This window comes from Strigops habroptila, chromosome 6 (assembly GCF_004027225.2).
Source record: "Strigops habroptila isolate Jane chromosome 6, bStrHab1.2.pri, whole genome shotgun sequence".
Classification (NCBI taxonomy): Eukaryota; Metazoa; Chordata; class Aves; order Psittaciformes; family Psittacidae; genus Strigops; species Strigops habroptila.
The window spans coordinates 3,540,250-3,684,428 of NC_044282.2; the positions used below are offsets into that span (position 1 = coordinate 3,540,250).

At 39.3% G+C, this 144,179-nt stretch overlaps 2 protein-coding genes and 1 long non-coding RNA gene across 7 annotated transcripts; all 3 read left to right on the forward strand.

The window, feature by feature from the left end:
* Positions 1-19,626: 19,626 nt before the first annotated feature.
* On the forward strand, positions 19,627-75,575 carry HBS1L (HBS1 like translational GTPase). Of its 5 annotated transcripts, XM_030489413.1 has the most exons (18): positions 19,627-19,775; positions 22,849-22,914; positions 24,775-24,912; positions 26,326-26,520; positions 51,726-51,834; positions 57,954-58,207; positions 58,689-58,854; positions 60,315-60,432; positions 63,131-63,277; positions 63,944-64,018; positions 64,776-64,893; positions 65,093-65,161; positions 68,371-68,475; positions 70,238-70,328; positions 71,959-72,067; positions 72,659-72,759; positions 73,705-73,849; positions 74,897-75,572. In XM_030489413.1, exons 1-18 carry the CDS (start codon positions 19,733-19,735, stop codon positions 74,906-74,908), a joined length of 2,061 nt encoding a protein of 686 aa, XP_030345273.1. In that variant the 5' UTR covers positions 19,627-19,732; the 3' UTR covers positions 74,909-75,572. The 5 variants fall into 5 exon arrangements, with proteins under 5 accessions (XP_030345273.1, XP_030345274.1, XP_030345278.1 ...); XM_030489418.1 differs by lacking the exons at positions 19,627-19,775; positions 22,849-22,914; positions 24,775-24,912; positions 26,326-26,520 and adding an exon at positions 27,155-27,175 and having other exon boundaries at positions 74,897-75,575; XM_030489417.1 differs by lacking the exons at positions 19,627-19,775; positions 22,849-22,914; positions 24,775-24,912; positions 26,326-26,520 and adding an exon at positions 41,852-41,877 and having other exon boundaries at positions 74,897-75,575.
* Positions 75,576-77,963: 2,388 nt separating this feature from the next.
* Positions 77,964-88,820, forward strand: ALDH8A1 (aldehyde dehydrogenase 8 family member A1). The gene is made up of 7 exons (XM_030489861.1): positions 77,964-78,166; positions 82,266-82,413; positions 82,812-82,967; positions 84,572-84,721; positions 85,195-85,451; positions 85,721-85,882; positions 87,318-88,820. The coding sequence occupies exons 1-7, from the start codon at positions 78,029-78,031 to the stop codon at positions 87,768-87,770; spliced, it is 1,464 nt and encodes a 487-aa protein (XP_030345721.1). The 5' UTR covers positions 77,964-78,028; the 3' UTR covers positions 87,771-88,820.
* A 35,261-nt stretch (positions 88,821-124,081) lies between these two features.
* On the forward strand, positions 124,082-129,867 carry LOC115609518. Its single transcript, XR_003991885.1, has 3 exons — positions 124,082-124,485; positions 124,626-126,262; positions 129,436-129,867. It is a non-coding gene; the product is annotated as an uncharacterized LOC115609518 (long non-coding RNA).
* The last annotated feature ends 14,312 nt before the right edge of the window (positions 129,868-144,179 follow it).

The following is a 144,179-nucleotide window of genomic DNA, read 5'->3' on the forward strand; positions in this document are numbered from 1 at the left end:
GGCCCAGAACTGAACATAGTATTCGAGGTGCAGCCTCACCAGTGCTGAGTACAGGGGGATGATCACTGCCCTGGTCCTGCTGGCCAAACTATTTCTGATACAGGCCAGGATACTGTTGGCCTTGGCTTTCCTTTATGAAGCCAAATGGATTAGCTCAAACTAGGCTCAGAGCAGTTTAGTTATTAGTTAGTCTCCTCGACATTGCACTGAAAATGGACTAGGAATGTTCTCGAGGTCAGCAGTGGTAAAAACAACAAATAACCCAAGACCAGCTTTTTTCTTTTTTTTCATGTGGATGCAATCACTGATGTATGCCTTGGAGTAGAATTATAATTCAGAGCAGAATTACTGGAAGAATTATCTGACTATTGGTGTTTCTCATCCAAAATTTTCATATTACCTACATGTAATAAGATGCAGAATGAACAGACTTAAGAAATTCTTCCTGTGGTCTGAACTAGGAAGTGTATAATTTATTTTATTCAAATAATTTATCTGCAAAGCAGATTAAACTTGAATGACTTTCCAAAACTATTCAAAGCTATTCTAAAACTGTATAATGTCAATTTTCAAAGGTGTTGCCTGCAAAATTTGTCTGGATACCATAAGACTGCTGGGACATTTTTTTACTATGCCTAAATTCAGATGAAATAAGGAAAGAAAATGTTTAGGACAAAAGACTGTGGGAACTGTCAAAACGACTAGTAATTATAAAGCCAAGTCTTATACTGCTAAACTCTGTCCACATGGGCACTGCTGAATGTGTCAAATTACTTTGATTTAGTTAGACTCAAATAAACCACAACTGTCTCATTTATTATGATTTTTTTTTTCAGTTTATATTGTCATTTGGAAAGGGATTCATGCTTGACTGGGAGGAGCGTTCTCACACTTGATAGAATGTCCACTGAACTATTTTTATGTGAGCAATGATACTGGTATAAGCAAGTGATTAATCATTCTTGCATATGTAAGGCAAGAGTCACTACTCAGAGGCCATGTTATAACCAAGAGATGTAATCTGGTGGCATTCCAGTGGCCTACTAACATGAGCTCTGTTCCCTTTGTCCAGCTCCTGGGAGATCACCACCACCACCAGAATTACAAGTAATTTACAGACTGAGATGGAGTAGTCAAGAGCTTGATGCTCCACACTAGAAATGGCCTTCCAAGATATGACGAGCAAGAAATGTGAGCAATCTTAACCTACTACAGCCCACTAATACAGCTGTTTAGAGGTTTAAAAAGAAGAAACTAAATTGCAGGCTTTTGATATGAAAAGCTGCCCAAGCCATTTGTTTGCCAAAAAAAAAAAAAAAAAAAGGGAAAAAAGAAGGTTTTGGAAACAACTAGAGATTGTTATCAGAGTTTTAAAAAATGGCAGTGAATCATCCGAAGTCACTTGCAGTGACTCATACTGTGGTCAGAGTTTTCATATGTCAAGCAGGTATTTTTCTTAAAGAATACTTTCTGGTGTTTCTTTTTTATTTTCAGTTATTCAGGATGTTACTTTGTATTTAGTCTTTTACAGCAGTACATACTATGAGGACGTATGGTTCAGTCTATCGGACTAGCTAATCATGCAACGCTATGTTCCATATGCCTTTAAGTTCAGCTATTACAAGCTTTGATTAGGTAAAACAAAGAGACCTGAACTCACCTTTGGGTTACAGTGTTCTGAGAGAGAAATCTATGTGTAGATACCCAAGAAGCACTCTCTGGCTGATTGCTATAGGATGGGTTGTGTGGGCTTCTTACCTTCCCAGGCCCTGAGCACAGCTTCTCTGCCTCATGCAATCTGGACCTAATCCAGCGCCCACTGAAGCCCACTCACACTTGACTTCACTGAGCTTTGGATATGGGTTCTTGTGTAGAGTGTAGCAGCAATATTGTTTGTTGACATTACCGCCTATAGCATTGCTAGGATGGTTTTAGCTGTCTGCTGGAGGAATGCTAAAACTCTTTTAAGTAGAAGGATGCAGTTGTGCTCCAGACTTCCTTCTTAGCTTCTCCTTATTAACCACACTGCAATGGCAGTTCTTAGAGGTTCAACAGCAGCTAGGTGGGTAGGATTTAATTTTCCTGTAATGCATGATTTAGTGTGGTGCCATGCTACTTCCTTCAGGATATAAGCCTAAAACCACTCCACCCCATTTTCAGTAACACCTATTAATTATTTGGTAGATATTTTTTATTTTGAGTGTACTCAGTCTCTGGGGAAGTGTCTCGCTGCTGATTTTAAAGATGATTTTCCATTTGGTTTGGTTTCTAATCTTTTTCTGTGTATTGTACATGACATGCTTATCTTCGGAATTTTTCATTATTTTAACTATTAGGGAAGAATTGCACCTCATAAATGTGATCTACCAATGCTGTTCCTTATACCTGCAGTCACATCCGGAAGATGTGAACATATATAATAAAAGAGCCAGAGAGTTTCTTTGAACATTTTTCCAGAAATTAAAATATATTAAAAGAGCATTTTTCAAAAGTTGCTGTGGGTATTTTTAAAGAAATTAATTATTGGTTAATTTTAAGGTAATGACAAGTGGTGGAATCACTGTCCCTGGAAGTGTTCAACAACTGTGTAGATGAGGCCCTCAGTGACATGGTTTAGTGGTGGTCTTGGCAGTGCTGGGGTAATGGTTGGACTTGATGATCTTAAAGGTCTTTTCCAACCTAGCTGATTCTATGGTTCTATGATTTTAGAGTAATTCATTGCTGATTTGTTGATCTGGGGAGAAATATTCACCACCAGTACAACATGGTCTTTGAAGCAGAGGGCCTGATCCTTTATGCAGGTTCAATGTAAAATCAGTAAGATTAAAGCTGTAATGCAGTTTTGCCAGTAGTTGCCCCCACACTTCACCCTCCTGGCATTCTTGAAGTGAAATCCAAGGTTTGCTGTAGGTGGAATAAGTACGTCTTGGGGAACAGCTCCTGGGGCACTACAATGTCTCTGCTGGGTAGAGCAGGAGCAGGGGCTAATCTGCAGTAGTGACCAAGCTGAATCCCCACTGCCCTTGTTAGTGCTAATCTCGTTTACAGACAGATTTGCCCTTTTGTCTGACTCACCAAGGCTGCACAGAGTGGCATGTGGCTGGACATGAGGAAGCAGTCATTTCGATTCTCGTCTTCTGACATAAGAATAAAGCTGTGGAGGCATGTATGAAACTGTGGTCTACGGATGTGTTATCTCTTTTCTCTTGTTTGACAGACTTTTGATCCCCTGCTGACTCATATAAAAAAGAGTTGGCAGAGAAGCCACAATGGACCATGTGCCCCACTGGTGATAGCAATGGAAAAACAATATCTTGGACTGAAAGTTTGTTTCAGCCTTTGTTTCAGAAGATACCTTTCATTATCAGTCTTTGCTTTGAAACATGTATTCTCACAATTAATTGTGTTCAATTTTGGTCTTGTACTAACTTTGAAAGTCTTACTTTAGTAAATATATATGTACATACAATATATTAAAGTATTTCTAAGACAGTTATTCTTTTTTAATTGGACTTGAGATTTTTGTCAGTAGTCTGGAGAAAATTGATAATGCTAATCAAACTGAAATGATAATTGAATTTTCTGGGTGCTTATATTACAAGTCCTGTAATTGTATATTGTATTTGTATATTCAAGTAAGTATTTGAATGTTTAGAATTGATGCATAAACATATCAACATATTCCTTAGCAATTTTTGTACACATAATTAATTGCATTTAAAAATGCATTTGGGGTACTTCTTCATGCATATGCTTATTGAATAGCCCACTGCATGCTGAATATTTCTGATTGCAGAGAGGTTTTGTATGTGTAATTAACAGGTGCTTCCATAAGCACAAGAATTGCTGGCTTCCTACAAATTTGAATCCTTTGTCCCTTAACCATTTCCACCACAGTAGCCCCTGCCCAACAATAATTCCTTCAACATTTTCAGTGCGAAGGAGGTGTTGATATCATGGTTGACTTGGAGATATTGATGTGCTTGGTGGCCAGCCACTATGTGCAGGTTTGCTGGCCAATAAGGCAAGTATTTTTTCTAACTCCTTCCATCTGCTCTACTACAGTATTAATGTGGGATGGTATTCCACCTAGGATTTGAATTCCAAGAAACACTTATGATTATCATTGAGATGATACTTGCCACACTTTGAAATGTATACAAACTGGCCAGTGAAATCAGAAGGTATGGGGCAGGAGACACAGAAGAGAGAGACAGACCTCTGGACAGATAGCACGATCAAATTCTCATTTCGTTAGGAAATCAAGGTAAAAAAATAAAGAGAAAATTTATGACATTTGACTTACTTATCTACCCCAGCTTTTCAACAACTCCAGGATTGAGTTTGCCCCAGACCCTATGGTTGCCCTGGAACCCATGTCTTGAAACTGTTTTCACTGAAAAAGCAACAACTGAAACAACAAAGCGCTGCATGGCTTGCAAGGCAAGCAGAACCTTCCAAGTAAAGAGCAGTAAATAATGTTTTTTTTCTACTTAGTCCTAGAGAAAGTCTGATGTAATAGAGTAGGGAAATCTTACAACCACATGAAGATATGGGCTATAAATACATTGTTCTTGCGTAGTGTTTCCTCTGGTCTAGCCAGAATGACCTATAATTCTCTTGGCTTGGGTTCTTTTTTCCTTGAAAATAATTTTGAATACTTTTGGTGCTTCTGTATGTCCTTGGCCTAACTTTAGTCTTTCTTTTCTTCTTTTTTTCTTGCTTCTAGTATTGAAGGTCTCTTAGCACCTGTTGACTGTCTCATTTCTCACACTTTGTGTCATCATGTGATAATACCAGCTGAAGGGCTGCTTCTGAAACAACAACCACAAAGGCAGACTGTGGTTTTGAGAAAGGCACATCTTGCAGAGGGTGACTATCGTGATGCCACCTGCATCTATGTTTGAAGTAGTCTCAAACATAACTTGAATCATGTCTGACTTTGTGTGTCAGAGGTCCAGTGTAGGGCCTTGAAAAGAAAATTATCCAGCTTTAAAGAAGTTAGTTACTAGCTAGCAAAAAGGAATATATTTTAAGCACTGAAGTCAATTACCTCCATTAAAGTAATTTAGCCATATACTTACATGCCATGACCCCTACTTCTTAGCTCCTTCCCAAAAACTACAGCCTCAAATTCTGCACCATATTCCCATCCTACCATGGGATGCCTGTAACAGCTGTATCCACAGAAGGTCGTCTTGCTTGGAGCTGCCCCTCATTCAAGTACTGTGAATATCTCCTTTCTTAAGACCTCATTCCCTGTCTTCAGAGTTATTGAGTGAAGAAAGAAGTGACATCTCTTGCCTACCTAAGAAGAAAACGCCATCACGACAGAATTACAAGTGGGCAGCAATAGTCAAGAACTCCCTCCTTCCATGCAAAAAAGCCAGATAAAACTAGGATAGTATCAGTAGGTGTCTCTCACTGTTCAAATACCTCAGCTTGAACGGTTAGGTCTTCTCACATCACTGCTTTTTACTAGAGGATATGATGCTTTTTGAAAGCAAGGTACTGCCAAAAAGACCCCCAAACCATGAGAAATACTGAGAAAAATGAAAAGAAGCTCCGATGACAAAACAAAAATTTCAAATACTTTCTAATATCCCCCCAACATGAATGAGAACAATAGATGGTCCCCTCAGTCCACCTGAACCTGTGGAGAAAATTCAACGCCATATAAGTTAACACTATACTCAAGTTTGTATTAAAAGGTCATCTTTGTAGTAAATCTTGATTTCCTCCCCTCACAGGCCAGAAATAAGTTTTATTTAAAGACAGCCTCAGAAGACAACTGTATAGAATTGTGACCAGTTGGCCTCCTTCAGAATCATTCACCTTCCTGTAAATGCTCAGGATTTTCAATTCTCAAAATGCTATTTTGTCATGTTATCACATTTTCCACAATCTCTCAATTACAGGCACCAAAGCTGTGACTCTTCCCTCACACACTGTTTTCATTTGGAGGAAAACCAAACCTACCATCAGTCAGGGTGGACAACACCTGGCCATTTTCTCAGCACATACGGTCAGCTCAGCTAGCTGTTAGCCTGCTTTTAAGGATAGCTATCACATCACATATTTGTGGAAACAAACAAGAAGCAAACCACACGAAAACCGGGATGCAGGTTGAAACTGCAAGAGCATGAATCTCGGAGATCCTGAGGTCCCCAGACTGTACTAGGGTGTACTAGATAAATTTATTAGACACGTAGTAGACAAATAGAAGGAAGGAGTGAAGGGAATATGCACGCAGGGAGCGCTGCATAAATGACAGAGAAGTAAATTGCAGATGGAGAAACCTAACAGAGTGACCGTGAGCATAAAGGTCACTGAGCTTTTCTTACACTTGCAAATAAAAGAGGGTCAGAGCTCATACTCATGCACCCTTCTGCAGATGCTGATACTTTTACAGTTTTAGCACACTTCCAAGCATTGCTTTGGTTCTTGCCAGTTAGTACTACTACCCTAGAAAATATGTGGGTATTGCTACATGGTCAGCATGTTACATAAAGCTTTCCCATTAGGAGATCTGGATAAAATGAATCTCTTTGGGATGGGAGGTGGGGATTTTTTGACCTGGTTTGAAGCCATGTCATGTGTTTTCTGGGCCAAAGCACAGTCTCCAGTCTGTTTTACTTCAGAGTATAAATGTAGTTCAAAAGACCTGTTGCAGAAAGAGAGGCAGAACAGAGTGGTCAGGGATTTTTGGATGCAGATCTCAACTTTTTTTGTTTCTGGCTTTGAAGCATTCACCTATGAGATCAGGATAAAACAATACATCTAAAAACCATGCACCAATTCAAATGGAAACTGATTCAGATAGCTTATTTCGGAGGCCAGATTATGTGATAACATTAATCTCTTCTTGATTTATAATCTGTAAAATGATCAGTATTCCTGGATAAGACAGAAAAGAAAGTTTGTCAGAAAGAAACAGTAAACTTGCAGAGAAACCATGTACAGGTAAGTTTAATTTGCGTGAAGATGATAGCTGCCTCAAGGTTAAAGGTACTTCCATTATTACCCAGTGTGGGAGCTAAGTAGAAAATCAGCAGGAACCAGTGTGTGGGTCACAAATGAACCCAAAGTATTGTCTTCCAGCTCTCATTGGCATTACCAGGAAAAGCCTCACAGTCTTCACTGGCTGTTGAATGAAGCATAATGAAGTGCACTATTTTTAGTTAAACAACTTACACGTATCATTCTTGATAGATTACTTTTTGTCTTTTGCACACAGACCAGAGGTTTCATTAATCTTTTTGTAGCTGTTTTCCTGCTTTTGTGGAGATCACTGGTTTTCATTTCGTGATTTTTTGAGGACAGACATTTTGATTTTTCAGAATCAGGTGTGTGAGAGCAGAGATGGAAATACCGAAATAATCTCATTTTTGTTTCTTTGTGGGAGGCCCATATGGAAGAGCAAAACCAAGTTTCCTCAGCCCAGACAAGTTTAGCAAGACAGTCTGTGGTGAGGGCTGAAACATATTCTCTGATCATCTACAGGCCATGTGTTTGATGAGCATAGAGCCCTTATTGTTGATGATGTACAAATCTCCCAGGAATTGTCACTAAAATTGCACAATCAACCACTGGGTGCTCAGTAGAACAAATTTACACTAATGAATGGGGACACTCTTTGAGAAATATTGTTACATGAATTCTCATGTCCATGAATCAAACAATGAAAAAAATGTTTCTTGCATATAGCTGATTTATATTTTTTTTGATTGATGGTGGCTTAGCTATAATCCTTTACCAGAACGGACTGTCATAAGTCATGATTGCACCATTAAGATGATGGTCTTACCCAGCTGCCTGCAGATCATCCAGGTCTGTCCACGTTCTGTTCCCCCCACTGTTTGCATCTGTGCCCCCACTCGCAGACACCTGAAGTCCAGCATCTGACCCTTGCCTCTTCCCTTGATCCAATCTAACTCTTCTGCCAGTGAGTCACAGCAACATTGTCATTGTACCTCCAACCACCTTGCCACTTGAAAGGCTGGGTGCTGGCTTCACTTCCTGGTTTTCTGGGCTAAGTTTAGTTCACAAGAGGCTGCTGAACTACAAACAGGTAACATGGAGCTTGGGCTTACCGCAGTTGTTAAGGGTGAAGCCGAGGTCACTGAACAGCAGGAAATCACCAGATGCAGGCACAAACTCTGTTAGTATGAGAGTTCTGCAACATTTGGGAATGTACCTGTAGCTGGTTATACTCACAGAGACAGATGCACGGATGGACGGATGGATGTATAACACATTCCCCAGAAGGGGCACGGCAGCCTGGCTTCCCTTGCTTCCCTTGCTGCTTCTGTTGCTTGCCCTTCTCAGCCTCAGCGGAGGACCCTCAACTCCTACCAGCAGAAAGCCTAATAAAGAGTAATTACAAGCTTATCACTTTGAAGACTGAGATCTACATTTTGAAGCACACACTTTCTTTTCTCCACTCATCCACTAAACTGTGGTTATACAAGTCTCCCTGTACTTTGTTTTACATTGGACATTTATCCCTCAAGTTAAGAAGGGAAACAGTAAATAGTAAACAGCTACATATGTACTGCATCAAACTAATAGAAGTGATTGATTTTTAAGTAATTATTTAATCAGTTGGCTTTTAAAAGACAATTATTTAAAGATTTGGAATCTATATTATTACAAATGTCCTTTTCCCTTGAAGATTCAGTCATGGGGAAAACAGTATAGAAGAATCTATTATTCCTTCCTTCCCTGGGGCTGCAATTATAATGTTAGGCCAGATAGTACCTATTACCTGCCTGCTTCCTGTTATTTTTGGAATGATCTTAAACAGGGTGAAAGTGCTTATTCAGGGTGTGGGAATAGGAAGGTTTTATTTCACTTCTCTGAATAAAAACTGTATTGAGCCAGTATTTTACATGACAAGCTAAGGACCAAAATCCATTGAATTTTATGTGAATCTTACAATAATGTCAAATAATTTTAGAAGAGGCCCTGAAATAACAAGAATACACATCCTGTGGGGATCTGGAGGAGATGCTGCATTATCATTTTCAGCAAATGCTGTACACCATGTGGCAGTGCTTACAAACAGCACTTTTTCCACTTTCTTACCCTCACAAAGTATTTACTGTTCACACACTTCGCCGTGTTAGGTCTGTATTACATTCATGCTATAAATAATCACATTGCTTATAACTTGAACAGATTGTTTGTTTGATCATTCTTATGGCACAAAACTCGCTACATCAAAGCAACGCATTCATCCATTCACCAGCTAAAACAGTGTAACTTTCTCCTCAATGTTGTTGATGCACAGAGATCACATTTAAACTAAGTGAAAGTCTGCCTGTGTTTTACTTTTTGCTACTGATATAAAGCACTGTAAGGGACAACTTTAGGTTCCAGTCAGAGAGACAGGATAGTATAAAGACTAGCAATCTGTTTGGGTAAAACTGAATGTATACATCTTTCTCTTGACTACATTTTCTCCCTCCATTCTTAATTTGTTTGATTTTCCCCTGGATATTTTAAAAAGAAAAACATCCCCACAAGATTTCAAGAGCTCCTTTTGTGCCTTGGAAGCAGTGTGACTAATAGAGGCTTCTTTAACTTACATTGGTAAGTAATACAGTTTTCTACTGTTTCGCAGATAGCCTGGGATTCTTCTTAGAATGAGCGCATGATGTAAAAGACAGGGAGATCAGTTCCTCTGGGTCTACACCCAAACAGAATTTTCTTTAAAAAGATATAGTAGATGCATCCAGGTTATGAAGTAGAAGTTTTAAATCCTGCAAATTTAATGTGCAGCCACATTAAAGATGTCTGCAGATTCAAGAAATGATTCTCATTTGAACAACACTAATTTATTTCAGAAGCCTACAGAAGTCAAATAACTCGTACAAATGCAAAACTGATGTAATATTACAACTGGACTTTCAATACATTGACAGTCTTTTGGTTGGTCATATAAATGTGTTTATATCAATCCTTGAGATACCAATGTTTTACTGCTATTACTCTTTGTGTCAGTCCTGGAGAAGAACTATTCTGTACTCAGTAGGGTAAAAATACAGAAAAAAACAAAGATGATCTTTTTTCCAAGGAGCTTATAACCTGAATCAAGCTTTTTTAATTTTTTCTTTTTTTTTTCTGGTTGAGGAATTGTTACCTTTCAACATACAACAAGTTTTCTTAAAAATTTCAAATCAATGGATCACAATCAATCTCTTTTTCCTCCTCTTTTTGAGAGGTGATCATTTTTCTTGATATGCACTCAAAGATATTGTGTCAAGTCTGCTTTAAAATACTGGAAAGTGTCACGTCTTTATTCCAAGGTGAAGGAAGTCTTGTACAAGCACACAGTATTTGCTAAGCCCCTATATTTTTGTAAACTGGCAGGCTCCCTCACCAGCCAGGGAAATAAAAAATCCGGTACCACACCCAAGCCTCTTTAAGGCCTTTCCCTCAGGCACAGTTTATTATCTGAAATGCAAACTGTACCAAGCAGCACAACAGGGTTATTTCCCCTGACTAAAGCTAACTCCAAGGGCCCCTACAACCAGGAGTCAACATATCCAGCTGCGTTTCTTGGTCCTCAGCAGGAGTCACTTGGTGCCTCCTCTTTTGGTCAAATAATGGCTCTGGACTGGCTGGTTCCAGTGCTCCTCTCCCAACCGCCCAGGCTCAAAGGGGCAGCCTTGGTTATTCTCCTCCACTTTGCTATGTTTCACTTTTCTTTTTTTTTTTCTTTTTTTTACTCAATCTTGTGTTTTCACAGATAACATCCATTGACATTTTCTCACTGCCTGAGAACACAGATAAGAAATTTTCCATACCTATTATTATCTTTTGTCACTCAGCTCATGGTTCCTCTAGCAGTAATAGGATGTCTCTCTCAAACAATTTACTTCACTGGAACCCATTGTACAATTTTGCTGTTTTGTTCTATCAAAATCCTCTCCTTCATATGTTTTGTTGCTCTGATTAGTGTCAAAGTGATTCATGAAAGCAAATGCAATTATCTCTATTGACTTTCACAAGGTTTGGACCAGGACACAAATGAACTTCTATAAAAAGAGGATCAGAATCTTTCAGTTGGAGAGTATTAATAGAATTCTGCTATTCTAGCATTTATTGAGAATGAAATGTGGATTTCCATACTAGCACAGCTGAATTAAAATGAAGTAGGAATATTTTTTTATTCTATTTCAAATAATGCTCTTACTGATCCTGCTTGTAACATTCCAAATAATTCTGAACTTTCTTTTAACAAATTTAAGTGACCAATACAGAGTGCTGGCATTGCATCATAGCTCTAAATTATGATCTCAAAATTTGTGAAGTCCAGTATAGCACCGATGCATCTATCTAATGTTCCACCAAAATAAAGTTTCTGAATGGCATGTAGATACTAAAATGTATTGCTGTGAGGTTAAATTAACTCCTGATTAAATTTCATTGAAGTAACTTTTTTAGGTGATCCTGCCCCTCTACTCTGCTCTCGTGAGACCTCACTTGGAGTATTGCATACAGTTCTGGTGTCCTCAACATGAAAAGGACACGGAGCTGTTGGAACAAGTCCAGAGGAGGGCCATGAGGATGATCAGGGGGCTGGAGCACCTCCTGTATGAAGACAGGCTGAGAGAGTTGGGGCTGTTCAGCCTGGAGAAGAGAAGGCTGCGTGGAGACCTCATAGCAGCCTTCCAGTATCTGAAGGGGGTCTACAAGGATGCTGGGGAGGGACTCTTCATTAGGGAATGTCATGATAGGACAAGGGGTAATGGCTTCAAACTTAAACAGGGGAAGTTCAGGTTAGATATAAGGGAGAAGTTCTTTACTGTGAGGGTGGTGAGGCACTGGAATGGGTTGCCCAAGAAAGTTGTGAATGCTCCATCCCTGGTAGTGTTCAAGGCCAGGTTGGACAGAGTCTTGGGTGACATGGCTTAATGCGAGGTGTTCCTGCCCATGAAGGGGGGTGGGAACTAGATGATCTTAAGGTCTTTTCCAACCCTAACTATTCTATGATTCTATGTGCCTTGTCAAATAAATTATACTAACTTAATTCATCCACTCTTAATACTGCTGAGTATTAAACACTGAATATAAGTATTTTTGTTAACTCCTGAATATCCTACCATCAGCTTCAGTAATGTGGATAGACTGTGCGTATTTCTATTAAATACTTCAAACTCCAGAAATAGTTTCTGCCAAATAAACAGCAAAGGGATGAAAGCCAGATTATTCTGCACTGTATCTGTTGTCCCTCAACTACCCTTCACAGCAGTAACCAGAGCTGTCTCTATATCTTTGTGACACCATCATCGGGCTCATACTATGGCTAATATGAAACTCTGCATATATGAAGATGTAACAGTTAAATTTTAGACTGATGAAAGTTCACCACACCTCCAATCAGCAATAAAATCACATAAACCAATTATAATTTTAAGCATATTAAGCAAAATTTCATGTAAGTAACCTGTCCTCAGAGATAGCCTAGAAAATGAGAAAATAATCTTTTCAGAAGGGGATACGCCAGAAGTAGCACAAGGTTTAAACAGAACAGCTACACCACTTAAGCTTTTGACACCAGTATTAAGATACTGTTTCGTAAGGCCTAAGCCATGTTTGTTTTTATAAGCAGTGCAGATATGAAAATTGCAGACATGAGTAAGATACCTCCAGTTAAACTGAAATACTGCCATCACTCACGAGGTAGATGCTGCAGCACCTAAACCAAAAGTTTACATATTCCTTTTTGTAATACACTGTGTACAGACTCGGAACTTTGGACTGGTACTAGGGTTTTTTTAATTGGTGTTTCTCCTTTACACTTTGTGGCTAATGTTTTCCTATTATCAAGGCTTTGCATATTTTCAGCACCCACCCAACTCTGTGGTATTACATGTAATTTTTAAAGGTCTGAGTGACAAGTACATTGATATAAGTGAATCATCATTTTGCAGGCATAAAGTTTTATCAGATTGGTTTTTGAGTAGATTTATACATTTAAGACAGTGCATCTGCCATACAAGATTAGCTCATGGAAGATAGGGCATTCTTTCTAATAGCGAGTGATAGAATTTTATACTTAAAACATGTGAAGCAAACTAGATAGTAAATGAGCATCTTGTTATGTAGTTCCTGGTTACCAGATAAAGTAAACAAAACTGAAATAAAGGGATATTATGGTGCAAGATTAGGCCAAGTTTCCATTCCATGCTAGTGTCACTGCTTTATGCTCCAGAACTACATTTTACTGTAGGATACACAAAATATAACCAGATGACGAAGCAATAAAAGCAAAATAAAAGAACATCCGAAGTGCATTATCTCCTGCTATGGGATTCTTCAGTCTGCAGTACGTGAGAATTGATTGAGAGATAAAGAGGGACTTCATAATTTCACGAAGAACTACTCCTTTAAAGCAAGAATTTTCTGGGGAAGAAAACAAAGACTTTAGTCAAAGACCAAAGCATAGTATCAGAGTGAATTAAGCCACATTTCTTATTCTTCTTCTGATGTTCCCTTGTCACACTTAATAATACCATATATCTCTTCCAACCTGACATATCCTGGTTTCACAGGTTCAGTTCTGAGTCTTGTGCGCAAAGGAATGTGATTCAGGAAAACCCTGGAGGTAGCAGATTTCCAAGACAAGTGAGTATAGGGGGTTTCCCTGATGCAGTGGCCATGCCATACTTGCCATTAGGATGCCTGTAGTTTCCCGCTTCTGCACCACAAAGGTAACCAAATCTCAGGCTGCCTACAGATTCCAGGCAGCTGCATAGCCTTGCAACATGGACTATGGCAATGCTTCACGCTCCATGGTACAGAAGGCAGCAGACTCTGCACACCACCAGTAAGGCTGTACTCAAAATGAGCCTAACATCCTAATGCGGATGCCCCATCCCTGGCAGTGTTCAAGGCCAGGTTGGATAGGGCTTTGAGCAACCTGCTCTAATGAAAGGTGTCCCTGCCCATGGCAGGGGGCTTGGAACTAGATGATCTTTAAGGTCCCCTCCAACCCAAAACATTCTGTGATTCTATGATGCTAACAAACACCACCAAGCTGAGATTTTTCTTTCAGGATAGCCCACGACTTACCCAGGCCCCATGTGTGGGTCTGCAATTCAAACAAAATGGATACATATTCACTGATTTTGCTACAGGCTCAATTAATATATGAATATCAAATGGTAATTCTTCTGGATGTCTTCTGGAAGCCTGAACTTACTCTTCTGCTGGAAGTCTTTGTTACGTTTTCCATGTGTCAGGCAATTCCCCCCTGACTCCTCTAGGACAGGGGGAAAAAAACACGCCTCAAAGAGACTAGCATATGGAGTTTTCTTGACCGCATATTCAGTATGTTCTGCCCAGCATACAGATGGATTTGCCAAAGGCAGATCACAAAATTTTAAAAGTGCAGAAGACAAAATCAGAGTTATTCTAAGATACTGCTTAGAGATTAACAAGCTCCTTTTCCAACAAGCCAGCTATAATTATGCCTCTCACAAGCATACATGTGTCAGTATTTGTTTTTAACTTAAGGTCTATATGAAGAGATCGGTAGTGGAACGTCCCAGTCAGATTTATATCACAGACTACTTTATCCAGAAAAGTGAGGGACTTTTCAAACTGTATTTGCCCTGCTTTGCTTTGCACCTGTGGATGCTTGTGTAATGTTTCCTAAAATATATTTTCCAGGATCTAAGTTCTTTTTTTCTACTGAGGCAATAGAAAAAGATCCCACTGGTGTTACTGGAAGCTTGGCTGCATCTCTATGTTCCATAAATATGCCTCACCACAGACGTACTAATAAAGACACAGTTTATGGTAGCAGCCAGGATCTACGACAAACTTTTTAAGTACTTCCTAAATTGAGGTGTGCAATCACATACAACAGAAAGCTGCCAGTACATATATATGTGAGTCATTATAATCTGCTTTAGTGCAAACACGTGCATCATATTCAGCCAAGTCATAATGAGAGCCTTCGGTTTTGTCTCTTCCTTATGTCTGCAGCTGCCATTAATTTATCCTGTCAGTCACCTGTAACAATTAAAAGTAGACTGAATCACTAAAATGAGGATTTCCATTACTTTGCAGAACTTTTATATAGATCTGAAATATTTACTGTACTCATGTTTAAGTGTTCTTGTCATCTACACAAGTATCTAAACTGTTTGAATCCTGCTAAATTTTTGGCCGTGAACATTTCTTCTGGCAGTGAATCTTGCAGTCTAATTCTGTGCTGAATGAAAATAGTTTACTTTTATCAGTTTAAAATTTGCCTTCTTTCAATCTCAAGGAATTTTCTCTTTTACTATGAAGAAAAAACCCAATGACTATTTCTGAGCCATTCCCTAGTACATACTTTGGTCATGTCCCATTTTATATAACTCCTCTGTAAGACACATTCTTAATCCTTTCAGTCCTTCTTCATGTAATTTCCCCTGCCCCTGATGATTCTCATGACTTATCTCACTCTGTATCAACAGTATACTCCACAGACTAACTAAAGTGAATGCCACACTGCTGTAATCGTTACCTTATTTTTTAATTTGTGTTCAGTGCTAAAAACAAGTGAACAGGATTTTCAGCGAGTGCTTCAGAGCGGCTATAGTACCATGCTCTCGGCAGCCGTACTTGAATTTGAACTCATGGTCTCACAGCCGTGTGGTTCCAAGGCGGTTCCCCTCCTTGCAGAGACTGAACTTCTCTTTCTGGGCCGATGTCTGGGTCCACTGCAGATCAGAAGCAGCCTGATAGCCAGCAGGGAGGCAGCAGGATAACAGGGGAATTTGGGATTGAGCCCAATGTGTTTTGGGAAGTAGACACATAGCTAAAGTCACTGAAATATTTTATTCCTTATTGTAACAGTAAGTTTAAATACTTGTGAGGAACACAAATGCAGTGGACTTGGCAGTGCTAGGTTTATGGTTGCACTCGATAATCTTAAAAGTCTTTTCCAACCCAAAGGATTCTGTAATTCTATGTTAAACCATCCAAATCGGCAACTTTTCCAGATCTACTTGCCATTATGTTACCATTTGCCATCAGTTGCTATTTAACTTCAACAGATACTCTTGAAATTGTATAAGGTCTTGACTAACGTAAATCACTAACTTACATGTGAAACTTGTTCTGCAGACTGATCCGTTCTCAAAGAAATAATAAGTATACTTAACAAGCTCATTCGTACTGTGGAAAATTGGAGACACTTGCTATTTACCATATGTACAAAACGATAATTTATTAATACTCTTTGTTTTCTGACTGCTAAATCAGCTTCTGTTCTAGATGGTGTCATTTTAAACAAAACTAGACATTTATTGGTTATGGTTCTTTTGATCTAGTGAGATCATTTATCAGCTGGAGGAGTGCTTAGTGACAGTGATAATATCTATATTGTAAAACCCACACCGCGTAGTGTGGTATAACATCTGGAATTACGTTGTTTTTTTTCCCAGAGCAGACCTGGCTTAACTTTGTTTTTAAAGGAAACAATAGTGAAATGGACTGAATGTTTTTTAACTAAGGACTTTAAAACTACAAAAAAGTGGGTAACTTTAAGAAGAAATAACATAATTCAAAAGACTTTCTGCTTAGCTAAAGTAAATCATCAAATATTTTATTAATTAATTTTTACTGTTACAAAAAATAATTAGTAGTGCTGGGGCCAGGAGTGGCCGGGAGACTGGTGGAAAAAAGCAAGATTACCAGTAATGCTGCCTCCTGGATTGAGACCGGTGGTCTTAGTTCACTTGTTAACGTAATATATAATCTCAGTGGGCAGGAAGGAAATGAACACTTGTCGTGTTTACCAGAAGTGACCTGGTTAGTCATTCCACAGTCAGAACTGCAGAAGCCAGACGGACAAGGTTCTCTAATGGTGCTTTAATTGCTGCTGAAGGAATCATGTTTAGTTATAGACTGTTTTGCTGTCAGATGAGCACCTTTCCCAAACCTTGCATTCACTTACAAATAGCACTAACTGAGGTATAGCTAGGGCTTAAGGACTAAAGCTTACTATTTCCTTGAAAGCTTACTATTTCCTTGAATATCTTTCTCTAAAACATTTACACAGGTCTTAGAGTTAAGGAAAGGCAAAGAATGATCCCAATATTTTTATGACTCTTTGAAGGTACTGCTTTAATATGAAATAATTGTGCTTCTGTAGGAAATTGTTGTTCTTGGTTTTTTGTTTGGGGTTTTTTTTTTTTTCTTTTTTCCTCAGGTCTTCGTGTGATATAATCTACTAAACTTTAAATGAAGAAAAATAGCAGCCTTCCAAGTTCCCTGTTAATGCCATGGAAAGACTACATAGTGTATCATCTCCTACACCGGGCTTAGATCATCTTCATAATTTTACAATTATTGTTCATTTTCTTCCTTTAAATACTATTCTTGAACTCTTGAAAACAAAGTTAAATTTGACTATCAAGCAAATAAAATGTGGGTCATATTGGCAGAGGCCACAGCCACTGAAAATCAAGAGTGATAACAGTAAAAGTGAACATAAAATTTGAACATGAAAAAATGATTACTTGATAAGCAACTAGTGATCTGTATAAAGCATGAATAGGAAAGATAAAAGAAACATTTTGGAATAGGATGCTCAGGTGTGAAATGAGAAATGACACTAGTTGAAAGAAAAAAAGAAGAGCTAAATTTACATGATTAAGATTTACTGGAGTTTTTAACATTTGACAAATGGGATCTAAGTAATTTCGGAGGCTGGAAAGAGCGCCATTTCCAAAGTAAAGCTGCTGGAGGCAGACTGGCAGGAGGGTTGTAGTGTCACAGTGTCTTAAATCACTTCATTAAAGGCTCAGGTAGCACATGCTAGAATCAGGTTTTGAATTTAGAAGCGTGTCACCCTGGCCATATAATATTAAATCGTAATGTATGACAGCAATTCTACACTTTTGTATCATCTTTGACCCATATCAAGAGATTGGGACAGATAAAGATCAACACGACTTCTGCCAAACCTCTGCTGCAGAGAACATTTGTGTCACTAAAGGTCAGCAGGACACCAAGTTATATGAGTCTTAACACCATATGAAAGATATTATATAGATCCTAAGTTTGTGCAGCTGCATCTGCTGTTCTGTACAAGTCAGAAATATGCAAATAACATAAGGAAACAATCTGCACATTTGCATATAATTTGTATATGAACGCAACCTTTTGCTTGTGTTTAACACGCCCTGCCTCTGGCGGTGACCAGGAAGGATGTGGAGTTACAGATAGTGACAGTTTTGGCATGTGGGTTAGGATGAGACAATAGTTAGGTGGCAGTTACAAACCCAGGGTATGTGTGTTTGTAGGGATGTGTGGCTATGTGGTGGGTTATCAGAGGACACCTGGGGCATGCAGGTGGCTGGAGGAGGCTGGATTTCTGGTGTGGTCAAGACTGGGAAAAAGATGGTAAATAACGTATTTAAAGGTCTTGAAGATGGAGACATCTCATTTGAGAAATGCTATCGTGATTGTCTGCCTATTAGATCCTGAGAATGAGGTGAATGCAGGTATGTGAGGTGCGTTGGAGGGTGCAGAGGCAGTTGAGTCTGTCAGCAGGGAGCACTGGCGGAGCCTGTGAACTGGGATCCCTCTCCCATCTCTCTCTGCCACCAAATTTTACAGCCTTGTCTGCTTGCCCTTTTCTCCCTGACCCAGCAAGAGGAGTGGCTGTAGGGATGTTCCTTGATTACCTGATCCCTTGGCACTGCAACAGCACTTGCAGGCTGAAACATAGTGCCTACAGTAATGTGCCAATGAAGTCAAATCAAGATCTCCATGGAGCCCACTGGTTTGATGTTTTGCTGCTTAACACTGCCAATGGTGATGCCAATTCACACAGTTCGCATTTATCTACAACCAGCTCATTTAATCCTGGCTACTAGTCAAGTCGCTGGATTGCTACAGCTAGTGGTCATCAACAAGCCAAGTCGGTTAGAGCTGTTTCAGATCCAGAGTTGAAAAAAAAACCCCCAAACCCTGCTAGTTAATTCCAAAGCCTTCCAAACTCTGCTCCTGGGGTGACACACACATACAGAATTTTCAGAGTGCGTTTCAACAAGCACATGTTCAGTGAACTTCGGCCAACCTGGAACGCTGCGTTGACATCAATGGTGCAACTGTTTTGAATAATCTTAAATACACTTGCTTACGTATGCGCACACAGAGGTGCAGCAGTTCATCACGTTTGAAGTTTGAGGTGTGAACAATGATGTCGCAATGACGGCTACGCTTTGAATGCCAAGACTGCACCCGACCAAGGGATCAGACTCGCGGCAGATTTGGTAGCGGGGTGACCAGACTGCAGCACTGCAAGGACGGGGCTGCTGCCGGGGTAGGTGAGGCGCGCAGGCCTTAACCCGGGCCGGGCCGCACCAGACTGGGCCTGAGCACGACGCCACCGGAGGTCTCGGAGGTCGCGGCCTCGGCGGGGCCGCGGTGACGGGCACAGACCCCGCCTCAGCCGAGCCAGCCCAGCCCGTGCGACCGCAGCGGCCGCGGAGCCGGGACCCTGCCCAACAAGGGGCGGGGGACGCGCGGCCTAAAGAGCCGCCCCCCGCGCCACCGGCCGACTGGAGGCGGGAGACTCCGCGCACGCGCAAAAGCGTGACGAGGTGCTCTACGCGCCTGCGCAGAGGTGTTGCGCCAGGCCCGCTGGACATCAACATGGCGCCCTAGGTCTGTCGTGCCAGCGCCACTGCGGTCGAGCCAGGCGGCCGCCACAGCCATCATGTCCCGGCACAGGAACGTCCGAGGCTATAACTACGACGAAGGTAGTGGCGAACAGGAGCCGGTGTCAGAGCTGCGGGGGCCGCGCCAGCCGCCGGTCCCTTCGCGCTCCCCTTGCCTGCACCTCTTCCTCCGGCGAGCCGTTCCGCCCCGCGGGGTGCGCGGCAGCGTCCGCGGGTGTGGCCGGGCCCACACGGGCGGAGGGCAGGGCGCGGGGGGCTGTTAAGGGCGGTGAGAGGGGAGAGGCATCTCCTCCCCTCCGCGGGGGTTGGATGAGGCTCCGTGCGAGGCCTCGCCCCGTCTTCCCCTTCCCCCGCCGTCCCCCGGCCCGTTTCCCGCCCGAGCGGCGCGCTGCCGCTGCCCTTCGGGCCGCCTCCTGTCGCCGGGGCTCCGGGAGCTCCCAGGCGGGGAAAGCGCGGCCTTGGCGCGCAGGCCGGGCCACGGCGGGGGTTACCTGCGTTGCCTCAAGCTGACGAATTTGAGCGCTTTTACAGGCGTCGGTGTAATTGAACCCGCCCTTCCTCCGTCTTGTGAAACTTAAAAGTTTGTGTTACCAGTCTAACTCCAACAAATTGTTGCTGGTGTTCAACCATAATAATAGATCAGAGGCAACAGTTGTTACTTGTAGAATAAATGTAGTTGTAAAAGGTGGAGTTGAGCATCTCGGGATGAACCTGTTTTTCAGACACTTTGCTGTCATCTTACCCTAACTTGCATGGAATGAATGTGGTTTTATGTAAAATCTCGGCTGGTACCTGCAGTACTGCAGCTTTCTTTGTGCATTCTCCATTAACTTCAGCAAACTGTAAATGGCACCCCTTTTTCTCAAAGGTTTTATTTGTGTTGGCTTGGGCTATGGAAAAATGGACACACCTCCAGTTGATACTGGTATTTTAAAGAACTCTGGTATGGGAGCTGCTGTTTTGTTGCCTCACTTTGTCAGATTATGTAAAAAATTGCAATAAATACTTGTGCCTGCCTCTGGTCTTTTGCTGTAGAGTGAACAGTTGTAGTAGCACAAATTGGGTTTTGTGCCATGATCATGGAATTTTTTAGGATGTCATGTAAATCCATGTGAGCCATGACGTCTGTGTGGCCTACCTTGCAGGTTTTACTAGTGCAAATTTACCTAATATAGGCAAAATCTTGAACTAGACTGGAGTTTTTACTGCTTGATTCTTTCATCCTCTAGGTATTTTCTTCATCACAGATTGGTGAAAATGTTGATTTCAGCTGAATCTCTGTCATCTGTGAAGTTGGGTGCCCATTAGCACCTCTTTTAATGAGGTTGCTGAGATACATGAGAATTTGCTGTAGCCATATGAGGCTTAAGTTGCTATTTGAAAACTTTACTGTTGCATTACTTATCAGGTTTAATTAGAAGTGTATGTATGTGTGGACTTTATACTTAGACCTTGCCCTACTTCTGTAGTCACATACTATCATTTCTGTCCCAAATGAAGTACACTTTTTTCTTTTTTTTTCTTTTTTTAACTTTTTATTTAATATAATGCCATGTGTTCTTTTTATGCCTCTTACGATTCTGTAATACTTCGTCTGGCCCAATTATTTACCTCCTTTCTAAAGTAAATATTTGCAGTATTTTTTTGTCTCCTTTCATAGGAAGCCTTTTAAGGCCTTGAACCTTGTTCCATTTATTTGACTGTATTCTATTTCTGCCTTCTCCTTTTTGAAGTATTATGATCAGAACTGACTGTTGATATTCCGGTTGAGAGTACGTTGTTGATACAGCTGTTGATACTGTGGAATGCTTCTGTAGCTTCTGCTCTGTTCTCTGTAACTCCTGTCATTTTTTAATAATTATTTTCATGGTCAGTGCCCGCTGAGCCGTTTTCACTGAGGTGTCTTTTTCTTAGTCTAGAAGTTAAACCAATATGGGATATACAAATGATTCAGATAATGCATACTGACAAGACTTACCTTGGTTTCACTTGCTACTAACTGTGAATGTTAACGATTCACACAAGTCATCTTTGAATTCCCCTTGACATTCTCCAAGTATTCACCAATCTATAAGAGTTATTCTTACCTTGAAAAAAATGTATAGCTCTTCTATAGACTTTATAGATTAATTGGCCCTAGCATGGAACCAGGAGACAGTTGTGTCCTTTTAAACATGGTCAAAAGGTAGATAACAATACTCTTCTTTTTAAGACAAACAATCAAAACAAGCCTTTAATATGTTTTCTTTGTCCTGTGATACTTAATTTCCAAAGTAGCTTCCTGGGTCTTTCGCCAAACTTTTCATACACTTGTGCCCTTTTAGCTGCTGCTTTTGGTGGTGTTTTTTTGAAAATTAGTGAATTATGGAGTTAATTTACTTTGAGATAAATTCATCTTCAGTGCCCGAAATGCCAAGCCTTTTATAGGTGGATACAGTGTTTGTAATGTCCCAGGTCTGTAAGTTGGTATCAGAGTGCAGATATTTTTCCTTAGCTGTTAGCCACTTTTTTTCCTCTTTTTTGAAACAACAAACAATACATGTTATTTGTGAAACTGGCAAGTGTATGCAATAACATCTTTAAAAATAGTTCATTACTTTTTTCATATATTTCATTATCAGTGAAAATTATAAATTTGTTTTCAAGATTTATTGTGTTTTTGTTTAGCTGAACTTAAGTTGAAAGGTAAATAGCAGTGATGATAGACCAGAGAAGAAAGCTGAGAGTAGAAATGTTGATCCTGAGTTGTTGAAGTAGACTGTAATTGAGCTGTATGTAGTTAAGACTGACTTGACTGCTTGAGAGGTCAAGCGAAAATGTCAAGCGAAGTGCCACGGATAAAGATGTGTGGAACTGTAGAAACTTGTTTGGACTGTGAGGGCAGCCTTCCAAAGGAGATGCTACAGGAGGAGGTGTGAAGCATGGCAACTCTTGAAAATTTTCAGCTTTCCTACTGCATAGAATGTTGAATGTTAAAATTCTGTTATTGTAACTTAGAATCTCTTACCTAGGTAAGTAAACAGTACTTAATGGCACTTCTGGAATACTGGAGATGCATAATTTCTTAAAATCTCGTGTAAAAGCTGTGCTTTGAATTATAATATTAAGTATTTAGAAATTGTGCAGACTAATCTTACTTTTCTGCTTCATACAGATTTTGAAGATGATGATGTGTATGGCCAATCAGTAGAAGATGATTATTGCATTTCTCCTTCAACAGGTTAGTTCAAGTGATTACATATAAGCATTGTCCATTGATTCTTACTCTGATTTTTTTATTTCCAGAATAAAACAATATTTAAAAGCTGGTGGAACCTTTGGAAGAGGCTAGCTGCCATAATCCTCTTAAAGTCAGTTAGGTAGTGTTAGGTATTGTTGTAATTTTGGAAGTCACATTAGACAGCTGGGCACATCTTCACTCGTACAAGTGTGTTAACTTGAATGATCAGAATGTAGTTGGTAATGTAAAAATCTGGTTTATGGGAATGTGTTGATAGTCTTGAAACATTTGTATCTTTTAAAATTGTTAGTAGGATCTAGCTGAGTGTAAGAGTTCTGGTTCTGCAGCTGGTAGTTGGTGTCTTTTACACAACTTTGAGTAAATGTGGGATAGGGAATCTTTTTGGATTACTGGATACAGCACTAGTCCTCATGCAAGATAATAAACCTGCCGGCATTTGAAGTGTTTCAGAATAGATATAGAAATAGTGATGCTGTGTGCTCAGGTGAGATGTAGTTAGTGGCTCAACCCAGCTGAGTTCTGACTACAACCATTAGGTTGTGTTATCCAGCCAAATCTGTGGCAAGATCATCCCCTCAGGGTTTCTCCAGATTTGGCGTCAGTGTTTCTAGATCTCAGTAGGCCCTGAAAATACTATGGCTGACGTTGTTGTGAAGCTGTGCTGCTGCAGGTAACTTGGCTGGATCTAAATCCACTGAGACTGTGATGTAGTCTGTGACCAGGCCACAGCTACTTATGTTAATTAGGTCTTCAGAAATCTGTTCTTCTGTCATCCTGTTGATTTTAGATAAGCAAATCTAGGTGTGTATTTTTATTATTTATAGTAACATTCCCCAAAAGATTGTCTTTCATTCAGATTCTAAATTTAGTTGCTAGAGGTTTTCAGACGTTTTCTAAGAATTACGTTAGCCTTGTTTTTGTGATGAAAATGTGCAACATGTTTACTTTTTACTCAAGTATAAACTGCTAAATTGCAAAACTAATTCTTGTTTGTGCACAGTAATTTTCCTAAGTATTCTTCTTATGTATGCTTCATTTATAAATTAATCTGATGTAGATTGTATAGCAATCTTTTAATAGTTGCTTCAGTTATGGTGATTGAATATGAAATTGTATGTGTGTGGGAAACAGTTGCTAAGGCTATACTACTTCTGAATATACATATGCTCTCAGTATATATTTCAGAGCTGGGGAGAGTATAAGGAAATTTGTTTACATTATACTTTGTACATTTCTGAGGGTATGTAATAACTGGGGCTCATGTTCAGCAAGAAGTTTATATATGCCTTAATGTGTTGCTAAATCATAATGAGATTATGCATGTGTGTTAAAAGTTTTGTGTGAATATCCATTTTAACTCATGGGCTGTATTTCTAATGAAATTCCAAGAAGAGAAGAATGCGTTCAGCTCCATTGACTTGTTACTGGTAGTTTCACAACGCCACACTGTAAAAGCAACATTATTTTCATTGTGGAGAAAAGTTCTCAAGACATTTGGGCAGAGGTGGTAATTCGGTATAGGAAATACTGTTTTTCAAACAGTATTTTAATTTGTTGGAGTACTGAACTTTGCAGAATTGTTGCATTACATGCATACAAGCATATTGCCTAGCCTGTGGTTTCACTGTGATAATGACTTATTTATATTCTATGCTGAACTGCTGTATGCTCTGTACACTCTATCAGGTAGTAGTCATACAGTAGTGTCCCTTTCTTCCCCCTAAAATCACTACAAAAAGTCAGCACCTGAAATTTTTTCCCCTTTAGATATGTTTTGTTTTTAAAGGAGGAAAAAAGATTTGACTTTTTTTATAATACTTTGTTTTTTACCTAATGCAGCAGCTCAGTTTATCTACTCCAGACGAGACAAACCAGCAACATTTGCTGAGCCATTAGAAGAAGAATATGGCTATGAAGGTACAGATGATACTGCTGATTATTTTACATCCAGTCATCAGTTGACTGAAGTTGATAGAGGTAATTATAGAAAATAAGTAATTCTCAGAACGACCTTTTTTGTGAATTCAGGACTTACCAAAAATAGTCTTAATTTAAATGTTTGTTACTTGACTGACACTGCTCACAATTTTGTAATCTTGTAGAGTAACACCCTTCATGAGCGTAGCTTCAGTGGTGATTATTCAAGTTCATAACTGCTTTTTGTATGCTGCTTGTAACTTGGTTGCATACATTGAAATATTTTCCTAGTTAGAAAATTGATATGAAGTTCAGAGATAAGAACAGCTGTACTGGCTCAGGACAAGCATCCATGTAGTTCAGGGTCTTGAATCTGCGAATGGATGCTTAGGGAAGAGTATTAGAGTATTTGTAGAATAATCATTTGCTTGTGTTGCATTCCAAATTATGGCGATTAGCAGTATTAGAGAGGTTTTCGAAGTCCTGCATTTCTTTGAAACAGTAGCCAATATCTTTAGATACCTGTATCATCTACAATCTTTTCTTACCCAGTTTTGAATTCATTAGACTTTGGTTTCCATTCAGTCCTCCAGCCATGAACTCTACATTATAAGTCGAGTTCTGATCTGTGGTGTTGAATTCCCTTAGCAAAGTTCTTTAAACATCACTATCTTTGAGGAGGTGTTAAAATAAAAAGTCCGTAGTTGTCTTCCTGTTCTTCAGTTCCTGTTTCCTAAAATCTGAACTGGCAGGAATCATAATATTCAGGAATATTCTCTTCTCTTGTGTTTGTATGTCTGACCAGCACACTGCTTTCAGTGAGTGTCAGCTTGGTGAATTTTCAGTCTCTTGTGCAGCAAGTCAAGATTTACAAAACTTACCTTAGTCAAGGCTTATACCAGTTGCAGAAATATGCTCCATAGAAAATTGATCTTATCAGCCAAAAATGTAGTACAGTTTTTGGAAAGGTAAAGATTGTAGATGGTTTCAGACCTGGTGTGTTGATCCAGAGTTTTTGGTTGTTAAGGCCTGAGGCCTGTAAAAATGCTGTTTTACTTTAGGTGTTCATTATAGCATCTGTAAACCCTTAAAATGTGCTGTGTATTGCGAATCCATGTTGACTTACTGAATTACTTTGGGTAATTTTAAGGTGATTATTTGTATTTCTTTTCTGTAGTGAAAATAGCGAATTTTACAACATCAGGGTATTTCAATATTGAGACTTCATAGACTAATAATTAGTAGTCAGTGCAATGTTCCATATAGCAATATCTGAAATTAGTCAAATATTCTTCAGGGCTTGGGGCCAAGTTTATCATGGCAATAAGTGAGATTGAAATTAATTTCTAAAGGTTTTATCTTTTACTGTGATAATTTTCTCCCATTTTTGTTTATCAGATGTGTGGTGCTAGTGGTTAGGCCACTTAAGACATTCTTTTTGTGCAGCTTATAACAGTAATATGTCTCTTTTAGCCCGTCTTAATTCATGCCTTGATCAAATGAGAGAAGTTTTGGCAGAGTCTGTACCAGAGCAGACAATGGTGCAAGCAGTGCTGGATAGTAAATTTGATGTACAGAAGGCTTTGGATCTTGTGCTTTCACAAGGCAGTAAGCAAAATGTGAAGACCAAGAATGAGGACGCTGTGATTGTAGGAAAGAAGACAAAAGGTATACTTCTATTTAATTGTTTGCATTCAAGATGATTAATTTCTATGTACAGTTTAATTTTGGCTTTACAAGCTCTGAGGATGTGTGTCACTGCATCAGTCGTTTATTAGAAAATTTAAAAAGACCAGTTTACTCCCCTGTTCCTGTGTTCTAAAAACGTGCAAGAGAAACAGTATCTTTTCTGGAGTTAGAAGGCAAAATAACACCTTAGCAGCAGCTTAAATTCAAACTGCAACCATCTGTAGTTCACAGTGAATTTCTGATTTATAATATATAACTTAATTGAATTAATACATGCCCTAAATGTTGGACAACATCTTCAAGATTTACATACTTCTGTTACTTGTTTGTTGAACCGACATACCCAATACCTCCCTTTTTTTGTTAGTGTTTATACAGTAACTTATTTTGATTTATGCTTAAACCTTTGTCATCTTTACTGTCATTCTTTGCTGATTCTTAAAGTTTCTCAGGTATTTCAGTAGATACCTGTGTTTTAATTGTAGAACATTGCATATATTTGTATAACACTTAGTAATTAAATGCCTTTTCATGTTTCTTCTTGATTTCTTTTTTGTTGCTGCTGTCAACGGTAATAACTATGGATATTTCATTGTGACTGCATTTCCATCTGAAAATTATTGGCTATTGTAAGGTAAGGAGACTTACTTTGTTGTCCAGAATTGTGTATGGATACAGACAGTTTCTGTTGTGCAGTAGAAAATGTTGCCGACAACACCAACAAACCTGGGTTTGGAAACTTGGCAGCCAGAAGTGGTTCTGCTTGTTACTCTTTAATTACAAATGACAAAATGCTTCTTAATGCTGAAAAATCCAATATACCCTCACCTGAAAAGAAAGGATTGAAATCCTCTTCGCTTGTTCTGTCGTCTTCTTTCAGTGATGATTTGTGTAAAGGATCATTTTGTGAACCTGTGAATAAACAGGCAGAGAATCAACTACCAGAAGGTGTTAATGCATTAAGTTTGATTTCTGACAGTGAAGATGTTTACTTTAGCATAGGAAGTAACGTATCTGGAAATTCTTCCTTTAAGAAGTTGGAATGCAAGGAAACACAGGACTTGAAATCCTTGCTGATGCAGAATGTGGTTAGTGATTCTATGAGTCCACTTGTTTCCTCAAATACTTCTGATTGTAAAAGCAATGCAAGTTTTTACAGTCATCCGTGTTTAACAAGTACTTTAGGAAAATTGGTTCTTGATAAGGAAGTCAGTGATACTGTAAATAGAAAGAATGAACTTGAAAATTTTTCTTCAGTTGTGCAAAGTAGAAAACAAGAAAGCCCCTCTTCAGACATGGCTGCTTTGCCAGTGTTAAGGTCTGGAAATACATCATTGGCTGACTTACTTCAGGAGCACCAGGAAAGCAGTGCTAGCCACTGTTACTCTTTGGCTGACCTTTATACCCAGTCAACAGCAAGTCTCACTGATAGGAAATTGGCAACCTCACCATTATCACAACTAGTAAGTCAACCCCAAACTTCAGGCGGGATGCCAGAGCTGACGGGATCTTTGTCTTCTCTAACCCTCTGTCAAGATTCTCCATTGAAGAAGGTTGAGAATTTGTCACTTTCAGATTTAATAGCAGAGACTATCGAAGTAGATAAAACTCAACAAAGGACGGACTTCCCCATGCTCAATGTTACTGAATTAAGGCCCTCTAAAAGAACCAACATTGATTTAAGTGTCCTTGTGAAAAATGCAGAAGTATCTGCAGAACAAAATGTGGTAGGACAGTCAAATATCTTAAGCCCTGAAATTAAACTTCGAAAAGAAAACCAAGGAAAATGTTCTGGCTTTGCCAAAACAAATAAAAAACCCAAAAGAGTGCTTACTCCTAAGGGGCAGGATTTGTCCCTTTCTTGGGTGAGGGCACTGCGTGCAAGACCTTCAGCTTTTGCTTTAACCTTGTGTCTCCGTTACCCTCCAAAAGGTTATAAGCGGCGCACAATTGGTGTACATAAAGCTTTCCTATATAGTAGACAAGTACAAGATGTAAAACCCAAGGAAACCGGTCCTGTAATAGCCATAACACCATTTGACTTCAAATCAGCATCTCCTGATGATATTGTGAAAGCTCACCAAAAAAGAGCTTTTACAAGAGAATACTGAAGAAAGAAAAATAAAATCAGTGTTTATATCTTGGTATATATATAAAAAAAAACCCAACCCAAACCAAAACCTATTTATAATCCAGAATTGAGTTTTTTATTTTTTTTAATCGAAATATTACAGTTTTCACTGTTTAGTAGCAAATTTGAGTGTAAACTTTGTTGCACCGATTATTTGTCTAATTTTCACTGACAATGTTTTTAACTTTTGCAAAGTCTCGAACTTCAATATATACATATTGCATGTACAAAATTCTATAAACACCATAAGACTTCTTGAAACATCTCTCTAGGTGTTGATGATGCAGTTCATTGGCAAGAACACTGAATGATTATTTTGTAAAGTAGTTTAGTTTTGCTATATGGTGTATAGTTTGGGGAGTGGGAACCTCGGTTTATATGACAACTTTTATTAAATGTTCTTAAAGTTAGATTTTCTGATAAGGTATGTAATTAAACTGCCAGTCTTTGTAATTGATATTTCCAGTCGATGTCATTATTCTTGTCCACCTTTATTTTGATTACAGTATTACCACAGAAATATGTTTAGTTTTTAAGACTCACTAACCTCAGGTTTTGACAGTTTGGATTGTGGGAGGACATGTACAGTTTTTGATAGGACCAAACTCATAGGGAAGCAAGCAATTAAAATTGTGTGCACCTCCTATTAGCTGTCAAAATGTGATATTCAGAATTTTAAACCAGCTGTTTTGTAGGTATATACATGCTGCACATATTTAATTGGAAGTTTCAGTAGGATTCCATGGTTTATTCTCAGTCTTTCAGGAAGGTATTGGAATAAAAATGCTTTCAACTCTAGCATGAGAGTCTTTGCTCAGTGGAAAAAAAAAAAAGAGGCAAAGCATAAGTGCTGTTTGTGTCTGCCTCTTGTCTGTTTTGGAGAAAGCTTTCTTCAGTAATGGAAATATATTCTTTTCTACTGTTTGCACCCATTGCTGGTACTTTGAATCTTTAGATGGAAGATCAGAATCAGGACATTCTGCACTTATTTTTTAACCTGATAATTACCAGATTCTGGTGCTCTTGTTTGTCAGATTAGTAGCTGCATGTATATTTTGACTTTGCTTTTAGTACACATTACTACTTTTAATATCTTTCCAGTGTAAATGTCATTATTTTAGATTCTGAACAGCAATAAGTGTAATAAAGGTACTGCTGCAACTAGAAAAATACGTTTGTTCATATACTGCCATACCTTTATTTGTGCTAAACTTGGCAGCTAGTATGGAGCAGTAGATAAAATTTGCATCTAGTTTTAATCTAATTTTTGTTGAGCATGTTACATCAAAAAGAAGACAACAACTTTAGGTTTATTCCTGACTTCAGGTTGCACTACAATCTAGTTTTTAAATAAAAATAAAACATGTTCCAGTGCTCTCAGGTACATATTTCATGTTCTGTATATTTTGCTTGTTTGTCTAGTTGATGCTGTTGTCATTTAGGACTATGAGCAGTGTGACCTCTGACCTCTTGAATGAAATTAATGTTTCTTACTCTTGCTAATAAAAGTTTTATATAATGACAGTGCTGCAATGTTTATGTTCTAGTTGACATGTTAATCTAGTCATTTGTATCCTTATCTATTTTGAGTGCCTTAAAGCATTGAAGTGTAAATAATACAATTCGGTGTATGTGCTATGATCTGATAAGTTCGTAAGCAGGAGCACAATTGATTTATTTCCTCGGAAGATTTCCTATGCAAGTCTGACATACTGGTTTTTTATTAATTAGTTTTAATAACAAATTCTGGTTTTCAAACAGCATGAAATGCTTTTGAGCAATCAGTTTCCCTGTAGTTAGTCCGGATACTAACTTCCTGCTGCTTAGAAGTCCAAGTTTGTTTTTCCCACTGAGGTAAAATGTCCTATTTGGAGAGTTTATAATTAAAGTTCAATTTTTCCAAAATTTCTTCTAGTAAAGAAGTTCTAATTTTTAGAAGTAAAATATTAATGCAGAGTTTGGCTTCATCATTCTTGGTGTATTTTTAGGTAGTTTTGTTTTCTTATGTTCCAAATACTCTTGAGGCCCTAATTAATTGTAGGTAGAGATTTTTAATACATGCGGGGTTTTTCCCTCTAAATCTTTGCTTTTGCACTTGTTGAACTTCTCTTTGGTTTGGTCTGTTTTCTTATTCTCCTGGGTGCTCTCCTTTGCATAAAACTTACTATAATTTTTAAGAATTTTAGGGCCTGAACTGGACATACATCTACATGTATGTCCTATGGGTTCCACTGCAAAGTATGTACAGGTAGTAGGTGACAATGTGTAGTACTTGGACCTCAGTTTTGCCATAGGTTTCATGCAGATTGAAGTTCGAACAAGTGACTGAAACCAAAGGGCATCAGCATTATATACTTATTGCGGATCTTACTGTGGGATTGATACCTTACTAAACAACTTTGGATCTTGTTAGGTAGCTAGATTTTAATATATATAAATACTTTGCATTTGTTTCACTGTTGTTGCTCATGAAGAAGCGATACATGCTGTTCAGTGTAAAAGCAGTAGGGGAGGGATTTTTTCTCCTGTTTGCAACCCTTAATCCTTGAATTAGTACAAACCTGCAGGCTGAATGCTGCAGAAGATGCCTAAGTGGTGGATAAACCTGAATTCCAATTAATTTTCAGTAGAGATTGTTTATTTCCATGCTCGGAAAAGTTTACAGTTTTGTTTTTGCGAACAAAAGTTAATGCGTTACTTTATTTACTTTTTAATTGAAACGGATATTTTAATAATTTCCTTAGTTATTCCTTATTTTCCTTACTGAGAACCAGGTTTGCGTCATCACAGGTTTAATTGTCTTAGAGTACGACATGATGTTATGGTATAAGGCATTTTTGTGTATCAAGTCTCTGGCCTTCGCACTGAAATGTTTCTGCCTAATGAATGTTAGAATTCTTATTTACTAAATCTATTTTATGCTTAACACAGTGAGCTTATTTTATTGATGTATGTGTATAACTTCCCCCCCAATTTTGCAGCTAGTGTATATCTTCGTATGATATGGGTTGTGTTATTTGTTTTGGAATTCACATATTAACATTGCAAAGTGCTTGTGTCTGTGTTTGCATATAGACATCAAAAAGATGTTAAACTACATAGACGTACTAATTCTGGTATTCAGACTGTATACCCCTAAGGTATTTTGTACATTAAATTTATTTTGTACATCATTTTTAAGTGGCTGCTGAATATCTTTAATACAGAATTGACTTCTGGACACTGCTCTATGTACTGAAATAAAATACATATTCTTAAAGGACTGACTTAGTTATAATTTCTTGTTAACTTACCTGATAGAAATAGAATTGTTACTGAATGTTCTATAATGATTGTGTCTACTGGGGAAGAGGGCTCCAGTTCTTGTCTAGGTTTGCATGGGTGTACTTCTTTCCTTGGAAGATTCCTTTGGAAAAAATAAGGCAAAAAGTGGCATCTACTGGCATGTCTTCAGATACCATATTAAGATTCCACTTTGCTTTTGATTAGAAATGGGTTTCTAAGTATTTTTTTAGATCATTTTGATAGCAGGTTTTTGAACCTTATTTGGATTGGAAAAAGGAAAGGACATCAGTGAAATAAAAAAAAGACAACAACTGTCTAAAGGTAGTTTTCAAGCCTTATGTTACAGTAGAAATTAGAGCTACTACAACTGATTTCTTAAAATCAGCATTCTTAAGGTGTCTTTAAATACCTGTTCCATTTTTGTTTTTTAGGTTTCCCTTTTCTAGCTGATTTCTGTATGAACTTGTTTTGAAAAACCAGGGCAAATTGAAAGTCGAAGTATGGGAAGAGTAGGAAAATAACCACCCCTGCTGGGATATCAAAAATGGCTGATGCTTTGTACACTTTGGGATGTGACTTAACATAATGACACTTAGCGTTTTTTTAATTGCAATAGAAAACACTTTTGAGAAAAGTATAGAATGTTAGGAGCATAAGCTTCAAATTTAAAAAAACCCAATGGGGTTAAAACTTCACATACCTAGTTTTTACTTTTTAGTCAGAAAAAAAATGAGTAATCTTTCATTGAATTGTTCAGGCAATTTTCAGGATCTTAAGCTTCAGAGGCAGCAAGCTACCTGATTTTCTGGAACTATTGCACAATAATATTTTAAGATCTTATTTCTAGGAGACTAACTGGTGCAGTAAGGTAGTCTTAGCAATTTTGTGCTTTGCCCTATTTCCTCTAACCAAGTCATTCAGAGACATTTTTCAATAATCAGCAATTTCTGAAAATTTACACTTACACAGAAAGAGCGTCTCCTACTACTGCAAAAATGAATAGCTATACGAAAGATTTGTGAGAAGGTGGGATATAGATTGTCTTTATGAAATGTATGTAGTTTATTACAGTGCCTTTATTCAAGGGCAGTAGTTTAGAATTATAGACACAACCATTCACATCTCTTTCAAATTTCAAAGCTCAGCTTTTCAAAATCGTTAAAATGTTTTTTGTATTAAACATTGATTATGAATCGTGATGGGGAGAAAAAAACAAAGCAAAATTTCCAGCACGCTGTAATTTGTGCAGTAAAAATAGACTTCATAAAGTGCTGAAAGGAGATGCTTCTCTGCTTTTTAATTTCTTTAGAAATTGAGTTGAATTTTTATGGATAACATATATCCATTTTTGGTGCATGCGAAGCGTAGACTGCTGATACTCTTAAGCAGATTTTTGTATTTTCAGTTCACTGTGTCTGTACTGCTGTTTAGGTGATGAGGAAGTGTCATTAGTCCAAGTTATCTATTCTTCTGTGTGTAATAATGATTTTGACCTTACCGGATATTCTGTGGGGAGGTAAGAGAAACTTCTTTTGTCAACTAGTATGTTGACTCTGCACTAGAAAACAGTATGATGAAACAAAAATCAAAGCCAATGGTGATTGAGTGATTTATTTCTTGAAGCAAGCTCTTGTTCTTCCCAAATTGTTATCTTAAAGCAGTTGTATGGGAATGGGTCTCTCTCTTGGTATTGCTGTACCCTACAGCCAGTTGCTCCTTTGTGGAGACTGTTGAACTATACGTTTTTACCAAAGTAAAAGCTAATTGTAGTTTGTGATTTCAGGCAATTGTTGAGATAAACAATTCTTATGAAATGGTTCGTGGATTTCTGGTGTGTGTGTCATCATGAAAGTGTTCTTTATCTGTTTTGTGGACGTGTTGCTTAAAAATGGCCCATCAAAACCAGTTGGCACTGACTCCTTAGGTATGTCACTGGTTTGTTGGCCAATTAATTGATTTGGATGCTTACTGTTGGTAGGGTTCCTTTAGAAAATAGCACATTGCCTTTCTGTACAACTTTCTGATGATAAAATGACCAGAGAATGACTAGAACCATAAAGTAGTTGTAGTCTGCAGAGTTGAAGATGATACGTTTTGAAAGAGAACTAACGAACCATTTGTTGAGAATTACAGACTTATAAAGGCGTAGTGAAAATTGTCATTCTCATTATAATGAGAATATGGAGATTTTAGAGAAGAGTTGCCTGTGAAGTATTTACTCATCATCGTGTCAACGTATGGAGGTAATAACTAACGAAGATGGTCATTATTTTAATATTTCAGTTGGCTGTTTTGAGTCTTTTTGTCCATAAAGTCAAAGAATAATATATATATATTTTTTTTTTTTTTTATTTTTTTTTTTTTCCAAACTGGTGCCAGAAGTTCTTGGCATATGTAGTGTTTCTTGGGCGTCCTTTGCTTCTGTCTCAGCAGCGGGTATTAGTGATGTTCAGAGATTGCAATTTGAAATACACTATTGTAATAAGTTTGCTTTCATTATAGTCGAGAGGAGTAAGGATTCTTATTTGATGAGATTTAGATGATAGTTACGGGTTCTCTAAGAAAACTTTCTTAAAGTTCAGATTTCTAAAAAATGTTTATGTAAAAATGGTACTCTCTTTATCAAAAGGCTCTGCATTCTGTGCATATTCATTTCATTTCTGCTTGCTTTTTCTGGCTAAATTACATTTTAATTTCTTTTTGCCGCTGTTAGTATTGGAGAACAAATACAGATACTGGTGAGTGAGATAGATTCTATTCCATTTCAGGCACCATTAAAGGAATTGTTAACCGCTTCATGAAACACAGATTTTTGATTTTAGTGAAGCATGAGCGAGAAGGAGGTCAGATGTCTGTAAGCGTACAGGAAATAAAAACTACTGTGAACTGAGCATGTTTGATTGTTGTTGGGGTAAGAAGGAATCTAGGTTTTTTTTTTAAATGAAATCATTCCTGTAGTTGAGCTATTTTGGCTATTTGGTTATATGGTAATTTCTCAGGAATAGCACCAAGAACAGGGCCTTTATAGGCTACATGTATATTTAGTGAGAAACAAGCTTCACAGTAAAGATTCAAAATTGAAAGTAAGGCACAGGAAGTCAAAAAGCCTTACTCACGATAAGCCAGATAATCTGGAAATAAAGTGCAGGTCTCAAGCTTAAATCTAGTTTTCTAAATATTGGACTATACTACTATGCTTGCAGCTGTTAATAGAGAAGCAGGTATTTCTTCACTGGGATTAATTTTTGATTTATGATTTTTATTAATCTGTATGTATTCAAGTTTTTGATGTAGCTGTTGAGACAGTGTGGGCAGTTTCAAGAATACAAGCCACAAGTAAAATTAGTAGATGCTTAGCTTGCATTTTGCTCATGTTGTTTATATTGCAATTTTCTAGAATTCTTCTTTTGTCTCTCCTGTATAAATATCTTTCTTCATTTTTGCTTTACGTCACTGACAGATAAGCAAAAATCCCACAAACATCACCACAATGTTACTTAATGTAATTAGCTTTTTCTGTTCATTCAGCGGAATGCAGCTAGGTTTGGTTTTGGTTCAGAATGCCTGTGCTAACTTTTCTGTAATGTAACATTTCGGAAATACCTGCTAGTAGTGATGAGAGCCCCTTGTACTTAGTGGAGCTCAGATATGGCATATGTTCAGTCTGTGACAAAGAGAATGTGTTCTTTACTGAATGGAAACGTTTGAAATCTCACATGGCAGATGATATATCTGAAATCATGGAAAGTAATGAATTTAAGACTTCCGTGTTTTGTGTAAGAAAAATACATACACAGATCTCGAGAAGTTACTGAATCTTGACACTGAAGTACTGTGTGGGTTTTAGAAAGGAAGTGGCTTATTTCAGGGAAAAATGTGTCACGGGCAATGAAAAGCTTTCTAAAATCCTTTGAGATACCTTTTTTGAAGATTCTCCTCATACATACTGTACACCTACACTGGAAAAAATGACACTCCAGGCTTTTTCTGAGATTTCTTTTATGGACTTTTAACACTCGTTTGGTTTACTTTTTTTTTTTCTTGGCAAAGTGTAAACCAACGCAAAGTCCATAATTTTCATAGTCGACTATATAATGTATGAAAGTTGGGTGTTTTGCTTAGAAGCTAAGAGGGCTTAGATTAAACTAAAAATGATTGTGTCCTTCTTAGAACTTTGGAATTCCAGAAGAACCAGAAATCCTTGGGAAACAGTTCCACTTGTTCTTACAATGGCTTTCTATCTCAGTCCCTTCAAGTCATGGTAAAGATCAACCATCAGTTGGTTTTCTGTGTGTCTTTAGAAGGTAAAGTGGAGAATTTCCTGAGTTCTTAGGTGTGATTGCTGGAGTGCTAGGAAGGTTTGATTTGAATCGCTTTTTGTTAAAATCATGTGAAATTTTCAGGATGAACGATTGCTGCTTTAGTGATGTTATACATCAATTTAAACATTGTAAGTTCTACCTGAAGTTTGCACTTGAGTACTTAAGGATGTCGACAAGGCTAAGAGAGTTGTATTTTGCAGTCTAGAGCATTTCAGCTCTAGAAACTTGTAAGACATGTAAACATCAGCAGCATAGGCATGTCAAATCCAAAATTGTGGGTGTAAAAGAAACCATTTAAAAATATAGCAGTTACTGATGAAAAGGAGCTTGAATGCTAACAGGAAATGCATGTAAAAATTCAGAAATGAAGTTAAAAGGTAATTACAGTGATTAGGCTAGATGTCTTTCACTACAAATACTGTTGTTCCTTCCCTGTAAAATTTGTGTTATTAATACCTACTTTATCTCTGTACAGTCTTCTGGACATGTTTCTGCGGTATCTTGTGGTTTGGTTTTTTATTCTGTATGGTTCAGTATTGTTATAAAACATCATAGTTGCACAGTCTAGTGTATTATGGCACGTATATGCCAACAGAAATGCCACACACCCACTTCTTGTGTGCTTCTATTTGCACCTGAACTGGTTTGTTCTTGGGTGACAAAATACCCCTTTTTCATCATTTTGGCTTCTGTATTCTTTCATAAACCTTTACATTTTGGTCTTTAGGGTGGACAATTAACAAATGCTTAAAATACCAGGTTCCTCCCTTCTGTTATACTTCTGACACTTGAAATGGCCGTTAAACTCAAAACTTACTCTACTGTCAGAATGCCTCTTAGAAATTCATGCTTAAAATGTGAAAAGTTTGGAAAACTTCGTGAATTTCATATGGAAAACACCTGTGCCTACAGAAGCTGTGATGCCCAATCGGCAGAGACGTGGAAGAGCTTTGACTGATTGTTGCTTTGGTTCTTCTGTATTTTTACTGCATATAAAAGCCTAGATGGAAATTTTATATCTAATTAATTCCAAAATATGAGTTGAAGTTGTTTTAGGTACTCCCCAAAACTTCCTATTTGAGTCCTTGTTGCCACTTTCTGTGGTTTTATCATCATACTTTCCTATTTTTGATGTTCTTGTCTTCCCTATTGCTGACCCACATCAACAGGAAAATTACTATCTTTGCTTGTCAACCAGGCAAGATGGTGAAGCTGCATATACACCAAGTGCTATGCTCAAGTTGAAAAAAAGAGCAATGCTGATTTTAAATCATTTTTCAAGGCAAAATTGTGATTTGAATTTTATGCTTTTAACGCTATTTCTCTGATAAAATGTGTATACAAACAAATAGTTGTAAGGTTGTGGATGCTACCTCTGTGCTTCCAGGTAGTACTGTAAATGTGGAGTGTCTACTCTTTCATTGCATCAAGGAAGAGGAAAACATTAAGCAGTGAACTTGAGTCCACGCACTTTCTTCTCTGAAGTCACAATAGAGTGAAATGCACTGGTTCAGACTGGCAAATGAACTTTTCCTGGCATTCACCTGCATCTGATAAATCTTGGAAAGCTTATTTAAAACTACAGGTTATATATTACTATAGTAATTTCTTCTTCTAAACACAGATATGCAGGTTTTTCTAAATCAGTTTGTGCTTCTGAATGATTTTGCTAATGAACAAACAGAGCCTCCAGTGCTATGTTTCACATCACAGCTATACATAGGTTGTTATTTTCCAGATACAGGTCTCCCTTATTTAGATTATGGCAGTGTTCAACCTCCATTTTTTCTAGACTTAATTAAACAAGTTAATCTTTGATAACTCTGGAATTCGGGTATGTTTGACTGGCGCCAGAGGAGGTCATAGGAAAATGTGGAATAAAGGAATTTTCAGAGTAATAATACATAAATAAGCAGGTGTAGATAAGTAATGCAGGTAATGTAAAACATGCTGCAATTAGAAAAAAGGGAAGCTTATTTATATAAGCGAATACATTTCTTACACTGCAGGGTGGGGCAGTTTTTATAAACTTTTCCTGAATTTTAATGCAGAACAGATTTATTTTTTTTTAGTGTATTTTATGCTTCTCCAAATGTATGTTATTATGTATGTCAAGCAGCTTATAGTTACCTTGCTTACTTCAGCTTGGCCGGTATCTGTACTTCTTGCAACAGTTTCCCTGATTAAATACAATTAGATCTTACTAGTAGGATTTTATATCAGTTAGCTGTTGAAAGCCCTACTGCTAGCTTAATCATCTGGTTAATGTTAGATTCACTAAATCGCTAATAATGTCCATTGTTACTGGTGGCATCCGTAATGTGTTTCTTATGGAATGATGCCTTTCTCATGTATAATCGGTTGTAGCCAAGTGTTAGTATGAACAGAATGGTGTATAGTGGTGGTCCAGGAAAATTGCCTTCATGGCTTTTCAGATAGCTTAAGATTTGTCTCTAAAATTGTAGTAACATACGTGAACTTGTTTGCCTTCTTTATCTGGTAATACGTTTTTAATATTGCTGAAGTTGTGGACTGCAGATAAATTAAGTATGCTTGATCAGCCTACTGCATTGATGCAGCTGGAGTTTGTTTTGCAAGTTAGATTCAGAGATCTTTAGCAGTTTCACACCTAGGTTTGAAAGTTTCTTTGTCTGTAAATGTGTTGCCACTAACACATTTGAGTAACAAAGAATGCTGAAGCTTTTCTTTCTCCATATTCTTCATATTTTTTAATAACCTTTTGTTCCTCTGCATTTCTGCCCTTCCTTAAATGTACTCTTCATATGAACAGGGCAAGATAGCAGTGTGCAAGCTAATTGTATTTATTTAGGGAATGAGCAGGGTGCCTTCGATTAGAATTGCAGCAGTAAAGTAGATGTTGGAGCTTGTTGATATTACAGAGAAGACAAAAAGAATTTTACAGAAACAAACTAGAAGAAAGTTATGTGTCAATAAAATATGCCTTAGTAGTTTCAAACTGCTTTATCTAACAGCCTGCACGTCAAGCCATGTTTTCAAAATGTGGCCATCTTCTATGGATGTATTTAGTGATTACCTGTCTTTTTGTAAAGACAGCTGCTATTGAGTAGATTTGTGTGTGATCTGTTGAACTTCTATCTGTGTAGCACTGAGGACAAAACGGAGATTGTACCTTTTTTTTGTTTTTTTCTTCCCCCAAATGGCAGGAGTTGCTTGAGTTGAGGAGGTACATACAGAAAGAAGTCCTTAACAGCACCTGAATATCTGGAAAGTGCGCCAGTGGGAGCTGCTAGTGGCGATGTAGCTAGCTGTATCAGAAAAGCTGAGCTTTGAATCCCAGTAGTAAGGTAGAATAAAATGCTGGTTCCCTAGAATAATTATGACCAGTGAAGGTTTTTTCCAGTAGAGAGCACTCACGGGTGGAATAACACATCTTCATATACCCCATTATTGTGGACGTGGTACCAAAACCGGATAGATAAGAATGTAACCAGACTAAGCTTCATTTCCCTTTGTTTCTCTTCTGATTTTCCACTATGAGTGGAAAATAGCAATAAGGAGAGGAGTAAGACTATGGATGATGATGGGAAGATGTTCAGTTTTTAAGTAAGTGGTATCCAATATAAAAAAATAGGGAGATTACACTGCTAAGTAATAGCACATTGTAAAATGTAATCTTTAGTATTTAATTGGTAGGTTGCGAGCATGTTTTAGAAATGTCTTGTTTGATGGTGCACCTACAGCCTTTGGTTTCATGATGTAAGAACACAGTGAAAGCAAAATTCAGCTAGGAGCAGGAAATCTTAAGTATTTTTCTCATGGTGTTACCTTTCAAATTTGACGTTGAATGTCTACAGAATACTCAAACTGCGTCATCTACATAAAAATAATTTCTAAATCTCATTTCTTTTTAATTATCTTAGGCTGAATCAAATATAAGAAAAAGTGTTAAAACTTTAAGTAGTGTTTCTGAAATTTCTATTGAAGAATTGTGATCCTGCAATTATTTTTTATTTTTTTTATTTTTTTAAAAAGCTACATAATATTTTGTAGTTTAGGAATAATAGAAAATTGCACTAATGACAAAACATTACACCGTAATCTAAAATTGGGGAACAGTTAAGGAGGAGAAGAGCAGGTAGTTGATCAATATTAGTCTCTAATCTGGAGAAGGAAAAAAAAAAAAAGTAAAACTAGCACCGTGTTAATTATTTTACTTGGTTCTGATAAGTGTGTGTGTTCAGCTTCATTATTTTACATTTAGTCCTATTAAAATGAGTACGGTAAAAGGTGTATGTTCACTCAGCAAATTTCCTTTGAACAGATTGTGTGAAATGTTTAACTTTACGTAATTTATATGTGCAAAGGAGAACAATGCATTTTTAATGTCTTTTGTTTCCAATTTCTCCTCTCTTAACATTTGTTCTTTCTGATACATTAAAAATGGTAAAAATCTGAACATGTTTAATATTTTTTTTCTCTTCAAAGTAATTGTTCAGGTGGCCTTTAAATGTATGCATTAAACTGTTTAAGATTCACAGCTTTTTAAAATAGACTCAGTTAATGTATCATTTAACTTTTTATAAGATTATACATTTCCAGTAGCTGCTTAAGTTTTGGGTATTAAGAGACTGGTTGGAATAGCAAAAGAGGTAGGATTTTCAAGCTAGAGTACCTACCTCCAGGCTCATCTTCATTGTGGGCCTGCCTTCCAGCATCATTATTTCCATTCTGGTGAATACTGTCAGCTTTTTCCTTGTCAGTTTCCTTGATTTATTTAAATTGCTCATGTTCAGGAAACACAGACACTACATGTTGTTCTTGACAATTCGGAAAATGTGTCTAATTTCTTTGGTCAAAATAGTATCTTTTAATGATTTTTATTTTGGGATTTATAATACCACAATAGTTTTTATGATATTATTTGTTGGCAACAACTTTTTGTTTGTGTTTTGTATTTAATTGTAGTTTTCAATATACAGAGTTGGAGTACTCTTTGGTGCTCCAAACTTGTATTATATTAATATTTACTATTTTAATATAGTACGTTAAAATATTAATTATATTAATTATATTTTTATAATAATATGCTTCATGTGGAAAAAGTTCTGTAACTTAATTTGTCTTTGTACCTTAGTATCTTCAATAGCAATTTTCTGTCTTAATGGAAGCCGAGCGATGAACTGAAGCAGTTCTTGTTGAGTTCAAGTCTCCGCAATGGTTATGGACTAAGAATTTAAATAGCATTTAAGTATTTGTATCAAAAATGAAGGCTTGGTTGGTTATAGTAAGGAGTTTGTACCTAGTTTTACCAGATCCCGGAGAAGTGCCCTGACTACTGGTTTGGGAAGATGTCTCCACCTCTTGAGTGGGAGGTGGTGGGCATGGCAGGGATGATCAAGAAGTCAGTTTTGTTGCAATGCAAAGTAAAACTCTTGAAATATGAACTGTTCCACATAATGTGCTTCCATTTTTTCAATCCCCTTTCTGTTGGCAGTCCCATACCACCATTTTCTACCATCTTTAATGAAATTCTAATGCATACTGTCATTTCCCTTCATCTTCGTTATAGGTAAAGCTTTCAAAATTGGAGCCTTTGGCCGACTTTTTGTAAAATATGTAAGTAGAGTATGTCTATCTTTTGTCTTTTTAAGGAAAAAAACACAAACTAAACGGGGACATCTCTGAGGATTTGCTATTTAATTACCATGACCTTGCAAGCAGAAATACAAAAATCAGTGTCAGTCAGTGAGTCTGTCTCCCTTGACTCATGAACAATTCCTAGTTTTTGTTATTAAATGCATTTGTGTTTCAATTTACAGTAAGGGTGTGTGTCTACATAGTGTTTTCAATAATTGCTGTACTGCTGGACCTTGATTTCCCCCCTACCCCCCTTTTTAAACTATTCTCAATCTGTTGAACATTTCTGATTCTTTGAAACCACGTCACACATAAGTCCCTAAACTGCTTTTTCAATAGCCAATAAATTCTTGATAAATGATTAGGTTATTGTTTTGGTCCTCTGAAGCCACAAATCTTCCACTCTGAAACATGCTCTATGCTGTGACACTGCGATCTGCTCTGCCATCCTTGAAATCATGGAGGGGCATTGAGTGAATGTATTTTTCTTACACATGACTAACTTTGCAGAGAAATAAAAAAGTGAATGTGCGGACTCAGGTTTTTGATATGCTTTTCTTATTCACTTTTCTTATATTTGAACTTCTGTTTCATACGGAACTAATTTTGATGCATAAACAGAAGTTGTGGATCAGGAAAGCTTTCTTTTGTAAAATGCCTTGCAGTCCTGCAGTAGATAAGCAGAAAGATACTTGTGTAGATAATGTCAAAGGCGTGATGTTGTTTCTGAATTACCTGTATGATGTGCAGGGAAATAGCACCATCCTCTGGCATTATAGTATTAGTTAAGAATTAAACATGAAATTGCTGTCTGTTATTTTTGGACATTCAATATAATTGTAATAGAATGTACATATTGTACTTTCAGTTTTACATACTCATTTTGGGCCAAGGTTTTAACAGAAATTCTGATAATTTGCATGGACTCTGTGTATTCTGTTCAATGAAGTGACTGGCTAAACGGGCTATCTTTTTACAGTTATCTTGCCCATAGTGCTGACTCTGCTCTTTACATGACCATTTATGGCAGGAAATTGCACTTCAGAAATACCAGACCGAGCTTTTTCTGAATCTCCGTGAAAGACAATTCACAGTCATTTAGGAAAAATTCGTTGAATTAGAGAATACCACCAACGACTTGCTGTTGTATATGTGTGGGAGAGTAAAGGTGCTGTTACAGAACAACTGCAAATGTCTAACAAATTATTTTTACAGCAGATTGTAGCTTTAGTTGTGGATTGAGAGAGGCATCATTGGCATTGCTAGAGTGCAAAGCGATACACCTCCCATGAAATAAAGTTTCATTAGCTGCAGGATGAGTTGTGCTAAATCACAATTATGTGAAGGGCTGGATTTTAGTCCATTTAAGCATAAGCAGTAGGCATGAGAAATACTGTAGGGACAGTCTTTAAAAAAAACTTTGTGGATGAGAACGTCACTGTTTTGATTGTTGTGAATTCCTATTGGACCTTTACCTGTTTACGTATCAGAAACATCAAAAGAAAGCAGCTGATGTTTGTGTAATCTCTAGAATAAAACAGACACCCTCTCCAGTCCGCCTTTCGCTACAGCAGATCTCCGTTTTTTCACACGGGAGGTGTAGGCTTAGTGAAACTGGAAATCTTAAAGAGTTTTACTGTAGTGACAGTGCCTTTCTTTCCCTTAATATATTAACTGTGAATGTAAACTAGATCAATTATCTGTGTTTCTGGAAAGACTGTACTAATGATCTGCGTACATATAGATCTGTGTACAAATAGCTGAACATTTTTTGTCCTTTGCTGACTGCTGTATTCTATATCATTTGGCTTCAGTTGAGGGGGAAATGTTGACAGCAAGAGGAATGGTGAGAGTGCAGAAACCTTTGCTGAATTCCAGACAGGAAAGAAAATGTGTTGTTGCCCTGTTATAACACATTCCACCCCATCCACTTCAGCCTAATCTAATGTTAATGTCTGCGTCCTTCTCATCATCTAATTTATTTAGTCATGTTAAATTTTTCTTTTGTTTAATTCCTGGTTTTGCCATAAACACATTTCCTCATGTCATTCTGAGTTTTCATTGCAGTTTATTTTTTTCCACTTTATCGTTCCAAATCCCTGATCAAGCCGTTCTCAGTTTCCTACCAATTTACTATTATATCGACCGTGATTATTTTCCGTGTTCACTTTTTTCCACCCATAATTTGTGTTCATTTTCAGTTCTGATCTTCCCATGTTCGTGTTTAGCTCTGCATGTAACTTCGCTCTGAGTATGCAATCTCTTACTTTATCCCTCTCCTTAGACAGAGTTTTTCTCCAAGTTAGGTTGTTAACAATATTGTCAGTATTTTCATGGTCACTGTAGCTTTTATTTCATCTTCTCTGTTTTATTGATTTTCATTCTTCTAGTCCTCGTCTGTCCTTGATAACCTGCTTGTCTTACTAATTGCCAATGCTCACTATACCCACCGTTTTTGTTACTTTTTATGATTATCTGAGGCAGATTCATGCCTCCAGTTAGTAAGCTGTGGTAGGAAACTGTGGAGACCCCAGGAGAGGTGGGATTTGCTTTTAGGTGACACAGCTGAGTCCAGCCTAGTCAAAAATAGCCACAGCAGCTACATACTGAGTGTTGATGAAATATGTTGGGGATTTAGTTGTTAAAACTTAAGTCATAGGAGCATGTGCAGAAGGTAAAACGATCACTTGAAGGATTTAATTTATGCAAATAGTATTTTCTTCAGGTGTCATTTTTGAAAATAAACAATTCTGTGTGATCTTTTTTCTTCCAGTTTCCTTGTTCTCCCTGTAAAAAGTCAACCTCCGGCAGGTACCTCACTTGAACAAACTAACTTTTGGGTTAAGGAGTTTAATGAACCGAAAGTTGGAAGCGTTGAAAGTACAGCCTGAGCAATGAGAAGTGCCAGCTGACTGTAACAGGCAGGGCTGCCAGCCCTTCTGACTGTGCCTGCTATGCCCATGCAGTTGTTGCAGCTGCCATGTAGTGAAACAGTTTCTGGAACTTCAGTCTTGAGGGTAGCAAGTTATTGTGCTGTTTGTGTGTTGTAGGCCACAAAGAATTGGCCTATGTAGACAAGCCAAGAAAGTTGGGGCTGCTCAGCCTGTAGAAGAGAAGGCTGCATGGTGACCTCATAGCAGCCTTCCGATACCTGAAGGGGGTACAGGGATGCTGGAGAGAGACTCTTTATCAGGGAATGTAGCGGTAGGACAAGGGGTAATATTAAGTTTAAACTTCAACAGGGGAAGTTCAGGTTGGATATAAGGAAGAAGTTCTTTACTGTGAGGGTGGTGAGGCACTGGAATGGGTTGCCCAAAGAAGTCGTAAATGCTTCATCCCTGGCAGTGTTCAAGGCCAGGTTGGACAGAGCCTTGGGTGACATGGTCTAGTGTGAGGTGTGTGTCCCTGCCCATGGCAGGGGGGTTGGAACTAGATGATCTTAAGGCCCTTTCCAACCCTAACTATTCTATGATTCTATGTTGGAGATCCCTCAACAGCCTGCTGTATCCGTGCTACCTCCTGCTATATCAAACCTTAAAAACAAAACAAAATTCTTGCAGTCAGGTGCAAATAGACGTTTTTATTTTCAGCATTTTTCAGTGAAAATGCCTACTGCCCAGTTTCATGGGAAAAAAAAAAAAAGTCATATTCACCATCTGAAACTTTGCAGAAAAGGTGATACTTATAACAACAAGACAAAGTTACCTGGAAAGCCCCTGACTGTGGTTTCTATTAGGAAATAACCTTTCTTTTAAAAAGAAAAAGTTCAGAGTTCTTGTTTGGAGAAATGTTTTCAGTAGCATCTTTAGAATGGCTGTGTCTTAGTACTAGGGGACGACTTAGCAAGTTGCATTTTCTATTTTCTATTTGGACTGTTGCATTATTTTCATAAGTTCTTTGGATGTTCGGGAGCATCCATTTGTATATTGCAATTCGTAGTAATATAACGGCATGCGTTTTCCAAAATGGGTATTTTGAACTGATATAATTTAAATACTGAAGTAATGTTTTACTTTAATTTTTTTTCACATGGCATTTTTATTAGAACTAGGTGACGTTTCTATTATCAGAGGCCCTCCTTGGAGGGCTGCTTTCTAGGAGCATAGAAGTTTGGGAGCGACTTTTCTAAATAATTTAATTTTTCCTTTCCCAGATACTTCATATTGCTTTATATATTTGCATAATAAAGGATTTTTGTATGTTGAGCTTACTTCTCACGCGTGCAGCAGACTTTGTCACTGATCTGTTACATCCAAAGAAATTTAAGGGATGGGCTACAGGGATGAGTGCACAGCAAATTACATGCAGATGGAATGGCTTAAAGGTTAGCTAACTATGTAAGTTTAGGAAACCTGGGATCTTCTAAGTTCAGTAGTTGTGTTATGTGCTGGTGGGACATGGTTGAGAGTCCTGGACTTCTGATATTGTTCCCAGCACTATCATATGTTGGTAATACTAATACTCAGAATCACTGTCACTGAAGATCCAGTGTGCTCTGTGGCAGACTTCACTAAACTGCACTGCAGGTTGCTCCCGTGTCCTGTAGCATTTTGTAGAATTTATGAGTGTCAAATAGTTCAGTTGAATTATTAAAAATATATGTATTTATATATGTATTTATGTATTTATATATATATTTATATATATAATATATATAAATATATATAATATATAAATACATATTTATGTATTTTTATATATATGTATATATGTATTTTTAATAATTCATCTCTTGAATTTGACAAACTTTTATATTTCCTTGTGTTACTGTTTTTTCCTATGTGTTATGAAATTTGATGGGAGAAAAATACAATTCTACTGTTTTTAAGGCAAGTGAAAGGTTTTCATTAAAGGCTGGAAGCCTTAGTTTTAAATCATAGCACAGCTTATAGGAAGGGTAATGTTGTCTTGATAGAGGCCTCAGTTATTAAATCTTTTCAGACAGAACCGTCTCTTCTATGCTTCTGTGTCACTAATACGCTCAGTAGTTGCACTGCCAGTAGTGTATGCAAAAAAAATAATTTTTTTATCAGTGAGTCACAAAACATGCTCGGAACAAGCTCATGACATGGTGCACAAAAACAGTGCACTGTCTTTTTCATTTCATGCAATTGGTGGCTGTTGCTGTATAATCGTTAGACAAGAGGTGCAAGTGGCTTGCTTGTGGTTATATAGAAAGTCTGTGGCAGAGTAAAGGATGCAAATTGTATCTGCTAACTCAGAAAGCATGGCATTAGATGCGTATTTTTCCATGGCAGTGCTGGTTTAGACAGTGGTAGGAGGATCCTGCTTAAGTGAATTAATTCTTTCTGTTTAGTGTCAGTAACATCTAGGCTTTCTAGCCCCATTCAAAATTGAAATAGTGCGCAGCTCTCTTTAAGTGCTCATACCATTTTTGAAAACAGAAGAATCCATATAAAGCAAGTAAAAATTTCAAAAGCATGTAAATGACTTAAAGCTTTAAAGAAAAGAAATTGCAATCTGGCCACAGTTAATTACTATAGAATTCCCTTGGAGGTGCCTTCCTTTGCCAGTGCTGTTACACCGTTAGTAGTAGTTTCGTGTGGGCTTGCCATCTGAAAAAACATGGACTCAAGACATGCTTAACATTGACATTCTTTGTTCCTTGTTTCTCAAGCTGAATTCAGGCAGATTAAAAACTCTGGTTCATCTTATCAGAAGCAGGCTTCTCTGTGCAGCGGTGTAGCTGAGCTTATAGTTTCAGTGCCATTATATTTTACTTACTCTTCTTCCTTGAGGGGAAGACAAATGGGTAGGAGAAGCCCCTGTGTATAGGAATCGAAAATGCTGGCATTACTATCATTAAAAAGGTGTGACCATCTGAACAAAGCCAGTGTGGATTTAAATACTCATTGCTAGTATGCATTTATCCAAATATACCAATATCCCTGTTTCACTTTGTGCCAACATGTCTTTTTTGAGATGGTGATTGTTTAACAGACTCCTGTTGTTTTTATGTACCTCTAAACGATCTGGGAACAGAGTAAATGGATAATCAACTCTTCCAAGTACTGAAACAGCTTCCATACCTCCTACAGATTTAAAACCCAATTTTTATCTTCCTTTCAATGTAAGTATATAAATGAAGAAAAACTGAAAAAAGAACTTCAAGCCTATTATGTATGATAAAGAAGCCAAAATAATATTTTGATTTGTTTATTTAAATCTTCCACAGGTACTCTTTACGACCAATTTTACCAAGGAAATCTAGGGAGTTGCTTACAGTAAAGGAAGATTGCTGACTATATCCATGCAGTTACTCAATTCCGGGTTGAGCACCCGGAGAGACTGTTTTAATTTTTAAAAACTGTCACTATGTTTTACTTGCTTCCTGCATATATGTGTCTGTGTCCTGTTTATCAGTCTGCAAATACTTTATTATTGTGAGATTTTGGGGTTGTACTTCTAATAACCTTGAAGAATAATAATAAAAGGAAAAAAACTGTGAATGTCAAGTTATTGCACACTGCTGTAGTTGTACTAGAGTAATGGCAGTGCAGATCTGTCCCCTTTGTTGTTAGGCTCCTCCTAATTGAATACTGAGACAAAGTGCATCAGGGCATGTTTTGTTTTTAAATAGTGTTTCACTTCTTGCTAGAGTATGCTTTAATCGAGGTACTCCGATGTCAGTGCAGTCTGAACTCCAAATACCTGTCTGAAAACTGCTTTGCTTAAAATAGGCTAGAAGTTTTGTTCTTTAAATACTCTGAATTGTGAGAACTATCATGCTGATGAGCCTTTACATTTTTGTAATTTATGAAGGTATACTTTCTTCTTTCATGGATGGAAAATTTCTTTGATTTTCCTAGTGTTAAGTTAGTGAATTGCCAGAATTTTTATGGAGTGTCCTCTTCAATAAAATTTGCTCTGCAGTTTGACAGCATTGGCCAATTGGTGCATTTACTTGCATGTGATCCACTCTTATTTTTACTTTTTGCAATGCTAGAATAGTGAAATGTAGCAAGGAGGCATTGAGTTTATGGAAGATGTATCTGTCTGTTTCTGTATGTACTCTTGATTTAGGAAATGTATTGTTGTTCCTTGGGTATGTGTTTAAGAACGTCCAAATAGCAGTAGGCATGAAGAACTCTACGAGTCTGTTCTTGGCAAAAAATTGTATATCCTTTATATCCTTTCTCTTCAGAGGTTAATTTTCCTCAGAGCTGCTCTTGTCCTAATCAGATGGGGATTACTGCTTGTACACTTTTTATAGTCTTCTGGTGCACTTCAGTTGCTGTAGGATACTCTGCTTGTTTCGTAAGGAGTCTTTTAAGAATTGTATCAGCATTGTTCATTGACTTCCTTTTAGTTCCAAGGTGCAGTTTAAGGATTTGCGTATGATCTGTTAAGTGCTGAATAGCTTTTGCTTTGCCTGCTAAAGCAGATAAGAATTATCATGCAGTTTTCTCCCATGCCCCATAGATTAGATAGTAAAGTATGCTCCTTTCCCAGCCTTGTGTCCTTTGTAATGAAGCCCATGATTATTAATCTTTAATGGTGCCTGCAGTGCACAAAAGACGGACTTGGTCTTTATCTCAGATGTGCTGCTTGATTTTGTTGTCCATTGAAGTCAGAAAATGAAATTTGATGCTTCTGTCAGTGGTGTTACTAATAATTCTTGGCATCTATTTGAATGCCACAATTCCAGGATTATCTTCCATGATTTCGTTTGCCTTTATAGGATTCTGGTCTGCTTCCTCACTTCACCTATGCTGACGTATTAGTGCTTTATAAAAATAAATAAATAAAAGCCCCCACCCAGAATGTCAGTGCTGTTGATGGACAATTACTTTACTTTCTCGTGCTTTTTGTTGTTTTATTTTTGTATCTTCTTTCAGCTTTTAGTGTTTCCTAATGTCTAGTTTAAAATTTCTGTGTTTTCTATGTCAAATACTTGGTTTGTTGAATGTATTTTGTGTCCTTGTACATTTAACTTTGGATCAGTGTCAAACACTCCAATGTATTTGTACAGAGTAAAGCTTAATCTCTAAATTGATTAAAAGAAGATGTTTTTTGTAAAACCTTTTGACACTTGATTTTGGATCATACATAGCAAATATTGGTAATAGATTGCAAGCCGTTTTCCAGTTATGTGATTTGAACTGTTATCTTGGTTTCTTTCAAATAATCTCGTTTCAATTCCATTTTTTGTAATTATTAGTTACTAGCGGCCTGATTTCAAACATGGTGTTTTCTGAGAATTAATGTAATTAATTTTTCAAATTACGTGTGAAGCATTCATGTTTAACTGGCAGTTGAAAGTGGTGGCTGCTTGAAAATTGTTAAATTGAAGTGGAAAAAGACATACCAAGTTGGTAACAAAAGTCATGTAACTTTACTGTAACTCAAGTGATTAACTGCTTACTAAAAAAGATGTTGTAGGTGGTCTATGTAGGAGCTTGAAGATGAAACAAAAATCTTTGTGCTTAACTATAGTCCTTGTCCAGTGATCTGAGAATTTTTATTTGGAATCTTTACTATTTGTCAGTTACATAATTTGATTATTGTAAACCATGATTTGTACTGGTGCATTTATTTCTCTTACTGTTTTTCCTTACTTACAGTGCACGTGGTATGCAATTATTAATAATGTGTATACAGACTATTTGTTCCAGAGATCTCCAGGTGGTATATAAATAAAATGAGTATCAGCAGATAAGGCAAATGAGGGAGATGAAGACAGAGTCTTATGTTAAATAAGAATGTCTTAATCTGTAGTGTCATTGTTTACAAAAAGTTCCACAACAGCTTTTCTGGTATGCTGTCTATTATAGATATGTCTGTGGCATTCTGTTTCCTTACCTGAAATCTTCAGCAGCTTTGACCGCAACTTTATATATAAAGAAGTGTGATTCTGTGGTTTTAAAGGTGTAGCCGTCATACTTCAGAACACAATAAAGAGTTAACCTAGATGAATAGGACCAAAATGACTCTAGCAGTTTATCTTACAGTAGTAATCTGAAAAATTTAAAAGATTAAATTGTTCTTCAAAAGAAGTATTCACTTGACTAGTGACTAGCCAAACTGGTCTATTACTGGAAGAAAAGGGGCAGTTTTCTAGATTTCTGATACATCTGTAGGTGAAGATTGTTTAAAACTTGCAGCTTAATTCTGAATTCAGATTATTGTTTTGCTTTCCTGTGTGTATAATATCCTTCAGAGCACAAGGTGCAGTGCTATTAGTTTTGAAACTAGTTTCACAAAATGAAGAATGAACCTTATTGTAACTGTGGTTTCAATTAAGTTATGGTAAAAATTGGTACCTTTAAAGTAATTAAGTTACTCAGCTCTTGCAATTATTTCTAAATAACCTTTAAATTAGCTAGCTTTTGGGTATTGCTTGGCTTCTTCAGCGTAATTCACTACAAGAGAACTCTGTTTCCAGGTTTCAGTGAAGGCCTGCTAGTAGCGTGTGCTGCTGCTAGCAGTACCTGAGGTAGACATTTTTTTACAATAGACTTGAGGCTCAAAAATGTTAAGGCAAAAGAAAAACTGAATAAGAATTAATCAGCTAGTGAGCAGCTGCCAAGTGTTTCTTCATCTTCATGTTGCATAAAATGCTTCTGGTACCCTGCAGAAGTGCTGGGGGTGAAGCTCTTGAATGGTATAGGTGTCATGTGGATGCTTGGAGATGCAGATGAGATTTTCAATGTAAATATTGTTGGTAGGTGATTTTGAATAAACATGTAATACATGCAAGTAATGTATCTTTGAGTTGAAGATAAGTAATGTAACTTGTTAAACTTTATATTTAACACCTGTTAGTCACAACCTGAAGTTCAAACTTACTTTTTGTCTATTACTAGGAAAAACAAGGGATTCCCAGTCAGCCAGAATGGAATCTGAAATTGTGCCAAAAATTACCAAAATGACAGTGTCTGGAAAGAAACAATCTATGGGATTTGAAGTTCCATGGTAAGCCAAGCCCTCATACACCAAGGTACATCAGAAGCTCTTCTTTCAGACTGATGCACCTGTAGAAGTTTTCTTCTTCTTATTTTCTATTTTTTACAGCAGTTTTAGTGTCACTCACCAGAACTCACCATCTCAGCTTCTTGTTTGACTCAGAATTACTTTCAGGAGATGGTACCTCACGTTTTGAGTTTAACAAATCCTTTCACTATGAATAGTGCAGAGAGATATCAGCTAGTCAGATTATTTAAACATCCGCTTCATAGAATACTGAACTTTCTTGGGGTTCGTTTATTTTAAATTTAGTTCTCTAAGTGGAATTATGAAATCAATAAATCTTAACTGTAATTACTTGTTCTTCAAAGGAAGTAATACATTTAAGAATAATTTATGGGGAAAACAATCACTTATAGTTAAACTTTGTCTTCCTCTGCAGCTTTTATTAACCTTAACAGGTGTCCAGGGTACAACTGTTGTAGAGAAGAAATTGGTCCTCCTTATGCTTTAGCTAAATTAGAGTGGTTGAGCAGTAGTTCTAATTTTATCCTCACTTGGAACTGTTGGGGGGATGTCTTGTGAGAGCGTGGAAATGGGCGTTTGAGTCTACCTACAACAGCAGCCAGCAGTAAATACTTAAAGATATATAGGAGGATAGGGCATGTGTGTTCGGAATACAGCCCATGAAATCTTACATGTAGCATTCTGTGCCTCCCCACCACATTAGGCTGTTTCTGTAAAGAATGGTTAATGGATTTTTCTTTCTTTGATGTGCTTATTCTGGTTTTGAAGCCAGATCTTGCCACTTAATCCATGCAAGAAATTTCATAGCTCATCCTCAGGAAAAAATTCACAAGTGTAAGCAGTGCCAGCATCCCCACCTCATCCTGCAGTGTTTGTAGCCCTGATCTGGAAAGCATTTTTGGGACTAAGAGGGTAGGATGATCTTTAGTTTACAGTAAGTTGTTCATGTTTGATAATTGAGTGAAAACAAGCAGTTGCGTCTTAGTCTCTTAAGCTTTAGTACAAGGTGTGAAGCTGATACCATTATTCCCTTTATACTGCTAAATGTCATTGCTAAGAGACATCATGTTTATTTAGCTACTTAGATGCAATAAGCTCCAAATGAAATATTTCTGGACCTTTCAAAATCTTTCTGTGCTGTTTGAGATTTGCAATATATAAAAGGGAACTGTCCCCTCCACCACCACTATTGCCTCTTCTAATCAGTGACTCTGGATGTGACAACTGGACATGAAGGTGCTGTGATGTTGATAGGAATTTCATTATCATCTCTGATGTTTCTACCACACTTCTTATAAATAGGAGTTTTTCATGGGTACTTTTGTGTATTAAATTAACTTGGGTAGAAGCTTATAAGAAGGAAGGAATCTTAAGTGAGTGAAAAAGATCTGCCAGCTAGTCCTGGATAGTAGTGATTGAATTTTTTAGCTATAAAAATGACTTTAAAATGTTTGTTTATAAAAAAGAGGAAATACAGAATTATGTATCTCTGATACTTGCTTAGCAGTTGTCACACTTTGTATATGTGTGCCTTCTCCATAGGGAAGGAGGAGATAAGAAGAATGCTTTCTCATGTGTAGAATGGACTAATTCCTGGATAGGCTAGCGATGACTCGGTCTCTGGGGAAAGACAGTTGGCTTCTCAGCCACTGTTTCTCTTCAGGGACTCTGAAATAGTTTGTCTCATGCTTGCTTCCAATTATGTGACATAGTGTTTGTTTTTTTTTTGTGTCAGAAAAAAATGAAGCCTTCAGGACCTGCTGGTAATCCCTTTAGATAAATCCTCAGTATTGCAAAGATGTTTTGTTTTTTGTTTTTTTTAATTCACCTCACTTACTTAGTGGTACTGTTGAAATACTGATCTAGAACAAGCCTCTATTGTTGTAGAAATTGGATACATATTGGGCATTTAGCTTTAAGTGGGAGGAATAGGTAAGAAATGATTCATAAAAGAGCATGAGATCTGGAGCACAGCCAATCAGTGAATATGGAAGAAAACGCAATCTAAATTGTAAAGTTATTGGGTATGTCTGAAGATCCCTGTCTTGAGGAGTCTGTGGTGGCCTCCTTTCTTCTATGGTCCTACAGGCCACGGTGGAGGCACTGCCAAGGCACTAGGACCTTGACATGATGGATGTGGGAGGAGGTCTTGAACATATTCGCATCATACTTTTCCTTCTTTTGTGTAGGACAGTAGCATTTGCTTTCCTAGTTCCTCTCCTAGCAGTTGTAGCTTGACTAGCTCTTTTCCACAGTACATAAAGTCTGTGCTAAATATACTGTGGTTAGCTGAAGCACTAATGCTGTCGTCCAAACTTGTAATGACTTTGTACGCATTTGTTTCTAAACTTGAAAAAACAAAGCAAATCATGAACCCCTGCCTCAACTCCATGATTATCAGAGTTGGGATTTTATTTCTGCCGTCACCTTGTGGAATACTGCAAGCATAAGGATGAGTTGTCGGGGAACAGGATGAATCTGTGTGTATTAACACCTCAGAAAGGCTTGTTCTTTCGACTCTTTTTGTACCTTTTTTATGTTATTGTTGCATTGATAAATACACTGCAGAGAGTTTATAATAATATAGATTTCTAAGTACATAGTTTATATCACTGACCAAAAGCACAGTGTTGTAAATGATTCATAGCAGTTTGGATTTTAAAACACCTATAACTGGCCCTTAATCTCACCCCCAAATACTTGTATGGTGTTGGAACAGACACCATTAGAAAGTGATTATTCAGTATGTATGATCTAGCTTTTGTTTTCATCTTTTATGGGATCTTAAAGATAATTCATGGACCATGTTTTTAAAACTAGTGGCCTATAATTAGCAAAAATAACCAACCATTCTTTGACTAGCTATTCAGCCTTTATGAGTCAGTCTTGTTATGAAGGATGACCTCATAATAATAAATGAATATTATTTAAAATGAACACATTATTAGAACTCATGAATTGCTTCGAGCATTGATTGCCTTTGTTGCTGGGTATTCTTAGTCTACAGATTGTCTACAGAAAATGGAGTTTGCTCTTCTGACAAACTGATACTCTAGCAAAACTATTTGCAAGGCTTTTTCTTAAATCATGAAGGATGCCAGAAGAAGTCGTGAGCAAAAAAGGATGGTTATTTTAATCAGCCTGATCAATATTACATAATTAATAATTTTGAAAGGGGAAATAAATGTAGGCATTCCTGTAATGACTGTAAGTACTCCGAAAGAGTCGGTTGCATAAAAAGAATTCACTAAGCGTCCAGACTACGAGATTGAAAACGATGTTTAAAAGCTAAATTACGCAGAGTTGATCTTCAGCAGATAAGCTTTCAGGTTCCTCTTTGAATGCATGGTAGTGTGAACTTTTCAATAATTGTGTGAGATTGAGTGTCTTCTAACATATTTTATGACAACTTATGTTGTATTTCTTATTTTTTCCCCAGAAAACAGTGATGTAACCGTAGCTTTTGCTCAGTTTACTCTTATGGTCCTTGCTGGCAAGACAATATAGAAAGTTTCTGGCCTGGCAGTTTTAATTTTTGCTACGTATTGATCCTTGCCAGTGTTATCTGGCTTTTGTATGTCTGCTGATTTCCTAACAAAAAGCTGTGGTAAGCTCCTTTTGACATTTGTGCCTGAGTTGTTGGTGGTCAAGCTTTCTCGATTACATTACTTTAGCGTACATACAAGGTGTGTAAATGGTTCTGTCATTTCAGAGAAGTCAAGAGTTGCTTAATCAAATGGCTCCACATTAGCGGCTAACAGTCATTTGGCAGACAGGCACAGACGTTGGCAAGCTGAGACCACTCTTGGAAGTTCCATCAAGTTCTCTTACAAAGACACGAGGAATTGGTTAGGAAGTGCTCTTCCTCCAAATACAAATTTTTCTTGGTATGATGGTTCAACATAACTCAGACCAGGTTGGAACTTTGCTACCAAAGATGCTTGCTAATGCAGATGACTTGTTTATAGCCTCAACTGCCTGCACTAGCGACATACTGGGTACCAATATGCTATCCTATATGCTCTGTCTTCTGACAGAAAGTTTCAGTAATTTTGAAAAATCTCAATGGAAAAGGCTTACTGAAAAGCACTTTCAATGTCATTCATTTTCTCATTGACTGTTAGAGAAAAAGCTCCTTTGCAGTTTTCTGAGCTGTTACCAACCTTTCAATAAACTGCTCATCTGGTTGCCGTAAGGAATAACTAACTGTCAGGGTCTTACTACTGCATCTCTTTTCATGTACTTCCATGAGACTGGACTTGTACATTTCATCTGCCCAATTTCCATTAGGTCCATAGCAATAAAGTGACTCTCCCTTTTCCTGGCACTGGTCAGCAAAAAGCTGAATTATCTCATCAGAGATGCTCTGTAAGTAGACCATACACTCTATCCATTTTGATGTTTCTCCTCTGAAATGGCAAGTTTTAGTTTATCATGACACAGGTTGTTTTCAGATTTCCAAAACGTGGTAGTATCTGAAACCTGTAAAATTCTGAATGGAGCAGTGTACTGACTGTTCAAATATTGCACTGTTGAAAAAGTAGCAAGGCCTAATGTTATGTTGGCTAGAGTCATGTTTCACTCATTATTTAATTTGTATCTAGCACTTTTGCTTTGCACCACCAAATTATAAACTATTTGAGAGCTTTAAGCAGTGATACATAAACCACTAGAGAGTGAAAAATTCACCCTGGATGTTGAGACACGTGATTCTGAGAGCCTGCATGAATTTATTCCATAAGAAAGCAGCCCACATCATGGTGATACACTGCATTGGAAAGGTTTTCCAGTTTTCCATGGGAAGAAGTCTCTTCTTGGGTAAAGTTCTAAATATAGTATTTTGTAGGTATTTCCACATATTCATGCAATTAATAGTGGTTTGTATATTGAAGTTTGCTGGGATACAGTTTTGTCACACCTGTAATAACTGCTTCTATTCCTGTCTTGCTGTTCGCGTTAGTGCCTCACCATGGAGCTCTGTCAGGCAGCAAGAAAACTTTAGCTCTCTTGAAGATGTTACTTAGTGTATGTTTTTAGTGGCCATCTTTGTCGTAACAGGTGAAGAATCATGTATATTCTCAGGACACTTGTGTAAGTTAGGAAATTATCCTCATTTACAAGTCAGAGAGAAAGAGAGTGTAAGAGAATAATATATTTAGGATTATTTACTATTAGGGTTAGTATGGTGATCTGTGGGAGAACAGGGTATTAGAGAAGGGGAGTTGGGGAATCCAAATTGCCTTAGTCATAGAATCAGAATCATAGAACGGTTAGGGTTGGAAAGGACCTTAAGATCATCTAGTTCCAACCCCCCTGCTACGGGCAGGGACACCTCACACTAGACCATGTCACCCAATGCTCTGTCCAGGCTGGCCTTGAACACTGCCAGGGATGGAGCATTTACCACTTCTTTGGGCAACCCATTCCAGTGCCTCACCACCCTCACAGGAAAGAACTTCTTCCTTATATCTAACCTGAACTTCTCCTGTTTAAGTTTAAACCCATTTCCCCTTGTCCTGTCGCTACAGCCCCTGATCCTGGATACCTCTAAGTTTTTATCAATTTTTACTTTTCTAAGTATTGATAAATATAACTCTATATAAGCATTGCACCTTAAATTGCAGCTCAGATATGCTTAGTATCTACATTTTATGCTGTATTGCTCTTCTCACAATAGACTATGGCTACATTCAGCTGCAATACTTGTAGTGTATGTGGAAGCTGTTTTAGGATCGATGATTCGATGTTGACTTGGGCTCTTAGTTCAGACAACCAGCTTTCTGTAGTTGTTCTGCACAACTGTCCTTTCCCTCTCTGTTAAAAAAGTGTCTTGTGGGAAGCTTTTGTTTATCTGTTTCATGTATTTTACAAGATTATTTCTTATCTTGCTTTTGTACACAGTGCTTTTCAGACAAGATGTTCAGAGCTGGTATCTGTGCAGTTTGTATCCAGCTGCTTATCGCTTCCACCTTAATGGGCTTATCACATACTCTTTGTCTGGGGCTTATATGATAGTGAAGGGAAAACTCAATTTCTCTCTTGCATTTCTATGGCTTCTTTGTCATTCCTTGTGTTTTTTGTTTGGGTTTTTTTTTCCCTAGTGTGATTGCTGAAGAAAATGGCCATGCTAATACACCTCAGAAAGGACTGTCAACTGAAGATGCCAGTGTAACTTCTGGGGTACCTGAGGCAGTCTCAAAATCTGCTCTTTCACAAGCAGTGCAGGTTTCAGAAGAGCAGAATACGGTGCCTACTCCAGTAAAAAAGTCAGGCAAGACAAAACCACAAATAGATGTGAAAGCAGAGTTGGAGAAGAGACAAGGAGGAAAGCAACTGCTTAATTTGGTGGTAATAGGTAATACTGTTAAATTATGTTTTTGACATACATAGAGATTAAAAATTGTCTTAAGTGAATCTGGAAGTGATACAGAAGCAAAACTATCCTCCCTAAAGGGAAAGGAAATCTCATACTAGTTTTAGTTGCATCTGTTTGACTGTTGTTCTTTGGAAAGGAACACATTCATATGTCCTTGACTAGGACAATGAGGTTGACTTTAGCTTCCTTTTGACAATATAGTAAAATGTAATTTGGTTTGGTTTCATTCTGTCAGTGTATTCTTTTTGGTATGAATTTGGAGATGCTATATAGATGTCATGCTAACTGATAGTTTCAATAAACTCTATGTATCTCTGTTTTACAGGATTGTGAGACTCTGTGGATTGCATAAGGATTATTAGTGCATGTGATTTTCATGTTTTAGTATATTTCTTCTTGTACTATGTTTAAAATGCATAAATTAATAAAATCGTTGTAATATTTATTTCCCTCCCTATAGGACATGTTGATGCAGGTAAAAGTACTTTAATGGGTCATCTGCTCTACCTTTTGGGAAATGTGAATAAAAGAACTATGCACAAATACGAACAAGAGTCTAAGAAGGCTGGCAAAGCTTCGTTTGCCTATGCATGGGTCTTGGATGAAACGGGTGAAGAAAGAGAAAGGTAGAAATATCTTTCAATGGGAATTACCCTTTTTTTCTGAAAGAACAGCATTTGTTAGGAAATACTGATCTAGTAATAATGCTTTGGTAGGAATACCCTAAACGTTTAAAGATATTTACTCAATACTTCTTAGCAAATATTTTTCTTTCTCTGTATGAGTACATGTTATAAAAAAAAGTAATATCCTTGCTGGGTTATAAGAAATGTGAATAAGAAGTTGAGTATTTCTTTACATATGTTTATGCTGTGGAGTGCAGTGGAGTGCAGTGGAGGACTACAATGCAAAACACTTCTAGTAGCCAAGTTAGTTCATTTAAAGCTGCCTTGCTGGTTTATTGCTACCAAATTTCTCTCAGTTTGCTTATCATTTTATACTAAAAGTTCTAGGTTAAATATTTCTATGAAAGGGTGTCAGAATTATAAACTAAGTACTGAAATGTCAGTTCATTACATGACTTATGTTGAATATAAAATTTAGAAATAAATTGTACTTCTTCTTCATAAATTGCCTAAATAACTTGAAATATGAAATTTAAGATTGAATTTTATCTTATTGAAAAGGTATTTAATGAGGAAGCAGTAAAGCAAATTAAAAAAATCTAAGACTTTCTAAGAACATTAGCTAAAGACATGATGTTCTGCATTCAGAAAATAATGAAAAAAAGTATTTTCTTATGTGTTTATATTTTTAAAATCACTTGTCGTCTGAGGTTTCATAGCATGTAAGCTCTTATAGTTGAAATAACCTTCTCAATGAAAACTGATGCTGAAAAACATGGAGTAAGGCAGTAAGGGAGGTTTATTTTGTTAGTTTATATTGTCATTGGAAACAGCATATTTTAAGTATCTAGGCTAACGTGAGAAGTTTTGTCCCTTGAAAGTACCAGTCTTCATCATCTATGAAAGGAGATGCAGATGTCTAACCGAGATACATACATGTGTGTGATAGGATTCATCTACTCAAATCCTGTGCCGTGTGGTTGTTAGTGAGATGTGGAACTGAGTCAAACCACTGTGATCCCTATTTGATAATCAGTAGTTCTGCATGTGGATCTTTGCAAATGTATCACTGTATTCCTATAGTCCCGTACCTTGTATTTTTTTATTCTTGGCTACGTCCCCATTACTCTGTCACCTTTTTCTGAAGACCTAAATGTTAAAAGGAGAATTAGCAATGATTTAAATACACAGTGCAATTTTCATGTTCTCACTGTGCTTGTTGGGACATAGTCTATGGATGAATGGAGTTAGTACTATGAATTTTGGATGTTTGTTTCTTCGTGGCTAGAGTTACTGCTTTTCCAGCAAGCAGGTTTCTTTCAATTTTTTTGTGCAGGCTAAATCAAATGAAAGCTATGAAGCATTTAACTTCAGGATTGTGTTTTTTATAGCTTACTTTGTATCTCTATGAAGCTTTCAAAGCAGTTTTAATGGTGCGTTGCATATATGCTTTGTTTAAGGGGAGTGACAATGGATGTGGGTATGACCAAATTTGAGACAAAGACTAAAGTAATTACACTGATGGATGCTCCAGGCCACAAAGACTTCATTCCAAATATGATCACAGGAGCTGCACAGGTAGAGATGGTCTAAAACTCTTTTTCCAATAGTGTTATTATTTAAAACTTTTTCTTAAATTAGTTCTCTCTTTATTTTTATTTTTTTAAATCTAGGATGAAATGGAATCATTGATGGTGCTAAGATATTTTTGAGGTTTTCATGAGTTTTCTAAACTTAAAAAGAATGTGTTTGTTTAACTTTAAAGGCAGTAGTGGGATGTTAATGTTTTGGAGGAGAGTTTTATTAGGGAAGTAATTTGAATACTAAGTTACAATTTGATAACATCAGAGTTGAGCTTTGAAAGCTGTTCAAATGTGCCATATGTCTACTCAGCAAGAAGTTCTGTGAAAGTGGCCTTGTAGGTAAAGACTAAGTGGTTTCAAGCTTGAAGAAAAAAAGATCTGGAAAGGTCAAACAAAAGGCATCTGTTTAACACTATATTTTTATATGAATGTGAAAACATAACGTAGATAAAGCTTATGCAGAATGCATCTGTGTTGTCAATAGGGCATTTGCAGAGACTGCCGCAGCTTGTTTTAGGAACAGTAGATAAAGTCAGAAGTATTGGGCACTACTCACTGAATTCAGTATGACACTTATCATTCTCATGTAGATTAGTTATTTAATTTATGGAAATAATAAATCAGAAGGGGGGAAGAATAGCAGTTACATGACATAAAATGTATGAAAATTTTCCACTTAAAGGCACCCTTTTTTAAATAGTAGAATTGGTACTCTGAAGTAGAGCTGTAATCAAAGGTTTTGTGGTTTGGTTTTTTGTTGTTGGCTTTTTGTTTTTTTTCTGAAGCTAAGCTACTGTGTAGAGGTTTTTACTTTGTGCATACCATTACAATCTGAAATGTGGGTTTATCTTTAGATCTCAGTAAGGATGGATCTTACTGTTAGTATGATTTTACAGATAACAAACTATACCGTAGGAAGGCTGACTTGCCCCAAGTTCTTCTCTAGCTCTGAAGCAGAGCCTGGGTAAGAATTCAGACCTTGTGACCCAGTGGTTAGGCTGCAGAATAGTCAGAAGTTTGCAAATTATGGTGTAGAGCTTGTACAGTCATCTATATTGTGGAGCATATCTTGTGGGAAGTTCAGGAGTTTTAAAATTAGAAGTGGATCTCTAGTTTCAGAACAATGGAAAATGCTGGCTCAACCAAGCCGTTTTCTTTACAACTTCAATTAAATTGGTTTGTCTTTTGGGGGAAAAATAATAGAGGCAGAAGTGTTAAGACTTGCAAATCCACCAGCAATTTTATCAGTTCAACAGGAGATGGGGCTGGCCAAATAAGACTTGATATCTCTGTGTTCCCTCAGCTCTCGGGATGGTGAGGGCCTGGTCTGTTCTGAAGCCTGTTAAGGAATCACTGAACTTTGCAAGTTCCTGCTGCCTGTTCGAGTAGCTAACTTACCAGTGAAGCAATGCGTGGAAGAAAGCAAACATGGAAATAGCTCTGATGCCTGAATTCTGTTAGGAGGTGAATCCCCAACCGCTGTTACACAAAATGCAAATCAGCCTTATCAGGGCCAGGATCTAGCCTTTGATACCTATGATTAATTCCCGTAAGTCCTGAGGCACAGTTTTATAATTTAGAAAATACAGGATGTCCTTTTTTTGAGGGAGAAGTTCACCGCAATGCACTTCTGAGGCTGAGAGCTGCAGGGAAATTCATCCCTCATCCTTTTCCCGTTCTCACGGTTGTGCTGTCTCTGTCTGACTTGGGGGGGTTTCATGCCTAGGATGAAGCGAGGGGAGTTCAGAGCCAGGACAGTGTGCTGTCTCTGTTCCTTCTCCTGGCATCCTGAAGCATAAGCACATAAGGAAAGAGAGAAAGTATCACTTTTTCTTGTCTTTTCATAATGTCCATCTCATCAGTCCTACGAAATGGTGTTATACCCGCCTCTTGTCGGCGGTACCTCTGTTCATGTAGGTCGCCATTGCTTAGTACATGATGGTGGTCTACCTGGCTGTTACTTGCCAAAGCAGGAAAAGTAGAAGAAATATTAGCAGCATTTAAGGCTAACAGCAAAGTGTGGGTTTTTTTCCCTGTGCTTATATGCTGACTTTTATGCAGTGCTGTAGACTCTCTTGATACCTTTTTGCTCTTAATGCTGTGGCAGAGTTTGCGTAGATTATAAATAGGCTACTTTTTCTTTTCCATCTTGTGATTTTAGCATGCTCCAGTGTCTTGAGTGAACTGTGAAGCATCCACATCCAACATGCAGTTGACCGGTTGTCTCAGTTGTATAGTGAGGTGATTTATCTGTAATTTTCGCAGCTACTTACTATGAAGGTGTCCAGACAGAAGCAGGGAGGACTGGACATTGTGTTCATACCTGTTCTTAAGCTTCCGGAGCACAGGTTGCTTCTGTTCAGTTGAAGTCTGTGGAGCACGTCCATAGTGGGCAGTTTGAAGAGGACAGGTTTCCAAAATCACAAGTTGGCTTGTGTTTAACAGAAAATGATGGTTTATGACATGAGGTGACATAATGCCATAATATCTCGCCAAAGTGGCCATGACACAGATAGGATTGAGCAGCTTCAGTTACATTTGAAGCGTATCAGGATTCCTCCTGTTCAGAGTATGTTTTGTATGAAATGTTGCTGATCGATGTACTTACCTGGATTATTTCCACCTCTTAACCACTTTAGATTGATTGATTGATTGGTTGATTGTGTTTTGTTTTCTGTTTTTTTTAAATCTAGGCTGATGTGGCTATTTTGGTTGTGGATGCTAGCAGAGGAGAGTTTGAAGCAGGGTTTGAGACGGGAGGACAAACTCGAGAACATGGATTATTAGTGCGCTCTCTTGGAGTGACACAGCTAGCTGTTGCAGTCAATAAAATGGACCAGGTACGTGCTTAGTTTTTTTTCATGCAATTGCAGGGTTTCCATCTAGGATTGTGGACCCTAAGTTTAAGGATCAGTATTGTGTCTTTCTTTGATTCTCAGCTCTGTCTGTTGTGTTTAGGCTTTACGATATTTTTTTATTGATGGGTGTATTTTCAAAGCAGGCAGGATAGTTCTAGTGCTAAAATGAGTAGGGGTCCTTCTTGTTACGTTAGATTTTCACAAGTACCAGTTAAACCAGTGGCATCTTCAAGGGCATCTTGGTGGTCATTCAGGTCAAGACCCCAAGAGCTTTATTTAAACCTGTAACGTGTGTTAGTTATTAGTAGTTTGTATTTTATGTTATTACTGTGTATTTATTGTATATATTCTTGCTGAATCTGAATTTTGAGTAAACTTAAGAAAAAAAGGAGCTGTTCAAGGACAAGTCATACTAAAGGGGCTTGCAAGGTAAGTAGTGGTGTGTTGTTTGCTGTCACTAATTGTTAATATGTATGCTCTTACGTGTCCAACTATGAAACCACCTGGAAATCTCGTGTTTATACATTCATTGGCTGCTCTGTGTGGAGAACATCTACTGGTACTACAGAGTTGATGACAGGCAGCAGTATGTTGGAGTCATGGTTAAAAATCTACAATTTTATTATCATAATATGTTTTCTATTTTAGGTCAATTGGCAACAGGAAAGATTTCAGGAAATTACGAGTAAACTTGGCCAATTTCTTAAACAAGCTGGCTTTAAGGTAATGTAATTTTCTGAGATCTTTGTTGCTTTGCTCAGGCATTTGGGTAGGACAAGCTTTTCTTACAGTCAGATTATTTTGTGTCACTTTCCTGCTTCTGCTATGCACACATAATATAGCGGATTCCTTTTCTTACTGGTAGGATGTATGTTGAGCCCTGGATCAATACTCTTTCTGTCGTCATCATCTTTGTTTAGGTCTGTTGGATCTTTGGGGCACTTGTCTCATTTGTAGTTTCTTGGGATTATTGTCTATAAAGCAGAACAGACCAAAGATCATCTGTCTTAATGTTCGGGATTGCATGAGTAACGGTAGAGAGTTTTATACCAAAGCAGGTGTCAGTGTGGATTATGAACTCATAAGAAAACTCTCCATTAGCCATTCTTGAATGTTCTTCTCATATTTCCTCATGTGGACTAGCTGTGGCCCTCCCGAAATCCCTATGCATAAACCAGCATTTCAAACCAAAGTTTTGCCTGTCAGATATAAAATTGGAGTTTGTTACCTGAAGTCAGTTTCTAGTTGTTAATGTTGCTATCATTGTGTTTAAGTATCTCCAACCCTTTGCTTGAAGCACTGTGATCAGACAATAAGTAAACTGAAAGAAAATGGATCAACTGAGAAATCTGCCTTCTCCAGGGGAAATACGAATGTGCCAACTGTTCTTTTGTAGCTTAGATGCATAATATTGAAAAAATGCATCTCCTGCTTCTGCTAGAAGATCCTGTTAATGTATGTTTAACTTCTTTTTAATTAGGAATCAGATGTGGCTTATATCCCAACAAGTGGCCTTGGTGGTGAAAATCTGGTTACAAGGGGTCAGATAAGTGACCTCACACAATGGTATAAAGGAAAGTGTTTGTTAGAGCAAATCGGTGAGTGCAATTTTTCCTCATTTAAAAAGTGATGTATCCGGGTTAAATCTATGTAAAAATCTATGTCAAAAATTTCTTGTGGAGAAATGTGGGACAAAGTCTTTGGAATGCAATATAGTTCATTTATACCTAGGTGAGAAGTTGTTGAGATAGTTACTGAATAAAGGAATTCTAAAAGGTCTTGTCAATTTATTTGCAGATTCTTTCAAGCCACCGCAAAGATCAGTGGATAAACCATTTAGGTTGTGTGTTGCTGATGTTTTTAAAGGTGAGTTGTTTTTAAATATTTTCACCAATATTTAATACAAGTGTTGAAAAATGATGTAAAAATAAGACTTAAAGTAGATGCTTTATGTGTATCGGTAGTCTTGAACAGGAATAGTGAGTTTTCAAGCACTGTTCTTTGTCAAAATTTAGGTAGTACTGCTGAAGGAGAAACACTGGAAAACAATTTGAGGAAGAAAATCTGCATGACCAGCTAATTGGCTATGTAATGAATTGATGATTCTGTGGGACAGAATTTGGGAGTTTCTTTTTCCAAAACTGATTCTTGTTGTCTACGTGAATGTTTCTCAGACTTTTTATGAGTGTGACTTCAGGCTCTTTTACCTTCCACTCGTGGTTTTTAAGAGAGTTTGACTTGTTCATTTTATGTTCATTGTTGTAGGTGTAAATAATGATAAATGCCTTCATTTTTGTATAAAAATTTGGGGGGTGAGGTGGAAGAAAAGGGTAGTGGTGGTGAGACTGCTATAACCGGCCAAGGATTTAATGAAAGGCAGCTAGCAATTCTCTAGCATTAATAGAGAAATGGACAGCAAGTACCTACAACCAGTTCTTGTTCCCGTTGTCTGGATAAACCAGACTGCGTTGAGCCCTTAAGGTCCTAATGGCAAACTTGATATTTTTTTTTCCAGTTAAATACATTGACATTTACAGGTAACTTAGGAAAAAATAAGGTTTGTAACACTCATCCCAGTTGAAACTTTCCATAGGTCCCTTGACAAATGTTGCAAACTAAATGACAGCATGATTTGAAATGTTGTAAAAAATTTATGAAATATGATTGAATTTCTTATTTTAAAATAAGTTGTACTTTATATATCGGATGCTTATAGAGGAAGTACAAGCAAACCAGTTCAAAATACTGATTGTAACTGGAAAAAATCAGTTTTCTTCAGTTTTCATGTGGGTCTTTGAGAAAACACTAGATGCCATACGTGCCCTAGGTTAGCTGACTTAAGGTACAGCGATAACATTAAATATTGAAACTTTGCATGAGGATTTACCCTGGTGTTTTACCACTAGGTTTGTCATGTAGGCCGTCACTGTAATTTTGATTTCTTTTTTTCTGATTTTGTGAGCTGTGGGAAAGTGTGTTGGGATTATTGATTGAGATCTTTCAAAATATTCTCCCAACTTTTTGTTGCAGTAATCGCTTTTGTGTTGAGCTGAGTTTCACAAAATGAGCAATTTTGATTAAATCCGTTTCAGTAAAGTATGCAAAAAATAATGGCTTTGGGAGGGACTCAATTTACATATACAGGCTTAATCACTAAATGTGGCCTTTTAGGTGTTTTTTTAGGTGTGTTTTGATTTTTTTGTTTGTTTGGTTTTTTTTTCTTACCTTGTGATTTCAAAACTTAATTAACTTGGATGCCACCAGAAGAAGTAGCTGCAGGTACAAGTACATGAAGCAACAGTTGTTGTCAGCTCTGTTCCAGTGCCTGTGCATGCTGTCCATAGAAATGTGTAAAAAGTGAGAGTGCTGAGCGTACTCATACGTAGGTTGGAAAACCCCTTTCTCTATTAAGGTTACCCACACATATGATTCATCTACCTCAGACTGATTTTAGCTGTTGTACTCCATAGCCCGCCTAATATTCTCTCCAGGCAAACTTATCTCCTGATTCAAGAGGTCCCTGTAATTTCCTTCAGTACCCATTTACTCTTTTATTATGCTGTCTAGGGTATGACTTGACCTGACTTTAGAAAAGCTTTGTCCAGCAGCCAAATCCTGAGGACAAATAACATGTCCTGACAGAACCTGAGTACCATGATACCCAGAAATGAGACCATTTTCTATGCCCCGATTCTGTCCCCCACTGTCTATTTTGTGCTTGCATTGATTTCATGGGGAGCTGAAGAACCTTGACACTGCAGGAAGCAATCAACATGGGGGAGAGGGCAAAGCTTCAGACACCACACTAGTTTACTAAGCCAGAGCTGGTGATGTTGTGAAGAAAAGAGAAATGGTTCTTGATTGTGGTTGGGAACCTGGAACCCATTCATGGTTCTGGTTGCTTGCAAGTGCTTGCAGAGCCAGCTTCAGGGTTTTTTGTGTACTGTATTGTGTTGATATTTATACCATGACTTGGGGATTCTTTTTATAGCAAGTATGTGCTTCTCCAGTTTTCTGTTCCGTTGACATCCAGTGTCATCTGTTAACTGACTGCAATCATCTTGTTTGCTGGATTGAATAGAGGAAAATTAGTTTGCAGGCACTAGTAGTATTTTTACAGCTAGATAGATGGAAGCATTCATCAATAATGGTGACAAATGCGAAAGAGCAAGTTGGTAGTATGTGAGACCTGAAATCTTGAGCTTGCTCTTTTGAATTCGGCTTTAAATGAAGCTTTTAAAATAATGTGACACACAAAATACTAAGATGCTTGCTTATGATTAAATTCTAATGTTCAGCAAAAGGTATATTTGATTTTTGTTTGGGTACTGAAAATGTCATTGTGGAATGACTTCAGAGGATTCTTTTTAAACACACCTATAAACATATATTAAGGAGATGAGGCATTTCTTAAGGTGTACGTGCATAAATGTGCATGTGTAGAACATCTATTGAGCATAACTGACATCATTCAAATAATGAACAGAGTATTAGGACATTGAAGAAGAAAAACTTTGCAATTCTTTTATTCAGAAATACTTAAGTCAAACACAGTTATAATAGCTCCTCATATTAAATAAGACTGAATCAATCTTTGACTTCCCAGGAATAAAAGTAAATACGCAGACAGATCATGTAGGATTCTGACTCAGTTAAACAGTAAATGTCATAGGAGTTTGCACCTGTATGCATGAGAATTTTTATGAAAGTTCTGTGGTATGCTTTTTATCTGTAATTGAGAGTGTGCTGAATTAAATAAAGTTGCTATACATTAAGGGGCTTAACCTAATACTGAAAAACTAAAAAATATTTCTTCATGTACCTACATTTGTTTAAAGAAGGATATTTCTCTCTTAGTTCTGAAAAACACAAGATCTAAAGGTTTTGAATTTAATGTTTCATTTTCATTATGATGCACAGCTGGCTAACTTGCAAATGCAGAACACTGCTGGGGGGAAAAAAACCCCATCTTCATTATATTAAAAACTTACTTATGCATTGCTGCAGGGCTAACTTGTGATGGGAAATTAACCTTATTACCAAGTGTTTTGAAATTATTCCTGTGTTTATTACAGACCAAGGATCAGGATTTTGTGTGACTGGTAAAATAGAAGCAGGCTATATTCAAGTTGGAGAACGACTTCTGGCAATGCCTCCCAATGAAACTTGCACTGCAAAAGGTACAGTCTTCAGAAGTGTGTTTGCTTTCAAGTCAATACTGGGCTTGAAGCAGTTACTGAAATGGTAACAGACTGTCAAACTGATACTAACTGTCAAACATAAAATATGAAAGCATAAAACGGATTTCTTTAGATGTGACTGTGTCCGTATAAATATGTGTATCAAGAGTATGTGAAAGCTTGCATTATTATTTTTTACCTTTTTTTACCGTATCAGATATTCCAAGTGTTATAGCTTCATGACTTTTGACATTGCTTTATGAAGAGCCTGTAAAAACATCTGAGTTCCAGCAATATCTATAAAAATATGCAGTTCAGGAATCATTGCTGTGGAGCATTACTGCTGCTAAGAAGTGTGAAGATGTTGAACAACCTTTAGAAATTAATCTTATGAATTAGATGTGAAAAAGCTTGAGAATTAAGTCTCTGTTGTTTGATATTCGTGAGATTGGTCACTGATCCTTTCACAATATGCAGACTTTCAGGATATAATTGCCCTGAGAAACTACAAAAGAGAAGAAAATTGGATTTAAATTTCGATACATTTGATTTCTGAAAAGAGGAATAGCTAAGTCATTAAATGTTTAGCTGTTTCCTAATTAAGCTTGCTGTCTTTGTACTGCAGAGTTGGTTTTATTTCATATGCAAACAGAAAGATAAAATTATTATTTTCCTACATTGAACAATGAATAAAAACCTAAGTCCTCAAAAGGAGTGAATAGGTTTCTGTATCTAACTATTTCTCCTGAATTAAGCAGTATGCTGGTTTGACTGTCCTGCTCTGTTTCAGAACCAGCTTGTTCAGTGCTGGTTTGGGAAGCTCTTTATTGTGCCTGTTTATACAGTTGTATGCACGTTGTTCATGTGCACAGGAATGTTACAGTAACATGGGTAAATCATGGGTATCGGACCACTGTAGTCACTCCTGTTTTGCAAGTGGAAGAAGTAGCATTGAAAAGATGTATTTTGTATCTCCTGCTTAAAAAAACAGTACTGAACGTAGTTGAATAATGCTTTCTGGCATGCTTTTGATAAGTGGTTTTGGGAACAGGTTTGCAGATCAATAAATGCAATCTGTAGTGAAATAGAACTAGATCCTATTACTGTACGCAGTATTCATAAAAAGTGAGCTTTTTTTAAATTTCCTTCTTGGTGTCTACAAGAAACCTCAGAATCTTAGTTCAAGAGCATTTAGTTTTGTCCTTACCCACCAGCCAGGTTGTCTTATAAAGCAGGTTAAAATACATCAAAATCAGAACATAGTTACTTCCAAAGGTGCTTTCGAATAGACGCGACGTTGTGAACGAAAGGCATCGGTTACGCTTTTTTTTATGAAAGAGTCAGCAAACCCACTTAAGGTAAATGAAAGTTGACACAGTACCATTAAAGTACATGAAAGATGCGGTCTAGGGTGTGTGTGTGCCTCAAAGGATGGGTGGGGCAGATATGGAGATATTTAGTACTACAGCATTTTCGGGACTGCGTCATCTGCGCTCTGTGACAAGTGCCAGGTCCCCTCCTCTGGCTTAAATAAAGCCATGTTGTTGTGCAGGGTGGGGTGAGAGAATAAGCGAGTCCTCACCAAGGGGGGGAAAAAGGCTTCCTCAGTCTTCTCAGTTAAAAAGCTTTTACTCTCAACCCATTCATACTGAAAATTGATGAGTAATGGTTGATGAAGCACAAATGGCCCAAACAGAGCTGTTTGTTTGTAGCTCAGAACCTAGGTACTTCACTGTGAGGTTCTGTTCTTACTCATTTCCAGGAATCACACTGCATGATGAACCAGTTGATTGGGCTGCAGCAGGAGATCACGTTACTCTCACTTTGACCGGCATGGATATCATCAAAATCAAGTGAGCAGAACTGGGTTTCAGTCTAAGTAACGGTTTGTTTTTAATGAAAGGCTATATAACTATTACACTTAACAATCAGAGGTTTACTTGAAGAATGATGTGGCTACCAGGATATTTAAAACCAAAGTGATGCCTATCACCTGGCTTGCGTGTACAAACGTTGGAAACATCTGCTACATGTACAACGGCTACCTCAGAAGAATACTGTTGGTTTGCATACTTTGCCCTGATGCTGACACTGGTAACCTTCAAAGTCTTGGTAACTTTTAAGACTTGTCCTTGGACATTTTAATTGCTGAATTAAGTAAATCCTTGTTGCTAAATAAAACAAAAGATTTTTGAAAAGCTTATTGAATCTGACAAAACATATCGACAACTACTATTGCATACCAATAAGTAAATCTGGACAAGTGGAATTGATGGAAACTGTTTATTCAACACATTTAGCTGCTTGGTACATGTTTTACTGCCTCTTTTTTGGAGGGTCTGATACATTCAGTGAGACACAGCAAATCTCTTGGTGTCTGTTTCAGTCAGTAGGTTTCATGCTAAGCATTAGCCTCAAGCTTTTAGGCGTCAGTTTTTTGTTCAGGTTAGAAAGTTGGACCCGTAATTCGTTCACGAAAAAAGGTGAATGTAAGAAAACATTCCATGTGGACATCAGAGAGTAAACTTCCAAGCTACTGTTTGAAAAAAAAATCCTTGCATTGGTAGTTTTGCAAAGTTATGCTCTGTGTTTAAGGGAGAAGTTCAGGCTTTTCTGTATTGCCATTTTGTAATGGGGCGTGATTCTCTGTGGTAAATGGGGGGGTGGGGAGGAGAAGTCTTGTTCTGCTTGTTGAACGAAGGCTTGAGTCAATTCGTTACCTTGATGTCATTCATCTTTTGGAGATGTTAGATTTGTCAAGAAAAGGTACGAAGTTTTAAGTCCTCTCGATAGACATGAAATTTGATTGCATCTGATGTACACATTTAATCATGCAGTTTATTCTTGTCATGTTTTTCTGGGTGGGATTAATTTTCCTTTCATTTTAGATGGCTAAAACTAGCTAGTGTGAAAAGGCTATGTCTAGTCTACCTTACGGACTTGTAAAGAGCAGCAGCTTTCTTGTGACTCCATGTAGAGTTTTTTTGGAAATGAGTGCTGCCAAGAGCTTAAGTTTTGAGAGTCCTGATCACAATGTCTCTTTATCCACAAAATAGTTGAGTTACAGGCAGCAGCGCTGCAACGTTGGGCACCCTGCAGTGTTTTATGCTGTTGCTCTGGAACAATTAATCTCTGAATGAAAGTCTAATTCTTCAAAGTACCTACGCACAGGAAACACTGACATTTTTAGAAACTGATTAGCAATGGTTGCAATTGTTCACTGAACTAGACAGACCTCCTCATGCATACCCACAAAATACTGTAGACATTGTCTAGGAATTAATTTCATTACAGGCTTTAATATGGTGTTTCTGATTGGTGGTTTTGTTTTGTTTTTTTTTCTTCCCCCCCTCCCCTTCAGGTTATATTAAAATGGTGTTGTCTTTGCTTTACTTGTCTTAAATATTTCTCTTTTTCCAGTGCAGCGATTAACATTTGTATGTTGAGATATATATCAGTTTCTTTTGTTCACCTCTCTTGTAGTGTTGGCTGTGTATATTGTGATCCCAAGGAACCCATTAAAGTTTGCACTCGTTTCAGAGCTCGGGTTATTATCTTCAATATTGAGGTTCCGATCACTAAAGGATTTCCTGTAAGTGCCTGTGAAAGTTCCTGTGTTCATTACAGGTTGCTCAGGGCTTTTCCTCTCCCTGTTCAACCCCCAAAATATGGGAATCATTTAGCATCCAGAAGGGGTTCCATCTCTCCAGAGGAAACAGATTGTTCTGTGTTTCGAAGAGGAGGCAAGGGGCTATTGTGGCTGCTTATGCATATTTTTACTGGCTTTTAATGCATAGCTTTGCCATTTCAGAGAACATGAGTTCCACCAGTCAGGTTAGGCTGTCCTTTTAATGATGGCTTAGTTGTAAGATACCTTTTAAAATAAATAAAGTACCAGTTCATTCTGTGGTACTGCACTGGAGTGGCAAAACCAAAACATCTAAGAATGAACAATGTATTTATGATGAATTAATAAATGATCTTCGTGTCATATCTATAGACATCACAAAGTTTAGGAACTAGGAATGGTTACTGATTGCAAGGCACAGAGACTCCTGTGAGAGAAGTTTTATAAGCATTTGTTCAAAAAATGAGTCTTACAAGAAGTTGAGGTTTTCAAGTATTAACACCTGGGATTTCTGATATTTGTAGAATGTTTAATAACAGAAAAAAATATTTTTAGGTGCTTTTACACTATCAAACTGTAAGTGAACCTGCTACTATTAGAAGACTGTTGAGTGTTCTGCACAAAAGCACTGGTGAAGTGACAAAGAGTAAACCTAAGTAAGTATTATTTTGAATAGTTTATAATTATTTAAGAAATATGGGCTCTTCCGATTAGTATATGTGTATACACACCCAGCATGTTCTATTATGAAACAATGATGTGTTTATAAGAATATGCATTCACTGTTTTAGCTGGTTTCATGTTTAGATTTCAGAGTGCTTTACGAAGTAAAAAAACTCCTAATGATGTGATAAATGCGAAGCACCCGAGAGGTAAAATGACTTGCCCAAGGTCACTTGCGGAATTTGTAGTGACTCCTACATCACCAGTCCTGTACTTAAAGGATTTTTATTTTTTTTATTGTAACATGCTTATTTTTTCACATTATCTCTTTCCTTCCTGTAACAGCATGGGATCGTCGGTATAATTCTGGAGAAGGGTTACTATCTAAAATAAACTCAACTAGACAGCGGGTCAGAGAAAGTCAGATTTAGGGAGTCTTCCCGTACAAGTTAAACTATGGGAATATCCCTCTAGTTATTTAAAGCTGTATTTGGGTAGAAATGCTATCTGAGACATACAGTGTTATCAGAATAATCCTTTTGCATGGCTGAAACTGTTGCTGAAACGTAATGCAAGGAAAATCATGACTACAGAGCAATGAATTGGCTCTTGGTTTTGAAACAGGGCTTGATTTCTACAGGACATGAAAAAAAAAGGGTGTTAAATGAGATAATTAACTTTAAAACAATTTGCTAAATGTTGTGGATGCCCTTCTCTAGAAGCTTTTAAAGAAAACTTAGATGTCTTTTTAAAAGGTATGCTCCAGGCAAATGAGTTTTCGGTCTGGTGGCTTGGGTTATACTTGACATCAAGCTTGATCATTATACTTTTGGCTTTTTAATTATTTTTGGGGTTTGTTTTTTTTTTCATTTATTCACTGTTTTCTTTTTAATTCATGCATGTATTTATAATAGAGTTTTCTGCTTATTTATCTGTAGGTTCTTGTCTAAAGGACAGAATGCTCTAATAGAACTGCAGACTCAAAGACCTATTGCCCTAGAGTTGTATAAGGATTTTAAAGAGCTTGGGAGGTTTATGTTACGCTACAGTGGTTCCACTATTGCTGCAGGAGTTGTCACAGAGGTATGGCATTTTTGTAGCAGACTTTCTGTTCTATAAAAGAACGGTGTTAACTTTCACATAACATTCAGTTTTTATGGTTAAGACCTGTTTTACACCCTTTGGTCTAAAAAGTGAATTCGGCTGAAAAAGAAACAGTGCTTCAGCAAGACATGACAAAAACTTGCCACAGTTCTGTTCAGTTTATCAGGAGCAAAAATGACTTGATTTAAATTGTTGAATGTTGTGCATTTTCCCTCCTCTCTCGAGTTTAGAAAATAAAGCTTAACTATTTTAACATACATCAGTCTTTCCAAAACCTGATTGTCTGTATAAATATACTGGAAGTAGTTTGTAGATAAGAAGTGTTGGTCAATTTTACTGTGGCTGGTTTGGGTCCCAGATCTTTTTCTGTTAGCATTAGAGACAGTTGTGCATTTGAGTCTTACTGATGCCTGTGAGAGGAAGCAAAGGCTGTGGGGCTAAATAGAAATGCTTTGCCTCCTATTAGGATCAAAAAATATGAATGTTCCTCTCACTTTACCAAAATCTTGCTATGATTTTTGATTTAGAATATAACTTCTAATTCTAGGCCTCAGAGAGGGAGAGCACTTTAGTCAGATTAACCTAGTTCTGGTTAGTGGGGGACTTACAGATGAATCATTTAATGTCAAAAATTGGACAAGAATTTCTGTCTTGTCCCTGTGTGCATAGGAATGCTGTGCTCTGGCCTTTATGGAGCTTTAATGCTCGTAACAATCTACCTGGTCTTAAATAGGATCCAGAATTAGGGCTTTAATCTTGCACCCATTCTTCAATAAATTTAGCTTGAAGTGAATGGGGTCCTATTTAGATCTATGATGCCCTGTGTCAGTAGAATTGGAGACTAAACTCTCTGTTATTTGGGAATTACTATTTTAGTATTTGTGATCTTGTTCAAGAGAATTTCAGAACAAAAGGAATTATCTTTTGCACAGCTAACTAGATCATATTGAAAGAAAGCTGTGGTCATTTTACATTTAGTACTTCATTTTTCACCATAGGGTTTTTTCCGTCTGCTTGTATTTTTAGATTAAAGAATGACAGTGGTGCGAGAACTTTCACCGTCCAACCAAAATGCAGTCAGATGCTCGAACTTCTGTTTAAGAATCCAGTTAATTCAGTTGAAGGAACAAGTGCAATTAATTGGGGATAAGATGATGATGACTAAAGTCAGATTGTGTGAGACGTCTGGGGAGCCCTTCATCAGTCTCTCCCACTGCAGAACAAGATGCCAGCTGACAAGGAACTGCTAATGTTGCACTTCTCAATCTCAAGAATCTGATGTGTTTCTCCATGTGGAATTTAGCCCTTAGAGAGGTTGATGGAAAAATCTTAGAAAGTTGAATTAGAGAATAAGATGATGAATCATCATGAAACAAACTCCTTACTTCCAGACATAAATTGTTTACATATTTTCTTTGATTTGCTTTTTTTTTTCCTCCCTGCACATTAATTCAGTAAAGTAACTTTATTTGTCTAATATATTTTTAGGTTTGATTTGAATGCATATTCAGGAAAAAAAAAAAGAACTATTTAGTTTGGTTTCAAGAGAAAGGCCTGTAGTATTATCTTGGGATTGTTTTCCCTGTCCCAAAATTTATTTAAAAAGCATAAGTTTTCTTTTGCTGTGTAGTGGAAGCTGTGCCAGCATTGGCTAATTTTATTTTTTAAACTGTAGGAATAATAAAATAACTTTGTCTGAGCATAATTCTTGTCTCCTTCATCTTTTGTTACTTAAACACTGCTAGATTGTGTTAAATCATTCTTTACTTTCCATAACTCAGAAGTTTCAGAGTAAGCTGATGAGTTAAAATGCGAAACTGGCATGGACCTTGTCTTTCTGTGGAAATAACTTCGGTTTTTCTCATGTTAGTCTGCAGCTACTGCACATACACATCTCTCTCATCCAGACTTGGTGCTCTTTTGAGCAAAAGCTGGCAGTTTAATCCTGAGGTGTATGCTAAAGCCAGATTGTTGTGCGTACTTGAGACTGTAACTCCCTCTTGCTTTTCAGTAATAGGGCAAGTGAAACCTCGCAGCTGAAAAGAGGGTCCTTCTGCCACCTCCAGCATAAGCTCTTCACAGACACGCTTTACTACAGCTTGGAAGACTTTTTCTCCATAGGAAGTGTGAGAGGAGCTCAGGTATTTCAGAACCTATATGCAGGTGCAGGGTGGAGACAGCTCCTCTTTGACCATAGTTACTAGCGTGGGGAAGGAGTAATTGCTCCAGAGCATCAGTCACTGGGGTTGACTGAAGTAAAGCTGTGCCCTCTGTAGTGAAAAATACAAAAAGCCTATGATGGTTATTTAATTCAAAGTCATGTACAGTCCGTACCTACTCTTCCCACATGCCTTTTTTTGGTAGGTGGCTTTTTTTGCACTTACATGTTTTAGCCCCAATTCAGCAGGTACCTGCACTTGACCACATAGATAAATTGTACTGTTGACTGCATGCACATTATAGAAGTATCAGCAATGCTTTATGTGGAAATGACTTTTGTAAAATCTTACAAATCTGAAATATCTGAAAACTGTTATTGCCAAAACTGGAGCTTATGAATTATCACTATTTATTGATGGTGGTTTTTTTATAGTCAAGACATTGCATTTAAATACTTAGCCAGTTTCAACATGCCAGCTGCAAAGGTTTCAGTGCACTTGTTGGATTCCAGAGATTTGTACTGCCAACCTCCTGTGTTGAAGCTGTTCCACTTGAACTTGCCTGAAAACCTTGAAAATGTTTAGGTTGCCTTTAAGTCAGGGGACAGCTGAAGTGCTACAGGCAGGAGAAATGTGTCTTCAGTTTTAAGACTTCAGTAAATTCCTTGCTGTTTGTGAATAAGGAAGTGTGATACAGAATGAACCCAATAATCCTTCTTACATAAAATTTTGAGACTCGGTATTCCGTGACAAGAGAAAAGCTACTTCATGCTTTCCCAGTCTGTAACTTGGGAGAGCCGGAGGTATTACCTAATCCAATTTCAATATGACTGCACTACCTTTCAGCACTGATTTGAACTCTGCCCAGAGGCACCAGTTGGTTGATGCATAAATCATCTGCTGTGCAACAAAAATGTATCACCATTGTTCAATCCAAATACATTTGCACGTTGATCCACAAGAAATATGATGTCTTGGCAGTGGTATAGGGTGCAAAAACTTTATAAACTGCCAACTGAGGTATTCACAATCTCCTGGTGACAACACACTGCTGTCTAATATGGATGTAGAGTATCTCTGGAGTGCAAGGAGTTGGCATGCAATCTTAGAGCAGTTTGATACTCTTAAGCATTCTCTATTGGAGAAAAATGTCTCTTATATAGCTCTTACTGGTCTGGTTCTTGGGAAGTTAAAGAAAAAATTATACGTAACAAGCTTCTCTATAGTAAGGTAACTTCCACTGGAAAATATATGGAAGGGAAAGCAGAAAAGCTGTTGTCTTGCTGCTTTTTTAAAAACTGGGTGTCTGACAACGTAAAACAGAGTGTACCAGGTAGGATTGTGCTTCTCAGCTTTTTTGAATTGAAGGGCCATTCAGCTGCTTTTATTGTTTGATGTTTGGGGATACTGGTGGAAAAAAGAGTTTCTTATGTTTAAAATATTTTGGTTTGGCAGAATCATTGTTTTTGGGATTACAAGGGAAAGTGTTGATGATGACAAGCAGTGAACATGAGCTGCAGATGTGCTAGTCTAGGTGTCTCTTCTCTGTGTCTGTTGATAGTAAGAGCAGGTCCCTGGCTTGGTGTTTGCATATTGAATTATTTTGTATAGTTGAAGCAAAATGCCTTCAGACTATAGCTTGAAAAACTGCCATAGGGAGAAATTTCCCCGTCAAATTATTCTTTTTCTGCCCTTCTTTAGTACTTTATTTCCTACAGACAAAGAGGAGCTGTTTTGTAACAACTAAGGTGGTCCTGCCTCCCTGCTTCAAGTCCTAGAAAAGAACCAAGTGTCACAGAAATAGTAATTTATTTCCCCCCGCCACTTTCCTCTTTTCTGCTGTTGTTGCCAGGGTTTTTTTCCCTCATGAGTGAGCGGTGCAGGGAAAACAGAGAGAGAGGGGGAGGAGTTCAGGCTTGCTGTGCAAATACACACAGACCTACTGATCTAAATTGATGCGTTGCAGAAAAAACATCACAGATTAAGCAAGCGGCTAACGATGGCTCACTCAAAGAATCTGTTGGTGCTGGAAAACTTTATAGGTGGCAAATTTGTTCCTTGTTCCTCCTACATAGACTCCTATAATCCGTCCACTGGAGATGTCTATTGCAAGGTGCCAGACAGCGGCAAAGAAGAGGTGAGTACTATCCAAGTGTGCAAAGAACTGAAAATGTTACATGCACATAACTTTAATATTTCGAGCGGGAGAGACTGAAGGTGAGAGAACAAACAAATGCTGAAGACTTTAATGCTTAAATGAGTAAGTTCTTGATTATATTGTAGCGCTGTGTAATCTATTCCTGGAGCAGCAGCAACTACTGTTGGTTTTTTTTTATGTTTTGCTGTTAGAAAGTTACAGGCTGGAGTAAATCAACACAGCTTCAGTGGAGCTCCTTCAGCTCACATGGGAGATGGCTTGTACAAAAGTTAACAATAACTCTTAGACTAGCTGTAAGTATAAACAATCTGTGTGAGAGAAAAGGGTTTATTGATCTCTTTTGTAAAATAACTTGGAGGCATCATATACAACTGTGTTCTCCCTTAGCGTCTTAATGATTTGCAGTAGTCACTTAAAAGGATTTTTGGCTTGCTAACTCTTCCTTGAAGATAGTAAACAGCTTCCAGACCTCTCTGGTTTTGGTATTAGCAGTTGGGTATTAGGTGAGGTGATGAAGTGGCTGTGATGAGTGTATGTTTCCTTATAATGCAGCCTGTGCTCCACATCAATGTGGTGTTTCCTAGCCCTACGCTCTCCAGTGGGATGAACGTTTCCTGGTACCTTATGTGCGTTCAGGTGTGGACAGGCAATGTGACATTCATCTGGGGAGCTGCAGTTTCATTAATGCTGCTTTATAAGGGACCTACAAGTATGTCCAACATAGCGTTTCAGATTTACTGAAGAGAGAAACAAGTGGAAAAGCTTGGATAAGGCAAAGGGATTGGAAGATTTTTGACAAGTATTTTCAAAACATTTTTTTAAAGCACTGCTACTGTGTATAGCTCTTCACTTGGATTTCAGTCCTGTTGACATCTTCTGTCTTTGCTTTCCTCAGCAGAAAACTTTGCACTGTAATTTCAACTGGGTAAATATTTGCGAGATGCTGATGACCAAGAGTTAAAGAGTAACAGGTTGGATTTGCTAGAATACATTGGTGTGAATTCATTCCAACCATAATTATGCCTGAAGAGACTTCTCTTTGATCTGCAGGTGCAAATCTTCCTGTTCATTCATTTGAAAAATCATTGAAACCAGAGAGATGTGAGAATGCCAGAACAGCCTAACGGAAGTAGGCTGCTGGCCATCCTGGAGATACGGTTCAAATATAGTAAAGAGCAATATCTCTTTCAGCTTTCTGAGTTGGTGGTTGTGTGTAGCAGCAGGAACCTGGTTTAAACACCTGTAAAGTTATCAAGTGCTTTACTCCTGCATTTAGACAACTATACAAGAAGTTTGGGTTCTGCAGAGCTGGCGTCCACTGGTGACTGACGGAATATGCTGCAGGGGAAAATGCAGTCATGTACTACATATGGGGTATCTCGAGACAGCAAATTAAGCATCTAGACCCAGGTTCAACAGAGAACTTGGGATGCTGGTTTCTAGCAAGGCTCAGTGTCCAGCTGAACTTTTTCCTTGGTTAATTTTGGTGGAAGGTTGGAAGGCAGAACAGAAGCAGGCAGCAAATCTGTTGCTGACCCTGGAATTTAACACCAGGTCAGCTGCATTGGCCATTTCAGCCAGTTTCTGCCAAAACCACTAAATGTTTAGGGTTTTTTTCCCAGGGGTTAATTTTTCCCCCCAGCTAGATGTCTTAGACTCCAAATAGCAGCACCTGAAGCAAGCTGAACAGGTGCCCTGTGCCTCCAAATGACAGACTGGTGAGGGCTAATTAGTCCTGGCAGATATCTCCTTAAAAACATGTCTCTTTAAAGAACCTTGCTCCTGTGCATCATCTCCTGGGAAAGCAAGCGTCATGTCCTGAGGGCAATTTGGGATATTTCAACCTTTTACAGTAGGCCTGGATTGTGTGTTCTTTCTCTGTGTCTGTTTTGTTCAGAAGACGAAAGCAGAAGGAAGTGTTTCAGACACACAAGTTCATAGTTGAATTCTTACATGTGTTTTCTTTGTGGCTCGACTTTCTTTGCTGCTTTTTGCTAGGCAAACTAAGTAACCGATTAACCTTTGCATGCTCTTTTCCTTCTGTATAAATCTCCCTCATTTTTTTCCTCTTGCTTTTTTCTTTTTAAGATCAGTCTACTGCCACTTCATTCCTTCCTTTGCTATTTTTCTGCTGTCTGTGAAAATGCAACATTATCTTCTTTCTCCTAAACCCACTGGGTTAACAGTGCAGATAGCCTTAATTTCTTATCAGCCCTCTCTTGAAGCACAAAAGGCCACAGAGGACAGGGCAGATGAGAAGCAGCACCACAATGGCACCTAATGACGGGAGGGTGGAAGAACAACTGAATTAGTAAAGGTGGTGTGTGGCTTCACAGACGGTAAACCTTTTCAGGGTGTACTGTGCCATCCACACCTGACTTGTTCAAGAAGCTGCAGTTCCCCTTTTCCTGTTCCAGCCATTCAGTGGCTGACAGCCCACCAATGGTTGTCACCTGAGCAGTAAATTGTCCAGCTACAATCAAAAGAGTACAGTTCTGAGCTTGGCCAATGATCTATGTGATGTTGTGCAGGCTGGTTTGTTTCCTACCTTGGCCTCCATACCAATGTCATTCTGGCCCTCAAACTCTGGTCCTTATTTTTAGGGAGACCATAAGTTCTCATATGCATGGGGAGGAAGGGGTTTTCTCACCCACTTAAGCTTTTGTGCCCTTCTTAGTAAAACACCATTGGAATGTTTGTAAATTATTTTATGATGGCTTTTTTATAACACCCATCACAATGTGAAGGAATGAATTTGGAACTCAGTTTTGTGGAATCGGTGGAAAGGAGTCTTTAGTGACTACACAGGAACCAGCAATATGGCAAAATTAGGAGAGGTCAGAATGATCTGATTAATATTACATCAGCATCCTCCTAGTTATTGACTTGGGAAGATTTCCAAAAGCTGAAGAAAATTAGGAGCAAAAAATGATGGGTTAGCAGCTAAAAGAGCTTTGGCTAAAAGCCCACCTTGGTGCTTATATTGGACACTGGAAGCAATAAGAAGTGATATCTAGGAAGCAAAAACTGGGAAATAGGGTAGTTAATTGAAGTATGGAAGGATGTTGGAAACATCTTGAGTAGTCTGAGAGACTGGTAAACATAAAAAAAGGAGTTGCTTACAAATCAACAGATGCGGGTAACTTCCATTTAAGAGCCCAGAGGAAATGGCTGATGGGAGAGAAAGCTTTCTGGTGAATTTTAATCCTTTGAAGTCTGGTCTGCTCCAGAAAAGTGCTGGTAATCTGCCGCTATTCAGCAAGGTCAGGCTGGAGGACCATGCAGCAGTTATGGACATCTCAGACAAAATACTTAGGAGAGTGGTATGCATCTATATAGATGCGTATAGTGATAACATCTGTACACTTCATAAGGTATCTGATGAGAGGACTGACTAAACCCCAAGAGTTTAGAAAGGAGCTGGGTTTCTTTTGTGAGGGCATTAATGAGTTTCTAGCTGTAATCAGCTAAGATGAAAATCTTTTCTCTGAGCACTATTTTGTAAGTATATTGTTAGTCCTTGCTTGAACCAGCTGGTTAAAAAGGAATTGGAAATCAAAGGCTAGCAAGCCATACAGTTCATTCCTTCCCCAATCCCTTACTTTCATCATTGCCTGGTGAGGCTGAAGCCCTGTGTTGAAAACTGTGGACGTTTAGATTAAGGCTGCATTTGCTTTGGGAGATTCTTGCACTTTCCCTCATGAGAAACAAGATTCTGCATGGGTGTTTGGCCAGCGGCACTTGCCTGGTGATAGCTGATTAGTCCGGCATTACCTTCAGGCCTGAAGGGTTGCCCTAAATTCCACTAGTTGTTGGAATTTGGAGAAAAGCAAGAGTTACAGTGGCAGTTTCTTTCCTAGATGCTCTATTTCAGTAACGCTTCTTGAGTTACGGGTAGTGTCCCAAGAAAATGAAAATGGAGAAGCTATCAATAGTCACAACTCTGAAGAGATGCAGTCTTTCCAATAATGTGATCTGGATTATTATCCTCCCAAATATGAATTCATTTGCTGATTGTTTGATATTCTTTCTAAGGCCTTTCATTAGCATTTTCACCATCCATCTTTTGCTTCTTTAGGTGGAAGCTGCTGTCAAAGCTGCCAAAGATGCCTTCCCAATTTGGTCCTCAAAAAGTCCATTGGAAAGATCTCAGATCCTGAGCAAATTGGCAGACCTGATTGAACATGACCTGGAAGCTTTTGCGCAAGCAGAGTCAAAGGACCAGGGTAAAAATTGGAACTGTTAATCTCAAATATAGTGTGTCTTGTTCAATATTGAAATGGAAGGTATGGTCCAAATTTTTAGCATGGTATGAACTGTCGGAGCAAAAAAACCTGGAGTTTATGTGGAGGTGAACTTTTCAGAAGTCACTGATTTTGGATTCCTGGCCTATTCTTGCTTTTCGGAATTGCTGACTTTGACTTCAGCTGTTGAATATTTGGAATGCAGTACATCAGAGAACCTGTTGACACTGACTGTGCTTGCGCTGTGCCGGGGATTACTTACGCACAAAAAGAACAAAAGACATTTCCTAAAGCCCACGCAAATTGGTTTTCAGGGCAGAGTTTAAAGCACTGTTTATGCCCATGATAACACAGCAGTGTGCTTTTTTTTATTGTTTCAGGAAAAACTATTACATTTGCTAGAACAGTGGACATCCCTCGGGCCGTGTACAACTTCAGATTCTTTGCCTCTTCCGTCCTTCACCATGTGACAGAGTGCACCGAGATGGCAACCGTGGGCTGTGTGCATTACACCTCGAGGGCCCCTGTGGGAGTTGGTATGGTGCTCCTGAAATGCTGAAAAGCTGGGCAGGGTGTCTGCCTCGGCAGTGGGTCAACAAAGAGAAAGAGGATTTTTAAAGAACATTTATTGCCTCTGGGTCATGTGCTAAGCACAACTAGTCCGCTAAGCATGAGCAACTATATGTAAAACCAATTTTTCTACTTCGTGTTAAAAAGAATGCTTATATGCCTCAAAAAGCACCTGTTTTAACCTGGCAGCTCTCAAAATTGCTCTTGTGTTTCGTACGTGGGGCAGGGGAGAGTAAGTAGGTATTTCTGCTGTAGATCAGTGAGGCGTTCAGAAGCAGTGAGGAGTTCAGACGCTCCTGCAGGGAGAGCTGGATCCTCCTCCCTTTGGGGAAGCAGTAGTGATTTGCAACGTGACATTTCAGCCTCCTGTCACTGGAGTGCACACGGGTGGATATAAACCACTTGTACCTGGGGAATTGCTGAACTCAGCCACTAGATGCTGCTAATGCTTCAGAAATACGGTGGCTGTGCTGAGCTGACCAGTAGGGGAGTGGTAAGGATTCTGTGAACAGCTGTTTTATCTAAATCATAGAATCATAAACGTCTTGGGTTGGAAGGGACCTTAAAGATCATCCAGTACAACCCCCTGCAGGGAGCAGGGACACCTTCCACTGGACCAGGTTGCTCAAAGCCCCCTCCTTGAACACTGCCAGGGATGGGGCAGCCACAGCTTCTCTGAGCAACCTGTGCCAGCGCCTCACCACCCTCACAGTAAAGACCTTCTTCCTATTATCTAATGTATATGAATGTTCCACATTCACACTTAAATTATTTAGAATATAAAATTGGCCAACCTGGAGAGGACCCATTTGTAAGTTTTCTTGAAAAGTGGAGGACATAAGTACAGGTAGAATTACTCTCACAAGGAAAAATCATTCACTGCATCTGCTCCATCAAACAGCGAGAAATCCCGTGGTGTTTGTGACCAGTCATACCTAGCAATTATGGATGTGTTTTCCCTGTTTCCTATAAATATGTAAGGTGAAAGTATTCCCAAAGGCAATTACTGAAAATATTCTGGTCATTCAGCAATTTATGTAAACAGTTTGTGCACTGATAAACTTTGGAACTCAGAAGTTAGGTTAAAATTTATCAGGAAAATATGTTGTGCATGCTCTATTTAATATTAAAATTGGGGGGGGGGGAGTGGGAGGCTCTCTAGAGCAGCAGAAAGCAAGGGATCTGAGCTAACACATTACTGTTACTTAACTTGCTGTTTGCTAACACAGAGTATTACTGCAGACCTGCTGATGTAAATTATTGCTAAGGCTAACGTTGCATTAATGTTCCTAGAAAACACAGAAAAACTTCCTGTGAATATAAGATTCTGCCCTGAAGCAGTAGAACTTATTCAGAGAGTTCGGCTGATTACCTTTAGGATCATTTGCACAAACCTTTTAAAGTTATCTGCCTGTGGGAAATGTTTCTAGCTGCAAATTTGTTGTACAATTGTCTGGAAATAAAAGGCATAGCTAAATGCCCTTCATAAATCTGAATTGATTGAGGTCAGAGAAAGAAGTTTTGTACCCCAGCAGACTAAACTCCTGTCTTTTATGGTTTTGCTTTGTAGCTGGTTTAATTAGTCCTTGGAATTTGCCACTATATTTGTTGACCTGGAAAATAGCTCCTGCCATTGCATGTGGAAATACTGTGGTTGCCAAGCCAAGCGAGATGACGTCTGTCACAGCTTGGATGATGTGTAAGCTCTTGGAGGAAGCAGGTAAGTCCCATAGCATGCTAGGGAGGGGGAATGGAGTCGAAATGCTTGTCTGCGCACCATTTTTTGGTTGCAGAAATAAGAAAGTGCTCAAAGACTTTGGGAAAGACTGCTGTAGCTCAGTGTTGCACTGGAGAACAAAAAGCTCTCCCTGTCCTCATACAATTCCATCTCTCCACTCCAGTTATTGCCCAGTTTTTTCCACTATCTTCTCATGAAAAATCTTCATGTTCCTCCTTTCCCCCTCCTATGCTCCACTTAACGGTGTCCTAGGTCTGTGGTGAAAGCAGAGGAACCATGAGAGTATAAGTGAGAATCAGCTCTCAGTGGCTATGCTGTGGCTGTATTTGGTGCACTATTAAGAAAAACTAGGAGAACAACTGCTTCTTCTCTGAATGACTTAAAACTGGATCTCTGATGATGGATTTCAGGCAAGCTTGACTGATCAGGCGAATTGGTGTCTTTCTTCCCATCAGGGCTACCTCATGGGGTGGTGAATGTGGTATTTGGAACAGGCGCCAAGGCAGGAGAAGCCCTCGTCTGCCACCCCGACGTGCCTCTGATCTCTTTCACGGGGAGCACGCTGACTGCCCAGCGGATCACAGAGAAAAGCGCTCCACACTGCAAAAGGCTTTCGCTGGAGCTGGGAGGCAAAAACCCTGCGATCATCTTCGATGATGCCGACTTGAGCCAATGCATCCCCACAACCCTGAGGTCCAGCTTTGCCAACCAGGTGCCTCCGATCTAAGTAGCACGTAAACCCTCTTTGCAGCAGGTGGTGTGTGTGTATCTTCGAATGTGCATGTGTGCACATACCTTTGGTTCCAAATCCTGAATTGTTAAGGGGAAAAAACCTACTTTGCAGTGTTGGTGAATGTAGTTTGCACTCCTGAGGTTGCAGGGAACCAAACGTCGTAGTGGGTGTGACTTCTAGTACTTGTCAATAGAACAATATAATATGAACTAATATTGTTGGTTTTCTTGTTTATTTCTGTTTGGTAGGGTGAGATCTGTCTCTGCACCTCCAGGATCTTTGTTCAGAGAGGCATATACAGTGAGTTTTTGAAGAGGTTTGTGGCAGAGGCAAAGAAGTGGAAGGCTGGGAACCCCTCAGATCCTACAGTCAACGTGGGAGCACTAATAAGTAAAGAACACCTAGAAAAGGTGAGTTTGGGATCTTATCTCATTTTTTAGAGGGCTACAAAAGGTGATTTCAGAAGTATATGGGAAGGACCATGTCCTCTCCAAGATTAGGTTTGAGGGATGATGATTCGAAGTCATTCTAAGGTACATTTCTGATAGGGTTTCTGTTGCCTGTGGCCTGGAATCATGTGATTACTTTGAAAAAATCAATTCTATGGGGAAAATAATGTAAAATGACAAAAAAAAAAATTCTTCCTTTTTTAATGAAATAATTCAAAATGGTTAATTCTAAATCTGGAATTTAATACTAACCAATCTTAGAGCTCAGCAACATTTTCATGGATTTTAATATTGCATTTGCAAAGATCACTTATGTGCCTAATAAGTTAGCTACCAAGGTAGAAGTCAATTTTGTATCACTGACAAATTCTGGGCAGTTACAATACACAGTTTCCCAGGACTGCTTTCAGTCATTTGGAATCACTTATGTGTGGAGGGCAGCTGAAGACGGTGCACAGTCAGACATAACCTGGTTTTGGTGGCTTATATGAAATTAATTTTTGTGGTGTCAGACAGAGTTCAGGAGAGCAGATGCTCATATCCCAAAGCTATCTGACACCATCAGCATAAGCAAGAAGCAGACTGAAAACCGCAGAGTGAGAGAGAAAGCTAGACCTTCGTCATGCTTCCTGATGCCTCAGCAGGTTCTCCAGACTTGCTCTGAAGTAGAGTGGTAGAAACACCCACTTCCCGAGGTCCTCGGTCTGTGGCACCACAGAGGACTTCCGAGTCTAACCTACCAACGTGGTTAAAAGAAGAAAAAGACACCCTGTGGTATCTCTGTGGTGTTTCTATAGGGAGAGAAACCAGGCAACAATTTCAGAACAGCAGAAGCAGATCAACAGCATGTGCCATGTGTTCAAGGCAGCATACAATAGCAGCAGCCATGGAAACAGCTTTAATTATTTATTGATGAGGTTTTCTATAGCATTTGTGACTTCATCATCGTAGTGGCATGTAAACATTTAACAAGGCTGCCTGTGAGGTAGGAAAATATTACTGATCCCTTGCAGTAGACGAATGAACTGTGGTATGGAATACATGGCAAACTGCCCGAGCTCCTGCAAGAAGGGAGGGAGGCTCTGGGACCGCTTGTGTTTTCACCAGGGGTCCTACCCTTTTGAGAATACTTAGCTAGAAGGGCCAGCGATGTTGCCTACTAGGCTAGTTTTTGGGGAGGAAGAACAATTGTTTTACAGTAAGAAATACCCAGCCTTACATTTACAAAAACAACAACAAAAGCTAGGGAACAACCCTCTGTTGTTCAGAGGGAAGTAAAGGCAGCATGATCCAGCTGTAGACATTCAGGAGCTCCTGTTGTTCTGTCCAGACTGGAGAGGTGGACCCTCAGGATTTGGTGTCCTTTAGCAATGATGTTTTCCTGCTGCTTCTGCAGGTAAGGAGCTATGTGAAGAAAGCCCAGGCTGAAGGAGCTAGAGTCCTCTGCGGAGAGGGAGTGGATTCCTTGGCTCTCCCAGCTGGCAACCAGAAAGGCTATTTCATGTTGCCCACAGTTATTGCTGAAGTCAAGGATGAATCTTGCTGCATGCAAGAAGAGATCTTTGGTCCTGTGACGTGTGTGGTAGCATTTGATACAGAAGAAGAAGTGATCAAAAGAGCCAACAGTGTGAAATACGGCTTGGCAGCCACTGTGTGGTCCAGCAATGTGGGACGTGTTCATCGGGTGGCACGAAGACTACAGTCTGGATTGGTGTGGACCAATTGCTGGCTTATTAGAGATCTGAACTTGCCATTTGGTGGGATGAAAGCCTCAGGCATAGGAAGGGAGGGAGCAAAGGATTCCTACGAGTTTTTCACTGAGGTCAAAACCATCACAATAAAGCACTGACATATGTCAACCAAAGTATTTTAGCGTAAAATAAATTATAGTAATTTGTGTTGCCAAAAATGGCCACCTAGAACACAGTCTGCTACTGTGGCCATCTTTTTCTTGAACTTTGGTCAAGTAGTATCTGTGACAGCTGAAAAAAGTTATCCCAAATGCTAATGTTGAATGCAGTCTTTCATGTTGGGTAAGAAGTTCAGCATGAACGCCACAGTCAACCCATCCCAAAACAGATGACTTGCTTATCTTACAGATCCTAAAGCTTTATGAATGTTCCTGTCTCAAATATCTCTTCCTCAAAGGGAGATTGGAGAAAGGATGAAATAAGACTGTGCCTGTGGTTAGTGAATTACCTAGAGGGACAAAGTGGCAAGCACATTGTGAGGCTGATACTGTAATGGGAATCAGCCAGTTTCCACTGTAAACAGTATGGTCCACATACCAATCCATATTGCACTTCACTGGTATCAGACAAGGACTAATGCTACAGCACACTAAAAGCCTGAGGCGGTACCTTTAATCTACTAAGTGATATTAAACCATGAGGTTGTGAAATTCTCGTGATACACAAACATTTTAATTATAACCTGCTTTATGGTATGTGGCTGAATCATCTGAAGACTTGTTCTCTAACTAGTTTGAAATTGAAATTACAGCCTAGGCCTCAGCGATGGTGTTTTTCACATCCCTGCACAAAGATTTGGCTACATCACAGACAGTATCATTCTTCATTAATAAAGACTGAAGGTGACTCCCAAGAGAACTAAGTGTTGAGAGGTATTTGTCACCAAAATGTAAAACACTGGCAACATTTCTTCATTCATTTAGTCTAGTGGAAGGTGTTCCTGCCCATGGCAGGGGATTGGAGCTCAATGATCTTTAAGGTCCCTTCCAACCCAAACCGGTCTGTGATTCTACAATTTGCAGAGCTTTTTCTTAAAAAAAAAAAAAAAAAAAAAAAAAAAAAAGTAAAAAAAATCGGGTATCTCACAAACATGTTCTCATTCCACAAAAGGAGAAATAAAGTTGGATGCACACCACCCCCCACCATGAGATGAGTACGTTGCTGTTGAATTTTTAACAGCAGCCCTTCATGATTGTTTTTCTGAGTTTTGAGCTGAATATCACAGTAAACAAACCTGGGTGAAGCTTCATAAATGCCTGTATTTTGGGAATAACTAATGAGTCATGGGAATATTTTGACAGGGCTGTTGGGGGAAAAAAAAGGCACCTCCTGAAATACAAAAACAGCTGATGAAAAATTAATGCTGAAGAAATGTGTAGGACTGAATTGCTTTGCTGCTCTTCTGCACAACAACAAGAGACTTGGGTTTAATAGAAAATGCAGTCTTATTTTTTGTATGATTTATAACATGCTGGGACCTTGGTCATCACATGGGTTTGCCACAAGTACCCCCAGATGGAGGTGACTTAAGGAAATACATAAAAATGATAGGCTTACTGAATTAATGTTTTCTGAAGAAGCGCAAATATTTTGTATTTTAAGTCTGCCTTAGGTCCATTCATGACCATGTGGTGGCAGCAGAACACCTGCTTTTGTGTTTTTAATCCCCCATCCGTACATTTTGCTGGGAGCTCTATCAGTGCATGTTTCATTCTGCCAATTTTTATTTTTATTTTTTAATTTTTTTTTTTTTTTTTTTTAACAAATCCTGTTTGGAAGAGCAAAAGAACCCAAAAGCTGTGAAACGCTTCATTAGTTTGTGGGCAGGCATTTTCAGCAGCAGCAGATGGGATATTACGTGGTTAGTAGATTTGGATGGATTCCTTCCCACACCTGGGTCTGGTTAAGTTCAGTTTTAATGAGCTGAATTTTCTTTCAGGTATTTATTTTGGCCCTGTATTAGATGAAATGGGAGATATCTATATATATTTCACTTACAGGAGTCAAAGGCCTGTGTGTCATCTGTGTGTTTGTGTTTCCAGGCCAAGATATCCAAGGTATTCTATAGATGTGGAGTAGTAGGTGGGGGAGAGGGGGCAGAGCTCTGCAGGACCCCCAGGTGAGGTGTATGGAGATGGCAGCTCCATGTCCAGCATGGCTCAGAAGATTTCTCAGAGGTGAACTCCTGGGGTGCCCCATTCCATCATCCCTGCGTCCAGCACCTCAGAGAGGTAAGGGAGGTCTGCTGGCGCTAATGATGATGCTTGGTTTTGGGCAGGAAGTACAGCCCATGTGAAGATACAAAATAATGTCCCTTTCTGCATTTTCTGCCTGTAATGGATGTCTTCCTTCTCCAGTTAAGGCGAAGTTCAAGTGCCTTGCTTATTCTGCTATTTCTTGCCCTTTAGATGAGTAGCAACTCACATACGTATATATGCACATGGGTGGCTGGGTAGGTATTACTTGGTCGTCAGATTTCTTTTTCTGCCTGTAGTGCTGGGTAATTCTTGCATTTTAAAAGCCCACCTCCAGCCTCAGGTGCCAGCCCACAAGAGAGCCGCTGGTGCTTGTGACTGTGAAGCAGGTGATGTGAGAGAGGTTACCTGCTTGTACCAGGGCCTGTCCGAGTGGACGCCGAATTCTCCTACATACCAAATGCTATGAACTTCCCTATATTTTCTTTATTCAGACTCACTTTTAGCATAGCAATGTGTGTGGATAACTGTCTCTCATCTTACAGACAAAGTAGTCCAAGAACTTCTTCCTGCAGATGATGAAGGTGCCTGTTGCAGCTGCTTTGTTTCTGGATTTTCTGCTCTTGGTCCCAATGAGCGGCAAAGAGGTTCTCCTGGAGGATGAGGCAGGCTGATCCAAGGCATCAGGCTGACTGCTCTTGCAGAGCTCTCTGGGCTACGCAGCCTGGAATTTTCCAACCCGGCAGCAAAGTTCTTTTCTTTTTTTGTAGGCAGCCCTGGCTTGTGCATGAAATCATGTGGCCATTGTGAGGATTTGTTTAATTACCGTTACGTAAAGCCCAAAGAGTTCCTCCATCTGTTAATTCTTACAGATGGAGCGAGTACAGTTCTGTTCAACACCAGAAGATTATCTCACTCGTGTGAGATGATTGCTTTACATGGGTAGGTAGTACATTTGCCATACTTTACAGCTCTCAATTAGCATAAGGTTATTTTTGTTCTACTTCTGATTTTTCCTCAGCATGCTTATATCTGTATATATTGTATAATGCTTGAAGGCAGCTTTGCTTAGGGGGACTCTGGACATACTTTGGAGGGGAGACACATCAGTTTTAATGTTTACATTCAAATCAAGCTACATCCCTGTTCCCACAGTGTTTGTAACTTAGGCAAAACAAGAGGTACTTGTAAAACTCTCAGGGCTGAAGACAGACGTTTGGGGTCAAAGAGAGTTTCATGCCTAACTTGAATGTGCAGAACTAGAATGTAAGCTAGGCTAATTTTAAAACCTTAGCTTTGAATTTCCAAACTTTCCTGATAGGATTGTCCCCAGGACTGAGATATGAGGTTTTGTTCAGTCTGGAAGGATGCTTGCTTAACACCTGTCTCATCTCTAAAAGGGATGCCATCTGAAGTGTCCAAGTACTTGACTTCAAACTTCTTATACTTATGGATTTTCTGTGTGGTGAGAGGGTGAAAAATGAAAATGGAATGAAATTTTCCTGGGCTGGAGGAAGACCTGAGTCCCACTGTCCACCCTATTTAGTAGTTAAGTATGCTGTAGAAAGCTAGATGTAATGAATAGAGGAGACCCAGAACAGTTGCAGGAAATCCTGGTGACTGAGCCATTTTCTTCATTGAATTCTGTTCCCCTTCTTTCCAAGCATTTGTTTTTTTACCTGGAGGGTGATACTTGTACTTAGGGAACCTCAATGCACTAGCTTTGTTGTTCTAAAATACGTAAAATCCCTGTTGCTAACACTTGTACTCTAGATGATGGGTGGTAAGTGTAGGAAGTAAGTATAATGAGAAAAAGAGGGACATCCTGGATGCATTTTATTGCAGCTGAAAGCTAGCTATGCATCCAGAAACTCTACGTGTATGGTGTTGCCCCCTGAAAAAGAGCAGTTGAAAAGGATTTGGAGATCATGAGGGAGAGTACAAACAGTATGAGAATACCAGCTCAGCTGAACCAGCCCAACAGCGTGTAACTCAGCATGAGCTTTGCTACATCATTGCAATTAACGGGGGGAAGCCAGCGTGATCCCAGAGAAGATAAGCAGAAGTGTACTGAATCTGGAAATAATTCTTACCTTTGTCTGTAGTATTATTGTAATGTTTTGCATCTATTTCTGATCTCTTTTAAGGGATGAGGAGGGATGAAAATTATTCCCAATTTTGAAGGAAGTCCTTCTAATGTGAGACTTAGACCTTGGACCATGTATTGTGACATCCTTTGCCTTCAGAAACACCTACTTTACTAAGACAATTGGTGTGTGTATATGTGTGTGTGTGTATTCAGATGCAGGGAAGGAATTACAGGGATCAATGATGAGTCCAGAGGGGCAGATGCACACTACTGATGTGGTATTTTGAAGAGCAAGTTTTGTCTTCTAAAACACAGGAGGTGCTGGAGCACATCTGGCAAATGTCCTCTCTGTTAGGTGATGAGTTAACCATGGCACAACCCATCTTTTGGGCACCATGTGTCCTTAATCATTTTCTAGAAAATGCAAATTCTCCCAAAGAAGTGACCATGAGTGTCCTGGATGGTTACACTCTGGGGTTTAAAGCTTGCTGTTTATGGAAGGGGGTAGATGCGAAGTTGTGACCTGTCAGGTGGATCAGGCCAAGGTTTCTCATGTAGTTGTGACCACTTAGCCTCTGTTCTGGGCTTTAGGAAGATGTGCTGGACCTCACAACTTGGCTCAGGTGAGGGTAGAGATGTCTGGTCCAAGGAGCCTGCTGGGATACGAGTAGGTGAGAGACAGTGGTTGGCACTGAGGCATTAAGTACTCATGGAACTTCACCGTAGCCATATGGGGCCTTGGTGCAGTTATGTGCAAGATGAAATAAGGACATTTCCCTGTGCGTGAGGTACTGTGGGGTGCTCAGATATGACAATGATGGCGCCTATAAAAATCCCCCAAAGAATAAAAGGTTTCTTTCACGTAATGCTACTGAGAGCTATCTCCTGGTTTCAGAGAAATTGAAGTAATTATAGCCCATTTATTGTGGAGAAGTAGGGACACGTTCATTCACAGAGTGCTAAACTTGTCCAATTAACTCTGTGCTCCTGAAATAATAATGAAAAGATTATGCTACCATTTAGTAATTGAATTTTCTCCTCCTTTGGGAACAGTGCATATTAAAGTGAGGGTATACTCTTGGTTACAGAGAGATTTCTTGGTTTTCAAGTTTGGCTGACCTAACACAAAAGTCAGGCAAAAGTCACATATCCTGCAGCTGTAAAATAGCATTTTCAAGGGTGGATTTTAAAAAAAGAAAAAGGAAACAAAAGGAACATTTCCTAATCTTGCCTTAATTTTTTAAAATTGATTTGTTTAGACTTACTTGGCTGGAGTGAATTAACTGTGTTTACCTGCTGAAAATAAAAGGTTTTGTCCTCAGGAGGAGTGCCAAAATGTTTGTTGGTGGAAATAGCAGGTCAGTCTGGTGTTCTCTTCAGCATTCTTGTGCTGAAATACCCATGTTTTCACAAGTGTACTTGTTAGCTGAAAATAGATCATTTCAGTCCTGCTTAATGGCTGTATTTCACTCACCCTTTTCCAAGCAGAAAGTCACTGGAGCCAGTTTTCCGTGCAGAAGACTATGAGTAGCTATGATAAGATAGTCTAAGAAGTTTGATTAGGAAATTACCTCCTTCCTATGATGTTCTACTCCCAGAACTACACTGAGCTTTTTGAGGATGGGAATGATACCTTTGTAGCTCATAATTATATTAATAAGGTATCTTCAGAGCTGTCAGTTTTGCTGCTTCAAATGCATAATGTGGTTTTTTGATCATCAAATGTGTCTCTGGACTTTGTGGCTTTGAGTCAAATGGGACAGGGGTGAAAACTGGCATCCTGCAACAGCCGCGTGACCAAGAGTCTGTTGCTGATTTGAAGAGAAATTTGCTATTACAGTGCTGTGAGACTCTTCTAATCAGTTGACCCCTGCAAAGAGCTTCAGGCTGCTTCCTCTGTTGGTGATATGTTTTGAAACCTTTGCGTTGTGTTTAAAAATTAAATATGCTATGTGTATTACTATTCAGATATGCAGTTTCCATGGTGTGGTGCTCCAGTAGGAAGGGCAAGCTGGGGTATTGATCCATCTGCTTCCAAAGAAAATCTCACTCTGGTCTGAGACCTTGCCTTCTTGTTCAGTTTGTTTCTATGAGCAGCCTAATAGAAAAGCAGTTTTTCAGATTACTGAGCTCTTTACAGCACAACGTGATATGTATTTGTAGTGTTTAACACGATACATTCATTTAAACAATAAAAATACCTAATTTTAAGAACAGGAGTCTGGGGAGGTCATGTTCCTCTCAGCTGATACAAATCAGTGTCTACTTTTGATCATCAGCTGATGTTTTGGTCCTGGTTTGGCTGTCATCTGAGCTAGAACTCACTTTTCTTCCCAGAGCCTGATCAATCCCACCTTTCCTTGTGTTGCTTCACCTGAGAGATGTGGCTATTCACCACTGGGGAGGAAAATCATTCCTCCAGTCATTCTTCCTGAGGTTTGGCCAGGTTATTGCAGTTTATGTGGTCTGGATGTGAAGACAAGATGTTAATGTTCTGTCCAAGGACAAAATTCAGCAAGAGCTGCGATTTCGTCTGGCTTTTAAATATGCTTAATCTTTTTTTCCCTCCTAATTAATATTTGGAAATGAGTTTTCCTGCACTTAGATTCACTTGCTGTAGTTTTGCTCCTAGATTCCATTTCTCACTAGTGATATGAATTATTTAATGGGCATATTGTGCTTCAGAAACAGCATTTTTAGCTGAGCTATGATGTACTTGGACAGACACACACTCACACAGAAAAGATCACTTTTTGAGGAAGCTGTCAGAAATCTCCTGTATTTTAAACATCATATCCGTGAGCCCTGGTTGTTGAAGAAAATGTCACAGTGTTCTAGCAATATTTACTCTAATGTCCCCTTTGAGTTGCCTGTCAAAAATAGGTACATCTCTGACTGAGATACAGCTTGGAAATACCAGTTTCTAAACAACCCCTGAGGCTCCAAGTAAAACTTTGATGAATAATCCTATGATTGGATGGTTTTTCTGGCATACATTTTCTGTGCAGCATCAATCTGCTTTTTATGGGGTTTTTTTTTATACCAGATAAGATGGATTCTGGTTATCTGTTCTTAGCACTTCATTCAGAGGTCTTCCCATCTTCAAAGCAGCATATGAACTTTAGCTAATTAAGCCTCTTTGCACATCTTGCATCTGGAAGTGTGAAGCATTTTTCATTTGTCTGCTATGGCAATTTATGGACAGAATATACTCTAATACCTGCAAGATATTTTCTTCAAAGGGAGTTGAGGGTTTTTTTTTTTCCCTTGTTCTGTCATATCCTGAAGGTTTGAATGACCTCGCCAGAGAAGAAAGTAGCTTCGGAGGAGGGGAGGCAGAAGGTTCCTGGCTGCAATTTTATTGCTTATTCCTTTCTTTGGTTGTAATGTGGTTTATGTGGTCTCCAAGCATCCTGGAAAATGCTTACTGCTGGAACTCAAGGGAAAAAGTGTCAGCTCGTGTGTACTCTGGCTGCTGGGTATCTGGTGGGGATGAGTTGGAGCAGAGCTCCAGAGGTAGAGAAAGCAAGAATGAAAGCTTTCAGTGTTCATTACTGGGAGGTCAGACTGATTTATATCAGGCAGTCTGGGTAGTTCTTATTTCACTGTAGGTGAATCTTGTAAATCCATTTATATGCCTCTAAATCATAAAGAAACATTAAAGTAACTGCAGATGGCATTTATACGACAAGAGAATTCATAGATGCAAAGAAACCAGAATATAAGTGAGAACTAGATTCAGGTAAAGCTCAGAAAAGAAACTATAAAAAAAGATTTTACAGGTGGTGTTGGCTTCCGCTTTTGAGAGCACTCAAACCATGTATACAGAGAAAAAGGGGACTGCTGACACTCATCCATGCAGAGGACAGGAAAATCACAGATATACAGCAATATTCTGAGCAATACTAAAATTTTGTTTTGATTTCACTGCCGTGAAGTAGTGTAGGAACTTATTTTGGTTTAAGGAAATAGCCATTAAAGGCTGGACTTGTACTTCATACACCTGCCATTGGGATGCTGTCAGATTTGTATAGCACTCGACAGAGCTCTGTTCCTTCAGGCTAAGCCAGATGATTTTTGTGATTAATTCACACCATTATTTCTCTTCCCATGTACAGACTACTTAGCTATTCTCTGAGTTAAATTTAAGAAATGTGATCACTCAAAGCAGTGATCACTCATGGACCAAACCCTGCATGGTCAGAGCAGCAGGAGCGTTAGGCATGACAAACCAGGCTTGTGCTGTCTCAACTAAACTGGAAGTTGCCCAGGGTTTCACAAACCTCATGTGAAATCTCTTTTCTTTTTCTATGTGGCCCTGAACGATATACCACGCTAAGAATAGGTCTGATTTCTAAGCCTGCAGATCTCCATGCAAAACACTTGACTCCTGAAACAGCAAGAATGGGAGTAATTCTTAATTCTCTGTAGTCCTAGGGAGGACATTGAATGCAGCATGTTGTTCTTCCAATATAAATGGATGTGTCTGTACTGCCACGGGCAGCTCTGGGTGAGCATGTTTGTGGAGCTTTGAGCAGCCCTACAGAGCTGGGAGGGCTCAGCCTGTTCTTACGACTTGCTTCAGCTCATCATAATAGGAAATTGAGCCAAGCACAGTTTAAATCTGCAGCTCCAGCTCCTAGCTTTCCACTTAGTGCAACAGTTCTCCCCTGGATTGGGATGGGGGCAAAGGTAAAGAGACAGTCATTAGACTGTGTGACCAAAGTATTGTTTAAAGGTGACCGGGATATATTTTGTTCAAAGTATATCCCAGGATCAGCGGTTGTCTCATTTTCCCCCTTTCCCTCCACAAGCCCTCCAGAAGGTTAATACAGTTTGTGTTCTTAGCGGTCATGCAGAGCAGCACTGCACCCTTTCCTCAGGATGTGTCCCATGCAGTCTAATCTTTATACAAACCGCATCCTGAACTGAGAGGTGAGGGTCATGTTGCCACACATGGAAACCAGAAACCTTTCCTTAGGCTTCTTGTAAACGTCAAGACTAAGTGATGAGCTTTGAAAAGGTGAAGGGAATCTCCCCACCCTATCCATGGACCTTTTGGCACTGCATTGTGCGGCATGAAATCCGCTTCACTTTGGGTGATAAAAGGAGTGCTGCTCTTTCTGCCTTTTGGCACCACTAACTCCCTGCCACAGGTTCACAGTGACAAACGGGCTGTGAGCTGCTCATACAGAGTGGCCATGGTGGTGGCTGCACTTTGCCCCTTGGTGGCAAGGAAGAGAGTGCCGTGCGAGAATGAGGAGTGGCTGCTCCTGACACATCCTCACCTACTCTGGAGAAGAAATATGAGCAAGGTCACACGCACTTTCCTTAACAAACACCCTCATTACCTTGAAATTACAGTTTCCAAAGGGGCACTGTTCTTGCTCTGTGTAATTTAAAATGATGGCTCTGTGCTATTTTTAGGGTGGTGCTTTCTTTCCACTGTATGTTTGCATGGCGGTTATTTAGAGTTGTTTCCTCCACCACCCCTAATTCTGAGGAAACCGTAGAGAAGTTATGAAGAAATGGTGGGAGAATTAACAGATAAAGAGACCTAAATTTGCTCCTCCACAAATGGAGGCAGATCAGGCAATAACTTCTGCAGAGGGTCCTCAGCTCTGCCCTGCTAGGACTGAAAAGAAGAAACGCATTCTCGTTGTGCACAGAAACTGCCAACAAAGGTGCCAATGGCCGTGTTATTGCCAACGGTTGGATCTAACTCATTCATTTTGTGCTGCTTATCAAAAAGGCATTGGACAACACCAGTTTTTGAGCTACAGCACTACCTTGGTTCAGGACTGAACCAACAGCCTGGCTAAGAAGAGGCCCTGCAAGTTATGGCTGTGGCTCGAGGTTTCTGGGAAAGTGCAATAAAAATGTTGTTGCTGTGAAGAGAAGCAGGTTGTACGTGCTCCCCCCTGCCCTGTCCTGCAAAACAGGATTGCACTGGGGTCTTTGTAGTCTCCCTTCTGATAATGAATCTGTTTTAACCCCTGAAGTGACAGCATATCTTTTGCTTGATACAGTGATTAACTGCTGAAGTGTGTGTATAAACACATGTACTCTTCCTTAAATCCCATTATCTGGCAATTCTCCACAGTAGCCTGGACCTCATTTCATGCTGCTTCTGCTCCTATTAGAGGTCAAAGAGAGCAACCAAGCATGTAAATAAACTCCCCATTTTTTTCCACACTGCTCAGTAGCTCGCTGAGCGCACAAGCCTGACATACAAGCTCTCTTTCCTTGTAAGCCAACTGGAAAGCTGTAAATATCACAGTTCCCTCCTTATAAACCATTTTTTTTTTATACTGTTCTGTCCCTGTACACCTCCAGTCACATTTGGGGGGATAAGGTGTCCTGGGTTTGATCTGCACCTGCTACATCTGAACAGAGCTTCATTGGCTTACCCTGGTTACCAGTTTGACCACGTTCCTTAGGGTAGTTCAGAAGGGATTCTACCAGGACTAAAATACATTTCAGTCTTTTTTAATGCCCTTGCACAGACACTTGTGTCTGCAAGCACCTATGAAGCTGAATAGAATTACAGAAGGCTTTAGAAGGACAAGGCAAGACTTTCACTGCTGTTTAGGCAATGACTTCTTATGCTGCAATTTCTCAAGCCCCTGATTAGCCACCACATAAACCTGCCGTCCTCTCTGCAGTTAGCATCAAAATGTTCCAGGCTTCTCAATTATTTCAAGTGTGTCTAGAGGCATCAGTACTTCTTCCTCGTGCCAACCTCACTAGCAGCTGAGTGGGAGGCAGCATGAAAGTCCCTGATAAAGCTTTATTTTTCATGCATTCCCTCAAAGTAAATTGCGACGGAGTGGGAAAGCTAGGTACACAAAACTCTTGTTTTCTTGCTTCCAGGGCAGCCTGTCCAATTGCTCTAATGGAAACTAAACCAGTTTTTAATAGAAATGCCTGCAGTCATTGGAGTAGGAACACAGACTGGCTCTTCCCTGGAGCTGAGTGGTAACGTTCACTTTCTCTGGCCTACTTACCCATGTCCAGCACCACAGATTTTGCTTTGCATTTGAAAGTTTGGAGTTGTTATGCCTAGATTGCATGTGGCTGTGGGTTTCCACATGGCTTCTTGAATGTTTTGGAAAGGTTAAAGCTGAGGGGAGAAAATGGTGTCATTATTAAGGGAAAGGAAGGTCACACTTTTCCTATCACTCTATATCTGATTGCCTGTTCTCTCCTTCCTCTGCCCTACCCAGTCTATGAATAGGGAGTTCGGAGGTGTTTCCTGCAGGCCAGCTGCAGTATCGTTGCTGGAAAGCCTCAGTTACAAGTGAAGAGCACAGGCTGGATCAAAAGTGATGAGTTACTGGTGACTGATCTCAGCTGATGGGGGAAAAAATGACTCCTCGGTGAACTGGGCTAGTTCCCAAAAAAAGAATCCATCACTTTGGAAAAGAGATTAATGCAGTACACCCAGCAGCTCTGCTGGCTGGTGGACAGCAATTTGCACTGTAGCCACCGGATGAGGCGTTGCGTTGTGTCATCGTGCGATTATTTATATTTTCCGTTGACTAGCACATTTGTTTCCCCAAAGCAGAGTGGGTGTATGATTTGCTATTTTTTATTCTTTATTAAGTACTAAATATAAACCAGCACTGAAGGGTGTGTAGAGCTATAGTGCTGATTGATTTGGACGGGATGGGAGGAGGGTGAGGAACTCCCCCTTCCCACAAAGGTCTTCTCTCCTTCTAGGCGTTCACAAGCTTCTGAGACAAGCAATGAATTTTCCTTTGAGGAACAGTTTGACTTAGTCTGCAGAATTAAAACTGTTTATATCTCTTTTCTTAAGCATCACAAAGAATTTTACTAATAAAATTATTTGCAGTGTTGTGTGTTCATGATTTTTGCTAAAGCAACCATCTAGTCTGATAGTTATAAGCTCCCGTGGTGATACATGGCAAGGAGGAATAAGTTTATGGGGTGTTCTAGTAGTGTGGAACTGCAAAGTGAAATCTTGAACCAAATCTGTTGACAGCTATAGAAAACTTATGTGACTGATCATTTATATTAGGAAAGCTTTTCTCGTCTTCTTTTGATAAGGGTTTTTTTTTCAGTCTTGTATGAAGTTATATTTTAGTCTTGTAGTAATTGAAGTTTTAGAAGTACAAAATTATTGGTTGTGTATTTCTAAATCTAACGTTTATGTAAATAAAAAAGAGAATGGATAAAACAATTCTGCTACCTCTGCAAAAGCTGAGTAATGTGAAAAAAAAAGAATAGGAAGCTCTCATACTGGGTCCCATATAACCATTTAAAAGTCTGCAAGGTGTAAGGCTGGAAGGCCTGCTAGTTTTGAGCAGGAGACCTAGGGTTTATGACAAATGCTCTTCTGAGGCTTCCCTACATGCCTGTCTGTGTGCAGTGTTAAAAGCAGTGAAAGAATTTTGAAATGTTTTTAAAACATAAATGAGAATTTAAAAGAAGTAGTTACCTGAAGCTCACCAACTTCTTGAAACAGATTTGGTTCTGATATTCAAAACATTTGTTCTTGGCTTTTTACCATGATTTTATTCCTGTCTGATTTACCTTTGCCTGTGCAAGTATGGAATACTGAACAGCAAAGGATAAAGCACTGAAAAGCTGGCAGGCAAGTTGCTTCTGTGAGGCACCCTTATCCCTAAGGTTTTAGATTTGTATTAGACCAGATCCAGCTGTGATATACTTTGAAACATCAAATCTTTGGAAATTTGCCTGAAATTGATGGGAACCTGTGCCTGTCAAAATGTTCATGCACCTCTAGTGGCAATTATAATTCTATTATGTTCTTTTTTGTCTGCTTCCACTGGCTATGCAGAGGCTTAAACTATTGTCTTTTAAGTGGAAGGGCATATGATATTTACAGTTGTATAAGACCTGACTCTCACACTGTGAATTGGACCATAGACATCAGGCTTTACAAACCACAGTTTGGTTGAATTAAGGCAACCTAGTTATTGTGCATGAAGAAGCATAGCAGTATGAAAGAAGTACATGGGAAAAAGCAATAAGCATTTTATCAGCTGAAAGTAGGAAAAATCTAGGTGATTGATTTTATGAGAAACTGTTTTTGACAAGTCCAAAAATAGGTAGCAGAGCCAAAGGAATTTTCCACCCATGTGTTCCCATTTCAGAGCCAGCTTAGTTAAGCAGAGTTTAAGTGGCTTTTTGGATCCATTGTGAAGTAGCACTTATGAACACTGTTCGGTCTTTTTATCTTTTTTCTTTCATCAACAAGTGACCATTGTTTTACATAAAACCTGCCAGAATAAATACAGATTCCTTTAGGAATATGCTACGGAAAGTACCTACCACTTTTTTTCAGCTGTACTCTTGGAGACTTTGTGTATGCCTCTTGCTGTCCTAGATGTGTTTTAATTGAGTTTCAGGGATGTTGTCTGTGCTTCATTTTTGAAGCAGAGCATCCGAGCACACTGAATGATTGCTCGGGATCTCACTGTTTCTGTTGTTTTCTTTGGTAGTAGCCTGTATTCAGGTTGCATATAAATCCCATATGCCTTTGTGGCAGGTGATGGCAAGATGCTGATTATCCTAGGGTGATGCCAGGGAGAGACGTCTGACATTTTCTGATCAGGTATGGTCACTGCAAGGGCAGAGGGGAAAGCTGGAAGCTGCTAAAGCCCAACTGTGAGTCATGTGGACACTGCTGGGGAACTGAGTTTTCTTCCTAAAATTCCCAAAAGCTAGTTCAGGACTGGCCTTGAGGGCATCTCCTAAAAGCAAGCAGCTTAGGAGTCTGAGGTTTTTGAGGCTGATTAGAGGAGTGCTGGCTTATGTGGGTTACATGCATTTTGTTTTTGGTTTCCACAGGATAGCCTCTGTGGGTTTTGCTTGTGCAATCTAAGGCTGTGATAAAGAGGCACATGAAATTGCACCAAGTCCTGTATTTTTTGAATGGACTTCAGCTGATTCAAGCTAGAAACCCAGCTCAGCTCTGAAACAGCACTTTGTACCTTTGGCACAAGGAGGCTGCTACACTCTGAAGAAGTGCTGTGATAAAGTCTGTATAATACAACCATCCAAGGTACAAAAGGTAAAGTTACAAAGAGAAGCAGGCTGGTGAAATGAGAATCACAGCTGGCCCAATGATAACAGTGTCCTGGGTTCAGCTGTGGCAGTTGTTTTTCTCCTTCTTGGTGGCTGGTGGCTGGTGCTTTGTACAAACTTGCCTGTGACCTTCAGGCCAAACAGTAACTTCTCCCTTCCTATTCTGTCTTCACTGATATTTTTTGATTTATTCTTTCCCACGTATCTATTTTTCCTTCTGGCTGCATGGGGATATTTCTCTGCTTTCAGCGGACAAATTGATCTTGTTCTTTGCGCTCTAAGGTTCTGATAGAAATCGAATGCATATTGTGCACACAATGAAACTATAAACTTATGATCATGATTTGGATATCCTTCTTACACTTGCTTTGATTGTGTTTAGCGTTTACATAATAGAGTCTATTCGGCATTCGCCAGGGACTGTAGTGAGGGTAATGGGTTTAAACTTAAACTGGGGAAGTTCAGGTTAGATATAAGGAAGAAGTTCTTTACAGTGAGGGTGGTGAGGCACTGGCATGGGTTGCCCAAGGAAGTTGTGAATGCTCCATCCCTGGCAGTGTTCCAGGCCAGCTTGGACAGAGCCTTGGGTGACATGGTTTAGTGTGAGGTGTCCCTGCCCATGGCAGGGGGTTTGGAACTAGGTGGTCTTGAGGTCCTTTCCAACCCTAACTATTGTATGATTCTATGATTTTTGAGGAGGTGAATGAAAAGATTTCCTTGCCAGGGCAAAGATGGTTTCTTTGTAGATTAAATATCTGTTCTATAGTGTCATCTTTGGGGTGTTGTACAGGGAGCAAATGCCTTGTTTATTCTGCAATACTAAGTGGTCTTTTAGAGCATACTGTACAATCGTTGTCTTGGTGCTGCTTATCAGAGCTAATAAAGACTTATTTCAGTCTGTTGAGCCAACAGGAGGGACATTGGCTGCTAGTAAAACAATTTAATTCTGAAGGTTTGAGTCTTCATTTACTTATAAAAACACACTGCCTTTCACCACCAGTGTTATGCTACTGGTTGTTGCTATAGCAGCTATAATATATTGGGGGAAAAAGAAGTCTGTATACTGAGTTAGCCATAAACTTATTTTTAAACAAAACTCTGATTGACCTCAGAGAGCAACTCGCACGCTGAAATTTAAGTATATGCTTAAATATCTTAATAGAGTTTAGCAGTTTTCAGGGATATTATTATGCCTGAAGAAAAAATCTTAAATCTAGCTGAGCAGAGGTTGCCTCTTTAATAGTCTGTTGTGGCAATAAACGATGGAAACCATAATCTGGCATTCAAAGTTAATAACCTGAAGTTAATGCTTGCTTATTTCAGAATTATATTTAGAAACAGTGGAAAATAAGGAGCTTTGCTAGAGCAGAAATATAGGACACAGTTGCCAAATAATGTGAGAAATAGCAAAGTTATTGCACTACGCAAGCAAGAGCATTACTGTAGCATCCCAAGCAAATTGTCCTTGCTTGGTACTGTCTTAGCTATGCACATGTGAATAGCTTCACCAGTGATAAGTCAAGCTGTCCTGAGTTAAAGACATTGACAGTTGAAAGCAACAAAACTTTGTTCCAGGTACCCTTGGTGAATTCGTGGCCATTGCCTCACACTTTCAAATACCTGTTTCCTAGGATGCAGCCTACTCATGTGTCATGGTTTTTGGTGGTGAACGAAGGTGATTCATTCATGCTTTGTGTCTGGGCTTCTGATATCCATAGCTTCAGATGCGTCTCACTTTGTCTTGGCGTTGTCTTCATGCTAAGCCTGATAAACTTTATTTATTATTTATTTATTAGCATATTATTATTATTTATTTATTAGCATATGAGTGTCTTCTTCCTGCTTAGTTTACTCACATTGGACATTTATCTTCAGAAGTGGGTTAAACAGGAAAATGCTCTTGCTACTCGTAGGATAAGAGTGTCCACACATGGAGAGTTAAATATAATTACTACTACATGTGATGCTCTATGGCATTCATGCAGCTAGGTGGACTGTGCACCCGCTTTACCCCAAAGACAGCTGATTTCTACCCAGCAGTAGATGATATTAGAGTGGTCGTTTTCAATAAGTAAGTTGCCTTGAAAACAATGTTGTACTGACTACCTTGACCTTCATGCTAAACAGAAGGGACGTGTAAATACTTCTATATGCAATGAAAGCTTCCTACAGATGTACAGAGGGGCAGCCCAACTTTTGGAGAGGCGATAGTAAGGGAGTTACCCTGAGACAAGATGCACGCGCAGAATTAAAGGTACCTATTGGAAGGTGCTCATTATGTCAGTAGGAGTCAGGCATTTTTAGACAAAGTGAGGAAGTGTGAGCTGATCCTGTTCCAAGGCTGCTGGTAAACTTGCTAACTGATGTCCTCAAGGGCCGTCATACTGGCTGACAGTGTGTATCTTGGAAGGAAAACAAATCTCCCAGTCGTTTTCTGAATTCCATAAAAAAATCCAGTAAATGGGAAGTAATTTCTAAAATAGTGGTTGGAATATCTGCTATAATCTAATTTAGTAACTTGGGAATATGCAAAGCACTGTACAAATCTTAATGAACTAATCATCCAGCAGATGTCTGGGATAAGAAAAATACGTTCTCTGTGTTACAAACGGGGGAAACTGGGGCACAGTGAAGATCAAAGATTTAGCTAGGCCCTTTGGTTCTGTTTTTAATTAATACTTACCATGTACAAAATTAGCCAGTTAAAAACAAAAGAAAGTTGTGTGAAACTATAAGCTACGGAAATCAGAGATACTGGTTTAAGCGGAGTTATACGAAGAATCTACTGATCTCCAAACATCAGTGGGTTTCAAATATGGTGCAGGGGCATCAAATCAGCTGATTTTTCTCCTGGCCAATATTTTTTTCCATCCTGCTATGCTACTCAGGTGCCACCTTGCTGCCCTACTACTGATGATACCATTATTGCTATAAAACCCAGAATAGAAAAGAACCAAGAAACTAGTGTGGGTACAAAAAAGATCTTGAAATTGCCTTGTGTTATATTAAAATCCGTGATCCTGAATACCATCTTTTTGGAGCTTTACAGCAGCATAATTCCACCACCCTTAGCCTGGTACCTCCTGATTTACACTACTGTGTGTGAAATCGGGCTGTGCTTGTAATTTGATTCTGTGTTTGCAGTTGGAAGGAAAGATGTTTTTCTAGGCTCGAATTTTAATATCAGAGGCTTATGGTGCAATAGGGCTTGAAGAACCTCATGAACTTGTCTAGGCTTTGCTTCTGCTTCAAGCCAGAGTAATTATACCTGTATGTTTATTAAATTTGTCCTTGAAGACCTCTGATAGTAGAATCTGCAACCTCTCGGCCACCCTATTCCAGTATCACTATCTGTACTGCTAAAATGTGTTTTGCTAGCATCCAACCTGAATTCTCCTAACTAACTGCAAATGAAGGCCATCATTACACCTTCTTCCCATCCATGCTGGACAGGAAGATCTTCTTACTTCTTTTGTCTTTTCAGCTTTTCATATATATTGCTAGGTGATATTACCCCATGCAAGTCTTCCTCGTATGCCACGCTTTCTGGATCTCTCTTGTTATTCACTACTTTCCACTAGATTTCTTCACACGCACCATGAAGGCCATGGTATCCATGTGGGAGCAAAGGACTACTTCCTGTATCTCATGTAATTTGAGAATTACGTGTTAATGCTGAACAAAGGTCAGCTTTGGACTATTAAAGCCCTCAGGATCTGCTCCTCTACTGTTTGAGAAGCCTTTTCCCCGTATTTTTTCAATAGACCTTCTCAGATTCTGTATGACCATGGTCTTATGATGACCCAATATGCAAACTGTGTTTTTCAGGAAAGTATTTCCAGTTGAAGGAAAATATTAGCAGGAATGGAAAAGGTAAATTCTTCATCAGTGTGGAAAAACTAGCTCAATCACCAATGCGCACAGGTTCCTATTTGGTTCTGCATTGGGAATTTGATTTCTACTGGGATATATTGCTGTTTCTCACTGAATACCAAGTAGGTAGGAAAGCCCTGGTTAAAGATACATGCTTTACCTTAAGCTATTACTTTATACATTAGATATATCAGGTTATCTAGGTCAGGTAAGTTACATATCAGGTAACTACTCTGGATTTGCCAGTGGAACCACTCATTTGCCGTGGGAAGCACAGCTGTCTGCCAGCCTTTGAAATTGCTTAGGACTTTGAGGTCCCGGTTGCTACTTGGTTACTTTATTCCCTTGGGTGACTGGCTTTTCATTCTGGTACTTATTTTCCCCATCTGCCAAATAAGACAATATTATTAACTTCCCCCATCCCAGGCTGGTTGGCTAGTCTTCCACTCACTCATCTTCCTCTCAGTCAGCAATAAAGATGAATCATAGGTTTGCTGGTGAGGGAAAGGTAGTAGTCCCATGTCAGCCCTCCCTAATGCAGCAGAAACACGTGGTGGTCACAAACCAAAATTGAGACCACGCACCCCAGTTCCCACCTGTATGTGCAGCAATACAAAGGATGGGTTTCTTCAGGCCGGATGGAAGTGGAAACAAATATGTGGAATTCCCTGGCACCCAACCTGGTGCTTAAGTTATGGGGATCTGTGGCTTCTGGAAGGCGCCATCAACCAAACCTTGGTTCACAAGGACAGGGATATATCTGGTTTTGAGTAATTGCCAGCAAAATTACTGGCAATCACCGTATGTGATCACTGTATGTCTGTGAAGTCTTGTGTGTTGAGAAATTTTGGTTTTACTGCTTTAAAAAACCAAAAAGTTCCTTCCCATTTTTGTAGTTTTTCACACCTGTGAAATGTCTTTTGTATGCAGCTGTATTTAGCTGTATGTAGTTGAGACAGGTAAGCTCCAGCATTGCAAAGCTCATGGTAAAGTTCAGGATAGCTGGCAATATTTGATATTTTTCTCCAGGAGTTTGGAGAAATGTCTTAGTCACTGCTTTATTAAATTTAAAAAAAAAAGAAAAAGAAAAGAATAGGCAAACCTGTTCTTATGGCAGGTCAGAGAAAACCTGAGAACATGAACAAATTGAACACCAAGGGACCAGGAGTCTAGAAATCAGAGTGAGAGCTTGGACATCACCCACTGAAAACGTTTGCATTTTCAACCCCAGCTGTGACAGCCTGGGGGGCAGAGGATGGGAGGTGGGAGTGGTGGAAAGAGTGTCCTCTGAAGTGCTTTGAGGTGGCCATCCTGCTTCTGACACCGAGCTGCAGCCTTTCTACAGCATCACTCAAACACCGGCTTGTAGCAGCGTTGATGTGTCGCTGCCTCCTGGGAGCTGCTATTTAGCACAGCAGCAGCTAATTAAACCCTGGGAAGCAAAGCGCTGGTGGAATGAACTTCAGCTACATCTGCCGAGGCTGTGCTGCCTGTCACACGGGCCTTGGGGACCCCTTAAAACCGGAGTGCCATTACCTGCTGGCTTGCCTGAAGCTGGGAAGCCGGTGGAGAGGCTCGCTGCCCCCCAGCCTGCCTGGGGCCAGGAACTGAGGTGACATCTCTGGACCCCATCATTCCTTTCCCCACAGAGGGTGGTGGAGGTGGCAATAGCTTTCAACCCAGACCTCCCCGGCAGCTACTGCCTCTGAGAGGGAAGCCTGCTCCCACCAGCACCCTATCATGGGAACAGGCTGCCTGTCAGACTCCATCTCCTACCCCGAGCTGTCATTTAGCGTTTTTTTAACCTGGAGATGTAATTTAGTGGGTTTTTCTTGTTTCCTTGAGGAAAGGAATCACTAGATGGCACTGCATCACCGCAGGACAAGCCACCTCCCTCTGTCTCTAGGATGGATGAAAGACGTTGCCTACCTCTATTTTCAGCTATCTGCTTTCAATCTCTACTAGCGAAAAAACAGAAAAAGTTGGGTCTGTATTAATAAAATTGTTTCAGCATAGTTTCCCTCTCTAGCTTCAGGAGTGCTATCCCTGAATCATATGCCCATGGGAATTCTGGATAGAACAATGCACCTTAGATGACTTGGTATTTGTACTTTGTTCTTTTAGCTTGTTTCTCTCTGTTATCACCAGTGCAACAGACTCAGAAGGCTCAGTGGTAAAAAATGGGATTGGATTTTTAGTTTAAGATTAAACTCCCCCAAATGTGGGTGATGTTTGGGGATGCTGATCCTAGCTAGGCTTCTAAGTTCTTAAAGCAAAGGAAAATAATAAATGTACATGATTAGCTACATGCACAGAAATAGCTAATCAAGAGCCATCCATTGACACATGAGTATAGACAGCATTGTTCACTGTGCCATAGTTTCAATAAATTATTGCTATTAATTATGTGCTGTAAATATCCTTAATCAGAGGCTTGACCAAAATTACCTTCAGACACCAAGCTTGCAAAATTGGGTTGTCTCATGACTACAGAGTTGATTGCAATAGTTTAACATTTTTATACCTATTTGGGATCCATAAATTCATAGTTTGGCAGAAAACAAAAATAAACTGATGAAAAAGATTTAAAATGCATAAAATGTTTATTTTGGTCTGAAGCCCAAATGAAAAGGTTTTGGTCATTACCTATTGTCTCAATGAACCTTAATATACTAGTATTTTTTACTCCTTTCTCCAAGAAACCTTGCCAAGTAGTAGCACTTGTAAGGAGAGGGTGTTTGAGCTCTTTACAATCTCCGAGCATCAGTCTTACTGCTGTGCTGTTCTCATTAGCAGCTGCTGTAGCTGGAGCACAATTACAGAGGGCAGAAATCTCATTCTTGTGAGGGAGAAAAACCTACTTATAAAATTTTAAAGAAATTACACTGTACATGAAACTGTGATTCTTGGCTTAATGCTGCTTTAATCCATTTTTGTGTTGCAAGACCATTAAGATGAAAAGTGTGTGAGTTTTCAAAGCGAAAATCTTAAAAGGAAAGGTGCCACAACTGTGCTCAATTTCCTCCCTTTTCATATTAAGGGGGTTCGTTAGGCTAGAGCTGCAGCCTACTAATAATGGATGATGATAGATTAGGTTCGTCAAATAATTCACGTTTGCTAGCAGTCACTGGACATAGATTTTCATAATTATTTTATTACATTTCCCCTTTAAATTCACAAATAGTTATTTATTTCTGTGAGATCTCATTGCAGTTCGGGGATGTGATACTTCTGTATGCTTCAGTCTCTCCATGGCAACTGTAAATGGGTCAAGCACCAGTGCAGCCTGGCACACAGCAGCTATGGGAAGGCAGCTGCAGGAGTCTGCCCTCACTGTGCCCTACGTTATCCTCACCTGAAGGTCCCATGGATGATGCTTCCTAGGAGAGCATTGAGTGCTGCAGCCAACAGGTGACATGGAAAAGTGTTGTTGGTGCTCACTAAACCTTGAGAATCCCCTGGATCTGATATAGGTTCTGTTAGATGCTACATGTTCAGAGACCTGATGTTGCACAGACCCATGCTTCAGGTCCATGTGACTATTGCAGGTACATTATGATGCTTTTCCACACTGGAGCAGAGCTTGTTTTAAGCTGTGTTTCAGAACCATGAGCAAGAAAGAGAGCCTTGGGCTAAGGCAGTCTGAGGGAAGGGCTTGGAGGAAAGAGAGGATCATGGTGAGACTGTCCTGTTGTGTGCAAGAGAAGAAGGAGAGCTACAGACACAATGAATGCAGGCTTTGCTCAGTTGCAAATTAACCTAATTTTCAGCACATTGGGATCAGAGACAACTCACTGAGGATACACATGCAGAGAAGCAGAAGCAAGAAGGGGTGTCATGGTACCTTGGTGCAAGGGTACCTTGGCATTAGGCAACCCCATTTGGATCCCACATTATGTGGCTTGTGAGGCTACATACCTTTCATGTGGATAAGCAATTACATGGTTTGAAGTTAACATGATTCAGTGCTGCAACTAAACTGGACAAGATGAAACAAGAATTAGAAATGACCCTACTTTGCAATATTGTGAGAGTATTTCTAGACTGACTGTGGATGGAGAAAACCCAGACATGTGTAGCCATAAAAGTACAGTAGTGCTCGACAGATGAAATGGAGGCATGCATTAGGGTTTTGCAATAGGAACATTGAGGGCTATTCTGCCTGTAGAAACTGGGATGTGGAATTCTAAACCTAAGCTCTGGTGCCTGTAAGACTTGCAATAGGATCTTTTCATTCCCACAGTAGTCTTGATCATTCAGTGGTAGGAACCTTTTTCTCTGCTGATCTGTGACATGGGGTGTTATATTTTCTGAAGAGTATCTATCATACAATAGGATCATAAAATGAAAATAAATTCTTCTGAACAACCATTTCAATTGCTGGAGTAAGAAGCAGCCTTATCATTATGCTCTCTGTTCGTAGTGGTGTCTGCTAGGAAAACTTATGTCCAGTTGATAGTCTACGTTATTAAATCTTGGTCAAGTATACGTCTGCAAGGAAGAAGAGACACTGATTATCACTTCATTGAGGGAGAGGTGACTTTCTATTCACCATAGGCAAAAAACCCAAACCCAAAGTAATGGCAGTCACACACCTGATGGAGCTACTAGCACACAACCTTCACCTGGAGAAATGATGTTTTTGTATGTGGCCATGTTTATGTAAGCAAGTAATTCTGTGCACAAGAAGCAGATCAGTTGACTGGGGCAGATGGATCACCATCTAATATATCAAAATTGTTAATGGTTTTGGTATTTTAATATGGACTAGATTTAATCTGGTCTCTTGATATCCCCATTTCACATGTGGCTTGAGGCTGGCTGAAGGACAAGTCATTGATTCAGCTACTTATTGTGTCCATTATGGACTGGAGTGAGTCTGTTGCATGGGTGGATGGAGGAGAGCTTTTGTGAGTTTCCTCCTCAGAGAATCTAGTTTGAATGGGCTAAGATGACTCCACAAACCCAGCTGGCAGATGGTAAATTGGGACAGTCAGAGTTTCACTTCAACACTGAACCAGAAGGGCAGTATGGGCACAACCTGGTGAACACAGCAAGAGCGGGCTGTTAGGGTCAAATGTTTCTGGTGTCTAAGTGGAGGCTGTTTTGTTCTCAAGTCATTAAAAACTCAGCAGGGAACTAGTTCCTTTGTCTGCAATATTGTTTAAATGATCACTTAGCTCACCATGGCAGTTAATCTTTTTTGCTTTCTAAAATACATGTCATGACACAATTGTTAGATCATTTGCCCTCAGGATGTTCTTCGTACTGTTTTTCTAACCTGTTAGCACAAAACCCCTTCTCTTTTGAGTCTCTAAACACATAGGTGAACTTCTCTGAGTCATACGTGCTCTCTTGTTCTTTAGCATCGTGCTGTGGTTAGAGTTATTCTTTAACTTAAAGACAGCTAATGACCATTTTTTTAAATGCTTACATTCTCTTCAGTTGCAGAACCCGAGATACATGGAAGCTGGTTTTGGAGGGGTGTGGAGCAGTAGCAAAGCCATTCAAATCACTGGGTCTGTACTGCTTTACCCCTTCTGAATATTATTGACTACACTAAATTGAGCATCTTTATTTTTTAAAAATTTACATCTACAAACAAAGAAATATCTCTTGATTTTTCTCAGCAAATCTCACCATCACACAGTCTATGGCTGTCTCAATTCAATTAAATTAACTCATGTCATTGTTAGTGGTGGAAAAATAGGAAAAATAATAAACAGCTGGCAAAGAGACCCACATTGGTATTTTCAGCTCAGGGTGCTCACCTTAGCCTAAGAACTTCTCAAATCACTCCTTTTCCACAAACACAGCTATATATAGCTGAGAGTTGCCTTAAGATGGCAATTACTTCACTACTTCCTCTTAACTAGCATGACCTCTCCCATGTAGGATCAAACAACCTGGAACTTGGTGTATTTTACCCTTTCTATACTTAGTCTCATTTCCAGTATAATTTGGAGCATCTTGGAGGTGGTCTCTGTGCTGTGGTCCAGGGCAGCATGTGAAGTAGAGGCCTGACACTGATCACCATGTTGCAATCATTTTCACAGGCTGTTCAGCCTTAAACTTAGCTAAATTTCCTCTCCATACTTTCTCCTGCGTTACCAAAATCCTCCAGATCTCACTGGTCTGATGGTTAGATACCTTCTGTTTTCCAGATTCAGTTTATTCAAAGCCCTCTGTTCTTTTGCAACACAATTCATTACTTTATTTTTTTCCCTAGCCTTTATTTTGCTAGATTAAAATAAACTAAGTTCTCCTTATGTCCTTCAATGAAGAAGGTTTTTCCATTCACCTGATTAATTTCCGTTCACCTGTTGCCTTCCCCAAAAAAATGCTAAGCGGATTTTTTTGAATGTAGGTTTGTGGAATTATATGCAGCATTGTAATGTCTTTTGCAGTGGCAGCAGTATTAGTACAACTCTACCTTTTTTTTGGCGGGGGAAATAGCTTTATGTTGCTCAGGAATGCTTGTTTTGTTTTGTTTTTTTCATAGATTTTCTAGTAACCCTGAGATTAAATAAAACTTCTAGGTCTTTTATTTTGTCAATTGTTTCCAAATGTTGCTTCCTCACTGTGATAGCAAGACTGTGATTATTTTATTAGTTTGTATGTATTTGTTCTATTACTTACCCTGTTTCTGTTTCAACAGTCTTCATGCGCATTCGGTCTCTCTGTGATGATATTCTGGTTCTCCTCCCCATTTGCAGTGATCCCCTGGTTTGCCAGCAGTGCCTCCTGGCTCTGTCAGCTGTGGATTTCATTGCACTGTTCTTAGCATTTGGTATCAAGATCAGTGATAAAAACAGTAAGGAAAGATTTGTCCAAATGCCATGGGCTGAATTAGTAACTTTCCTCTGACTTAACACATCTCTTCTGTGCTGTCTATTGGCACATGCAGGTTCCTTATGAATGCAGTAGCTCTCTTCTCCAGCTGAATGACTAGTCTCCTGTTTAGTACTGCGTAATTTCCACAGACTCACAGAGTTTCCGATGTGGGAAGGCACCTCTGAAGGTTGTCTAGTCCAAACCCCTGCTCAGAGTAGGGTGCTCAGGGGCATGTCCTGTGGGTTTTGAATACTTCCAAGAAGGGAGGCTCTGCAGCGTCTCTGGGCAACATCTTCCAGCATTCCAGCATTGAAAAACAAACAAACAACGTTTCTTATTTTTAAGTGGAATTTCCTGTATGTGTGCCAACTGCCTCTTGTCCTGTCACTGGGCACCACTGAAAGGAGCCTGGCTCCTTTGCTTTCACCATCAGGTATTTATACACACTGATAAGATCTCCCTGAGCCTTCCCTTCTCCAGTCTGAACAGTCCCAGCTTTCCCAGCTTCTCCATGTATGAAGAATGCTCCAGTCCCTTAATTACCCTCGTGGAACTCCACTGGACTTGCTCCCCTATATCCATATCTCTTTTTGTACTGGGGAGCCCAGCACTGGACCCAACACCCCAGGTGTGTCTCAGCAGGACTGCCTGGGGTGCAGCACTAGTGACTTGCCTCCAACTAGGTGTGCTGCTTATTGACACCCTTAACTGCAATGACTTTTTTTAGATAGTTGGAGAAAAATGGTCAGGTTAGTCTGGTTTGATGTGTGCTTGCCAAATGCAAGTTGTACTTCATCCAGGTTTGGTTCACCTCTCCATCTTTAAAAGTTTTCTGATGGGAATTAGATTCTGGGACCTGTACCTTGATAGGATAAATGTGACGAGGTTCATAAATGTGTTAGCGGAAGAAATCTGTATTTGTGGGTAGAAAGGAACTCAAGGATGCTACTGTTGCATCAGGTATGTGGAATATGGTTCAGCAGATAATCTGTAAGGCCTTTCTGTATTTTTTTTTCCCCAGTATTATCAGCAATAATAAAATTTCAAAAAAAAATTTTTTTTGAGCCTGCAGCTTAGCTCGCTAATACTTAGCTTTGGAATTGGGATTGCTTCTGAGAAGAAGGAGTATAGCTTTAATTTGGAAGGAATCTGCAGTGTACAATATATATAGTTAGAGTGCACGAGGATACAAAACCTTCCTGTAGCTTTTCTACACTTATTTTCATTCCACATAAAAGGCTTTGCAATAGATATCAAGCAAACATAATAGCTCTAGTCTGCTTGGGGAAATTTAACATAAAAACATCTGTAAGAAGGAAATTACATTAAAATGAGATGACAGAAGTAATGGAGATTTAGATGAGGAGAAATCAGCTGTCATTATGAGGCAGGAAGGTTGCTTATCTGTCTGTGTATTAGAGCAGAGCTCATCAATGAGATTTCTGTTGGTGAAGCTAGATAATGGAATGAACATAATTTTCTTGCCTTTGAAGCTGGTAATTTCTATCCTTAGTGAGTGTATTGCTCATTTGTTTCTGAACATTATGTATATCACAAATAATACACATATGTAGTTCAGCAAAGCAAACATGACTGATGTGAACATAAAGAAAATCAAAGTCCCTTCGGTTTAATGAATCACATCTTAACCAAAAAAGAAAGCAGATGATCAGGAAAACTGGTGATCAGAAAAATAAATCTTCAGCAATAGTTTGTGGCAATTGTATACCCTGAGGTGCAGGAGTTACCAGCTAAATAGATTAAACATACTGCAATACAGTCTTAAATAGGATTCTCTGGCAGTGTTGTGAACTGCGTTGGAATAAGCTAACTATGGGGACGCAGTCTCTGATTGTGCAGATGCTTATGGATGAGTTTAAGCATTGATTTCTACTGATGTCAGGGCTAAATCTGCCTGCTTAACTAGGCCAAAACACAGCTAAGCATTTGTGGAATGGGAGGACAGCTTTTCTTCAGTGATACCAAATCCTCATATTGTCCATTAGTGGTCAGCGGAAAAAAGTATATGTATTTTTGATGGCTGCTGTTCCCTGGCATCATTTCCAGTATACACATCTGTTGTTTGTTTAATTTCCTTTTTACCACAAATGATAGCTCTGCATTCATAGACCTAGAAGCTACAGCACAGTACTCCTTCAGGAGTCCAGTCTCAATGTAAAAGCATCATGTCAGTAAGCAACACACCTGAGAGGGAGCATGGAATAGATACCTTGTTCTCGGAGCTGCTCTGGCTCCCGCTGGTCCCATGAGCGCACTTTAGAGTGTTGGTTCTGACACTAAATGGGTTGGGATTGGAGCCACATTTCCAAAGCTGAGCCCTTCTCTTAATTCCTCTTCCTATAAAAGGGAGGGGAGAGCGGGCAGGGAGTTGTCTGCCATAAGCCCTTTGTTCTGAAATTCACTTTCTATTCTGTTTGACCCAGGCTGAACTTAATGGAAATGGGGTTTCCAGGTTTGGTTGTTTGGGAGCCACTACTCAAGGCAGCAGCAGTTGCTAGCTTTCAGGGCAGGCTGCATGTCCCTGCTTGCTTCCCAAACTAGAACTCAACTCCTTCCCATCTTCGCTTCCCAATTTTAACCTCCTTCCTTCCTTCTATACACCCTTAAACTATAGTTCACTCCCTGACTCCTATTTACCCCACCTTCCTTCCCTATCTGCCAAAATGAAGACTAATCCTACCTCTATACTTTCTTAATTTCTCTTTGCCTTTCACCTCAGGGACAAACATGATCTAGCCTTCCTTCCATCGTAATCCAATACTCTCTACCTCATCCTGCCAAGTTCCTGCCATTGGCATTGGAATTATAGGCATGTCTGTGTTAGGTGCTAATGCTACAAACTCCTGATTGCCCTCTGGGGTACCATGAGGGATTTATCTGGCAGCTCCTATGGAAACCTCCTTGCAGCCATTGTCAAGAACTGCTGCTGCCACCTGCTCCACACATTCACCTGGAAGAGTTTTCCATATCCCTTATGGCATGCAGACCATGGATTGGGAACCTCAGATCTTGACATCTGTTATCTGGAACTGCAGGACTGGGGTTTTAGGTGTGACAGGTGTGTGTTGTGGAGTGTCTGCATATGCTATGAAAGAATACATAGTTAGGAGGGAAAGAGGGTTTGTACTTAAGTTGCAAGAATGTGAACTGGGCATCCCTAGCATTTTAGTTTTGTGCCATAATTTCCAACATTATATCCATTTTATCTGTGAAGCATGAACTTCCATTTAAAACTGTCAGGAAGCACAAAGAACTTGTCACTAAAGTCATTTTAATGTTTTACAAGTGTAAGAATTGGTAGCTTTAAGTGATCAATTTCTGTCAGCGTCAACTTTTACGATAGCTATCCTCCATTTTTCACAATACAGTTGGGTTTTTTTCCCTTTATGAAATATTTGAAGAAGAATGAGGTTTCTGAAAGATACCAAGTAGCTGGCTCCTAGTTTCAGTGGCAACTGTGCACCTAACTTACTTAGACTGGTTTGAGAAAGTCAGCCCTGTTGACGAAACACCTGCTCCTTAAAATTTCTAGATGTTCAGTATAGTGTCATCCACATTTGAAAATCTCAACATGCCTTATATTTAGGCTATGCTTAGAATGGATCGATTAAACAATCTGTGGACATTTAAATAAGCAGTTAATCAATTCAGAGATCCCTGTTGATTCTGTTATGTTGGTATGCTCTTTACAGCCATTGCCTATGCCCACATGTAAAGCTTACTGCTAATGTGCTTCTAACGCTCAAGAGGCATGCTTCTCTGATCAGTCAATCTTTTATAAACAAAGCAGTGTGTGTCATGCAGGAAATTGATTGAAACCTGTGGCCTGCTGTGGTGTAGGATTCAATGCAAAAGCTTTCAGATGCACTAGTAAAGCATGCCCAAATAACGGGGAAACATCGTTTTTCAGATCAATCTTTGTAAAAGCTCCATCAACATGTGTTCATAGAGTTATTCGTAAAAAGGATGTATCTTTGCCTTGAATGCTTATTTGTAGTCATATTTTAGAGGTAAGCAGCATCGGTTTTAGCAGCTCTGAAAGAAAGAAGGTTTGAGAGGGGCTTTCTAAGATTTCAAGCTGTGTGATCCAGGCATCTGGAATCATAGAACTAGGACTGAATTACTTGAAGCTCATCTCTTCGCTGTGCCATTGACCTCCTGAAAGATGGGAGGTCCTGCTCTTGGCTTTGCTTTTGTATCTTCATTAGCTTTGTCTGTTTACACTGTAGCATCTTGAAACAGAGCGGTTCAGGTCCAACCCATCAAGATTACCTAAGATCTCAGATAGCTTTCAGAGGGGCAGTTCCTGCTTCCTTTCATCAACTGTATCTTTCTAGACTGAATAAAGGGAATATAACTTAAATGACAGTCAATAATGGTAAATATTCAAGTCTGCTTAAACTGGATAGTTGGTTGCTATGTGTAGAGTACACACAGGTAGACTCTCCAAGAAAGTCTATGACTTAAATGATCACTATGCCTGAAAGTGTCAGTTTTTCCTCCTAGGATGTATGTTGGCTTTACTTTATTTTAGGCTTTACTGCTGATTAAAAGTCTCAGGCAATATAATTATATTTATTCAAAAGCTATCTGTACACAGTCCTGGGCAACTGGCTCTAGATGACCCTTCTTGAGCAGGAGGTTTGTACGAGACAAACTCCAAAGGTCTCATTCAACCTCAACTATTCTACGATTCTGTGAACTACAACAGGAAATTAGATTAGAGCATGAAAAGGGGAAAAGAAAGCCTGGAATAGTGTGATGGGATAGATGAAAGCACTTGCTGCTTGCTCATGAAGATGTTTGCTTGAGTGTTAAATCAAAAACCTTTGAGGTTTGGGCAGACTGAGCTGAGATGTAGCCCTGTGAAATGTGGTGAAGTGGCAATGGGGATGAAAGCAGTCCATTTTGCCTTTGGATGTAAAAGATGTGGGCAGCAGATTGGGCCTTTAATAATTGAGTATACCAGCCCAGAAGTGGAATCCCTTCCTTCCTTCCTCCCTTCCTTCCTCCCTCTTTCCTCTCTGAAATACACATGCCTTTTGTGAGCCGGACGCTGAAGCTCAGAAATCATTATTTTACTCTAGCAATACATGTCTTAATGGTAGCTGTGAGTGAAAATGGGGCTTTTTGCAATTTTTGATGTGTATTAAGCTAGTATAAAAATTGATGGTACTTCACCACCACATGGGATAATTTCCACTCCTTTGGATTAATCCAACCAGTTAATTTCCTTACTTAATTTTTATGCCTTCCAAATTATTTAATGCTTACAGCCACCTCCCATTTTATAAGTTCTTTGGCCAAGCTAAACACATTTAATGATTTTAATCTTTCTTCATAAATCAGACTCTCATACGGTACATGCTGAGGTTATATCAGTTCAAGGAAGCTAATGTCATGGATTAACATTCCCACCCCATGTGTGCTCATCTAATTGCCAGATGGTCGAGACAAGAGATTTTGAACATATTCCTGGATAAAAACCATCCTGGTTGGTCAGGACAGGAATGCTTCTTATCTCCTTTCAAAAGCTATATAGCCCAGCAATGAGGATAGTCCAAGGGCTTGAAAAGCCAGTCCAGGGGCAGAATTTATGAGGAAATTCAGGAACACCTGATTTTATGTCCCTACTTCACCTTCAACCGCCTTTTTCCTATTACTATTGGCAAAACAGTCAGGGCTTGCATGCAGGTTTTCTCCTCGGCACCATGAGGCTTGACTCCTTCATGGCCACTCCAAGCCATGAAGTGCAGCTTTCCTATGCAGTGTGAGGGGGGAGAAGCAGCCACCTGTGGAGAGGAAGCCATGGCCGAAATGCACAGGGAATTATTAGGCACCAGCTCATGATAGGTGGATACTTACTTTACAGGATTCCTATCTGCCAACACTTTTTCCTGAAGTGGGTTGATTGCTCAAATGCAGAGCTGTGATATCAAACCACATGCATGAATAGCTACTGAGTTGCACTGAAAATGTCCAAGATGACTGCGACAGGAATTCTATTCTTTGCTTAATTGGGATCAAGGTGTTCCTCATCCTGGGGAGGGACTGCAACCATGGATAATGGCTCCCTGCCCCTTGGTGGGAGGATATCACTCTGCCCTTGTACTTTTGGCTGCTCAGGGCTTAGCTCTGGTGTAATTGCCAGGAGCTGCCAGGGCAAGAATTGTGCCTTAGGGGCATCCCCAGACACCCATGGCTCCAGTGGTTTGGTGAAAGATTAAATGAGCGCCAGTGATACCCAGAGCACAAACAGGGTTAGGTGGCTGCTCAGCAGCCACCTCCAGCCTTTCCCTGTTGCCTGTGCTGGGGTCTTGGGTGCACAACTCTGCAAAGGGCGCAAGCTGATGAAGGAGGGCTTCCCTGCATCAGCTCACCTGGCAGATGGCAATAACAGTGCTTTGCTGTCTTTCATGGGTGCCATAAGGATAAATAGATTAAAAGATTTTGCAGTGCTTGGAGGTGTGCAATAGGGGTTTTAGGAGAAGTTAAGATCAATATACTGGCAGCAGTACTACAAAAAGTCTCCTCCAGTTTAAAAACTGCAATATTAATGCTGTCTAGTAAAAACTGTTTTTTTTTGTGGTCTTTTTTTTAATAATGAACTTGTGTTCCAATGTTAGGATTATAAAACTTTGGTTTCCTTGTTTTTGGGGGGTGGGAACAAGGGCAACAAAGAGAAGTCATAATTGACCAGTTTTTGAAAAACATTCCAATGTGGGGGTTTTTTTCCACACTGATTATCCTTTATAATATAGGAAGTTCACTTGAAGTGTTCATTGTTTATTTGATGCCTCCTGACATATCAGTAGAAGCCAGTTTAGGAACTTTGGTTTGTGCCTTTCAGCTTCACATCTGAACACCTGGTGTGAGGAGAGCTACTACAATCCTTAGAAGCATTATCAAGAGGCTTGAGGTCACTCTGTTTTATACAGTGATGCTGTTATTAAGCAAATGATTTTTATTGCATCATTGCTGTATGTGTAGTAAGGGTTAAAATCCTGTCTGGATTCCAAGGTGATAATTTTTATTTCCTATTTTTCTCTTTAAGTTTTATATCAACATCTGAGAACAGGAATTAAAATAATAACACTACCACTGCCACTACTACTATTATTACTAGTACTATGAAAGTATCAGCTCGAAGTGCATAGTTGTGTAAAGTTGACAATTTTTTATTAAGATCAAAATCTAGACTTCTCTTTTTCCTTGGTATAACCTAAAAGCAATTAAGGATGCTGAAGCCCCTGCTGTTTTCCCCCTGTGACATTTATTTTTTCAAATTCTTAGGTCATCAAAGACTCGTGTTTATTTGCCACTCATTAGCATGTGTCAGATGATTGGCATCTGTGGGATTTCTGTTTAAAAACACAATGTTTTCTTCTACAAAGATGTCAAGCTCTTGAAAGTGTTGATTTATTTTAATGGAATAGGTTGAAGTAGATGAATGAGGAACAGTACTCATCTCTTTTCAGATTAATGATCAATTACATGGACGTCATTTATGTGCTATGCGTTTGCTCTGTTTCATTTGTGGTGCTCACGCATAGTATGGCTTTCATTTACTGTCTGGTAGGGCACTAGGTAGTGTACTTTTCACAGCACAAGTCAAATTCAATTTAACTTGTTCTTTTTAACCCTGAGGGAATGTCTTCAAACACTTCTAATTTTCATTCCTGTTCTTTCAACAGCATATCTAAGAAAGAGCTCGTTTGCCTGGAGAGCGCATAATGTGACTGTGCGGTTTTATTTTGCCCAGCATATTGCCCATCACATTTTAATTTTCATCTAGAGAAGCAGAAATTGTCTCCTCAGATATTTGCAACAAAGATTATACCAGCATAAAGCAAAATGAGAAGTGTCCTCCCAAGAAGAAAGCTTCTTGCTTTAGGTGTATTGTAGCATCTCTGTTAATTTTAGAAACATAGGTTGTACTTAAAACTAAAATGCAGACCTGAGAAAGTGAAATGTAATGTATAATAAGCTGAGCTGATCATCTGTGCTGTCTTTGTATAGGAGTATACGAGGAAAATGGACAGAGAAGGAAAAATAGGTAGAGAACTGGTAGCTGAGGCTCTCCCTTAGCCTCCTAAATCAATGGCAAGGAGCCTGAACCTTGAGTCTTGGTGGATGAGTTAATGCTGATTATGGTGAAATGCCCCGGAAGCTGAGAACCTGGAATTTTTGATACCTTCATATTCCCCCAAGAAAAAGAGGCTAGGTGAATTCCAGACAAACTCCTCTTTCACTACAATTTGGCCAAAACTTCTTGGTTTTGACCAATCAGTATTTTCTAAATAAAAATCTGTTTTGTTGGGAAGTTCCCCAGCAAGTGTAATAAGATTGAATTGTTAACATGATAACATATGAACAAGTAATAGCTCATTGCTCGAGTGGATAGGAAGACTGAAAACATCTAGAAAAGTACACACTGAACTCTGCTAATTATTTGATGTCCAGCCTGAAAATACTGATGTTGTTATTAAAGACTTGCTGACTCCATTGGAAGCAATTCTGTTGAATGATTCTGCCCAAATGTCTTCACAGTCCTTCCTGTTGCTTTCTGTTTGTTTTTAATTACACAGACCTTACATGGAAACAGAATGGTTTTTACCCATGAGTTCATCTGCTTCTCCATTTGGCTGAACTCCTAGTCCCCTGTGACATCACTGTATTCCTCATTTCAGCTGTCATCCACCGGGATCAGAGCATCTTTTATTTGTCCTCTCTGGATCAGACAGGTGGAAGAGTGCTACAGTCTCCCTGCAGAGTCTGCTTTCTAAATGAAGTGATGTCCTCTCTCATGCCTAGCTCTGGAGCCCCCAGAAATAAATGCCAGCTGGGGTGCCAGTCACAGCAGTAGCTGTAATCACTGATGCTTTGTAACCGGTCAGCTAATAATGTGAGGAGCTAAACAAGTCTCATCTGTCTTTGGTAAACATCCTTCACAATATAGTGGGTCAGGTGAGGAGAAATCACATGATAGGAAGGTAGGATTGACTCTGAAACAAGTGTCCTGATGATTAGGGCAGCAGGGGTGTAAAGCCGATAAGGGATCCTCAGCAACAGGGAGGAAAGGACAGGATATGTTTTTTCTCTCAAAGCTGAAACTGATTTCATGGATGTGAAATGACCTTCACATGCATAGCCCTACATATATATTATATGTACATTATGGATGTACAATATGGGTATATATGTAGCAGAGGTTCACATTCAGGTATTAAAGGTACTGTTAGTAGAGTCTAACTGTTTAAAAGAAGATTCAATTGATTTAATAATCAGATTATTTCTTTCTAGTTTCTTCCTTCCCTGGCCTGACAGGAAGTAGGAAGTGTTGGTTTAAGGAATATTTGAAAGATTGTATAAGCTATCTTTCTCATAATATCTTAATTTTCATAGTAAAGCACCTGGGACTTGCAGAGTCCTGCAAGACATGCTAAAAAGCTCTGTAGTTCCTGTATGGCAGAGACGTGAAGCTGCCTAAGGAACTCTCCAGTAAGCTGGCTGCATAAAATCCTCAGAGAAGACTCTAATACATGATAAGTCATCTTATTGCAGTTTTATTGGTTTTGTTGTATTTTTTTTTTATTATTATTTTTTTCTCCTGGTGACTGGGTGCGTAAGAGATTGAGAAAGAAGCATGAACTTAAACCCTGACCAGACCTTGATGTTTCCAAGGAACAGATGGCCACAGCTTTGCCTCCTCTTTCCTCTGCACCAAATGAACTTTAGGGCCTGAGCAATATTTGGGTGCTTATTACTTGTAAATACTAGAGGGTTTATAGGTATGCCAATGAGGCAAAGGAGATGAAATGTACTACCTTCAGAAGGGAAATTAGTGTAATAGCATTTGTTCCTTTTATAGATAATACTGCTATTTAGAAAGTCCTAAAGTACATGATGTCTTTGCTGATTAAATTTCCTGTGTGAGCAAAATGTTCATAAAGCTACATAACTGCATTTTTCTTCCTCTCTCATTGCTGGCAGCAGCACCAGCACAGGTTTCTGGAGTGCTGAAAGCTTTGCTTTGCCTTCATTTCTAGCTGACCTAATAGTGAGGAGAAAGGAGTAGATGAAGAGCAGGGGAACTGATAGAGAAAGAGCGATGCTGTTGCAATAAATCCTTCATTGAGTTTGTGTAACTCATACACACCTCCTACCTTCCTCTTGCATCTCTCAACAGATTTAGGCTCCCTGTGAGCTGATGCTTCCCACCTGAGGTCATTAATGCAATCCTGATGCAATGAAGTGGCTGCAGTAATTTTCCTTTTTATCCCTGGTGAGTTGAGCTGAGAAACCAAGACCACCTCCTCCAGTGGGGTCGAGCCTGCTAGACAGCTCTTTCCCTCCCACTTATGCTGCACATAATGTGGGGCAGATTCCCCATAAAGTAACTGTTAGTGGATTGGCGAGTGAAGAGTGTTGAGTTGTGAGATAGACATTTGGCCAGAGGTTATCAGACAGGCATCCTCTACATCATCTTCTGCAAGCAGTTCAACAGAAACAGGTGTGGTGGGGACCATTTTGGGCATGTCCTCTAAGGGAAAAATTATAGGGGGTAATTTTGCTGCCTCTGGACTGGCTTATCTGACTTCTGTATCCCTTTGTGGTAGAGCAGGCCCTTGCTCTTTTAGTCAATTTAAAGAGTGAGTCAGGGCAAGGGGAGTCTATTTCAAAGTTTCCGTATTAATTACTATAAGTCAAAGTAAAAATGAATGTGAGATTAGTTGTTTTGCTTAAGTAGCACTGTCCAATATGATTAATAAGTACCCTTCTGTTGACCTCAAAATATGCTGTAAAACTTCTTCAAGATAAGGACCAAAAAATGTACCAAGACATTTCTGCAGTTCTTATATTTGTTTATTGTACTTCTGCTCCACTTTCCTTTCCTGCCAACAGCTTTTAAAAGGAGAATACTTTTAAATTAAAGGAAAGATGAAAGATTTTTAGAGAAAATTAAAGAAAAAAGGTTTTTAGAGAAAATTCTGGGAGCTGAGCAGTGGAGTGTATATGAAAGCAGAGTTTTATTGTGTACAGTTTTATAATACAGATTCCCCTCTCACATGTGGATTGTTGCCCTGCTGTGTATAGAGAGGTGATGTCCTCATGGCTGAACCCCTGAAGGGATCTAGTGCACTTACACAAGAGAGCTTAAAACATCCTGTGCAGGGTTTAAAAGCTCAAGCCCAAGAGCCGTTAGAACCAGGGAACATTCAATCTGGAAATTGAGAAATGGAAAAAAAGATACAGGAGGAAAGAAGACTTTCCTTAAAAATACTCTAAAACTATCATCATCGGTTTTCATCTGTAGTCTGTTAATTATTATATTGCATTTTTGATTTGCTTGACATGGGGTGACGTGAATCTGCTGCACAGCTCTGGAAGCAGCAAGGAGTGACAAGCTCAGCACGCTCTGGCCATTCATTCTGAGTGAAAAGTAGAGATACAAGCTGTGCTGAAAACCCTTTGCCCCAAGAATGAGGAAAAGCTGCTCTTTTGTCCTGTTCTGCTTTTTCAGGAATCAGCAGCAGCCCTCTTTCAGACGATGTATGATGGAAGGGTCAATCTCCTCCTTTTCAGTCGAAGCCTTTCTCTGTAGTGCTGTTAGTCTCATTTTTTGGCGGTGATCAGCAGTTTTGCTCAGTGTACGTGGGACACTTGCTGCAGACAATTTACAAACATCAGGGGGAAAAAGGGAGTTGGCGGTGTTTTTGAATTCCCGTAAGTTCTCCTTTTTTGTTGTTTCTAATGAGTAGCTGAAAAACAAAATGGGTGTTTTATTTCCTGATGAGTGCAAATATTTGTCCAAAATAACTTAAATTGTTTATTAACATGACTCCATTTGAACATTTCTTTTTCAGGCACCATGTGAAAGCTCTTGTTCCTTCCACGATGGGTATTTGTCATCAGGTCATGTGAATGTTTTGGCGAACCAAAGGATGGATTGTTCTGTTTTGTTGCTCGGATTGTGAAATAGGAATATCCATAACATGACAAGGCATGAAAGAGCCTGAAATGAATTAAGGCTGTGCTTTAATGAATGGGCTTTTCATTTAGCAGATTCTTTATAAACAACTGTGGTAAACTCTCTTTCAGTAAATCCAAAAGGATGGTTGACACATACATTTCGTATGGGTGAGTACTGGCAAACTAGAACTGATCATCATTCCAGATAGACCATCTTTTCGAATAAGTGTTCTAACTATTATATTTCAACTGGAAGAACTGCTCCAGTGTAAAGCCAATACAATATGTGCTATGTTTAATCTGATTATCTCAATACTTGGACAGATGAGATCATTCTCAAGCTGGATACTCCAGAAATCATCCAACTGATGTGAATCTCGCAGCCTTCACTGTAAAGTGGCAGGTTTCTGTCTGCTGATTTATTTGCTAAGTTGTGCTGACAGTAACAGAGCCAATGGATATTCCATGCTAAAGGTGGAAGAACTGAGCAGGCATAGACAAGTAAAACATGTGATAATGTCCAGTGCTCCATTCAAAGCTGTGTATTTATTCAGATGCTGAGTTCCTCTAGGCAAATGTTGCACCTGACTGTTTTTCAAGATTTAAACCATAACCAAAGATAATACCTACAATCCATCCTTAAGAGAAAATTGAAGAGATCTGTATCCAAATGTGTGTATGATGGAAAATGTTGTGACTGTGCATCTGTTGTAAGTATTTGAAAACATTGAATTTTGCCAAGACAACTGTGCCAAAAAATGTGGGTCATTAGAAAGCAAGATCTGTAAGGAAGCACAGCCAGTAAGTTGGATCATTTTTCTTTTCTGATCTTTCCAGGAAGTTAAGCAGTTCAGGGTAAACGTACTATTTGTTCCTTAAGGGCTTACTAACCCACTTGAAACAGAACCTGATGTACATCTAGCCATCTAATTTCTCATGATGATGTAGGCTTACATCACTTTTTGCTTTCAGATGCATCTCAAAGAGTACCACCAGTGTCCATATGCCGGTTTGAATGGGAAGAGTTTAAGGCGATTGACACTTGCTGTGTGCTCCTGTTCATGTTAGAGAATACTGGAGCTGAGCCCTATAATCCCAATCCCAAATAAGCATCTGGGTTTCCTGGTTGCTAGCAGGTTCCTCAGAAAGTCAGTGCATCCAGTACTAGTCTGGAGAAATGGTTTTGTGGGATATATGGCAAGAACACTCTTAATGATATCAGTGCCCCTTGCCTGTGGCCACTTCTTATTGTTGAAAGTGTTAGTGTGATTTTTTAGTCCTTGGTGATCCCTTTGTGTTACATTTTGTGTTAACCTGCTGTTAGGCATCTGGTTCCAGCTACAGACACTGACTCATAACTGATGAAGAAACACCTCCTACTGCTCGGTGAGGCAATGGACTGTGAACGAACTTACCGTCATCAATCAAAATGATTTCACAAACTTGTTCCTGACTTTTGTTGACCCTACGATTTCGGAGCTGAGAATGCAGAACAGAAGCTCTGTAGCTTGGGGCTGAAAGTTTGAATCAGGTAAGAGATGCTGTTCCTTTGCACTCAAGTATAAGAGTATAATTACAAGCAGATTACTGGTGTGGCAACTTAAGAGAGGTAGAATGTAAAATCCTTGTATGTGTAAGTATAAACTACTTCTTTGCAGATCTTTTAGCCTCATTAAATAGGTGGTGAATGTTTCCAGGAAAAGTGCATAAGAAGACATGAACACAGCAGAAGACAACTTCTCTGGTCTTTTTTAAAAGATGCTCAGATTTCTCACGCAAGGATTTGCACATCTCTTTCTGGGCATAACAGCAGATACACCTAATGTGACAGCAGGTTTATAATGCATTGAAAGACACCAGCCAGTACATTACATACATTGGAGTCTGTCACTGCATCGGTGACCCAATTAATGTGCAGTAAACAGATGCATACCCTGGAAACTTTCCCATCTCCCTATGTGAAGTCTAATCCTTTCCATATTTAATAGCAAGCCATTATGATAGATAAGGGGTGGAGGACACAGAATTCAGTCAAATGAGTATTTTGGGCATCATTTAACTATGGTAAGGAGGGGGTTAACATGAAAATTAGATTACAGAGTAGACATGATAAAGCAAGTTTTCAAATTTAGCAAGACTGTCCATTCTAGTCTGACCATGACGTAGACCGGCATTGAACTTAAGGGTATTGACCTGACCTGGTTTGTGTCTGATGGTGCTGATTTTGAGAGCAAATGAGTTCTGGTGCCTACCAGCTCAAGGGCTTCCAGTTTCTGAGCAGATAAGCGTTGGCTGGCCTTCTCTTTCAGACTGGCTTGTGCAAACATACCGCTAATGATTCCCACAGATCGCATAAGTGGAGTGAAATGGGCTGCTGGAAGTAGCAGTTACTGAAATCTGGCACTGCTCCCCTCTGAGCAGGATACGATGAGTATTAGTACATGCATTAGTTACACACATGCCTGCTTCCACTCAGCCTATGAGAGAGGAAGGCTCATGTAGCAATGCCATATGGCACAGGGCATTGAAAGGCAATCTGACTCCCTCTGACTTTACATTTTAGATGCTTAGATATTACCAAGGAGTCTTTCTTCTTAAGCAGTGGTCTGTATTGATGCTAAGAACCATGTAAAGTCAATCTGCTCTGTAACTTCCCGTGTGGTACTTCCAGTTCTCCTCCTGCCATGTGTCTGGGACTGCTGCAGCAAGTGGTAGGTGAGGAAGATGAAAATGTGGCTCCTTTCCAATAGCCAGTGTGTTCTGTCCTGAGCTGCCCTGGATGGCTGCAACTGCAATGATCTCAAAATATAGGATTTTTATAAATAGAGCCAACTGAGCTTTAGGTTTTCTACGACCTTGATCTGTTTTACAGCTGCTGTAATCAGGGTAACCTGATAAAACCAAGGTAACATTGATTGTAATTGGAAGGCAAACAATCAAGTTGAAAATGGCCTCTTGTAATGTTGCTATAAGCTATGGTGGTTTACTAGGGGTCGCTATGGAAAAGCTGCTTCTGCTAAACTGACAGGTGATCCAAACCAAACCCGAAACTTTATGAAGTACTATAATTCTTCTAAGTCTATGCATATTTTTTTTCTCTGTAAGTGGAATTGAAAACATATCTTCGTAGCATTTCAGCTAAATATTTGGCTGATTTAAATTTATATTATTTCCAACATATTCAGAAAAAAAATTAGGCCTTTGTTTAAACCAATATTCTAACTTTGCTAAGCTTTCCAGTGTGTCTTAAGCAGTGGAGGTAAAAATGTTCTGCTTAAAGAGTTTTTAGACAAATACCTATGTATGATGCTACAAGATTATTTTTTTTTCCTTATGAAAGTAGAAATTTATCTCAGCTATGTATCATTCACACCGGTTTGTTTCATGGGTTGTAAACTGGAAATAAATCTGAAGGAATAAACAGCATGCTCTTTTGCTCTGTTCAGTCTTGCGAAGAACCTACTTGATGATTATGGTCTCAGGGCCCTGCTCTTGCTGTGCCAGTATCAGTCACAAGAGCAGGCAGACAGATGAGCAGAACTGTCCTTTGAATGGCACAGAGCTGCATCAGTAATAGGGAAAACGATCCACTTCACCCAGAGAGTACCAGAGCCAATCACCTGGCTAGTCAGAAGACTGAGATGACTGGAAAGATTCTTTCTGATTGTTTCTGTGGACCTGAGAACTGGGTTGCTTTGCTTACCTCTCTCTCCTCAACCCAAGTGAGCTTCTGTTACTTGTGCTCTTCAGTGCTTTTCAGGAACCTAAGGTGGTAGGTTACTGTAGTATCTCTAAACAGCAGTTTCAAGACACAATCAAGAAAACTGGTCTGGAAGGATCTGTTTGTACCCAAATGGCTGCCCACAAAGGTGCAGGTCAGTATGTTGTCCATGAGCTCTCAATTAGTAGCATAACGGCTTAGGGTTTGCATGGTATAAACCATACATGGGTCTGTTAGCTTGCCCATATTTAAGTTTTGCCTGATATACACTGGAGCAAATCTAGTTGGATCTTCTTGGAGAGTGCCTATCCCATTTTGGGGCATCTATTGAGGTCTTGAAACATCTTTTGGTTCCATGCAGAAACAAAACCAAGCTCTTTCAAACATGTTCACTAAACTGAGTTGTGTCGAAATGCCACATTTCATCAACATCTGAACCTTTTGGGAAGTGTTACATGTGCCTGTTCTCATGCACTTTGTCTTCCTCTCTTCTTTGCTTTTTTCCCTACCCCACCCTCTTCCCTCCTTCCTGTCAAAACAATGACAGCTTATGTTTTGCACAATGGGCAAGCTTTGATTTTAGAAAAATTTAATATAGCAAAAAAATTTTGGTTATATCTAAATGTGTGTTTTCCTGTGCTGTTGAGCTTGGGGGTAAAAAGTACCTCCACCTCTCCTCTCCCCCGCATCTCCTGCCATTAAGCTATTAATAAAAGACAATATATTTCTGTTAGTTAAAACACCTCTTTGTTTTTTAGGCCTACAGGCAGTGTTCTTTCCTTGCTCTCTGTCCTCCCTCCGTACCAAAACAAAACAAAGGCCAGTGGGACTGGAGTGTGCAAATTCCAGTGCCTCCCTCCTTAGCCACTCACCCCCATCCCTCCCGGCGGGAGGTGAACACCGTTCACACATCTTTTGAGACAGGAACAATATAACCCAATCTCTTTTCAAATTTTCTAAATATTTCCCAATTTCCATTGCAGGCTGTTTTCTTCAAGCTGTAAATCCGTGCCAAGAACTCCCCAACAGCATTCTTCTCTGCCTTCCCAAATCATTCGGAGAGCAAACAAACTTTTCCTTGAGTCATTGATTTCTTCAAGAAAGCATTTGTGTTTATTACATATGAATGAAGAATGGCTAGACTGCACATTTTACAGCTCACAGCTCTCCAGTGAAAGCTATAAATAAGATCTTTGACAGCAGAGAGCTGCTTTCTCCCCCGTGTATTTTGATCTGTGAAGAGGACTTCTCCCTTCCCAGACGGGGTACTGCCATGCTGGGTAGGAAAAACTGCCTGGCAGTTTTCTGTCATCTCCTCTGAACTCATAAGGCTCTGGGACATGTTGTGCCATCTATAACTGGTTTTACTGCCTGAATGAAAAGCTTTTGATGTAATAAACAATGTACACAACGCAGTTTCACAGGATAATATGATCATCTGTATTGCAGTGAGCTATACTGATGGCTCAGTCTAGACAGGAATGTGTTAAATTAGTACTGGAACAATTTAGCAGCCCCCAGGGAACAATTTAATAGGCCCTAGAATTATTTAGGAGAGGAATATTTTCTTTCTACAGTGATAAATGTAAGATATCTAGCACCTAATAATTAAGTTGGACCATAAAATTTTCAGTACTCATCATTGGAAGTACTTAAAGTGATCTTGGTATATGCTAATACTTGTCTGTGAGGTCCTTGCGCCAGTAGCAGAAGTTTGCCCTGCCCTTTGTGAGCACATTTGTGCCTGGCCATGGCTACATAATGAGAAGGCATAATCCTTGGTTGTCTCCATTAATTTCTTCACTGATCTAGCAATGTAGTGTATATGTATTTCGCTATATTTTTTCCTCTGGGCCAAGTCACCATCATTTTCTACTTTTGTAAAGTGTTATTGGAGCAAGTGTTCTACCATTTGGTGTTTGTGTTTCAGCTCTTCCACTCTTCACTGAGCTGTTCTAATACAGAAAGCATGATTCAGTAATTCAAAGAGAGAGAGGAGGTTAGTAGACTGTGGTTCTGTTTCTCAACAGGGCACCAGTATCTGACACATAAAACTGGCAAACAATTTTTCCATTTCCTTAAGCCACACTGTAAAACAATACTCTGCACTGTGATGAGGCTCACTCTGCAGGTGCTCAGCACCAGGCAAATGAAATGAGTTTCCTGAAAGGTCTGGTCTTTCGTCCCTAGCTCTATCACCTGATTTAAAACACATTCTACCTCTTCCTACTACCTTACTTGTATTTTGTGCTAGTTCATAGTGCAGTCAACATAAAGAGCTCAGTGTACTTTCTGGGGTGTGGAGAGCTTATATGACCCACAGGTCTGAAACCACATTGCAACAGCTGGTGCCTGAAGTCTGAAAACCTGAGTGAATACATCCTAATTTTGGCACCCAGATTCTGGGGTGCCCATGTTAAATGGCATCTGATAATTATGTCAGTTGGTCCAATTACCTAATAGAAATGGACTATCACAAAGCTTAATTTTACCTCCTTACAAATTGTGTCAGGATACACAGCCGATATATTGATATGAAACATCATCCTTGTGCTGTGGAATAGTAGTTTTGCAAAATTATCTTTTCCAAAACGAAATGGCTGAATTTTGCTTAATGTTTGTTTTCTTGATCCATATAAGAGCAGAAGAATAGTATTCCTGCCTGCTTAACAGTGAACTTGGGGAAAAGTTTGACAGAGCCTGCATTTTGGTCCCCATTGACAAGATCTAGTTTGAGCTGGGGATGCTCCTTCACCAGTGATCCTGGTGTTCCTGGTCACTATTCATGGCACATGCTTCAGAGACCAGTCACTCTAGTAAAGCCTATTTCTAACGTCTATTCACAATAATATTTTGCTCAAATGTGTATGAAGAGTGATGGTAAGTGCTGTTACTTCACTTCAGGGGCTCTGAGGACCACCAAGCAGGCAAGTACGACAAGACACGGCAAGATAAGAACATATTTATGCTAACTTTTGGATTCACTCGCTATCTGTGCACAACTTCAGATGTACCTCAGGCTCTGGAGATCTAGAGCATCAAGTATATTGAAGATATATTTGCAGACCTGAGTCTGTTCATTTAGGCAGTCTCTGTGGATCAAACAGAGGCAGATCCAGGTCTCACCAGAGGTCTCCCAGAAGGCAGGGCAATCGTTTCCAGGTACAATTTGCCTTCCCAGAGGCAGGGGATGCTGCCATCTCTTAAGTGTTTGAACTCAGCGTGTGAATAGTGGATGCCTGACTTGGAGAGATTTGGGCCAAGCAAAGCCTGCAATGTGGGCAAAAATTTCAGTCATGAGGAGCTGCAAGCTTATTTCTGCACTTGAATCTGCTCCCATCTCCACTTACCAGTGTGTAATGGCCTTTCAACAACATGCACTTCAGGTTTCGGCCCCAGTACGAGCTAACACAAGGCTGTGGGTTCTGTGGGCCGTGAAGGCAATTCCTTTTGATGTACTCTACTGCTAAACCTGCTCAATAGCTCTCTAGAGGAGTGTGAAGACTGTTTTTACAGCTGAATATAGTGCAAAGGTTGAACTATGGGCCTTTCATCTTAGAGATGGTTCCCTACCATGTGTTTTTGTTATGAAGAACAAGGTCAAATCTTGCAAAGTTTAGTGTTACATAGCTAAAAGTTTGCATAGGGCTTTAGAAAAACAAAAGAATCTACATTATTATAAAAACAAAGCTCTTATTTACCTATAATGAGCTAAAGTAAATATATCACAGTTTAACAGCTGATTTTGAAAGTCCTTTTCACTGTTCTCATAGTTTCAAAACCCAGGAGTACAAAGACTTTTTGAAGAAGCTAAACAACTGTAACCATGATGGGCAATTTCACGCAGGCGATGAATTGGCTGTTCAGAAGAATAGTTCCTGTGTTGCAGGAGAACTCACTTCTCTGCTTTCTGCCTCCTTCAAGCAAAACACCCGTGCTGAGCTGAGGCAGTCCTGTTGCGGAGCAATCAATATGCTGCCACATACCATCCGTAATTCTGGCATTTGCTTCCCACCCACACCACGGTGTTTTCACAATGTGCTTTCTTGTGCTGTAGCAGCGACAGCCTCCTCAGGACATGCTTTTCTTAGTCACATGGATTTGTCAGATCCAGCCTTTTTTCCTAATCAGTTGAACTTTTCAGTGTGTACTCAGCATTGGATAAGCACAAAGGCTCACATAATTAGTCCAGATGACTCTTTAAAAGGAGGCTTTTAATGTCTGTGATTTACAGCCCCTGTTTTCTTTTCTTTGAAGCTTACCTTACTTCCCCACTTGGACTGAACACTACCATGGTACCTGTTCTAAGCAAAAATGACAGCGTGGTCCTTCATCAGCAGTGAGCAATATTTCATTTGAATGTGCTGCAAAACTACACTGACAAAGGACTGTGCAGAAGTGGATAGATTGGGAAAACCTGTGGGACAGCATGAGGAATTAGCGTGTGGGCAGCGTGGCTCACTGATTAGGTGTGGAGACCTGACAGATCTGGCCCTCTCAGAGCCTGAGCTTATGTGGACCAGTAGAGCTGTGCTACATTCAGTAGCACTACAACAGTTTACTAAATGGGAGCCGTTTAGTATCCTGCTCTCTGGTGACCACCCTGACTAGCCACATTCCTTTTTCTGAGGGCATATTTCCTAGTTGTTAAATGCTAATTTATACAGATTAAAAAACCTGCCAGTAAGGATTTGGTTTGCTTCCTGTGTTGCTGTTGGTAGTTAATGAGCAATGGCAAGCAGCTGTGCCATCCCATTAAGCCCAGAGCACTTAATCTCCCCATCATGTTAATAGTTAGTTGTATCAAAGAGGACCACTGAATGGAGACTATTCCCTCTTGAAAAATTGCTCTCTTCTGAAGCAGAGGATGTGTGCAAGAAGAGAGGCATCTTGTAATGTTGGTTTAATTCTTGAAAAGATTTGAATTTTGAAAGGACTATAACAAAGTTTATCTACTTTGTTAGTGTTATGTAGGGACAGGACCTGTGTCCTGCTGACTGCCAGACACGTAGCATCACTGTGGACAGCTTCAGTCTCACAGCAGGGAGTCCTGTGAGCAACCATCCTGCTGCTGGTGTTGTGACCCACTGGTGGCGAGGCTGACCTCTCCAGTGTAGGAGATAGAGTGCAGCACAACCTGCTCAGTATGCTGCCTGGGGAAGCTGGTTCAAAGTTTGTCTGGTGGCACTCACTGCTGCGCTCTGCTCTGTAGTCTGGGCATGTGTTAAATATAGGAATAGCAGCTGGAAGAATAGAGACAGAAGAGGGAACTTGAGGTAACAAGAAGACAATACTGGTCAGATAAACTGTTTTTTACCAGTTTCAGTCAGTTTTCCCCACTTCTCCACTAAAATTCTGTTTGGAGAACAAAACCCACCCTTTTTTTATCTTTTCCTGCTGGGCATGTGATTACAAATAAAAATGTAAGCATGTATGTGGCCCTCCTGAATCACATTTTCTACATAGCTGTATTGAATTGGGATCTTCCAAACATAGCAAGGTCTTTTCAGAAATCTCTTTTTATTCACTAATGTTTCCCATCAGACTGCTGCAGGCATTCAAAGACTGTTTAAATAATGGAGAGAAATGACAATGCCAAACTGAATGCCCAATTCCTGGAGGCCATGGGTTAAAAAGAGATTTTTTTTGGCAGCTAACTGAAATCTAAGCAGGATTTTGTCAGTGTGCTCTTTCTCTATTTGTTCTCTCTTTGTTAATATTTAACAGGCCTTTATTGATTACAATGACAGATTTGTACTGTAAATGGAAACTGAAATTTACTTTTTTATCCCATAATTAGTGGCTATATGTATTTCATATATATATATTCATCTCATACATATTTCATGAATCAATGCTTGGAAAATTGTATCCTGGCACAGCTGTCTATAAAGGCAAAATGGCATTAGTAATTTTTTAAAAAATAAATCTCAGTATGTGAGTAAATTTGTCAATGAGATATGTGGAAAGCCTCCATTACTGCTGCGTTATCGGCATGTCTGAATCTAAGGATGAACTCGGCTTCACAGGTGTTGTAAGTAACTCCTGAGTCTGCAGTCAGGTCAGCTGTCTCTTCCCTGCTAAAGTGGGAGTACTTCAAATCTTATCTGTGGTAAGTCTCTTTCAGATTCAGCTGGCAGCTGCAGATCTCTTTTGGCTTGGGTTTTTCAGGTTCCCGTCTGCAGGGAGTACCGCAAGGTCTCATGTGTCCTCCTTCTTTGTGCTAGTCCCATGTGGGGCCGTTCCCCTAGGGTTTGGACTGCCTGTGCATTAAGAAGCTCATTTCCCAGCTGTGCATGCATCTCTCAGATTGTTGCTTGTTAGTCAAGATTTTTAGTCAAATGGGGAGGATTTATGAAGCTGATATAAATGTGTCAATGTGTAAAACTTCCACACAGTTCACTTCTTATCAACTAACCCATTCCTATAAATAACTGTTAATTTGCAGTTTTCAACATATTTTCCTTCTCTTTTTTGTTTCTTCTGCTGTTGCCAGAGCTTCTTGTATCCATCTCAGCTTTGGCAACAAAATCCATTTCCATACTTCATGATGCTTTTAATCCTACAACTATGCGAAACCACATCACATCCATGTCCCAAAGTGTGGCAGGCACTGTCACACTGGTCCTTAGTTCCTGACTGAATTTGCAACCCAATTCTAAAGAATACTTCAAACCACACCTGTGTCATTCCCTCTCTGACAGGCACACTGTTTCCTGTTGGGTTGGAGGGCTAGAGGAGCATTTTCTTCAGGACAAGTTTTCTTGAATTTGCCAGAATTTTATACACCACTGCTGGTAACTTTATCAAACAAAAGTGAAATCTGACGGAAATGAGGTCGGGTTGATCTCGCAAAACTTGTTTTCCCTTTGCACTCCAATCTTCTTGTTAGTCATAAACTCCTGATTCAGCTTTGCCATAACTCCGCCTGAAACTGATGTCAGCTGCAGTTGAACAGGTTACCTAACTTTTTGTTTTAGTACTAATACGATATTGACACACTTCTGAAATTTTCACCTGTAACTGAAAATCCATCAACAGCTCACCTATTGCTTTTGGTGCTCCTTGGTATGAATTACCTTGATCCACTGAGACAAAAATATTTCCCTCCACTTAAAATTGTTCAACATTCTTCCTGGTTGGTTGCAAATTGACTGGAAGTATTTAATCATTATCAGTCAGCTTTTTCTTGATTTTCCTCAGTGCTGGGAATTTAACTTTTTGGAAACTAAAGTGTAAACACTATTGATTGGGACTTTCTCTGATTTCCTACAATTTGGTCGTGACTCCTCCTTATGAAGTAATGAAAAGTGGTGCAGGGGGAAATGAACTATTCTCCTATGTGGTATATCTGGGAAATCGTTAATCTCTAGATTCAGAACTCATTATATCCTATCACTATAATAAGGTCAGTAACAGGCTGTGTTCAGGTTGTGTTAGAAAGTTGTCATCTAAAGTTTTATAAAAATATACTTATTTATATTTCACGAATTGCTGTGTGTTGTTCAATAACATAGTCTTTGAATTCTCAGGTTAATTTCACTTTAGACAGGCACATAAGGTGTAACTTCTCGTTTTGTCCTGTCTCAGCAGAATTCAACAGGACCCTGCTTAGACCATGTACATCAGTGTTGTTCAACATCACTAAGTCATGGTTTGAGACCAACCTGAAATGGTTTTGGGGGAGAGTTGCTTTAGAACACCACCACTACTTATTCGGAGCAACCAGTAACACTAAAAATAAGGAATATGCTACCACAGCAGGTGATGTTTTGCAGCTGATATTCTTCAACTCTTCTTTTTGCCCGTCCTCTCTCAATGTCTTTTCCACAGACTCTCTCTCAGCGTCCCTTACACACAACGCCTCTGGTTTTTCTGCTCCTACAGTCTCCTTAGTAGGTCATTGCTGGGTACTGTAGCGTGGGCTGATGGTGCTTGCCTCTGCTGGGAGCACTTGCTGGCCAGGTCTGTGTGAGCCCACTAAACTCCTGGGAAATACCACACTGTGCTTTCCAGCAGCCCAAGGCCACAGGTGGGGTGCAGTGGGCAATGTGGACATTTAATGCAGGGCATCAAACAACATCTGCAAGCGGGAAATGTAAAACATGTTGGTGTTCATTCCTTAGCTATAAATAATAATGATTTCCTTCAAATACTGTTATATCCTCTCTTTCATTGTTCTTTATTTCCGCTGCAAATAAGTTGCGACAATAAAAATGAAGGGATGCCAAATTTGTGTGGCTTCAAAGTAAATTCTTTCCTTGAAAAGAAGTTCGGTTGAAAAGTCTGACCCTCGTTCCCAGTATTTGCACAGGCCAGATGGGCTAGTGCTATCCTTCAGTGTGAAGCTGTCCTTAGGGTAAATTGTTCTTCTTGCTTCGTGAGTCTGAAAGAAAGGGATGAGAAACTTTATGTCTCCCTCCTGTCTTGCAGAAATTTTCTCTGCTATCTCCTCTGTGTGAAGTCCCTTAAGGCCATATGCATAATGATCTATTCACTTGCACTGGCTAATATCTTACTCTCCAGAGCCATTCAGTCATTGCTGACTTTCCTTACAGTTCTGTGATCAGGTTCCTTGGAGTTTTCTTCCTTTCTAACTAACAAGTGTTCATTATATCTCCCTTAAGCTCCACAGTATCCCATGGTGGATTTTTGCATCTTTTAATTTCCCAGGAGGGATATGAAGGGTCTACAATTAAAATGCTTTGCTTGCTCTTATCCAGGAGATTACAGAGGGGAATCGGATAAAAGCAGTAGCTGAATACTCGGTGCTTTACCATCGTCAGCAGCAATGCGCTTTTGGTAGAAAATAGCATTATCGTTACGCAGTTAGGTTTTAAAAACTTTTCCCAGGCATAGAAAATGAAGGAATCATATTCTTCAGACATTACTTTCTGCTGCCCTGAAGTTCCTTTCAATTGCACTGGAGACAGAAAAGGGATATAGAGTCACTGGATACTTCAAATCCCATATAATATTCCACAAAGAGCGACTGTACTTATCACATACCTGTTTCCCCAACATTGTTCAGACTTTGTCTGGATGCTGGCATCCTAAAGCCCACCAGCAGGAGCTGCAGGGCTGTTGTGATTTGTACAGTTGTCTTCAATATGTAGAGTTTTAAAATTTCTGTGAGTACTTTGGTATCTGAACTTCTCATATGCTTGAGCTAGTGACCCTTGACTGCAATGATGACAAAAACCTGATGTCTTTGAAAAAGTGGGAAAGAACTGCAGGTCAGGCCCTTCATTACCCTGTAGTGGACTTGCCAGAAGTGTGGTACTGGGCAGAGATTTCCAAGTAAGTGCCCTGGCAGGTTGAAACTAAACTCAATGTAAGTATTTAAACTTCCAGCAGCCACTGAGCAAGTCTCAAAAGGAGCTGAAGGGAAACCAACATCAGCAGCAGCGGTGTGGGCAGCTGCCTTGCAGGGAGTTCATGCTGCTTGGTCATAGCACCAGAGGCAGGGTGTGAGCTGGGATGGGGATGTGGAGTATATGGCTGTCCATCAGCTGCGCGAAAAACAGGCAGCTGTGGCCTGCCTGGTGGTGGGGCTGGTTTTGTCTGCTGTGCTGTTCAGATGCTGTGTGGTAGGAAGCTGGATTCACACTGGCATCTTGATTCCTCTGGCCTTTTAAAAATTGATCATTGTGAACATCGCCCATACTAATTATTTCTGAGAAGTTGCAGTGAGCATCCTTTTAAGACTGTTGGACTGTGTTCACAATTAAGAAGGACTGCCGAAAGGATAAAGATGGCTTTTTCTTTTTCCACAACACTGATTGAACTCTGATAAAAACCATTTTTTCCTTGTTTCTCTTGATGAACCTTTATACTATGAGGTGAATAAATTATACAGTGGGAAGTAAATGAGAAAATTTCATACTGATAACCATGTGTGGGCTTTAGTTTTCCCTGTTGTTTTGCTTTACCATGCTCCCTGCTCTGAAATGAATGCGTACAGTTGCAAATCTCTGCTCTGTCACAGTATAAAACGGCCCTTCTTTTCCAGGTGGAATCATCTTGCCACATAAAGTTGGTCTTCATTCTTCTTTCTGGAAATGTCGGAGAAATGCGGAATTGTGCTAAGAAATCTAGAGATAGTAGATGAAATAATGTTAAATGTCTGTCTCTGTTTAAGTCCCTCTACTTGTACCTGTAGCACAAAAGCTGGAGCTTAACCTCAGAATTCACTTCCAGCTCTTCTACTTACTTTTACACTTTCTCCTATTAAAAGTTATTGACTTCAAGTTGCATCTCGTTATGACCATTATGCCAGGGGCTGAGCTGGGTGACTGTGGAAACCAGTTTTATGCTCCTGCTGGTAATAAGAACGTGCTGGTACCTGGTTGCTTAAATTGCTGCTAGGAGCCTGCACATACTCCTCATGAGCCTCAGGGCAGCCAGAGCATCCTCAGTAACGGACTGTGTGTGGCATGCTCCTGCTGCCACCATATCACCACAGCTGAGCTTTGCCATTTGTTTCCAGTTGGGGAGGGAAGGAAAAGCCAGATCAGATTTGAAGATTCAAAAGAAGGCATGTATTGCCATTGGAGACACTAGTATATTAGTGTAGGACATAGTTTTAAGCTCTGTGGCATTTTCGTTTTATTTCTGGTTGTGTTAGGTGAGGAGGGAAGACTCAGATTCAACCTCTGCACCTAACATACATGCCAAGGAGTCTGGTTACCCTGGTTCTATTTCTAGCCTGATGATAAGTTTCACTGCTGCCGTTGTAAGGTCCTATTATCTTTCTGTGCTTGTGTACAGAGAACAGTGTGGTATGTTCAGCAGTGAAGCGAGAATGATGACTACAGGAGTATGGCAAGGCTTCAATCAGTCATATTTGTGTATGGCTTTGATTATGTATCAAGGAAAATAATGACATAAAGCCAAATATTATTAATAGTCTAAACATGCATTCACCTTATAACCAAACTAATAAGCTAAAATTTTAGCTTAGTTACTCTAAGAGGTGTCAATGCTTTATGGATAGTTTAATCAGGATTCCCCCAAAACAACCTTCTGTGAGTCTGTGAGCCTGTGAGCATAGTTAATTGCATTAAAAGGCAGAAATGTCAGTCATTTCTCTTAGGACTGCCTTATTTCTGTAAATCTGACTTGAAGGATAAAAAAAGCTTCTTTTCTTATTTAGCTTAACTGCTGAACCTGATGATTGTTTTGATTTTTTGTCTTACGCTTGATTTTATAAACTCCCAGACAGTTCCAGGAAAGCAAGTGTCTTTAAAACAATGTGCCTCAGTAATAATAATTTATAATAAGAAACTGTAGAAAACTTGTGGGTCTGAATCGGAACTGGTTTTCTTTTCAGTACTCTCTTAGGGTCAAACATTACACATAAAAAATGAATCCATCCAATTTCAGTTGTTCCGGTGGGACTGGAATTTTAACTAAAGGAAAAACATTTCTGTAATACCTGGCTCAATCATAACACAGTTCAATGACCCACTTATGATCAGGTTAACTATCCTTATGATTCCTAATCTCTTTCAAGGACAATCTTCAGCAAGAATCAGCCCTGCGCTGTAAATTGGTGACTTTCTCTCTCCTGGGAGGAGGAACCAGGCTCTGACAGCCGCTGCCTGCCAGCTGTCATCCAGAAGCATGGCATCCCATATAGAATTGCCTGCAGAAAGATACATACATGTGCATGTGCACATGTATATGCATACATGTAGCATAGGATTCCATTTGTAAGGTTTATTCTCTAAAGCTGTTGCCCTTTGAGATATATTGAGCTACTCTTAGTTTGGTTGCAGGCATTTGAATCGGTGTGACGAGAGCAGAGCGATGATGCATGTGGCGTCACTGTGTACGAGTATTGCTTTGCCTTCTCCATCCTGCAGCACGCCTGTGACATGAAGTGCTTGTCAGGCAGTGAAGATGCAATGTTCTGGAAAAGCTCTGCAATCACAAGTCTGATATAAAAGTAGATTTCTTTTCACCACTGTTTGACGTTAAATAGATCAGGCAGGGTGAGAATATGATTAAAAACAAAGTTTTATCTTTTTAATTTTTTTTTTTTAACAGATGATTCTTATTGCTACACTACATGGAATTTTCTTCTTGGAAGTGACCAGCAGTTTTATGTATTTTCTTATTACAAAATAAATCTATTTTAAATGATTGGGTTTTTTTACTGATTAAATATGAAAAGATAGGAGTGTGTCTGTAAGGTACCTGCTACTGGATATCATTAACTGATTCTCTGTCAGCGCTTTTGTGTGAATGTACCGTAATTTTGAAGAAGTGTCTCAAGACTTTTGTGAGAGAAGATGTGATCAGAATCGAACACCTTTATCTAAGTAAATCCTTTAAAAAAGATAGTGGACAATTTCTCCCCTTCTGTGAATCAGACACTGCAGGACCGAATATCATACATCTCGGTCACTATGGAGAGCCAGGGAAGGAAGTTTAATTCACTATGATACTTTTCTCTTTTTTAATTATTTATATCCTTGATCATAAAATCCTGATAAAGGAATACACTGAAGTGTGTTTATGGAAATGACTTCTATTAGAGGCCAGCTTTAGAATCATAGCTGTTTCAGACCTTTCCAAAGGGTTAGCAAAATGTATTCAGAAAGGGAGATGATTTTGGAAGTCAAGATTGAGTGACATTGTCAGTGGTGCACCAGCAAAATCAATTCTCAGCAGAGTGTTTGTAGGGCTCACCATAGCCAGAAGAGAATAATCTCCTGGCTGTCTCTGATTGTTAGTGGAGAACAGATGTGCCAGAAAGGCTGAGGGTCCGGTTCTGAATCATCCTCTGGATGAAGTGTTTGTCTCTGGACACAACAGGAGCCTGGAGAAGGAGCTGAGTCCCAGCTTGGCACAGCTAAGACCTGTGGCCAGGGGACATGCAAGTCATGAGCACCACAGCTGTATATTAACAACTGCATTGACAGACAATCAGGTTCTGGTGATTAGGAGTTTCCACTGATGAATTTGCTAGCGTAGGTTTAAAAATATGTTTTTAAAAATTCAAGCAACCTGTGCAGATTTCCAGACCACAGTGTCACTGAAATGTTAAAATGGGAGCTCTGGAAATAGTCTGTTTCTCCTGTGGAAATGCTTCATGCAGCAGATGATACAGTTGTGAAAAGCTGGAGCTTTAAGAGCAATGATATACCTCCACTAAAGAAATAGTACCACTTGTGTACTGGCATAACTGGTAGAAGAGGAGCGGCCAGGGAAATGGGAGGTCTTTGAATCTGATTTGGGGTGTATCTGGTCTTTTGACCAGGGTCATTTAGCACTCCTCTTACATACAAACCTAATGTTGCAAGTATGTTTGATTTTCAGAACATTCATATCTTCCAAAAAATTACTTGTGAGACCTCCCACAGAGAAACAACAATGTCTCTGTTACCTCATTGCTGGGGATTGCACTTGGAATAATAACCACAAAATTAGAATCAGAAGCAGCCCAGAGGCTGGATTTCTGCTCACAGGGTGTGCTCAGGAGGTGGCTTTTAAATGCATAGATAGAGAAATGCTGCAGTGTTATACCTTATTGCACACCTTTTTTTCACAAGCTCACTAAGAGACCTGTTCCATGGCATAGTTTTAAAGACTTTCAGTTGTCTGCATTATCACAAATTTGCTGCTTACATCAGTATTGGACTGTAGCGGTAGGACAAGGGGCAATGGCTTCAAACATAAACAGGGAAATTTAGGTTAGATATAAGGAAGATGTTCTTTACAGTGAGGGTGGTGAGGCACTGGAATGGGTTGCCCAAGGAAGTTGTGAATGCTTCATCCCTGCAGGTGTTCAAGGCCAGCTTGGACAGAGCCTTGGGCCACATGGTTTAGTGTGAGGTGTCCCTGCCCATGGCACAGGGGTTGGAACTAGATGATCTTGAGGTCCTTTCCAACCCTAACTATTCTATGATTCTATGATTCTATTATTCTATGAAATTAAGAGAGGAAGATGTATATGATACACATACCTGTACTGGGCTTTAACAATGTAGTAGGAACTAATCCCATAGTGCAGGATTCCCAATCTTGTAGCTGACCTTTCTTCATCATACAACCAGAAACCTGACCATCATAAAAGATGTCATTGTCCTACACCTGGACAGTCATATCCCACCTTTCTCCGATGTTAGTATGTATGTGACAATCCTGTCATTTATCATAGCTGACCTTTGCCATACAATGATGCAGTATATCCATCCACAAGAAAACCAGCATCTGGACTTCGCATCCCTACCCTCTGATGAGACACACGCTTGTGTTTCAAGAGACTCTGACATAGTACTGGTGGATTGTGGCTTCCCCAAAGGCTGAATGTTGACCACTCCTAATGCAAAGGCTGAACACTAACAGCTGTAGAGGTTTTTGGACTCCAGCTGACTTAATGGAGAACTGGAGAGATGTGGCAGCTCCTAGGAAAATACCCAGGTATTTTACAATTATATTGGCAATACAAGTGTATTTTGCTAGTTAAAAAGCTTGGTGGGGTATGCCCTGGCTCTCTTCTGCCCTGCACAGGGGCTCTGAGGTGTAAGGGAAAGGGTTCACAACCATATCTCTCTCTAGCATAGGGGTACGACACAACTGGGGAGAGCATGTGGACTTAGCCTGGGAAGTGTTTGTTCATTCCACACATTGCATATAGACTTTGGCCCTAAAAACATTTCTCCAAGTTACATAATTTATTTCTATGCTCATGATTGATAAATTACATCTAGGCTGCCTTCTGGCTTGTGCCAGAACCTGTGTAAGCATACTGCCATTCATTCATACGTCTGGCTGACATGCCTAGCCGTAAGTAAAATAGAGATGCCCCTATTGTAATTAAGGTAAAACCAGCAGTAGCCAAGACTAATCAAAATAACTTACAGTGTAAAGTTTAATGCTGTTCTAGGAGATTATGTCGTAGGTGTGTTTTTAGGAAGGCTACCTGCAGTCTTATGAATGCCGCTATCAGTTGCAGTGAAAACAGCTAACAAACGAAACTTGGTTCTGCCGCTAGAAATTGGGGAGTTCTCAAAGTTTTCAATATCTGATTCACATTCTGGTAAAACAGCTATTTTTGGATACATCTTTTCTCACTTGAAATGATGCAGAGCAAGTCTTATTCTCTCATTACTGGGAGAACTCTCTCCTAAGATCTAACTGCTCTTTCATAATTTCCTGGTAGCTCTGGAGGTTGCCAGTATAGTGGGAAAACCAATGCTCCAAGCGGTTATAGTGTTCTTCAGGGAATGTGCCTGCTTAGGCGGTGAGTATTATATGGGTGGTTAGACACTGCCTGCTATTCTATTTCATGGATTCACATAACTTGCAGGAGTATATAGGGAGGTTCTGCAAGATGCTTGGAGGAGTGTCTGGCATTAGAATCAATTGTACTTTGAATCCTGCCTAAATACTGCCTTGTGTCTAGCAGATTGTGTAAGTACATGAAAAGCTTTTTGTCTATATTTAATTGTAGTCATTAACAAAGGGATGGGCAGTTATGGTAAGTAACATAATAATCTCAAATTCCAGCGGCGATTGCATATGACAGTAGAGAAGCAGTGGATTATCCAGTTGTCTAGAAAAAAACAGACTGCTGAGAAATAAGCTAGCAGTGAAATGCAAAAAGAAACCTTTATGCAAAAATGGCTGTAATGTTTCATGCAAGCCTAGACATCAGTGGCCCTCTTCCCCATGTTTCCAATGGCTGCCGTTGGTTTCATATATTCCTAAGGCTGGC

Coding starts and splice junctions, on each gene's coding strand:
- HBS1L (XM_030489413.1), top strand. CDS start 19,733: ATGTCCCGGCACAGGAACGTCCGAGGCTATAACTACGACGAAG. Junction 19,776..22,848: donor AGGCTATAACTACGACGAAG/GTAGTGGCGAAC, acceptor TGCTTCATACAG/ATTTTGAAGATGATGATGTG. Junction 58,855..60,314: donor ACGGGTGAAGAAAGAGAAAG/GTAGAAATATCT, acceptor GCTTTGTTTAAG/GGGAGTGACAATGGATGTGG.
- ALDH8A1 (XM_030489861.1), top strand. CDS start 78,029: ATGGCTCACTCAAAGAATCTGTTGGTGCTGGAAAACTTTATAGGTGGC. Junction 82,414..82,811: donor AGCAGAGTCAAAGGACCAGG/GTAAAAATTGGA, acceptor TTATTGTTTCAG/GAAAAACTATTACATTTGCT. Junction 85,452..85,720: donor GGTCCAGCTTTGCCAACCAG/GTGCCTCCGATC, acceptor TCTGTTTGGTAG/GGTGAGATCTGTCTCTGCAC.